The sequence below is a fragment of the Delphinus delphis genome, chromosome 6, assembly GCF_949987515.2.
Source record: "Delphinus delphis chromosome 6, mDelDel1.2, whole genome shotgun sequence".
Taxonomy (NCBI): domain Eukaryota; kingdom Metazoa; phylum Chordata; class Mammalia; order Artiodactyla; family Delphinidae; genus Delphinus; species Delphinus delphis.
The window spans coordinates 101,937,924-102,068,885 of NC_082688.1; the positions used below are offsets into that span (position 1 = coordinate 101,937,924).

General features: G+C 43.3%; 1 protein-coding gene and 1 pseudogene across 1 annotated transcript; both read left to right on the top strand.

Annotated features, from left to right (window-relative positions):
* The first annotated feature begins 6,025 nt into the window (after nt 1-6,025).
* Nucleotides 6,026-7,970, top strand: LOC132427724 (mediator of RNA polymerase II transcription subunit 25-like; annotated as a pseudogene).
* A 21,456-nt stretch (nt 7,971-29,426) lies between these two features.
* On the top strand, nt 29,427-121,551 carry LOC132427725 (dedicator of cytokinesis protein 5-like). Its single transcript, XM_060015375.1, has 5 exons — nt 29,427-29,698; nt 90,102-90,185; nt 114,487-114,527; nt 119,582-119,637; nt 121,365-121,551. The coding sequence occupies exons 1-5, from the start codon at nt 29,656-29,658 to the stop codon at nt 121,549-121,551; spliced, it is 411 nt and encodes a 136-aa protein (XP_059871358.1). The 5' UTR covers nt 29,427-29,655.
* The last annotated feature ends 9,411 nt before the right edge of the window (nt 121,552-130,962 follow it).

Genomic DNA, 130,962 nt, shown 5'->3' on the forward strand with positions numbered 1-130,962 from the left:
TTTTAAATTTTGGCTAATGCTTTTCGTACCATTTGATTTCTTACCGTAAACTGTGAGAGCTATCTGCAGGGAATCTAGGCCTTTCCTGTTTCTCATTTCCTTCATTTTGGGAGATAACATCACGGTATAGAAAGAGAGGACCCAGTTACTTCCAAATCCATAGATTCATCGGGGCTGGGAAATGTCAAATCAGCACCTGAATAAATAAAACACGAGCCCATTAGTGCGAACTTTCGTGACCTGTCAGCATCATTAGGTTTTGCTGTGCACAGGGAGCCAGATGGTATAAGGCCTTCAATAACGATGGCATCTCTCGAGAGAGCCCAGCAAATCCAGGCTTTGCTTTTTGAATAAGCATTCCGATGTTTACTTTCCAGGCAGGGACCTCACTTAGCTTTCAGGTTGCTGTAATTCAAACCCTGACCTCCTAGGAGTCTTTCCACCCTGCTGTGAATAGATGCACCCAACTAGATTCTGTAGTGGAACTCAAATCCACCGACCTAACACACATCATGACCCCACAGGCAGAGAACCTTCACCAGGCCTTATCCCTGATACTGGTACTCTCAAAGGTAATCTCTGCCAGGACCCCTTTGTTTGAGAGGATCAACTCATTAAGTTTACCATGTAAGCTTGGGCTGTGAACATTAATGTTTAAAAATGTAAAGTTTCAAAACAAAAGAACTTTTCTTAAACAAAAAAAAACAAAAGAAAAAAATTTTTTAAAAAGATATAAAAGAATGCAAATTTTACAGGCATGGACCTAGACCCAGATTCAAATCCCAGCCTTGCCACTTACTTACTAGCTGTGTAACCTTGAGCAACTTACTAAATTGTTCCAGGCCTCAGTTTATTCACCTGTAAATGGGGAACATGTCATCATCTATCACACAGATGGGAGCTAAATGGTATTGTTACGTATAAAACACTCAGAACCGTGATTACAGTAAGCACTCTGTTTGTTATTATGATTATCATTAGCTGTGTGAGCTTTGCACAAGTAACTTACCCTCTCTGTGCTTTAGTTTCCTTATCTAGAAAATGGAAATAATAAAAATAAGACCTACTTTATAAGGTTATGATAATAGTATAGTCCCTTTCTAGTCCCTTTCAGTCTCTTCTGTGCAATACACAAACTCTGAACAGGATGAAAGAAAATCATAATTTTAATAGCCCTTGAATTCATTTTTTTCAGTTGTCATGTTTTAACGTATCTTTTTTCTTCCAGTTTTATCGTGCTGTAATTGACACACAGCGCTGTAGAAGTTTAAGGTATACAGGATAACAATTGGACTTACATACATCATGAAATGATTATGGCAATAAATTTAGTGAACATCCATCATATCGTATAGATACAAAATTAAAGAAATAGAAAAAAAATTTTTTCTTTTGATGAGAACTCTTAAGATTTGCCCTCTTTCTACCTTTCCTATACAACAGACAGCAGAGTTCATTATATTTCTCATGTTCTACATTATAGTCCTAGTACATCCCTTGAATTCCTTTTAAAGGAGACCTGACTTCCTTCAGCAAAATTCTTTAATAATATCACTTGGGCGGAAAGTGCGACTGTCAGGGCATTAGTAATAGTCAAGGGGGCACGAGAAAAGCTAAACCACTTGGGAATAGGAATGAATAGAAATGCTGAAGTGCAGACAGAGGCAAGTAAAGAGAAGAGCAGAAGGGAGGTTGAGAAATGCAATGAAATGGCTGAGGGTCTTTAGAGAACCAGAAGGTCTACTATTATCATTTTATTTTTGTTACATAAACACCACCCATCTTCTGAAAGCAAGTAGTCTATTACCACCAACAAAAGCTTTGTGTAAGTGTGCGTGCATTTATGTGCGTGTGTATCAGTCATGGAAACGTGCTCAGTTCCACGTTTGTGAGTGGTGTAGGAGGGAGACTTCGTGCCTGAGTGTGGCCGAGACAGACTAGCTGTTCACGAGCATCCTTCATCTATTCAATACATCTTTCCAAACAGGACTTCTGAGTTCTAGCTAAGGATACGGATATACCCAGGTATATATATATATATATATATATATATATATATATATACCCAGCTGAAGTCTCCATTTCCTGTTCTCTTGCAACCAGGTGTGTACACATGAAAAGTTCTAGCCAATAAGACTGGAGAGAGATAGTGAGCGCTACCTCCTGGCCTAGATGATTACACCCTCAGCACACCATGGAAAAGACCGTGCATTGACACCAGGTCCTAGGTTTTGACAGAGATGCAATGACTTGTTTAGACATCGGGCTGCCTCCCTCGAGGAGGAGCTGAGTGTGTCCTGCACCAGCAGGAAGCAGGTTGTAAACGTGATGCAGACTTTAAGTGGCCAGACTCTCTAGTGTCAATTTCATTACAAAACGAGGTTTCAGAGAGAACAGCGGACAAGAGAGCTGTTCTCAGAGAGCAGAACCAGAGTCTTGCCTAAAAGTTACTCCACTGCCAGGGCAGGAGGCCTTCACATCTTGTCCTGCAGAAGTCGATCAACGCTATGGACCACTGGGTGCTGGGTTTCTAATTTTTTTTCTTTTCCAAATAAGGATTTTTATAGCAGCTGTCCTTGTCCTAGTCTACCATTTCGTACTGCATCTCTGGGAGGGACCACAGACAATGTGGGTTTTGTTTTGTACATGTTGGGAAAGGCTGTCTCATGCACGCAGTCTTTGGGCCCCAACTCTGCTGCATCAGAATGGGCCTTGGGCCTGAAACACTTCCTACCAAGAGATAAAGGGCCCACACAGCCTGTGCTGGGCTTATCGCCCTGTGTGGGAATATCTTTCCTTGTTTCATGCTCAATGAGTACTCTTTTGTTTCTGCTTAAAGCGTGTGTGTCAAATGGCAGCTGGCCAACCCCACAGCTATGTCTGTCCTTTGCAGGGAAGGGACAAGATTCCTTCAACTGCAGCACCAAAAGAGTACGTATAGGTCAACTGCCCTGTGTCACTGCCAGGAACAAGCCACTGGCCAGGGAACGCTAAGGCACACAATCGAAGCTAATCTTACTCTGTCTCCTTTCTGTGTAAGTAAAGCTTTAGTTCATCCAGTGCTGTCTTCCTTGGCCACTTTGATACAAGCTGCAATGGGAAGAAGTTTGGACTTCTATTCCTGCTGGTTGGCATAGTGGTGAACTTTGCTATGCTTCCTTCAGTTGGAGTCCTCCCCTGGGATTGGTAACTGGTGCATGGTACTCTGCTCCACAGTCGGTCATCAGATCATGAGAAGCTATATCTAAACTTGATGGAGGAGGATGCGTAACAACTTGATATCCTAGCTATTAAACTGGATGAGGCGTCTCACTTGAGGAGGTGTGAGTACCTTCTCTGCATTGGAAGAGAGGAGAGCATTAACATTTAGGGATCCAGAAGGATCAACAGTGACAGAGATCTAACCATAGCCGTATCCATGCCCCACTTCTTATTTTAATTTTTATTGGAATATAGTTGATATATAATGTTGTGTTAGTTTCAGGAGTATAGCAAAGTGAATCAGTTATATATATACATATATCCACTCTTTTTCAGATTCTGTTCTCATATAGATCATTACAAAGTATTGAGTAGAGTTCCCTGTGCTATACAGTAGGTCCTTATTAGTTATCTGTTTTATATATAGTAGTGTTTATATGTCAACCCCAAACTCCCAATTTATCCCTGCCCTCCCCTTCTACATAAGTTTGTTTTCTACATCTGTGACTCTATTTCTGCTTTGTAAACAAGTTCACGTGTACCATTTTTTTTAGATTCCACATATAAGTGATATCATATTATATTTGTCTTTGTCTGACATACTTCACTCAGTATGACAATCTCTAGGTCCATCCATGTTGCTGCAAATGGCATTATTTTGTTCTTTTCATGGCTGAGTAATATTCCAGTGTGTGTGTGTGTGTGTGTGTGTGTGTGTGTGTGTATCTTCTTTATCCATTTATCCATTTATCTTCTTTATCCATTCCTGTATCAATGGACATTTAGGTTGTTTCCATGTCCTGGCTATTGTAAATAGTGCTGCAATGAATATTGGGGTGCATGTATCTTCTTGAATTATGGTTTTCTCCAGATATATGCCCAGGAGTGAGACTGCTGGATCATATGGTAACCCTATTTTTAGTTTTCTAAGGAACCTCCATGATGTTTTCCACAGTGGCTGTACCAATTTACATTCCCATCAACAGTGCAAGAAGGTTCCCTTTTCTCCACGCCCTTTCCAGCATTTATTGTTTGTAGATTTTTTTATCATGGCCATTCTGGCTGGTGTGAGGTGATACCTCATTATAGTTTTGATTTTCATTTCTCTAATAATTAGTGATGTTGAGCATCTTTTCATGTGCCTATTGACGATCTGTACGTCTTCTTTGGAGAAATGTCTATTTAGATCTTCTGCCCATTTTTTGATTGGGTTGTTTGTTTTTTTGATATTGAACTGCAGGAGCTGTTTATCTATTTTGGAGATTAATCCCTTGTCAGTCACTTTGTTTGCAAATATTTTCTCCCATTCTGTAGGTTGTCTTTCGTTTTGTTTATGGTTTCCTTTGCTGTGCAAAAGCTTTTAAGTTTAATTAGGTCCCATTTGTTTATTTTTGTTTTTATTTACATCCATGCCTCCCTTCTTCCATAATGACAGCCATTACTGGACTCATGCCAGCCACCAAAAGCTACACTTCTCAGCCTCCCTTGCAGCAAACAGGATGCATGAGATGTGAGCAGGATTGATACGTGCCACTTCCAGATCATTTTCAGAAGAGTTAGGTATGCACTTCCCTGGCTGTTCTTGCCCCCTTCCCAAGAATGCTCGGAAGATGATAAGAACTTCAGACACTGACCAGACCTAGACTCTGTATCTGTAGACAAGTACTTCTCTATCTGTGATGGAGGACAATCTCTCATGGAAGAATACTTTTGAAATATACTATAAAATTAAATCTCTAGAAAACATGAAATGAATAAAAAAACGGAGACAATTTCCAAATGTTTTACTATTTGACTCCATAACATTGATAACAAAATTATATTTCAAGAAATATAATAATAAACAACACAGACATATTATAAAACTAGGCACATTAAACACAACAGAAGACATGCAACACTTCTTCACTGAAAAGAATAGAATATTGCTCTAAGAAATTAAAGAAGACCTAAATAAATGGTGTAATATAATGTTTTTGGATTGGAAAACTCAATATTATTAATTCTGCCCATGTTGATTTATAGATTCAATGCAATTGTGATCAAAATTCCTGCAGACACTTTGGGTGAAACTGACAAGCTAATTGTAAAATTTGTAATGGAAATTCCTATGGACCTAGAACAGCAAAAGTCATTTTTAAAAAGAGTGAAGGTGGAGAAAACGATCTGATTTCATGATTTACTATAAAGCTACAATAATTAAGACAACGTGGTTTTGGTAAAAGAATCCACGTAAAGATGACTGGAACAGGAAAGTGACTCCAGAAGTAGAAACACTTATCTACAGTAAGTTTATTTTCCACAAACATGCCAAGGTAATTCAACAGAGAAGGGAAAGTCTTTTCTACAAATAGTGATGGATGACAGGATATCTGAATTTTTAAAAACTGAACATTAATCCTTACCTTACACATCACAAAAATTAGAAGTGTATCATAAATCTAAATGAAAAAACAAAAAATTGCAAAGCTTTTAGGAAAGAACCTAAGTCGACAATCTTTAAAACCTTGAGGTAGGCAATGTTGTTTTAGGACACAAAAAACATAAACCATAAAAAAATGTTTTTCTGGGCTTCCCTGGTGGCACAGTGGCTGAGAGTCCGCCTGCCGATGCAGGGGACACGGGTTCGTGCCCCGGTCCGGGAAGATCCCACATGCCGCGGAGCGGCTGGGCCCGTGAGCCATGGCCGCTGAGCCTGCGCGTCTGGAGCCTGTGCTCTGCAACAGGAGAGGCCACAACAGTGAGAGGCCCGCGTACCGCAAAAAAAAACAACAACAATGTATTTCATTGGGCTAATAATGTTAAACTATGAATTTCAAACTGGCTTGGCGGCTGGGCCGGGGGCCTCGTAGCTGACGTGGTGTTTGCGATTGAGGGCACAGCCAACCTCCGCAAGCACTACCTGCTCCTGGCCATCAAGTATTTTAATGGTGGTCCTGCTGCCGAGACGGACTTCGGGGGAGACTATGCGGGGACCCAGTACAGCCTCGTGGTGTTCAACAGAGTGGACTGCGCTCCCGAGTCCTAAGTACAATATCACGCTCCCACCAGCAGCGCCTATGGGTTTGTCATCTGGCTCGATGGCATGAAGTTCATGGCGGGGTGGGTGTGGGCGGGGCCAGAGCTGCAGCCTCATCGCTGAAGGCGTCAGTCAGCAGGGCTCTGCAGCTGTTCGATGACTTCAAGAAGATGACCGAGCAGACTGGCCAGACACACCGACTCTGCCTCCTTACTGTAACTCGCCCCCCTACCTGCTGCCTGCTGTCGAGGGCAACACATACTCCAGGTGCACGACGGAGACCCTCGTGCAGAAGGCTGGGGAGTGAGGAATCTACTTCTCCATCGTGCTGCCCTGGAAGCTGCCTGCCCTGCAGCTTCTGTTCGAGAAGGCGGCTCCTCCCACCAGGCTGGAGCCACTGCAGCCACCAACAGACCTGAGCCAGGACCCGAGGCACATGGTGCTGGAGCGGGGGCTTGTGCTGCCCGTCGGGGGTGGCTCGAACCCAGGCCCCCTCCAGCCAAAGCCGCCCGTGCCCCTGCCTCTAGATCCTCCCTCGGGCGCCCCGCTCTTGGCAGCCCCCCAGCAGCCTCTGCCCTCTGTCCCCCCGCAGTACCAGGTCCCCTGAGTGCAGCCCAGGTGGCTGCCCAGAGCGCCGTGGAGGCCGCCAAGAACCCGAAGGCTGGGCTGGGCCCTCGCGGCGCCCATCAACCCTCTTCAGCAAGCCTCTCTAGGAGTGGGTCCCCCCCTACAGCCAGGCCCGGGCCTCCCCCCTTCCCAGCCCAGCCTGGTCTCCACTGTGGCCCCTGGCCCGGTCCTGGCCCCCCAACTGGGCAGCCCGGGGCACTGTTCAGGGCGGGCACGGTTCTCCGGCCCAGCTCGGGACCCTGGCCCTCGGCGGGCAGCAGTCAGTCTCCAACATACTCCTGGCCTGGAGCGGGGTCCCCGAGTGGCAGGAGAAGCCCAAACCTGCCTCTGTGATGCCAACACCAAGCTGAGTCGGTCACTGCCTTCTCAGGTCTACCTGAGTCATGGCGAGAAGCTGAAAAGAGGACAGCGCTGATCATGAAGCCCATCCCCCAGCAGCTGCTGAGCACCCTGCGCCCTTTGTGGGACTCAGGGATGGTCCATTTCCACTTCACCAACAAGGACCTGGTCTCCCTCCGAGGTCTCTACCACATCCTGGGCAACGGCTTCGCTGGCTGTGTGCGCTTCCCCACGCGGCCCCCTGCAAGGTGCGTGTGCTCATGCTGCCGTACTCATTCAGGAAGGTCTTCACGGGCCTCATCCCCTAAGACCAGAGACACTTTGTCAGCGGCATCCGGGAGGTCATCACCAACCACAAGCAACTCCAGCAGCAGAAGCTAGAGCAGCAGCTCTGGCCGCTGCAGCCCCAGCCTCAGGGGACTGCCCAGGCGCCCCACAAGGCCCTCCTGGAGCAGCCCCCCGCTCACCCCCTCCTGGACCCACCCATCGGCCCCAGAACCCCGGGACCGACCCCCAACTGCGGAGCCTCCTCTTCAACCCGCCACCGCCCTAGACTGGGGTCCCCCCGCCTCAGGCCTCTCTCCACCACCTCCGGCCACCAGGGGCCCCTGCACTGCTGTCCCCACCGCACCAGCCGCCCGTCCAGTCCTGGCCTGCGCAGCCTCCCCCCAGGGCTCCACTGCCAGGTCAGAGGCTGCTCAGCAGGGTTCCCTGGGGCCCAGTCCCCCAGCCAGGCCTGCAGCCCAGCGTCATGGAGGATGATATCCTCATGGACCTCATCTGAACCCCGAACACTCAAGAAAGTTCCTTTTAACACACACACACACACACACACACACAGGCTGGGTTAAGAAATAAAATAATTATGAATTTTTAAAATAGTATTATAACTATCAATAATTACTAATGTTTTGAAAAGTTTTTAAATCATGACATTTTCTCAAACTGAAATTAAAATATCACACGCTGTAACAGGGTCCTACTGCCCGTGACTAGTACGCCGAAGATGTCACATGACCTTCACCACACCTGTGTTCTCAACATCCATACTGCAATGCACTCTGTTGAGTGAGACCGTCATGCACTTGCAGGTGACAGCAAGGTCAAATTTCTATGAAAGTTTCTAAATGCTTACACAGTTTCAGAACCTACCTCATCATGGACCACAGTGTGCAGACCACACATGGAGTGGCAACTGTATTTCTGGGACTTTGTTGAAATGGCTCAGCCTGTATCCCAATACTACCATTTTTGAATATATTTCCTCATCTGATTTGAAATGTCATCATACCATAAACCAAGTTCTCCTATATAGTTGGTCTTTTTCTAGGTCTCATATTTTATTCCATTAGTCTTCACTAGTGTCACAGAGTTTTAATTACTGGAATATTTCCTTCTGAAAAGTTTCATAATCTTCTTCTTTTAGGGCTATTCATTTCTTATTTAATTCATACTATTCCTGGATATTTGAGAAGGTGCTAACAAATACTGAAAGCGTGAATGACTATGTCATCAAGGTCCAGCTCAAGCCTGAACTGAGACAATCATAGAATTCGGATTGGAGGATGCAGGGTCCCTGGCAGAAGTGGGTCATGTTAGAGTCCAAGGAGTCTCTTAGGATACACTCATCATAGGGAAAAAAGAGAGGTGTGTAAGTTTGGGTCTGTGATGAAACCTTATCATCAAAGGGAAGGAGTACATTAAAATGTCTAAGTCCTAAAGAAAGAGAATGTAGTGAGTAAAAATGAAAACATCTGTTTATGTATATTAGATCTCTGGGAGAAGCAGATTCTCAACTGTATATATGTAAATAAGAAAGCAAGAGCCAGGGGAATTAAGCTCCCACATCCCGCAAGTTGCTTGGTGTGGCCAAAAAGAAAAGCAAGAGCCAGGACATTTTTGAAATTAAAAAGAAAAAATGAACATTGAATTGTCCTACTAAATATTGCAACGTATTATTGAAATCACAAAAATTAAAATAGTTTGCTATTGAGACATGAATGAATAAACACAACAGAATGGGAAGTCCAGACATTAACCAAAATATATATGGGAATTCAGTATGTGATAAAGGTAAATCTCATATCAGTAAATGGTATTCAGACAACTAAGAAGAGATTTGGAAAGGGAAAAGTTGTACAAAAAGCTCACACTGTACACCAGACTAAATTCCCAATGGATCAAATATTTACAAGAAAAAAATAAAAATATAAAAGAAAACATGGGTAAATTCTATTAAAACTTTAGAGCAGGGAAGATGTTTTTCCTAAGGAAAACTCAAAATTCAGAAGCCATAAAAGAAAAGATTGATAAATTGACTACATAAATATTTTTAACTCTTCAATTAAAAATATAAAAATCGGGACTTCCCTGGTGGCGCAGTGGTTGAGAGTCTGCCTGCCGATGCAGGGGACACGGGTTCGTGCCCCGGTCCGGGAAGATCCCATATGCCGCGGAGCAAGTAAGCCTGTGAGCCACAACTACTTAAGGCCGAGCACCTAGAGCCCGTGCTCCACAACAAGAGAAGCCACTGCAGTGAGAAGCCCACACACCGCGCAGCAGCGAAGACCCAATGCAACCAAAAACAAATAAATTTTTTAAATAAATAAAGTCAAAGTCAGTTAATGTATAACTAAATTGGAGGGGTGAGGGAGTGTCGAGAGGCAAGAGAAGGGAGGTGAGAGTGTTGAATTCAGGGAGTCAATAGACATTTTTAAAGTTGATAAATCAAAAAATAGAAATATATAAGCATGTTATTTAGAGTTCGGTAGCAAACAAGCAGATGAAATAATAATAGGAACAGTTAAAATTATCTGGGGGGGTATTTTACTTTTTATTTTTACTATTTATTTATTTTTTTTCTTATGTGTCTTAGGTAGAACAATGATCCTCAAAATGTTCATTTCCTAATCCTTGGAAGCTGTGAGTGGTGACCTTAACGGCAAAAGTGACTTTGCAGATATGATTAAGTTAAGGCTCTTGAGATGGGGCGATTATCCTCCTTAATCAGGATGAGCACAATGTAATCACAAGGGTCCTTATAAGAGGGAGGCAGAGGGTAAGAGGCAGAGAGGAGATATGACGATGGAAGCACAGGTTGAAGTGATACACTTTGAAGATGGGGGAAGGGGCCAGGAGCCAATGAATGCAGGTGGCTTCTAGAAGCTGGGAAATGCAGGGGAAAGGATTCTCCCCTACAGCTCCAGAAGGAACACAGTTATCCCAATACATTGATTTAACCCTTAAGACTCATTTTGAACTTCTGACCTGCAGAACTGGAAGATGATAGAGATGTGTTGTCTTAAGCCACTAAAATTTGCGGTAATTTGTTGCAGCATCGACAGGAAATGAATACACGATGCATGTATTACTTGTACGGTAAGTCTCCTACATACGAACCTTCAAGTTGCGAACTTGCATTCACATGTCCAATCACGTAAGTTAGTTTACGTGTTTGGTGTACATTGTCACGTGTGTGCATCTTCTACGACGGGTTGTGCTTTTGTGTACTTTCCTGTACAGTACTGTATAGGGTTCAGTAGTACAGTATCTTTATTTCAAGCTAGATCTGCAAGAGGACGACTTCACTGAACTCCTTGCTGTGTAACATGAGGAGCTTACTAATGAAGACCTGATGGAATTGGAGGCCCAGAGAAACGACAAAGAGAGACAAGAGGAAGAAGAAGTAACCGAGGAACTGAAGCGATTCCCAACACAGGAAATGGCAAGGGGATTTTCTTTATCTGAGGAGGCACTGCTGGTTTTTAAGGCACAGGACTTAGAATGTGTACCGCAAACAGAACGGTACGCGAAGGTAGCAGCAGCCGTGCAGAATGCAATCCAGTGCTACCATGTCATCTATGATGAGAAGAAAAGAGCTACTACCCAGATAATCACTAGATCGTTTTTTCAAGAGGGTAGATAGAATTGAATCCAGCAAGGAACCAGAACCTACGCCATCAACGTCAGGCGTGAGTGACATTGCAGCCTGCCCTCCCTCTCCTATCGCTGACCATCCTTCAGCTCTACCATCTCCCACCTCCTCTCCCTCCTCCAGTCAGTAACTCTTCTTGCCTGTTCACTCCACGCCAGCCCCTGGATGCCGGCTGTTGTACTGCACTACTGTACTTTCCCAGGTACTGCACTGTAAGATTAAATATGTTTCTTTATTTTTTGTGTTTGTTTTTCTATGTATCATTTGTGTGAAGAGTATTATAAACGTATTACAGTATGGTACTATATAGCTGATTGTGTTAGTTGGGTACCTAGGCTAACTTTGTTGGACTTACAAACAAACCGGACTTACGAACGTGCTCTCGGAACAGAACTCGTTTGTATGTAGGGGACTTACTGTACTACTTTTAAAAATTAAAAGAAATGGCAACAATCCCATAGGCTGTCCGTGGAGAAAATGTGACAAATGGAATCAAGTCCCACCCTTTTTCCTTGGGGAAGGTAGGGAAGGCCATGTTCTCATTTTGTATGTATTAGTTTGGGAAGTCTAGCTAGGCCAGGAAAACTGTGGAAGATCCATTTTCATGGAAGCCCAAACACTGGATTATCAGACACTGTTCTGTCCCGAAACACTCAACCTGGAAGAAGCTTTCTACCATCCTACCCATCTGCAGCTGACCCAGAAGGCTAGCACGGAGAACAAGCCTAGGGCCACGCATAAGGACAAAGCTAGGCCCTGTTAGAGGGTGATGGAGGGATGCCCCCACCTGCCCTGCTCATGGCCATTTGTTTGGAAGTCAGTGTGGCCACCGGTCAAAAGGTTAGGTACGAGATCACAGGACAGTGCCTAGGAGAGATGGGACGTAGGCTGTTTCAACCAGGCAGGTAGGAGGCCTCCCTTCTTTTACCAGGGTTCCACTCCACTCTACCTTTCTTCTGAGTGGTCTTCCCCCCACCCCCAATGCCAGGACTTTACCCTTTAGAAGAAGTACCTAACAGGATGACTTCGAAGCACATCACTAACTTACACTGATATGGTGATTTGGAAAGCACCACAACTCTTGGTCTTACGGCTGCTCATTCAGAAAGGCACTCCTCACTGTCAACCCCATTTTTTTTGCACAATTTTTTTTTTTTGGCCTTGCCGCATGGCTTATGGGATTTTAGTTCCCCGACCAGGGATTGAACCCAGGCCCTTGGCAGGGAAATTGCAGAGTCCTAACCACTGGAGCGCCAGGGAAGTCCCACCAACCCCAACTTTTATCACAACGGTGTGTAAGATTTAAAACTCCCAGAGATGGCCTTGGTCATCCTAGCTCAGGAAATCCTGTTGGTAGAACTCAAGTGAAATAAGATCTTTCTCCCACTGAAGAATAGGAAAAGAAGGTGGTGACAGGGCAGGTGACAAGTCCAACTGGCAACTTTGAAATGTGGTTGGAGTGGGGGCCAGGGACTTAAAGTGTGCATTACAGCTGCATTTTGAAAATTTCTCCATCAAAACACTTAACACCACTTGAAAGGATCTGCATTTCTCCAAGGCCCTTAAGTGTTATGCTTTTCCTGCACCTGCTAAGTCACTCCTGAAACCGACACTCTTTTTTCCAGCTAATGGAATTGTTCTATTAAAAACTGGAATGAGTAGACTTTGCACTGCTTTAGTTCATGGAGGAAATATTCATTCTTAGGAGTAAAAATAAAAATCCCACTTGGTAAGTAAGTACCGGGACAAGAATAATGTTTAGTCGAAGTGACACGTACAGGAAAGAAAAGTACTCGATCTAGGGACAAGAAGTTCTCCTTTAAGGAATTGTTAATGTATGGTTGATCCAGGGTATATTACAGCAAGATGAAAGGATGCTGAGAGACCATTATAAATCCATGATTGAGCCCATTCCTCCAGTGAAGAAATTGACATTGAGTAAACCTCAGTGACTGGCCCAAGGCCGATTAGATAGTAAGTGGCAGAGCCAGGAATTGAAAGCAGATGTCCTGACTCCAAGCCCTGGGCTTCCTCCTTTACCAAGCTGCCTACCTCTTAGAAACCTTGTGCGCGCCTGTCGTCTTACTCGTGTCATGTGATTCTTCCTGGAAGTAGTCTATGTCGCTTCTGCTCACGTTCATTAGCCAAAGCAAATCACATATCAACGAGGCAGGGTGGATGGATGGCCCTCTTCCTGGGAGAGCAGTGAATAAAAACGGAAACAATAATACAGTCTGTACCACCGCCTTCCTCAGTCCCTTTACCCCAGCAGCGGTAGCAGCTGTTGATAATCTCTAGTTTAGTTCATTGTCCTTCTTCTGTTGGGCTCTTCCATTCCCTGTGTAACCAGTACCTGGGATTGGCAGCTCTGTTTAAATATTCAAGTGATTTCTGCTTCTTAGTTAAGCCAGCTGTCTCTACCACATTAACACATGAACCCTGTCTATGTTTTCGGATGTGCTAGGCACAGATCACCACGTGTGGTGTGGATTTTTTTTTTTTTTTTTTTTGCGGTACGCGGGCCTCTCACTGCTGTGGTCTCTCCCGTTGCGGAGCACAGGCTCCGGACGCGCAGGCTCAGCGGCCATGGCTCACGGGCCCAGCCGCTCCGCGGCATGTGGGATCCTCCCGGACCGGGGCACGAACCCGCGTCCGCTGCATCGGCAGGCAGACTCTCAACCACTGCGCCACCAGGAAGGCCCGGTGTGGATTTTTTAAAGTAGTACTATGTGCAAAAATACTAAGTGAGTAATAATTACGATCACGATCAGCCTGAATCAGTTGGGAGCTGGTTCCATTCTGAGTGACAGAAAATCCAAAGCAACAGTGACGTAAACAAGAAAGAACTTTACTTCACTTGTCCATAAACCATGCCTCAAAGGGTCCGATTTGATAACTCCATAATCATCAGGCGACCAGGATCATTGCTTGGCTTCTCCTTCATGCTACCAGATGGATTGAAGCAATGACAAAGTGTTTTGGAACTCGGCAGCTCGAATGGCTGCCTCCTGCAATCCCCTCCCCCAATTGCTTTGAGAAAGGTTAATTGCCTGTATTAACTTTTTTGCTTAAAAAATGTGTAGGTTGATACAATTTCAATTGGCCAGAACTCAGCACCTAACCATAGCTAGCCACAATGGAGGCTGAGAAATATTCATCTTTATTCTAGGCTGCTACGCGTCCAGCTAAAAATTGGAAGTTCTGTTATTAAAGGATTATGGAGAATGGATACCCAGGGAAAAGTAGCAATCTCTGATACACCCACAAACGTTTTCACGAGTTGATAAATCTTGAGTAATTATTTCTGTATTCAAAGTAACTGCAAACCCCGAGGAGGACGCAGGCATTTTTTTTCCATTATGGAGAAAAGAGAATTTACTTTTCAGAACTCTGAAGGGGATCTGATAAAGAAACTTGCTCTCCTCGGAGTTAGAAAGACAAAAGAAGCAGCTAACAGACAACAAGTTGAAACAGAAATTGGCAAGAAATGCTATTATACTGATATTAAAACAAACGTAGTCAATGTTTATATAACACTTTTTTAAAATTGTTAGTCGCGCTCATTAAATCCTCACCAAAAAATTGTAGTTTGTATTACCATCCTCATTTGACAAGAGAGCTGAAATTTAAAGAATTGAAATGATTTACCCAAGTTTAAAAGCAATGGACTAAAATCAGTGTCCTTAAGGTCTAGACTTCAGAATCTATGCTCTTTCTTCCCCTCCAGCATGCCTCCTTTTGTGGAATTTGACAAAGCACATACGTCTCCAGGCTGGAAGTAGATGGTGATGACTCACAAAAATCTCTGAGAGATATACACAAGGACACTAGAGATCTGAGCTACCTAACACAACTGGATCATTGAAGAAAAGACCTAGCCCTTTGTTACAAGATTGCCCTTCTATAAACCAAAGAGGGTATGATGAAATGTACATTATTTTTTCTAAGTGAGATTTACAGGCAGTGAAGCATGGAAGCGTAGAATTCTCCCAGGTGCTCTGTTTCCTGAGACATTTAGCTTCTGACCATCCTTCTGCCTCGGTTTCCATCAACACTCCCTAGACTGCTGGGACACAGAAAGACAAACACTGTGTGATTCCACTCTTAGGACATATGTAGAGTAGTCAAAGCCACAGAAACAGAAAATAGAAAGGTGGTTACCAAGGGCTGGAGGGAGGAGGGAGGAGGGATTTGTTTTAATGGGTATACAGTTTCAGTTTTGCAAGAAGAGAAAGTTCAAGAGATCTGTTGCACAACAGCCTAAATAAACTTCATGAGACTGAACTGGCCTTTTAAAATGATTAAGATGGTAAATTTCATGTGTGTTTTTTTTTTTTTAACTGAGATACAGTTGATGTACAATGTTATATTAGTTTCAGTTGTACAACATAGTGATTCAAAATTTTTTAGATTATACTCCATTTAAAGTTATTCTAAAATATTGGCTGTATTCTCTGTGCTGCGCAATACATCCTTGTAGCTTATTTCTTTCATACAGAGTAGTTTGTACCTCTTAATCGCTTACCCCCATCTTGCCCCTCCCCCTGCTTTCCTCTCCTTACTGGTAACCACTAGTTTGTCCTCTATATCTGTGGGTCTGTAAATTTTATGTGTTTTTACACACACACACACACACACACACACACACACACACACACACACACATAAGAAGCAAAATTCTCTAGGTGAAAAGTGGATGCTGGCCCAGGAATCAGTTACACAGCTTTGAGATGCCAATCTAAATTGTAACTAGGTAACTAAGCCATAGCTTTTGGGTACACCATGCTTGATCAGATTGGAACTGAGCTACTGAGGTTTTCAACTCTTCACGGGTGGATTGAATTAAATGCTGCCAGTGCCAGCAGAGCAGAGGAGGTGGATTGAGGCAGATCCTTGGTTACTCACAGTACATAGCTAGCTCAGTCCTTCTCACACAAAGACAGTGGATAAATCTTCATTCAATCCTTTACAGCTGAATTTTATGAGGAATTGTCTTCCAAAGAGGCTCTAGTAGTACCAGAGACATTGATTTAGAGTTTGAATATTGTTTCAGGTAAAGTGGAAATGGATCAAAGCAATATTTCTAGTTAATATATTTTTAGATAATGTGATTTTAAATGTGTGAGTTTAAAATGTCATAAATATTAATGAAGTTATTTACAAAACAGAAACAGACTCACAGACATAGAAAACAGACTTATGATTACCTAACGGGAAAGGAGAGGGGAAGGGATAAATTAGATAAACAACAAGGTCCTACTGTACAGCGCACGGCACTATAGTCAGTATCTTGTAATAAACTCTAATGGAAAAGAAAAAATGTAATAAATATTAAAAATAGATGTTTTATTATTTTATCTATTTTGAAAAGTTTATATATTGAGAATTATAGGGGAGTTGTTTTTTTTTTTTTAAGGAGAACACTAATAGTATCTGGTTTCAGAGATGTTCTCCTAAGAAGCAACACACACTGTCATGGAGTCCCCAGCACTTGCCTCTAATCAGCCTGGACTCTGCACCACTCCAGCTGTCTGTGCTGCTTGTGGGTATGTGCTGGGACTGGATCTCCAACTTCCACTCTTCCAGCAACTGGCTCCTGGGTACGGTCTTCTGATTTTGCTTCTTTCCTCTCTCTGGATTTGCTCCCCTGCCGGTGTCTCCCTCCACTTTTGCCCTCTGCTTACTGGACTCCATCTACTGCTATACTTTTCCATTTGCTTCATCCCTCTCTGCTTTATGTTTTTAAAACTTGGACACAAAATACATTATATTTAGCCACAAACTCTGGAATCTGTTAGAAGATAGTGCTAAGTGTTCTTAGCATCTGCATACAATAACCAAAGAAGGTTTGATAATAATAAGCCGTATATACAGAATAAGGACCAAAAGCCATGCTTGTCCTCCTGATAGAAGTACAATGGTTGTGGAATCCTCAGTCTAAGGGGCTCCTTTCGGGGAAAATCTGGCCCATCTTCCTATAGCTAAACTGTGGTACTCTGAAAATGTACAAGTTATTAGTGTCAGACAGCAAATTTGCACAAAGGCATACAAAGGTCTGAAATTTGATAAGCATTTTTTATGAAAGTGGAAAAGACCCTCTTCTTTGCTCTAATCATGTTTTATAATAATTCCTTTCTCTGTATGAACCCTTTTGAAGTTGGTAAACCAAGGCTGAAGTGATGGAAACATATTCTGAAAGATCTCCCAAAAGGGAGCTCCCAATACAAAGCAACATAGGATAAAAAGGCAGAATAACGACCTTAAGGTTAGCTTCTGATCAGATAGTCTAAGTTCTAACTTCGCCTCTGCCACTCACCACGTACCTGACCTTGGATAAGTTCCTTAGTGACTCTCAAGCTCTATTTTGTTCACCTATATAAATGGGGATAAAAATACTACTTACCTGGTAGAGTTACTACAGCAAGTAAATGAGAGGGTCTATGTAAATCTCTTATCACAGTTACTCTTAGAGCTTAGTAAGATTTGGGTAACTGGTAATATTGAAAGCAACATAAAACCCCTGTTCCTGCCATAAGAGAGCAGGTTTTTAAAAAATTCTGAATATTCACAACAGATCAGCTATTGTGTAGCTGCAATTTATACTTAAAACAGCAGGTGGCACTAGTACCATATTTATCTGGGACTACATGTCCCCTGATTTTCTTTTTTTTTTTTTTTAAAGCATTCATTTTCAGCTTTCTTTTCCAGAAATAGGAGCATTTCCCCCTTGATCTTTTAATTTTTGTTATCCCTCTATGGTTTAGTAGGCTATTCAGTAGCATAGCAAAGTAAATTATTTCTATTTTTAGTTTTTTTTGGTTTTGTTTTGTTTTGTGCATTTTTTTTTGGCTGCATTGGGTCTTCATTGCAGTGCACGGGCTTCTCACTGTGGTGGCTTCTCTTGTTGTGGAGCACAGGCTCTACACACAAGGGCTCAGTAGTTGTGGTGCACAGGCTTAGTTGCTCGGCAGCATGTGGGGTCTTCCTGGACCAGGGCTCGAACCTATGTCCCCTGCACTGGCAAGCAGATTCTTAACCACTGCGCCACCAGGGAAGCCCTAGTATTTTTAATCCAGACACAAATTGCCGTGGGCTGATTTCATGAAATTTTTAAAATTTATTTTGAAGTTTTGCCCTCTTTCTAATTCGTTCTCTAAGTTTGACTGTATTGTTTCCTATGGGCATTGAAATAAGACTATTTTACATCTGTGGTCTCCTTTAATCCTAAGAAAAGTTCAAGCCCCCTTTTCCAGAATACCATAGGATATGCATTTATTAGAAGGAATGTTTGAAGAAAAGACTTTGAGCGTACCAATGATTCTGAAATCATTTTTAAATCGCTCATGGGTCATTCAGCAGCAATGATCATTATATTTACCAATTCAATTTGCATTGCTGTCACAATATCTTGGTGTATGTAATTTCCTATGTTGCTGCCATTGCAACTAACGGCAGGTCATTCTCTAGCCCAGCTAGGAAGCCACAGGTCTGACTTTATTAGGTTGCATCAGGCTTGAACTGTGACATGGCCCCGGGCTCCCTTGAATTACAGAGTTCAGAGACCCTCTAAGAGTTAACTCAGTCCCTCACAGCAAGATGCTCACTCAGAGCCAACCGAAGGCAAACATAGGCTCTGTGCAAAACATATTCGTGCAACCACACCCCAGAGTCTCGTTTGCAACCATAATTCTGTGGTCAGAGCACAAATGGTGGTATTAAGAAAGATCGACCACAAGGGCGGAGCTGTCAGCTCACACCGGGCTGGGAGGTGAGCTCTGAGGGTCCTGCTAATGCCTTTTAGGGGAACAGTGACACCAGCTTTGAGGGAGGAATTCACAGTGACGTCCTGCAGCCCACTGAAAGGCTCATTCCCTCCAAGAGCATACACTAGTGACAAAATAACAGTAATTGGGTTGACCTAGTTAAGCTTCTCTGTAACAAGTGAAATCACTTTAAACCTAAATTCTCTTCTGTGTTTAAAGACATAAGTTTAAGGAGAAAACTAAACTTTGTAGAAACTGAAATGTCACGCGTGTTATAGTCAAGTAGTAAATTTCATGAATTGGCCCTATTTTTTTTTTTTTTTTTTTGCCCATGAGGTCCCCTCACATGAACATCAAAACAAGAGAGAACAGTTATGATAAAATTCAGTTATGATAAAATAAATTAGGAAGCATTACATCTTTTTCTATGGAATAGTTAATATTACATTCAACTGATCTATTCTTTTAGTATACAGAAGTATATGCCTTTATATTAGAGCTGGCACATTTTTTAGATGTAATATTTGGACCATATTTTCCACGCCTTCTATGCTGTTTGGTCAGCTCAGATTTTCTACTTCTTGGCTCAATTTCGTTCACCTACATTTTCCTGGTGAATTCTGTCTTTCATTGTGACTCTCACAGTTTATTAATTAAGAACTATACAGCATAGTCTCTTATAAATTTTATTTTCTACAACTGTGGTCCTGTATCCTTTCGTATTCCTAACTGTGTGTACAGTATTTACATTTTTCTTTTACTCTTGACTAGATTCACTCCAGATCTATTCATTTTATCAGTATACTTCTACTTCAAATGGCTTACAGAACATTAAGTAAAATATATGGCCATTTTAATTTTCCTGTTGTTCACATTCTAGGTAAACAAGACTTTCCTATCTTCAAATAATACACCATTCCAAAGAATTCTAACATTTGTACCCAGACCATGAATTACAACGACAATTTTAAAAATAGGAAGTCAAGTGAGGTCTTTTTTGCAAATTACAGGAGAAATCAAAACACAATTCCGGACTTCCCTGGAGGTGCAGTGGTTAAGAATCCGCCTGCCAATGCAGGGGACACGGGTTTGAGCCCTGGTCCGGGAAGATCCCACACGCCACGGAGCAACTAAGCCCATGTGCCACAACTACTAAGCCTGTGCCTGTCTAGAGCCCGTGAGCCACAACTACTGAGCCTGTGCTCTAGAGCCCGCATGCCACAACTACTGAGCCCACGTGCCACAACTACTGAAGACCGCGTGCCTAGAGCCCGTGCTCTGCAACGAGAGAAGCTACTGCAATGAGAAGCCCGCGCACCGCAACGAAGCGTAGCCCCTGGTCACCAAAACTAGAGAAAGCCCGCGTGCAGCAACGAAGACCCAACGCAGCCAAAAATAAAATAAATAAATTTATTTAAAAAAAACAAAAACAAAATACAATTCCCAGGGCCAAGCTCTCTCTTGGCACTTGAAGTGTGGGCCAAGCCCAAAGTTAATAAGGACAGACTTTAACAGTCAGATCATTTCTAAGTGGAGTTTGCCTCCAGAAAGAACATAAGTGAGTTTATTTCTCCTCCTAAGAGACTTTTTGCGTCTGTGGTCTGAGTCGTTCTGAGAAACAAACCCTGAGGCATCATTTTATGGAGGGAAGGGCTTGTTTAAATAAGAACAGTATGCCAGGGCTTCCCTGGTGGCGCAGTGGTTGAGAGTCCGCCTGCCGATGCAGGGGACACAGGTTTGTGCCCCGGTCCAGGAAGATGCCACATGCCGCGGAGCGGCTGAGCCCGTGAGCCATGGCCACTGAGCCTGCGCGTCCGGAGCCTGTGCTCCGCAACGGGAGAGCCCACAATAGTGAGAGGCCCGCGTACCGCCAAAAAAAACCCAAAACAAAAACAAACAAGAACAGTATGCCACAGTAACATGACTAAGATTGACTAAGTAACTAAGATGACTAAGATTGAAGGCTCTACAAGAAAAACTACTTCCATAATGTTGCCTACAAGTTAACATTAAAGGTTTGTTGTTAAGCTACCATTCATGGGCTTTGCAAGCACGTATTTGCTTGATTCAAAGAATAACTTTCAAAATATCCAAATTTAAAATCTTACCTTCCAAATGAACAATCCCTAAAACCTTGAGTCACTTTCATTGTGGCAGTAACAACTCTATGCTAAATGCAGATTCTCCCAAGAGGATAAAAAGATTTGACATTCTAAAACATGAATTCTGAGGCCAAGGACCAGTAGAAGACAACAGATAGCTGTCCCAATCTCAGTGAGCTCACGAACATAAAAGCAGTTAAAAATATTACCCATGTGTATATCTGCAGGAAATGAAAGCTGGATAGCGAAGAGATATGTGCGTTCCACATATTGATTACGGCATTATACACCATAGCCAAAGTGTGGAAATTACCTAAGTGTCCATCCACAGATGGATAGATAAAGAAAATGTGGTGTATATAGACAATGGAATATTATTCAGCCATGAGAAAGAAGGAAATCCTGCCGTTTCTGACTACATGGATGGGCCTTGAGGGCATCATGCCAAGTGAGATATGTCAGAGAGAGAAGGACAAATACTATATGATCTCACTCATATGTGGAATCGTAAAAAAAACAAAAATGAACTCACAGAAACAGAGAGTAGAACGGTGGTTGCCGGGAGCTGGGGGATGTGGGAAATGGGGAGAAGTTGGTCAAAGGGCACAAGCTTCCAGTTATAAGATGAATAAGTTCTGGAGATCTAATGTACAATATAGTGACTACAGGTAACAATACTGTATTATATGTGTTATCTACCTGAAAGTTGCTGAGAGTAAACCTTCGATGTTTTACCACACACACATACACACACATGTTAATCCCGTGAAGTGCTGGAGGTGTTAACTCATCTTATTGTGGGAATCATTTCACAATGTATATGTGCATCGAATCATCACACTTTACACCTTATATGTACAATTACATGTCAATTATATCTCAGTAAGCTGAAAAAAAAGATTACCTATCTCGTGCTGGCTCTATAGTTTCAACACTCTCACTTCCCTGACAAGACCCCCTTCGAGTATTTATGGAAAACCCCAGAATGTATCTCAGTCCTTACAACACTCTGGCCAGTTTTCTTTTATTTTCTCCTCTGACCTTTGCCAGGTGGTGTCACCAGTATCTACAAGGCCTTGCAAATCTTTTCACACTTTTTCACATGTCCTTCTAGCACCATGCCTTCAACCAGGCGGCACTGTCATTTCCAGTAGGACAGCTATGAGAACACCTCCCTCCACTCTTTCCCCCCCAGCTTAATTGAGATATAATTAACACATAACATTGTATAAGCTTAAGGTATACAACATGTTGATTCAATACTTATATACTGCGAAATGGTTACCACCACAGCTATAGCTAACACCTTCATCACATCACATAATTAATTACCATACGCTTTTCTACCTAGTCTAGGTGAAAACATTTAAGATCTACTCTCTTAGCGACTTTCGAGTGTATAATATAGCATTGTTAACGATAGTCATCGTGCCCGTACATGAGATCTTCAGAACTCACCCATTTTCTAGCTGCAAGTTTGTAACCTTTGACCAACATCTCCTCATTCCCCCACCCACCCCCCACTTACCCCCCATCCCACCAGCTCCTGGCAACCACCATTCTACTCTCTGTTTCTATGAGTTCGTAGATCATACAGTATTTATCTTTCTGGCTGACTTAGTTTACTTAGCATGGTGTCCTCAAGGTCCTCAATGTTTTTGCAAATGGCAGGATTTCCTTCTTTCTCATAGATGAATAATATTCCATTGTATGTATATACCACATCTTCTTTATCCATTCATCCCTCGATGGACACTTAGGTCATTTTCACATCTTGGCTACTGTGAATATGCTGCAATGAACCTGCCTCCCTCCCCTCTTAAGAAGCCTGCTTGTTCAATGGGTACCAAAGCAGTTGTTTATGTGCTACTGTCTTACAGAGATTTAGTTACTTTTTTTTAAATTCATAGTTTCCATCATTTAGAATAGAGTTCAGAGGGGCTAGGCCAGTAGACAATTCCCCAAAACAGATACTCAACTGTTCTCAGAAGTGCCCCATCCTCTGATTTCTAAGGCATCCGTTGCTACTTGGAGTTCTTCTCTTCCAATGACTTCTCTTCCAGAAGCTTCTCTCAAATCTTTATGTAACAGACTTCTGGTGGGTAAGTCCCACATCGGTGCCTCCTTCATTCCCCGGTCCTTCTCCTGGAGGCCCCCTCCCCGACACCTCTCCCCCCCATCCCACCCTCCCACCTTCCCACGCACTTCGAAGGGTGGCAGTCATAGTGTAGAGCAGGGGTTGGCAAACTATGGGCCTCAAGCGAAATCCAGCTGACGACCACCTGTTTTCGTACGGTCTGCAAGAATGTTTTTTACGTTTTTAAATAATTGGAAAAAATCAAGAGAGGAATAGTATTTCATAACATATGAAAATTACATGAAATTCAAATGCCAAGCCTACAAATAAAGTTTTACTGACACACAGCCACACTTTTTTTTTTTTTTTTTGCGGTACGCGGGCTTCTCACTGCTGTGGCCTCTCCCGTTGCGGAGCACAGGCTCCGGACGCGCAGGCTCAGCGGCCATGGCTTACGGGCCCAGCCGCTCCGCGACATGTGGGATCTTCCCGGACCGGGGCACGAACCCGCGTCCCCTGCATCGGCAGGCGGACTCTCAACCACTGCGCCACCAGGAAAGCCCCACATTCATTTTTTTATGTATTGTCTATGGCTGCTTTTCTGCTACAATTGCAGAGTGGAGTGGTCGCAATAGAAACCATAAGGCTGGCAAAGTCTAAAGTACATGTGTGGGTCCTTTACAATAAAAGTTCACTGACCCTTGGTTTAGACCGTGGACCCTGGAGCCAGTCTGCCTGGGGTTTGAATGTAGTTCTGCCACTAACTAACTATGTAGGCAATACCCTAACGTGTGGTGAGCCACAATTTTCACATTTGTAAGGTGGGGATGACAACAGTTCTATTTACCTCATTAGGTTGTGTGGGGATTAAACAAGTTGAACTAGAATAGGACCAGGCACAGGCCATACATGTTAATTACTGTTGTTACACTACAGCTCGTGACCGTGGAAAATCTGGTTGGTACTAAAGAAAAATTCTGGGTCAAACATTTGCTTCTTAACTGACCTCAAAGAAAAGTCTGCTGAATATGAGAGTCACCTAAAGAATAGTGTCCTTCTTACGAAGGGGCTGCAGAGTGAAACTTCTCTCCTGCCCCCAATAAAAGTCAAATGTAGGCATTTAACTTCCCGCTTTTCTATAACACATAGTCCAGGGAATCTCAACAACCAAGTAGTTTTCTTTTGTTTATTTTGTTCTGAAGAAGGTTGAATAAAGTGTTCTTTTTTTTTTCCATTTTCCTCTACAGTCATTTTCCATGTAAATATATAATTTTATGTAGTTACGATCATATTATGGTATATACAGTTGAATTATTTTACTTAAGTTTACATCTTAATTTTTCCATTTTGCTTCTTAGTTTTCATCGTCTCTTGTTTTAAACAGTTTTATGGAGATAATTTTTCAACATATATATATGTTTTTCAAGATATATATGAATATAGGTTTTTTTTTTAAAGTCAAGTAGTTTTCATTTTTTCTTCCCTATTAATCAACCCAGCTTTCATTAAACTAATGACTTCAAATTGCTATGTCATCAACTTCTCCCAAAGGGGGGCTTGGAGCACATTTAGATATTTGCAGCAAAGAGCATTCTAGAAACAAAGCTAAAAGCTTTCTGCTATGAAAGTGCTCACCAAGCATCAGTCTCACAGTGATGGGGATGAGGGTGTGAATAGCTTTAGACCCTGGCCATCATCTCCCCATTCATCAGAGAAACTGGAACTCCAGAGCCACAGAGCAGAGCCAAGGACAGACCCAGAGACGTTCACCAGAGCATTTGGGAACAGAGAATAGATAGTGATGTGAGTCTGAATATGGAAAAGGTGTTTCTGGGCCTGTAGAGACCTGTTCCTTTGTCCAGTTTAGCTCATGGGTCCCAAATTACCATGCATCGCCCCATCCCTGGCTTACCCCGTCCCAAAGCATTTGCCCTTAGAAGACTGCAAAGTGGTGCTTAGAGTGAAATATATCCCCCCCCCCTTTTTATTATAGTTCTAGTAACTACATTCACTCATATGTAGGATCAAAGAATGAGCCTCCTCTGTCTAGGAAAAAAAGATTTTAACAGAATCCATACCTTCTTTGAGAGAAGCAATTAAGTCAGCCAGATTTGGCAAAACAAACCTGGTAATCAAAGGAGGAAGCCAGGCTCTTTTTTTTAAAAAAAAAAACTTATTTATTTATTTTTGGCTGCGTTGGGTCTTCATTGATGCGCGCGGGCTTTCTGTGAGCGGGGGCTACCCTTCGTTGTGGTGCGCGGGCTTCTCATTGCGGTGGCTTCTCTTGTTGCAGAGCACGGGCTCTAGATGCGCGGGCTTCAGTAGTTGTGGCGTAGGGGCTCAGTTGCTCCGCGGCATGTGGGATCCTCCTGGACTAGGGATCGAACCTGTGTCCCCTGCATTGGCAGGCAGATTCCTATCCACTGAGCCACCAGAGAAGCCCCGGAAGCCAGGCTCTTGACAGTTGTCTGCACATCCATCTGTTCTCTTAGGCACTGTCAGGGGGAGTCACAATATTCATGTCAAACTAGTCTCCAAATTCATTTATCCTCATTTCTTTCTCCAAGGCACCTTCTAACAGAGCATGCTAGGAGTGCTTAAGTGTGTGTTTGTGTGGGTTTTGGAGTCTGAACATCCCTGCTCGTGGAATACGCTTAATGTTTCTTCTGAAAAGATATCAGAGGAAAAAGTAAAGGATATTTCTGGGAATCCTGCTGTTATTCCACCTACTCATCTAGTTGACTCTCTAATTTTAAGCCACATTTTAATAAAAGACTTTGAATAGCTCTGCTTTTATGATTTAAATGGACTTTCAAATTGGGATTTAACCATCTGATATAACAAAGTGGGTGGACTTCAGTCTTTAGAGGAAAAAGAATAAACATCCTGAAAGCTGTAACTAAAAATTTCCATTTTTCTCCAATCCTTTTATTGCAATTATTGTCACACTTGAAATATCCAGCAACCAAATTCAAACGTTAAGTTTTGCAAACAGCCTCCAATTCAAGGTGCTGGGGTAGGGGCAGGGGCGGGGTGGAGTGTGAGTGTTTTGCGGGGGAGGGGTGAGGCAGCTGAAATCATTTTGGTAGAAATCCAGCTCTACTGAATGAGCATTAACACTCTGACAGGTATTAAATTTAAAATACACCAGGGGTTACAGAACATCGGTCATCCAATTTTCTCAGACACAGGTAACTGAAGTAACTTTGTGATGCCCCTATTCCACAGCGCAAAATACTTGAGCTCCAAACGGTCCACCTGGAGTTGAGGAAGGTGTGAAGTGAGTCCTAAGGAAATATCAAAGGAAAACTTCAGTCCAGGACAACTTGGATATAAAAGGTGAAGACAGGCAGATATCACAGATGACCATGAAAATGGCAGCTCTATTTAGTAGTTGTATAACCAGCCTTCCCAGGACAGACCCCTCCCCCAGGTCCCCTGCTATAGCTCCTCTCTGAAGTACCCAGATAATTGTGTCTGATGCACATTTCCTGAGTTGTTTTACAAATGCTAAAACCCACACCAAATGGAAGAAGTTAACTACTTGATGACCAAGAGCACGTAGCCCCCAGGCCTACTGGGGCCTAAGGATAGATAGATGATGTTAACCACTGCCCTGTTAACTCACCATCAATCAACCAATCAGAGAATTGTGCACGAGCTGATCACACACCCTGGGATGCCCCTCCCTCTTTTGGCCTTTTAAAAATGTTTTGATGCAATCCATGGGGAATTTAGGTGTTTTGAGCACTAGCTGTCCTGAACTTCTTGCTTGGTGCCCTGCAATAGATGCTGCACTTTCCTTCACCACGACCCGGTTTCAGTAGATTGCTTTACTGCACATGGGCTAACAGACCCAGGACCACCCATTCCTATCTTCTTAGGGTTATCCTTGACCCGTCTGGTATCTCACACAAGGAGGCAAGATCCAGAGTTTCTAGGGCCTGAAGCCTATACAGTCAGGCTCTTAAATAATACAAACATAGATCGATAGATGATAGATCGATCCACCAAACTTTTGAAAAACATATGCTGATGAAAGTACACTGAGGGGGCCGGAAGCCTCCCTCAGTAAATCCCCTTCTGCCCACGCTACCCTCCAGTTGTTTCTACCTTCAATATATGCCAAGAACCTCTTTTCCATCTCCACCCCTAACATCTTGGACCCAACTACCTTCATGTCTTGCCTGAACTACTGAAATAGCCTTCCAACCATCTGATCTTCCTGCATCTTCCCTGGTGTCTTTACAGTCTATCCATCCCACAGCAGGCAAATTAGATTATGTCCTTGCTTGGTTCAACATCCCCCCCAAATTCTTTTTCATAGCAATATATAAAGTCCTCCCTATGCCTTTCAGGGTCCTGCTTTATTGGCTCACCCTATGTCTCTTGGAACAAGTTCCCTCCCATACCCTGCCCCTTACTAACACCTCTTGCCACCCAGGAATCCTTGCTGTTTCTCCCTGGTTTTGGAACCAGCCAAACGTGCCCCCTGGCTTTTGCATTTGCTGTTCTTGATGTCTGAATACTTTCCTCTGAAATCCTCACTTCCTGCAGGTCTGCACTTCAAGGTCACTTTAGCAGAGATGCCTTCCCAGACCACTTGATATAAAACTGTAGTGCACGGCCCCCTCCAACACACACATCTCATCCTCCTTGCTTTGGATTTTTCTTCACAGGCTTAGCCTCATTTGGCATAATTTGTTCATTGTTTTACTCTCCTCCTCTAGACTATAAGCTCTATGAGGGTAGGGATTTTTTCTTTATTCACTGCTGTGCCTCCATTCTTTGAACAATGCCTGACACCTAGCAGGCACTTAATAAGTATTTATGGAAAGAAAAAGAAATTACCTAACCTGGGGAGTTAGGTTAATCATGATGTCATTGGAAGAGGAACATAAATTTGGGGGAGAGATGGTGGAATTCCTTCTGGATGTTAAGTCTCAAGTGACTGATTTCTTAAATTATCATTGCACTTGGTGAATAAATACCAATTTGGTGGTGGAGAAAACAGGAAGCCCTAGGAGTTACCCACCATGAACAAAACCTTGAAAAAAAAATTGTCAGTTACAAAGTTTGGTAACTTTGCAAAAAGTTACCAATGTTAAATGCACTGTCTTCAATGAAGTTTCAGGCTATTTCACTACATGTTGATTTCATCTTCCTTTCGTGTTCCGAATAGACAGACTACAAGGGCAAAACAGTGTCTTTCAAGAGGCAGTTTCTCAGACGGTGAACGTAAACCAGCTGCTAATTTACTCTGAGGTTTTACTTCTAGGGGTGAGGTAGCAAGGGGGCCCACTCCCGCCTAGGATTCAGATCCAATCTTCATCCTTGAGGTCTCTCCAGGAGGAATTGAGTTCCGGGAGGAGAGTTTTCAGAGGACGCCCACAGTTTAGGGCAGTTCAAATGAGCAGTCCCTGCGTTTGGTTTTCTCCCAACAATACAGCTAGTGAACGAGAGCGGCTTGGATGTGCTTGGTTCCCTTCTCCGCAGGGACGCTCTTTGGGCTGCTGGGCTGTTGGAAAAGGTCTTTGTGTCGGGCTTTTCCCTTGAGCATGAGGGTCTGAGTTTCTTCAGCTGGGTCTGAATATCTTCAGCTGGGGAAGAGTCCGGGTGTTTCGGGTACACAGGATTTCCAAGTCAGGGCTCTCTACATAATTTTCCCACAGAGGCTCCCCTCGGAAACTATTTGATACTTCTGAGGAGCCCGGCTCCCTTGCATGAGTTCTTTATTTACCAGAAGACAAATGTTCCTGCCTTGAAGGCTATAAACAGTGGCCACAGGAGATCATGTCTGCCCTGGAGTCCGGCTTCCGGCTCTCGTGGTGTCAGCGAAAGCTCTAGGGGGTGAACGCAGTAGTCAACTGCTCATTCATTCAACAAATATTTATTGAGCGCCCGCGGAGTGCCAGGCACTGTGGGTGCCCCGGGGGCGAGAAACAACTCATCCTAGATCCTAGTTGCTTATTCACTCATCCTCGTTCCCCCAGATGCTCCGGCGCGCGCGGTGGGAGCGGACCCCGCATCCTCGGCCGCCCCGCCTGGGGGTGCCCGGCGCCTCCAGCGCAGCCCTCCGGACACCCGCGGCGGGGAACCCGCCCCCCGGGATCCAAGGGGTTTAGTCTGGGTGGGGAAGGCGGGGAAAAAAGCAAAACACCAGAAGGAAAAAAACCGTACCCCAGTCTGTGCTGGGGAACTGCTCCCGGGAAGTGCGCAAGGCGGAGCCAGCCCCGGCCGGGGAGAGCGCGGAGTACGGGGCGGGCCGGCGGGAGAGGCCGGGCGCCCGCGGGTCGGGGCGCGGAGGCGGCCTCGGCGGGCGGAGGGCGCGGCCTGCGGGAGGGGCCGGGGCGGTGCCGGGAGGGGCGCGCACGGCGCCGCGGCCGCCGGGCCCAGCAGGTGACCGCGGCCCGGGGTTGGAGCCGGAGCGTATCGCGGGCAGCGCCGCGAGGAGACGGCGCGCGGGGCCGGGCGAAGTTTGGCGGAACATGGCGGAAGAGTCCGGGGCGCGCAGGAGCGCGGCGCGGTGGCAGCCGGAGCCCTGGGAGCTGTAGCCGCCGCCGCCGCCGCTGCCGCGGGGCGAGGTCGCCGCCATGGCCCGCTGGATCCCGACCAAGAGGCAGAAGTACGGAGTTGGTGAGTGCTCGCCCCACCCCGCCCCCGACCCGGCCGCCGCCAAGTTCGCGGGAGCGGCCCTGCCCCGCGCAAAGTTGGGCGGCGGACGCCGGGCCACTCGGTGCTTGCCTGCCTGGGACCCGGCTCCGTCTCCCGCTGCCCGCGGGGGCGCTGAGAGGGATCGGCTCCAGCTGCAGCCGTCCCACAGAGCGGGCGGTGGGAGTCGGAGCCCTCTCCGGGAGCCCCGTGGGGGAAGTCATCCTGGGTTTGGGGAATCCGGGTGGCTAAAAGTGCAGTTGGGCTCCGGGACTGGCAATCCTGCCCCCGAACCCAAAGCTGCAGCGCTTTGCAGCGTAGAAACGTGCAAAGTGAGGGCGTTCGCCTGTGGTTCATTTGGGGCACCCAGGTCTGGTGCTCGCCCCCCTCCTCCCTGTCCGTGTGGCTTCATTCAGTACTTTGTAACCAGCCGAGGCCGGCAGAACGCGAAGTCGGCTGGCTGCCCCAGTGCTTTCTGCCCTCCCTCTTCGTAGGTTCTCTCTGAAACCTAAAGAGAAGAGTTGGGGGTAGGAAGCCGCCCTCCCCTCGTTCCTTCCAGGCACTGGGATCCTGATAGCAGTTGTAAACTGATCGGGAAACTCAAGTTGTGGTGTGGAGGTGATGGAAGCGACAGGAAGTGTGTGGCATGGGGACGGGGGTGGCTGGCCCCCGGGGCTGGTTGTGCGGACAGTCATCCCCTACCGGAGCGTGTATGGGGAGGATTTCAGACTGCCTTCAGAATTCCGATCCCGTCGTGGGATTAGATCGAGGACGTTTTATTAAGAAAACTATGACAGGTCCCATGCTAGGCACTTGGCATTCATAACAGCGGTGCTGGAGGGCCCCCAGGATGTGTGGGGAATTGCTTTTGTATTAGTTTCGATCCGAAACAAGTGGATGAGCGGGTTTTGACCCAGGTGAAAAACCTTGGTCCTACTTTTATCAAGGGGTGAGGTTGCTGAGGTCTTGTGGGAAGACTGCCACTTAGCGGGGCAATTACAGTGGCTATTAGGCTTGGGTGCGATTCCCTAGTATAAACACAGTTGTGTGCGTTGAGAATTTTATCACTTCCTGTCAGGGTCATTCATTGGGCCTATTTGGAAGTTAGTCTTCGACTTCACTCCCATCCCGCCCCCATTTTTTCCCCTCACCTCAGTGGTTACTAGGGAGCGGTCCCTGAACCTGTTCTATACTTTCTGACGACTACGTCTGTTTCAGAGATACTGTATCTTAACATCTCTATGTGCATTTCAACTCTGTAGTCAGTTACAAAAAACAAACCAACCTTCTCACATTGATTACTTTTAGATTGTGATCCTTTATGTATATATGTGTATGTGTGTGTGTATATAATAACATGCATGTAATGCCTTGTTTTCCCTCTGTTGCAAACACTTTCTTTCCTTTAAATTTCTTTTAGAATCCTTGCACTCTCCTATGGTTGTAACTCAGAAATGGGTGCATGTTGTTACTTCTGCTCCAGACCATCCCCCTCTTGAATCGGTCATAAAATTTCAGACAGGTGTTCCTCATCAGGTACCAGTAAGTAGCCAGTAGTTGTGGAAATGAGTCGGAGTCAGTTTCTTTATTTGTGAGGGTTATTGGGTACTAACTCCTAAATTAAAGTAGATTTAGCAATACCTAATCAATAATTACTACTCACAAAAAAGTTATCAGTTCTAATTTTGTTTAACAGGAGAAACGCTTTCCAAAACTATTATGACTTTGGTGTAGTTAATGCAAACATATCCGAAAAATGTGGGTTTTATTGCCGTAGTCATAGGAACAAGGAGGGTATTTTCTCTTTTTAATTTTTCTTTCTTATTTTTTTTCCTGTTCTAGAGTCTGTTATTTATCATCAGACAAGAAAAGTGAACTGAATTTCCAAAGCATATGTGGTAGCAAAATTGCCCCAAGATATAATTTGGGAAATTTATTTCACTAGACACAATAGGTTCTGATTAATCTGGATTTGACACAAGGGCCCACTGTTAGGACAGATGAGCTGATGAGATCAATGTCCATTGTTTATTCCTAAAACACATGGTTGTTCATATTACCTCCATGCTTGGAAGCCTTCCTTGACCTACCGGGGTAATGTCTAAACTGAGCCCAGTTTTCAAGGTTCTGAGAATCCAGTTCAGCAATATCTTCACAAACCATCTCTCTCACAGCTTCTTCCGTCAACCCTCCGGCGCAGACACTGCCCTTCTCCCTCTTGTGCAATATCCCATGGAGAGTCCCTCCTTTGGGACTTTGCTCCCCTGTGCTTGTCCCCTGTTCAGAGTGCCCTCCCACCTCTGCATCCCACAATCCGGCCTTTCACCCAGGCCTCAAAGCCCTACCCACTGCCTCCTTCAGATTTGGTGTTCCCCGGACCTCCTAACCTTCACGCCTCTCCCTCACCATTCCTACATTTTATTACTTATCCTTTGGTTCAGTGAATCAGAAGGTTATGGTTTTGTATTCCTGTGACTCGAGAGGGACACCGCTATGGAACATGCGTTCAGTAACTGGCTGTCCTTGGCGTTGGGGTGGCGTTCTAAATTGCCAACCTAATTTCTATGATGATTTAGTGCAGTTTTTTTCCCCATTAGGTTTCAGCATCTCATTCACTCCAATATGACTTTTATTTTGTTCTGTTAGATCCATCCCTCCATCCGTTAGATGGATGAAGCGAGAGCCTTCAGTCTGTCTTTATCTTTGCAAGTAAAAAAAAGGAGGTGTGCTGCTGAGAAAACAGGCATGGAGTAGACAGACTTGCTTAAATATGATTGGGGAAACTGGCTTGTTGGACTTATGGTGGGGGGATTATTGTCCTTTCTGAGGGTCTGCTGGACAGATTTCGTTTCTGCTGGAAGGAAACCATGTGATGGCCGTTTTGAAGCATGTTAATGACTTACAGCTTCTCTGCGTGAGAGTAGTGTTTGATCTCAGTTTGAACTGTGCACGGTGAAGCTAGCTGTCTCTACTTATCTTGGTGCCACTATTGGCTATCCCTGACAGCTAGATTTTTCTACAGGGACTGAAATGCAACATGTCTGGGCTTTCTTATTTCTTCAACTGTTGACTCAACCTCTAGCATCAGGTGGGCTTAAATGACCTATTGTCGGTTATCGGGTAAGAGGACCACAGACTTGGTTCTTTAAACTTCTGGGCCATTAGTGCCCTGATGTGAAGTGCTGAGGGCTGCCCCACAGCCATGGAAAACTCTTTTCTTTCTCCCTTCATTTTTTTTTTCTTGTTTTCTTTTCCTTTATTATTTCTCTCATTTTGCGTGTTTTAAGATATGAAGGTGGAAAACTTTTATTTAGATGTTAAGCAAACAGTGATACATTTATCGAAATATTTCTTAAGTCTGTTCCCAAACAAGCTGTTTCTATTAAGAACAGACCCAGATTATGTTGATGATGGAACCTTTGCAAAATCATTCATTATTGTTGGGTGGGATTTGTCCTATACGTTTTTATATTGTGATAAAAGGTAGTTTGGGGGAATATTTGCTTCACTGTTAGCTTTTCGACTATTTCGCTGTGCTAGGCCCAGTTAGTCTAAGAGCATTTAACTTTGTAGATTCTCAAATGTTAGTGTAAAAACCCAAACCGGATTCTTGTGCTTTGTTAATGGACTGAGGTGTGCTGTGGGTCCCCATTCGGTTCTTCCTCACCACCGGCACCGTGTTCCATAGACTCTAGCTGGAGGGGTGGAATTTGGTCTCAGAATGATTAGTTCAGTTCCCTTTTAAAGAGAGGAACTTGATGCCTAAAGAGGTAAAGTGAATTGCTTAACATAAGTTGTTCTTACTTTTTTGGTTACATGAATGCCTTTGGCCAATCAGGTTAAACCCTTAAGGTGGCCCACTTTCTCAGAACAATGTTCTTAATTGCATAAAGTCAAATATGAAGGACTGAAAATTGAAGCCACCTGTAATTGAACTACAGCTGTCAAGATAGTTTTCAAAAATTTGTGATATTGTAATATATGTGCTTCTTTATTAATGCATAATAACTACCCTACTTTTGAATTAGTGATGAGCATATACAATTTTTCAAGATATCTGTAGTAACCATAATATAGGAAAATGCCTGTGATTTCTTTAATAAATTTTTTATTGGAGTAGAGTTGATTTACAATATTGAGTTAGTTTCAGGTGCACAGTAAAGTGAATCATCTATACCTATACATATATCCATTCTTTTTCAGATTCTTGTCCCATATAGGTTATTACAGAATACCGAATAGAGTTCCCTGTGCTATACAGTAGGTCCTTGTTAGTTATCTATTTTATATATAGTAGTGTGTATTTGTTAATCCCAATCTCCTAATATATCACTTCCCCCTCAACGTTTCCCTTTTGATAACCATAAGTTTGATTTTAAGATCTGTGAGTCTGTTTTTGTCTTGTAAAAAAGTTCATTTGTATCATTTTTTATTAGATTCCACATATAAGTGATATCATATGATATTTGTCTTTGTCTGACTTACTTCACTTAGTATGATAATCTCTGTGTCCATCCATGTTGCTGCAAATGGCATTACTTCATTCTTTTTTATGGCGGAGTAATATCCCATTGTGTGTATATTCTACATCTTCTTTATCCATTCCTCTGTCGATGGACATTTAGGTTGCTTCCATGTCTCGGCTGTTGTAAATAGTGCTGCAATGAACATTCGGGTGCACGTATCTTTTCAAATTACTGTTTTCTCCAGATATATGCCCAAGAGTGGGATTGCTGAATCATATGGTAGTTCTATATGTAGTTTTTAAAGGAACCTCCATACTCTTCTCCGTAATGTTTGTACCAGTTTACATTCCCACCAACAGTGGAGGAGAGTTTAATTTATTTTTTAATTGAAGTACAGTTGATTTACAGTGGTGTTAGTTTCAGGTGTATAGCAAAGTTATACGTATATATATCTTTTCTTTTTCAGATTCTTTTCCATTACAGCTTATTACAAGATATTGAATATAGTTCTCTGTGCTCTACAGTAGGCCCTTGTCGGTTATCTATTTTATATATAAGACACCTGTGATTTCAATTGAGGCCAGCATCAGCAGTAACACCTGTGGTTTATTGCCTTTGGTCATCATTGAAGTAAATGCTGAGTGTCAGAAAACAGAGATGTAGCTTTTTTTCCCTTTTCAAGTCCATGGATCCTCTGAATTTGAACACAGATTAAGAATCCTTGGCTATGAAGATCACACAGCTAGTTAGTTACAGAACCAGTTAGTAACATGACCAAGCTAGATATTATACAATTGTAATGAATTGAAGAAGTCCTTGCCCTAATACATTCATGTTTTAACAACATTGAGGCTGAGAATAAAAGGAATAGAGAATTAATATTTATTAGGCATTTACCTCATGAAAGGCACTGTTCTGAGCCCTTTATTTCAGTCTGTCCCAGGTACATGTGGGGCTCTTGGAGACACTTTCGGGTGGCCCATGAGGTTAAAACTTTTTTGGTAACAATACTAAGATGTTATTGGCCTGTCTTTACTCTGTTCTGGTATGAGTATACAGTATAGTTTCCCAGAGGCTACATTGAGTGTGATACTGGGACAGATAGAATGCAGAAGCAGGTATGAGAATCCAAAGGGCTTTTGTGAAGCCAGACATCAAAGAGATTTACAAATATGCAAAGCAATGCTGCTCTTCTAAGTGTTTTTGTTTGGAAAAGTAGTTTGATCTAAAATATATATATTGCTAGCATGTATTGGGGTTTATTATGGTTACTTTAATTAACGAATAAGTATTTTTAAAATTTCTCGATTGAATTTCTATTATGATAAATAGTGACAGATATAACCCACATAAAAACTCTTTGGAATTCTCAATAACTTTTCAGAGTGTTAAAGGGGTTCTGAGACTCAAAACTTTCAACACTGCTGCTTTACACATTATTTCATTAAATCATTGTGATAATGCTGTAATTCTCATATATTGTCTCCTTTCCAGATAAGAAAACTAAGGTTCATACAGGATAAATTTTTCATCCATATGCATATAATCTCACTCCTAAGCCCCAAATCAACTCCATATGTGTTTCCCAAACTTCTTGTTCATCTGTCACTTTGATCTCTGCCATGTCCAGTGTTGACGTGAAACAAATAGACTGCCAGTTAGTTCTCCAGCAAAAAATGGATTTATTCAGAATCAGCAAAGAATTGCAATTCAGGGTTTGCAACCCTCAGTGCGTCTGCAAGCCACATGCACATCCCTGCAACCAGGAGAGGGGAACTCTTTTATAGAGGGGAAAAGGAAGTTGGGAGGGCTGTAGTAAACAAAGAGTCCATTGGAGGAATTGAGTGTTTGAGGTACAGTGGCTTTTCATTGGCTGAGTTGTGACAGGCTCCCACTGGCTGAGCTCTTGCCGGGCAAGAAGGGGAAGTCTTTCTTCCTGTTGGGCTCTGCTATCCTGTAGGGTGCCACGGCTTCCACTTCTGGCCTCCTGACTATTTTAATTGATGTTTCTGTTTCTGTATTAATTTTTACACCAGGTACTCTTGTGTAGCTGCTTCATGCCTATTGCCTTACCCATTTGCCTTCTCTTTTTTTGTTGTTGTTAGTTCGTAAGTATTAGAGCTTAATTTCTTTATCTTTTTTAAGATAAAAATAAATATAAGTAAAAGTTCTGATACTTTATTCTTGAGTCCCAAAGGACTATCTTATATACTCACTTTTGGAGGCTTACTTTTGAAGGAACCATCTCTTTCTTCCCCATTGAATTTATTATTTTTTTAATTTTTATTTTATATTGGAGTATAGTTGATTTACCATGTTGTGTTAGTTTCAGGTGTACAGCAAAGTGATTCAGTTATACATATACATATATCCTTTCTTTTTAGGTTATTTCAGGTTATTTTCCTGAAAATTGTTACAGGTTGTTACAGAATGTTGAGTACAGTTCTCTGTGGTATGCAGTAGGTCCTTGTTGATTATCTATTTTATATAAAGCAGTGTGTTTATGTTAATCCCAAAGTCCTAATTTATCCATCCCCCTCTACCTTTCCTCTTTGGTTACCATAAGTTTGTTTTCTAAGTCTGTTTTGAAAATAAGTTCATTTGTATCATTTTTTTAGGTTACACATATAAGTGGAATTTGTTATTTTCTACTTAATATTTTATGTTGCCTGTTTTTTTTTTTTTTTTGTGGTCCGCGGGCCTCTCACTGCTGTGGCCTCTTCCGTTGCGGAGCACAGGCTCCGGACGCGCAGGCTCAGCGGCCAGGGCTCACGGGCCCAGCCGCTCCGCGGCGTGTGGGATCTTCCCGGACGGGGGCACGAACCCGTGTTTCCTGCATCGGCAGGCGGACTCTCAACCACTACGCCACCAGGGAAGCCCTGCCTGTTTTTTTATTTTTACTTAAAACAGTGATTGAAAAAGAAAACCTTACATTCCTGCCATTAAAGGGGAACCAGCATCACTTGCTCCAGAAAGTGGCAACCTTAAAAATAAAGGCAACAAAAATAAAATAGCAGTATATTGGATTCTGGCTCCATGCTGTTGGCCATCAAACCGTTTTCTCCATTAAAGAGGGAGGAGGCTGGTGCCCAACTTTCTCTTCGATATACTGTGGATTCTCGTTATTTGTGGTAGTTAATGTTCTGTAAAGTCCCCAAGAACACTGACTTAGCTAATATGTTACCATTGCTCCTAGGGGTAATACAAGGTCAGGTTCCTGTGAGCCTCTGGTCACGTTTTCATCAGCTGATCAACATATAACCATATGTCATGTGTGTTTCTGTTTAAGGTTTAAAGACCTTAAACAGAAGGTTTACATCGCTGATGCACTAACATTGAACTCACGGGCCCACGCCCTATATGTAAACTCAAGCCTGAAGGAAGCTTATCTAACACCTGCATTTTCTCTGTAAGGTAAATCACAGCCTTTTTGGGCTTGGGAACACGACACAGCACTTCAGCACTATGCTTGGGGGCCATTTAAATAGCAAAATCATTAACAGAAAGCACAAAATAAGAAAAACATGGCACTAAAGTTAAGACCATGCGAAGGACTCTGGTTTACAGTGTGAGAACTGAAACAAAAAGGCAGTGTCCCCTTGTCCAACCTCAGATGGGAACTTGCATGTCACATTTTGCCCCTCTGCACATGACTGGGAATGACCTTGAAAGTACCAGGATGTTGATTTGGGGGTTAAGTAAATTTTAGCGAGTGGGAGAATTCACAAATAGCATAGAATCTGCGAATAATGAGGATCAACCTGTAGTTAGGTAAAAAAGAATTAAAAATGGAATAACATTCCTGTATTATTCAGGTGTCTGTTGGAATAACCCCTCCTTAGAGCTTTCTGAGGACCCCAGCTAAAGACACTACTGTCTTGGGCTTCCCTGGTGGCGCAGTGGTTGAGAGTCCGCCTGCCGATGCAGGGGACACGGGTTCGTGCCCCGGTCCGGGAAGATCCCACATGCCGTGGAGCGGCTGGGCCCGTGAGCCATGGCCGCTGAGCCTGTGCGTCCGGAGCCTGTGCTCCGCAACGGGAAAGGCCACAACAGTGAGAGGCCTGCGTACCGCAAAAAAAAAAAAAAAAGACACTTACTGTCTTTATGTCTCTCCTTTTCCCTAATTGTCCTATTTGTTTATTTGTTTGTGTTTACTGTCTGTCTCCCATACTGGAATATAGAGTTATGAGGACAGGAACTTTATCCTTTTCATTAGTGCTCCCCCCGCTCCCAGGATGGCACCTGGCACGTGGTCAGCACTCAGTAAATAAATGATGAAGGAATAAATGAATGCCGTTATCTACCTAAATTTGTCTTGTGTGCCGGAAGAGGAAATTTTCCCCCACGTTATGGAAAATTTTGCCCTACGTGCACTTCCAATGAGATACAGTCAAAAGCAGTAAGAAGGATTTCCCTGGTGGTGCAGTGGTGAAGAATCCGCCTGCCAATGCAGGGGACACGGGTTCGATCCCTGGTCCGGGAGACTCCCACATGCTGTGGAGCAACTAAGCCTGTGCGCCACAACTACTGAGCCTGCGCTCTAGAGCCTGCGAGCCACAGCTACTGAATCCTGTGCGCTTAGAGCCTGTGCTCCGCCAACAAGAAAAGCCACTGCAATGAGAAGCCCGTGCACTGCAACAAAGAGTAGCCCCTGCTCGTCACAACAAAGACCGTGCAAAGCAGCAAAGACCCAACACAGCCCAAAATAAATAAATAAATAAATAAAAATTTAAAAAAATGCAATAAGAAAAGGAACATTTAAAGAATAGATAAAAGAGATTTAATAACTGTTTAAGCAAAGGATTGTGTGAGCATCGTGGGGTGGGAAAGGAATTGAAATCCTGAATAATGCATTCTTGGGAAGGGAACAATGGTAATTTGCTGCTGTTCCTTTTTATTTCTTCATTATTTGTGGAGGCTTCCTGGAGGAAGATGTGTTGTAGGATTGGCTAAATGGAAAGAAAAGGCTTGACCACGGTGGTGAATAGGGTTTAGGCAGTTCTGACTCATTGGATTAGTTCGTTGAGCACGAGTTTGAAAGGAACAGTGCAATCTAATGGAAGAAACAAGGCATTTAAATTCATCCGTTACTTCCCATTACCCAAAAGGAGTTGAGATGCCTTACGATAAGCACATCTATACTGTATGCAGGGTAATTAAACAAAAAATATGAGATCACAAGTAACGTGGAGAAGAAAAGTAATTTAGAGTACTGGTGAGGGGCTTTGAAGCAAAGGTAGTAGTTACTCAAAATTTACAGAAGGCTTTTTGTAGTGGTCCTATCTGCCTACATGTTAGCTGCAACTTAATTTGTGCTTTCTCCTCATCTAAATTTTCAGAAACAAACCAGTGGGGTTTCAGGGTAAGGACTCAAATCTCATTACAATGATTTTTTTCCATAAAGGAAAAATTTTCCAACTTCTAGTTTTTTCTCCAGCAATACCCAATATAATAACACAATGACTTTATACATATAAAATATTTTAGTACTGTCAAAAGAATAAGAAGAGGAATATGGGTCAAAATCTCTTATAACTCATTTCAGTTCTTCAAAATGAGTTGTAATAGAATTATAATAGAATTTGACCCCTATCTATGGGCCACAAACTTGAGTATGGTCACATAGTTTGTTTTTCACTAAATATTTAAAAGGAGGGAAAAATAGTTTTCTCCCTCACCAAATAGGTAAAATCACCTATGAAATGTCCGCTGTGTGTGGACATTAAAGGCTATGATAAATCCTTTGGGAGTCCTTTAACCTTGGTTTATAAGTATTAACTTCCAGCATACCTCAGGAATAATAGGGTTTTAGTTTTAAGCTTAAAAAAGTGCTTTTGAGATCAGGCTAAGAAATGCTTTTGAGGCAGAGATTTGGGTGAGCAAAAGCAGAGGATGCTTGCGTTAATTTAATTTTTCCAAGTGATGTCCAGGTCACGTCTTCTCAGAGCCTGGGCTGGCCATCAGCTCACTCAGACGATCGTCCGAATTGCTGGCAGCCAGTACCTAAGCAAGAGGCAAAAGTAATCTTTGGGGCTTCCCTGGTGGCGCAGTGTTTGGGGGTCCGCCTGCCGATGCAGGGGACACGGGTTCGTGCCCCGGTCCGGGAAGATCCCACATGCCGCGGAGCGGCTGGGCCCGTGAGCCACGGCCGCTGAGCCTGCGCGTCCGGAGCCTGTGCTCCGCCACGGGAGAGGCCACAACAGTGAGAGACCCGCGTACCGCAACAACAACAAAAAAGTGATCTTTGTCTTTTCACAAACCTCCGTGCCATCGCAAAGCTGCTGTTGTTCAGATGCGTCCACCTTTCTGAGTTGTGCCGTTTTCTCTTACATTTCCATGCTCCCCAAGGGACTGGAAGATGCCCAAGACGCCCTCTAAGAATCTTGGTTGTCTACTTTTTTTTTTTTTTTGCGGTACACGGGCCTCTCACTGTTGTGGCCTCTCCCATTGCGGACCACAGGCTCCGGACGCGCAGGCTCAACGGCCGTGACTCACGGGCCCAGCCACTCCGCGGCATGTGGGATCCTCCCGGACCGGGGCACGAACCCATGGTCCCCTGCATCGGCAGGCGGACTCTAAACCACTGCGCCATCAGGGAAGCCCCTACTTTTCGTCTTTTAAAACAACTTGATACTGTACAGTCAGGGAACCATACTCAATATCTTGTAATAGCCTATAATGGAAGATAATGTAAAAAAAAAAAAGGATATATATACGTATAACTGAATCAGTTTACTGTGCAGCTGAAACTAACACAACATTGTAAATCAACTGTATTTCAATTAAAAAAAAACCAAAAACTCGAGGGAAGGAAATTGCAGCAGAGATTGACTCCCTCTTGCAAATAACTCTTTGCTGACTCACCCAAGGTGAATGCATCCCCCCGACTGTTTTGTTACCTGTGTACCTGGGGCAGGATGCGTTGTCTTTTATTTGTACTTTCTGTGAGCCTGGAACTAGAGGGCTGTCACTCCCCAGCCTTCCTGCCACAGACCAGTTATAAGAATAAGTCATAGAAATCTAACTTGTTTGCCCTTTTGTGTCTAGAATCATAAAAGATTAAGAGCTAGATTCTCTATGTATCACCTCTTGGCTAACACTTTATTTTATTGGAAAAGTATGCCCCAGAGGCATAAAATGACTTCAGCAAAATCCCAGAGCTCGTAGCAAATGTCTTGCTTGTCTTAACTTGTCTTCTAGCTGCTTCCTTTTTCTTCATAACTCTGGAGAAAGTAAGTTTCTTTATCATGTCTACATGAGGTTCTTAAGAATAAGTTCTCTCCACACAGGAGGAAGGCTGTGTCATCCCTGGGTTTTTTCCAGGTGGAGGTTTTGTTATAAACAAGATCCAGCTATTAAATCATCTCCCCCTGTTTTTTCTGAGATATAAGTGACATATAATATTCTGTTTGTTTCAGGTGTACAGTATCATTTTTTGATATTTGTTTATATTGTGAAATGATCACACAGTAACTCTGGTTAGCATCAATCACCCCACAGAGTTACAAATTACTTCCTTTTTTTTCATGAGAACTTAAAAATTCTACTCTCTTAGTAGCTATTATTAACTGTAGTCAGCATGCTGTACATCACATTCCCAGGACTTATTTATCTTATAACTGGAAGTTTGTACCTTTTGACCACATTCACCAATCTCTCCTCCCCCAACCCCGCGTCCACCTGGCAACCACCAGTCTGTTCTCTGTATTTATGTTGTTGTGGTTTTTAGATTCCACATATGAGTAATATTATAGAGTATTTGTCTTTCATTCTCTGACTTATTTCACTAAGCACAGCGACCTCAAGGTCCACTGATGTCATTGCAAATGGCAGGATTTCCTTGTATTTTATGGTTATTCCATATTTTTGTGTTAGTGTTTTTGTTTCCTTCAGGTAGATGCCCAGAAGCGGAATTGCTAGATCATATGATAGTTCTGTTTTCGATTTTTTTGAGAAACCTCCATACTGTTCTCCATAGCGGCTGCACCAATTTACATTCCCACCAGCAGTGCACAGGGGCTCTCTTTTCTCCACTCTCGCCAGTGATCGTTATCTCTTGTCTTTTTGATAGGCCATTCTGACAGATGTGAGGTGAGATCTCATTGTGGTTTTGATTTGCATTTCCCTGATGATTAGTGATGTCGAGCATCTTTTGGCCATCTGTATGTCTTTGAAAAAATGTCTATTCAGATCCTCTGCCCATTTTTCGATTGGATTATTTGTTTTTTTTTGTTTTTGATATTGAATGAGTTCTTTACCTATTTTGGACATTAACCCCTTATCAGATGTATGATTTATGAATATTTTCTTCCTTTCGGTTGGTTGCCTTTTCATTTTGTTGACGGTTTCTTTTGCCAAGCACCTTCCCCTTTTGAAGCGTTCTGGAAAGGGAGTGTGTTCAGAGGTCTGAGGCTGCAAAGTGGAAGTCATGCTGTGCGTTCTGTGGTGGTCACAATGTCTCAGGCCGGCAGCGGGCCCCATGTCTTTGGTCCTCAGCACTGTGGTGTTGACATTGATGTCAGTCACAAAATCAATAAGTAGTGTGACATTCTCATGATGTTACAGGCATGTTTGAGAACAGGTGTTACTGTGGTTTACAAGGTGCTGATGGGCGAAGGGAGAATTGTGTATTGATCATAAAGGATTATAATTATAGTGCTGACCTGGAAGTGAAAGCCCATTGGCGTTCTTTTAGACTTGTGTTTTGAACAAAATGATGATGCTTTATTCTGAACACTTGCCCTGGGAGCAGGTTGGGTAAGGCTCCTTGGCCTGACTGCCCTGAGCTTTGAGCTTCCTTCAGACCAGGTGCAGATAGCAGGTGCCCTTGCTCTTTACTGTGTTAAGCAGAGGAGCCTGTGCCTCAGAGCATGACAGCATGATTCACTTTGGTTAGTTTCCATTTCTTAGGTCCTGAGGCACAGTGTCTGTGAATTACATGGTTATATACATATTTTTCAGTCAATGGATACTAGAAGCATAGTTAAACATTTATTGTTTTTTTCAAATAAATTTGTTTATTTTATTTATTTATTTGGCTGCGTTGGGTCTTTGTTGCTGTGCGTGGGCTTTCTCTAGTTGTGGCGAGCCAGGGCTACTCTTTGTTGCAGTGCGTGGGCTTCTCATTGCGGCTTCTCTTGTTGTGGAGCACGGGCTCTAGGTGCACGGGCTTCAGTAGTTGTGGCACATGGACTAAGTAGTTGTGGCGTGCAGTCTCAGTAGCTGTGGCTCACGGGCTTAGCTGCTCTGCGGCATGTGGGATCTTCCTGGACCAGGGATCAAACCCGTGTCCCCTGCATTGGCAGGCGGATTCTTAACCACTGCGCCACCAGGGAAGCCCACATTTATTATTGGTTTTTAAAAAGGGATCCTAAGGCTCAAAAATGTTGGGAACTTTGGTATAATTGAAGTTCTAATGTGCTGGGTCTTTTAAAAAAAATAATAATAATTTATATATTTATGGCTGCATTGAGTCTTTGTTGCTGTGTGTGGGCTTTCTTTAGTTGCGGTGAGCGGGGGGCCACTCTTCATTGCGGTGCGCGGGCTTCAGTAGTTGTGGCACGCGGGCCCAGTGGGCTCCACAGCGCAGCTGTGGCGCATGGGCTCAGTTGCTCCGTGGCATGTGGGATCTTCCCAGACTAGGGCTCGAACCTGTGTCCCCTCCCCTGGCAGGAGGATTCCCAACTACTATGCCACCAGGGAAGCCCCTGTACTGGGTCTTATAATAATACTGTGTGCGCAGTTCACCGTGATTTGAAAATCCAATTAAAATTGGTACAGCCTCTGTCAAATATTGATTTAAAAATGCACACACCTTTTGACTTAGCGACTCCATTTCTATGAGTTTGTCCTACAGATGTACTAACACATGTGAGCAATGGTATACGGACAGGATTATTCATGACAGCATTCTTTATAATAAAGACATGAAAGCAGCTTAAATGGGAATCAGTTGGGCATGGGTTGTTACTTATGAAACATGCATACAGTGGAACACCGTACAGCCATTAAAAAGCATCAGACTCAGTGACAGAGTGTCTGCTAAAGATGACAATGGCATTCAGTGATTAAAGGCTGATCTCTTCAAAAAGTGGTGCTGAGTTAGTTGGTTATCTATATTGAAAAAATGTACTGGACTCCTACTTAATGCCATATAAAGGATTGATTCCAAATGTCTGAAAGGTAAAACAGTGAAAGCTTTCAGAAAAGAAAAGCATAAGAGAACATCTTGACCTTGGAGTAGGCAGAGATTTCTTAAAGGGACACAAAAAACACTAACTTTAAAAGAAACACAAATTATCCTGAGTCATATTAAAATTAAGAACTTCTGTTCACGGAAAGACACTCTTAAGAAGAGATTAAAAAGACAACCCACAGAGTAGAACGAAGACAGTCCCAATACACATATCTAACCTGTTGTGAATATGTGAAGAAATATTAATCAATAAGAGAAAACAATAACCCAATTGAAAAATGGGAAAAAGACTTGAATAGGCATTTCACAAAAAATGATAATCCAAAGTCCAATAAATATTTGGAAAGGTGTTGATCTCCATGTGTCATCACAGAGATGCAAACGTACTGCTAGACAACTACAACCTCACCAGAAGGGCTAAATTGGGGGGAAAAACCCCCACAAACAACCCCAAAAAACAGAAATTCCAACTGTTGGCAGGATCTATGGCAATAGGGAGCCTCATGCACTGGTGGGAGTGTAAATTGATGCAACCACTTTATTTTGTTTTGTTTTTTTATAAGTTTATTTTATTTTTGGCTGTGTTGGGTCTTCATTGCTGTGCGCAGGCTTTTCTCTGGTTGTGGCGAGCGGGGGCTACTCTTCGTTGTGGTGCGCGGGCTTCTCATTGCGGTGGCTTCTCTTGTTGCGGAGCACGGGATCTAGGCATGCGGGCTTCAGTAGTTGTGGCACGTGGGCTCAGTAGTTGTGGCACGTGGGCTCAGTAGTTGTGGCTCACGGGCTCTAGAGCGCAGGCTCGGTAGTTGTGGTGCACAGACTTAGTTGTTCCGTGGCATGTGGGATCTTCCCAGACCAGGGCTGGAACCCGTGTCCCCTGCATTGGCAGATGCTTAACCACTGTGCCAACCGGGAAGCCCCCTTCCTGTATTCTTGATGACCATCCGTGATTGAATACTTTTTGCTTTCTACAATTCAGTTAATTACTTACGACACATTCTTTCTCTCTGCTTATCATCAAAACCCAATCCAAGATTTTGCTTCAGTTAAGGGCAAAATGGAATTTTCATGTTTATACCAGTCTCATCTCTTTATAATCCTAAAATTTAAAACTCGTGGAATCACATCTCATTTTGATTTGCTGGTTGTTTTTAGGATCTAAATGGCTTTTTTTTTTTTTTTTTTGCGGTACGCGGGCCTCTCACCGCCGTGGCCTCTCCCGTTGCGGAGCACAGGCTCCGGACGTGCAGGCTCAGCGGCCATGGCTCACGGGCCCAGCCGCTCCGTGGCACACGGGATCCCCCCAGACCGGGGCACAAACCCGCGCCCCCCGCATCGGCAGGTGGACTCCCAACCACTGTGCCACCAGGGAAGCCCTAAATGGCTATTTTATGGTGGGTAAGATCTCAGACTTTGACTCCTCTATCTGTTTGAAGACAATAAAATATGATGCCACAGTCCTATTTTGTTAAGGTAATGGACATCCTGGTGCAGACACAAGACTTGGTCTTATGTTACATAAAATAAAGTATTTCACTAATGAAACAGAACATTGTGTGTGTGTGTGTGTGTGTGTGTATAGTTTCTGTAGTCTAACAGCATCACTAATATGACATGCCTTAAAAATGTAAATCGTGTTTTGAGTTACTGAAGAAGATTGAGATGCAGATGTTGATTTGCTCGGGGACACATGGTAAGCTGACATCAGAACCAAGGTTACTGTTTACAGTCCTGCAGACCATAGTTTGTGCCTTGTGGCCAAGCCATGCTTAAAATCAGAATCGTCAAGGGAGAGGCAAAAGCCATTTGCTACAGAGTGAAGTTTTGGAGAGCAGCTTCTAGTGGTTTGGAATTTCGAAGTCCAAGCCTACTAACTTTTATTACTGTTTGCGTTTGTGAGATCATAGAAGGCTCTGAGCCAAGTGAGGAGGTAGGAATAAGATTAGCACACTTCCTGGTGCAGTGGGCAGTACGTAATCATTATCTGAAAGTTCACTAGGCGGGAGCCTGCCCGCCAGGAGGCTGGCCTGGCAATCAGGTGCCCGTGTTTGCAGAGCAGGCTTGATTCCTAAGTAGGGAAGGTTGGTTTGCGCTGAGTCCATCCTCAAAGGTCCAGACTAGATTCTAGTATTTCCAATTTCAAAGCCCCTAAGGCTGGACCTGGCCTGGGCTTGCAAGAATCTCCATGGAACATGTTTGAATTCCTAGGGGTCTCTGGGTGATGGGACTTTTGTCTCTGTTCCTGTACTTTTTTTTTTTTTGATATTTATTTTTACTATTATATTTCTTTGGCCGTGCCACACAGCTTGTGGGATCTTAGTTCCCCGACCAGGGATTGAACCCGTGCCACAGTAGTGAAAGCACTGAGTCTTAATCCTAGACTGCCAGAGAGTTCCCTCCTGTACTTTTAGGTAGCACTCTCTTACTGGCTTAGAATAGTCTGGGATCCTAAGAGGTATAAATAAATAATAAATTCACACATAACTAACTGGACTCATTAACATGGATGTATTGACTCAGGCCAACTGGAATTTGAATCTGCACTCCCTATGACTTTTCTCTGAGCACATGTTATGTTCCAGGGGCCCATGGGGTGGTTATTATATAAGATAAGGAATATATAGAGAATCCATGGAGTGGACAGGGCTTCAGACCAGCTGGTTGCCTTCGCTTTGGCCTGACAGAGCGCCACAATATACGTCATCTCCAGCCTCGTGAATTCAGAGACATTTGGGACCAGTAGCCCTAGGCCAGCCATTTCTGGTCCTACCATACAGATTATAATAGAATCAGAAAATAGGAATCCATTGAGGACAGAATCCTGAATGACTATCTTGTGGGCCTGTAGCCTTCCTTAAAGAAGACTGGTAGCTACTTCAGTTGAAGAGTTGTCTGCATTAGAATACTCTGGAATGAATTTTCTTTTTCTTTTCTTTTTAAAGCATTTATATAATGATTTAGAGACCTAATGTACTTTAGTTTTAAAAATATTTATTTATTTGGCTAGGCTGGGTCTTCGTTGTGGCACGTGGGATCTTCGTTGTGGCATGTGGGAGCTTTTGTAGTTGTGGCATGCGGGATCTTTTGTAGTTGTGGCATGCAGACTCTTAGTTGTGGCATGCAGGATCTTTGTTGCAGCATGTGGGATCTAGTTCCCAGACCAGGGATGGAACCTGGGCCCCCCTGCATTGGGAGTGCAGAGTCTTACCCACTGGACCACCAGGAAAGTCCCTGGAATCATTTTTCAAGAACCTTGCATGCCCTGAGAGAGGCTGGTTCCTGCTTCATCTTTTGCAATGTGAGGATTGTCAGTCAAGCTTGTTTTCAAACTACTTGATAGCTTCAGGGAGGTCTCTTCGTAAGCTCACAAATTCAGAAATGCTTTTGAGCCTGCAGAAGAATTCTTTTCATGTTTGAGCTCTGATCGAAGCCAAGTGCCTTGGAAATTTTGAATCTGTCTCTTATTTCCTTTCCTGAATTAGATATGCGCCTGCTCACTCAGTTCAGATGTGACAGCATGGCTTATTTCAGAAGCAAATGGCCCACTCCTTGAAGCAAACCATAATCCCATCACCTTTCTCTCTGGACATTTTGATTTTGATTTAAAGCTGATTTAATTAATTATTTTATTTATAATTAATTAATTAATTAATGGCTAGACCAGGTCCTGGTCGCAGCATGCGGGATCTTTAGTTGCGGCATGCGTGCAGGATCTAGTTCCCTGACCACGGATCGAACCCAGGCCCCCTGCATTGGGAGCATGGAGTCTTACCCATTGGACCACCAGGAAAGTCCCTAAAGCGGATTTTAGACCAGGAAGACAGCCCCTCATTTGTTGCTCAAAGGACTAAATTTTTAAGGATCAAATCAGAGTGTGTTAGGGAGGACATCTGGACAGGTGAACTTTTGCTTTCATTTGTTTTCTTTGTTCCCTTCTTTACTTCTAGATGGATTTCTTTTAGATCCCAGGGGGCAAAATTCCACGTTGAGGAGGCTTTAGCTACCAGTTATAAAGTCTTAGGAAAGTACAGCATCTCTGTGGTCCTATCTTCCTAAAACCACGCCTATCAAGAAAAGACAGGGCCTCCCTGGTGGTGCAGTAGTTGAGGGTCCCCTGCCGATGCAGGGGACACGGGTTCGTGCCCCTGTCCAGGAAGATCCCACATGCCGCGGAGCGGCTGGGCCCGTGAGCCATGGCCACCGAGCCTGCGTGTCCGGAGCCTGTGCTCCGCAACGGGAGAGGCCACAGCAGTGAGAGGCCTGCGTACCGCAAAAAAAAAAAAAAAAAAAAAGAAAAGAAAAGACAGATGGAGGAAATATAGATGATATCTAAAACGAAACATGTGTTCTGCCGTAATATGTCTTTATCTTCTTGCTTTTATCAGCAGCCTTGAGTGGCAGGGTTTTATACTTGGGGAAGATTAGAGAGCTTGTTTTCTTGCTGAAATGGTCACCCTACCATGTTCTTTTGTCTGCCTTAGTTCTGAGAATTTTTTTTCGAAACTAGTTTTCACACCGTGTGTTTGGATTAAGCTTCAGGAATTATCCATTTCACAAAAGCCACTTGTTTTTTATATTCTAGGGCATTAGGGTTTGGAGGGATGATGGGTGGAATGAAGTGAACCGAGAGGTACTGAAACCAGGATTAGGAAGCTGGGTTTGTGTTTCAGTGTCTGTTACAGACACAGTCAAGTGACTTGCCTCTCTTTAGCTTAGTTTTTCCATCTGTAAACTAGAGGTAATATTTTCTTTTCTTTTTTTTTTTAAATTTAATTTGTTTATTTCTTGGCCGTGCCGTGCGGCTTGTGGGATCTTAGTTCCCTGACCAGGGATCGAACCCGTGCCCCCTGCAGTGGAAGCATGGAGTCGTAACCACTAGACTGCCAGGCAATTCCTGAGGTAATATTTTCTAACCTTCCAAATTCTCAGAGTGTGAAGAATTTTCAAGTTTTGAATACTTCTGCAAATTAAGCCTTGCTGGTAAGGCCACATTCATGGACCCCAGAATGCCAGGATCCAAAGTTGACACGCCATTGAACTTTCTTCCTGAAGACTTAGGAGGTTTTGTCCAGAAAAAACTTTTGGGGCGAAGAAGCCCATTTCTTCCTGGCCTTTTTCTTCACATGCCAGTTGTAATCTGATAGTTTTCCTTCTGACTTCTTGTCAGCTTTTATATACTCTTCAGGCTGTTACGTGATCCGTGACATGAAGAACTAATGTTCTCCACTTGACAGTGAACTTGTGATCTTTTTCATCTGGTTCCTGGTTCTGAGATTTTCCCCCTAATGCTCCCAGTCATTTTTCCCAGAGGCTTAAAGGGAGATGGGGGTTGAATGTGGTTTGAAGTGTGACTCTGATGTTGTCAGATCAAAGTTTAATCCCCGTGTTTAATCCCTCACTTTGCCCTTGTCTTACAGGAGTTTGGATCTAGCGAACATAATTCCCATACACGCCAGATCCACGCCTGTAGCCACCTGGCAGACTTGAATCCTCTTGCTGCTGATTCGGTTGTCAGGGCTCAGATCTGTTGGGGGAACTCGTGGGTTAGCAGGCCTGGAATTGTAAGTGGCAGACTTGTGGAAATAAGTGTTCTGTATTCGTTCACCGTGGGCTGACCAGGTAGCTAAGTGAGGAGCAGGTATATGGTTGGCTCTTGGAAGGATCCAGAGAAATGGACATAGATCCCATTCTTGGGAAGTTTAAAATGAATGAAAGGACTCAAAGTATGAAGCCAGAAATAGCTATAGTAAAAGGCTGAACGTGAAAAGGGGTGCAGAGGAGTACACTTTGGGTTCCAGGAGTTCAGAGAAGCAGAGGTTGTTCTAATAGAGGGAAATGGGTAGGCTTCAGGGAAGAAGTTGAACTTGACAGAGGTGGGCATTGCCATTTGGGAAGGCTGACAGGTGACGTAGCACGAGCGCTGGCTGCAAGGAGGATGAGGAAGCCGTCCATTCTGGCTGCAGCGAAGGCTGGCTGAAGAGAAGAGGGAAATGACGTGGATTATGCCGGATTGTTGGGAAGCCTTGTTTACCTTGATTTTGTTTTTCTCCCTCTTTAACCATTAATGCTGCAGAGGTGCGCTGGCAAATGAGCTCTCTAGGAAAACCAACAAAATCCGCCATTTTTGTGGCATTTGCCAATGTCTGCGGTGTAAATACTTCCACTGTGGCCAATTTCCAATTACAGGTGAATTAGCAAAGAGCTCTCAGAATTCTTGAAAATTTAACATTTGGCTTTCACGTGCCAGTCCAAGCACACTGTTGACCAGCCTGGTTTAGTGCCTGTGTGACAGTCATTCCGGTACCAGTCCGGGCACAGCCCCTGCAGAAGACCTGGGGAAGGCCGAGGTAGTCAAGTTTTACTCAGTATCCGACTCCTGCGGCCATGCTGATTGGTGCCTGGGTGCGCCCACTGCCCCAGGGAGGCCGTCCCATAGTCTGGACAATGACGTAGATCTTGGCCCAAAGAAATAAGTAGAAACAATCAGATTCCCTGTCTTGGGAATTCAAATGAAGGAATCCCAGGAAATGTTTTGCCCCAGAGGCGAAAGCTAAAAGGATGTCATTTGAGAGAGTTGGATCCGTGGCAGACTGAAGTCACATGGCAGCCAAAGTTATGAATGACAAAACCATATGGAGGGCTCCCCTGGTGGCGCAGTGGATGGGAGTCCGCCTGCCGATGCAGGGGATACGGATTCGTGCCCCGGTCCGGGAGGATCCCGCATGCCGCGGCGCCCGGAGCCTGCGCTCTGCAACGGGAGAGGCCACAACAGTGAGAGGCCCGCTTATCGCAAAAAAAAAAAAAAACCAAAAAAAACCCCCCACCAAACAACCATATGGAAACTGAGGAAGCTGACTGATAGAAGGAAACAGGTGTGGAAAGAAACCCTCCAGCAATCTGGAGGGTGGAGGCAGGGGGTGGGGGGGATCCAGGCCCTGGAGCTGTCCTTGCTCTCAGCAGCTTTCCAACTCCGGGTCTAAAACAGACCTTTTCCGGGGGTACCTTGAGAGGGTCTCTGTTCCTTGCAGTGCAGTGACCTAACTGGAAAAGTTTCTATGGTACCTCAAAGTACCTTGCGGGGCTTTCGTGAATACAGCAAATCTCTCCAGAGTAGCGGACAGATCATGTGCTTCTGATTGAGCTTACAGTACGCCCTTGCCCTTTATTTCATTGCACGCCCTCCCTCTCTGCACTCCTCCCGAATGGCTTGTGGATATGATTTTGTTTTCATTCCAGCAGGGCTGCTTTAGAAGCCACGATGTTGAAAGAATAGCCAGTGGGACGTGTGATGGGGGTGATATTTCATTGGCACTCACCATGATAGAAAATCATGAGAAAATTGGAGCCATTAGCAGTAGGGAAGGAAAAGGAGTTCTTTCTTTGCTGAGAGCGTCTGGTGAGTGAGGGTATGTGACGGATGCCCTGTACTGCCTTGCATGAAATGCCATTTGAAAGAGGCTTAGGGCAGTTTTGAGCCATCTGATGTCCTCACTTACACGCAAATTTGTGAATAATGAAATTGTTAGGAAGGGGAAGGCATGCTTCAGTGTTTTTGCCCAGAGGCTTAGTCATGAGAGGAGCTACTCTGAGAGTCCAGTGGTTCAGAATGGCAATCTGGTGTGGTGAGGGACAGGTCCTCTCTTTCTATGGGAACATCTCATGGGGGGCTGGGGGCAGAGGGAGGGGGACTGCTTGGGAATCAACAAATGTGGATTCTTCTTAGAACTCTGTCACTAACCAGCTGTTTGACCTTCTGTAAGTTGTTTCTTGGAGGGTGCCTCAGTTTCCTCTTACCTAATGAAAGATTTTGCCTAGAGAATTTTAACTTTTCGTTTGGGAAATCAGGCTCCTTTGAAACTCCATTGAGAGCTGTGGATCCTTTCCACAGAAAATTGTGCTTATGCACGCGGACAAAATTTCACAGTTTTAGGAAGTTTATACATCTTCAAGGACTCCTGAACCCCAGATTAAGAAGAGCTCTCGCATTGGATGATGTCCGAGCTTTTCTCCTATCTGTAAAAATGCCTTTTTCTAAGACTTTGGATCATGGAAGGGACCCGGAAAGTCAGCTACAGCCCTCCTTTCTGTCACGAGACTCCCCTGAAACACTTCAGACAGAATAAGACTTAAACAGCAGGGGAAGCTTGTCTGTTTTCCTCGAAGAATCCATAATCTTGACATGTGTGTTCTAAGGGAAAGAAACACACAGTACATTTAAAGTATATGTAATATAATGTCAGTTAGTGTTAAGGGCCATGAGAATTTTGATAAAGGACTGTGATACCATAAAGAATGATGGGGGGCCGGGGTGAGTGCTCTAGTTTAGTGGGGGCAGGCAGGTCACTTCTCTCAGGAGGTGACATTTGGGAAGAGATCTGAATACAAGTAGAAAGGAGGACTTCCCTGGTGGTCCAGTGGTTAAGACTCCGTGCTCCTAACACAGGGGGCCCTGGGTTCGATCCCTGGTTGGGGAAGATCCCGCATGACATGTGGCACGGCCAAAAAAAAAAAAAAAAAAAAGGAAAGGAGCCATGCAAATCTAGGGCAAGAATGGTCCAGGCAGACGTTTTGGGACAACTGAGGAGCAGTACCCAGCGCCAGTGTGGCTGGAGCTGAATGAGCGAAGGGGGCTGGGAGGGAGTGGTAAGGGCTACGTCGGGGGGCTTGGCAGAGTTTGGGTGTGGGTAGTTCTGTGTCCACTTGGAAAACAACTGGAAATATCTTGAACGACATCTCATAATAATGGGTTATTCAGGGCTTCCCTGGTGGCGCAGTGGTTGAGAGTCCGCCTGCCGATGCAGGGGACACGGGTTCGTGCCCCGGTCCGGGAAGATCCCACATGCCACGGAGCGGCTGGGCCCGTGAGCCATGGCCGCTGAGCCTGTGCATCTGGAGCCTGTGCTCCGCAACGGGAGAGGCCACAACAGTGAGAGGCCCGTGTACCACACACACAAAAAATGGGTTATTCATTAAGCCATCCATTCATTGGATAAATTTTGTTCATTACTCACAAAGTGCAAGGCCGTGAGCTGTTGTATAAGACAGTGGTCCTCAAACCTGGTGTGTGTCAGTAGCACCTGGACAGCTTTCTGAAGGTAAAGGTTCCAGAGCACCAAGACCAGACTCTCTAGGGAGTGAAGCCCAGGCCCCTGCTGTGTTTTGTTTCAGAAACTTCTCAGGCGATTCTGATAAGCAGTTGTTGGATCCGCGTGGGGAAAAAGTACCATTGGGAAAAGGTAGCCCCATTTTCAGTGGAGCAGAGGGGGTAGGATTATGCCTGAATTGCTCCATGCTCGTAGGATAATATATATTTCATAAGAGAAGCACAGGACATGCTAAGGAGGGTTTCAGAAGAGGAAATGAATACTTTCCTTTGGAGGGGACAGGGGAGGCCCAAGCAACAACCAAGCCAGTTTCTTCACTCATGAAATGGGGATGGAATCAGTGGGTTGTAAGGACAAAGTGAGTAAGTGCCTGAGAACTTTCCAAACAGAGTCTGGCACATAGTAAGTGCTCAATAAATGTCACCAGTTATTGGAGTTGGGTCTTAAAGAATGGTTAGAATCTCTGAAATATGAAATGCTGTTTATGTAGTTTGTCATCTAATAAAGATTTTATAAATAGGGCTTCCATGTAAGGAACATTCGAATAGCCAGCTATTACAAAAGAGGGGGGAAAATAATCTGGCTGTTAGCTTGATGGTTACTCCTAGTAAACAAGGAAATCTAAATCTATCTGCATAACCTTGTACAGGAAACCTTTTGTTCCTGAACATCGATTGGGGTTTAATCTGATACATTTGAACCTTCTTCACTGTATTCACTTATTGTTTGATTTATTGGACGAACCAGCTTTTAAGAATCAACCGTGGGCTAAGCATTGTGCTCCACGTAGCAGCCAAGTGCTCCGTGCCCGAGGTCCGGAGGAGCTTACATCGTAGTAGGGGAAACAAGAAGTACACATAAAAGTCATATTAAGTTGGGTCTTCATTCCGTAGGTACCACCTAGGAAGGGGGCTGGATACATGCCTGCCCTTACAACATCTGGGCCCCATTTCAGTTGGAAAGTCTGTTTTAAAAGGACATACCCAGATGTGTCATGTGACTGTCACCCATTCATCCAAAGCAGTGTCTACATCGTTTTGCTTTTGTCTAGGCCTGCAAGTGAGAGAGAGCGTTGAGACCTGCTTTGTGCTGGACTGGAGGAAAACCTAGGAAAAAGAAGGCTCTGGAAGGCCAGTGTGATCTCCAGAGCTGTCATCCAAATGGGGCTGAGAGAATGCTACACCCTCTTCCACCATCGCATGTAAATAAATGCTCAGGAAAGAGGTTAAGCGTTAGGGCTTGGCTCTGTTTAATTGACCCTGGATTGTGACTGCCAAAAGCAAATAAGGATTAATCTGCTGTTTGGAGAGTATTCCCTGGCGGTTCAAAGGATAATGTCTTGATTCCAAGAAAGCCTGAGCTTTGTGGATTGCCCACAGTGGACGTGGATGGGTGAGTTTGTTTGCAAAGGCCCCCTGGCTGGGCCTTGGTGGAGTGGTGGGATGTATGGGTTGGAATGAAAGATGGAAAGTTGAACCCCGGGCTCAGTGGGAGTCTAATCAAGAGAGAAGTTTCCTGTGGATCGGGCCAGACCCAAGAGGCGGGGGAGGCCTCTCTATTTCCGGCATGAAATGAGCCGGCCATATGGAAAAGGCGAGGTGGGTGTTCCAGCAACTTCCCTGGGGTAACTCCCGTTCAGCGCTCAGCTCACCTAGACCCAGCTGTTCCGTTTCACAAAAAAGTCAGCTGCCTGGAAAACAACGCATCAATGTAGCAAAACAGAGCCGATAATCTCTAGGTTGTTTGTCCTTCTTTGGGCTGGGAGAACTGAGTGTTGCTTCTCTTTTGTGTCCTGAGTGTGTTGTGCTCTTTCCCGAAGGTTTTCGAGAGGTGAGAAGCTGGAGACCTGGGAGGCAGAGCTCATTTTTAGTCGTTTGGGTTTTCCTTGAGCTCCATCAGGGCTTAATTAGAGCATCCTTTTGAGTAGCCTTCCGGGAGGAATAAACTTTCTTTGTGAATACCTCCCCACACCCCAAGGAGAAGGAAGCACGCAAATTAAATGCACACCCAGAATTACAGGCATTCTAATCCTGACATCGTAAACACATTTACTCTTGAAAATGAGTGCAGTGAAACTGGGAGATAGTACGCTTCTGACTGTGGCAAAGAGGCCCTATAGGATGTTCAGAGAGGGTGGAGGCTGAGGCTGGGGTGAGCAAAGCTGCTCCCAGGTCCTGTTTGCTCCGCCACCTGCCCCTCTGCTTTTAGAGACCGAATTCTTCGCTTCACTTTGCTTGTTCCTCTTTTTCTCCTTTTGTGGTACACGGGCCTCTCACCGTTGTGGCCTCTCCCGTTGTGGAGCACAGGCTCCGGACGCGCAGGCTCCGCGGCCATGGCTCATGGGCCCAGCTGCTCTGCGGCATGTGGGATCTTCCCGGACCAGGGCACGAACCCGTGTCCCCTGCATCGGCAGGCGGACTATCAACACTGCGCCATCAGGGAAGCCCTGCTTGTTCCTCTTTTGATTTTAACCTTGAGTGCTTTGTTCCTGCTCCTGTTGAATTTGGTGTACAGGCGGGTGTAGAAGGATGAGTGAGACTCCAGCGCTGGCCTGTGAGTGGGAAGTGGCTTGGGGGTCAGTAATCCAGGAGGCGTGATGGGGCAGACGTTTCTGAGCACCTCTGATAAAGGGGAAGTGGCATTTTCACACCTGAACCTACAGTTCAGTCTGATCCAGTAATTCCTGATTTCAGTCTCATCTTTGTCTCTTCAACCTCCATAGGTAGGACATTCATGGTCAATGTCTCTAACTTTGCACACTGATTCTCTCTGCAGGAGTGTCTGAGGGTCTGAGAAGAGCCTTCCCTACAGTCTGTCAGCCGCCGCTCCCCTCCCCCCGACCCACCCCACCTACACGGTTGGTCTCAGGGCTCCTTAGCTCAGGTGGTTCTCTGGTCCCTTAGAGCCCGTGGTGAACGCCAGCCCCTCGCCCCTGTTTTCTTAGTGGATGCAAGTCCTATCAATTCAGTGGACGTTGGTCGGTTGCTCTCTTGCCAGCTGTGTACGTGTGAAGGGGACAGAGATGAATGGGACGTTGGGTTGTGGCACAGGGAGAGGCCCCGTCTGTCGCAGGCTGCCCAGCTGAGTGGATGACACGGCACAGAGGACCAGAATGGGCTGCCAAACCCCAACGTGGTTTCTATCCTCCACTGGCCAACCCCAAATTGCCTCTAACCAGCAGGAAGCTGGTGGCTCGAATGACAGAATTCACATGATTCTGGCTGGATATTTTTCTCCCGTGCATCACCCAGTGAGTCCTGGAAAGAAGGGACGTGATCTGTGAGTGGGAGTTTGGGAAAACGTGTGAGCTGTTGAGCTGGGGAAATCCTGGAGTCTGTTTCCGAGAGGGAGTCATCCTCTCCACCGTGGGGATATGGTTCTTTAGACCAGGGAGCGCCCTCACAATGGTTCAGCTGGACTCTTTGTGTCTGTCTGAAAAGCGTGGGGGAATTGGGTGGTGAGTTTGATTTCAGCTTTAAAAACATGGATAAGCTAGAGTGACTGGCAGCCAGCGTATACTGTGGGAACAGAGCACCTTTGAACAAAACAAGAGTCACTGTGTATGGGGTGGGGAGGTTTCTCTTTTCCCGTGTCCTGGATCCATAGACATTGAGGAGAGGGAGGTGAAATTTCAGTTCTTTGAGTGAAGGAATTGCTTCCTCCAGGCCCCCCCCCAGCATCCAGCCCATTATCTGGTCCTGGGTAGGGTCTCCACGGCCACTTGTAGGATGTGTTATGGTAGTAATCCATTTTGAGGGAGGAACAGTGCAAAGATAGGGGAGAAAGGAATTGTTCCTCCCAAGCAGGAGAGCAATTTGCAACCTACTCAATCTCTTGGACTTTATGTTATTTCTATTTCTGGCAAGCGATGTTTCTGACTACAGTGTGTAACACTGGAACACAGGCTTTTTTTTTTTTAAACCATAAATAAGACCATTTATTAAAGGGCCATTTATTAAAGCAATGTTATCCTATTGTTAAAGAATTTACAATAATGTAAAGTGACAACTATTAACTTTGATATCACTTCTCCCAATATGGATAGCATAAAAGCTTATTATAATTTCTATATTAAGTTATTAAAAATAACATCTCACGAGCTTCTGTGGTGGCGCAGTGGTTGGGAGTCCGCCTGCCGATGCAGGGGACATGGCTTCGTACCCCGATCCGCGAAGACCCCATGTGCCGTGGAGCGGCTGGGCCTGTGAGCCATGGCCGCTTAGCCTGCGCGACCGGAGCCTGTGCTCCGCAACGGGAGAGGCCACAACAGTGAGAGGCCCGCGTACCGCAAAAAAAAAAAATAACTCAGATTTTTCTTAATCTTTTCAAACCCTTCACACACGCGCGCACACACACACACACACATACACACACACACTTTCATATAATAATTGAGAGGGGATTTGTCAAAGTCTTTTGTGTTTAAAACAACTAATTATATTGATGATCTCTGGACTCCTAAATCATGGGCATCTTAAAAACGAGCAATTGAAGTTAGTTATTTGAGTCACCATTAGTTTTCTGCATTTAGTACTCATGGGGTAGTCCCGGTCTGTGGGATTATTTTATTTGAGAGTTTTGGGTTCTTATTTCTGTGCCAGCTGATTTCAGCATCGAATATGCCAGATACCAGGCATAAAGTTCTAGTGCCTTTAGTTCCAGTGACCCAGTTCACAGAAATCAAGCTTGGATGCTTGGTGGGGTGGGAACAGTGGTTCAAGGTCAGCTGTGAGGGAATGTTATTGCCCAAGCCAGCAAGAAGGGGACCATGTCTGTGATTTCAGAGAGAATTTTAGATGATGCAGTACATGGTATGAATGTAACAGTGAATCAGACAGTGAGGAAATGATTTCCTTTGAATTGTCTTTCAATACCGCTGGTTTCACCACATAGAAAGTCTCAGGTGCAGTGTGTTCATAACACCTGTAACATTTGCAGTCTCAATCTTGCTGGCTACTGTAGCTGCTATGATTCTGATACTTGTACTACCTCCCCCTCTGCCAGGTTATTTTTCTTTTTTTTTTCTTCTCTTTTCTGTGCTGTAGTCTTCATGTTGGAGAATTTCCCCCAAATGTTTACTGATCCCTTGACTACTTGTTCATATAGGAGAATGAGAAACTCAGCTCTCTTTTTTAAAAAAAACAAAAAACTTTTTAAAGTTTTAAACTTTTTAAAGCAAAAATGCTTTTATCTGTAGAATTTTCTCTGGGCAATTGAGATTCTCCCAGAAAAAATTTTCTAATTTCGAATATAGGCAGAACATACCTGGCCACCAGGGCTCTGAGACATCAGTGAGAGGAGGGGGCTGGGGTCATCAACTCAACTTAATATGTAAACCCATTCATCCTGTTTCATGCCACCATCTGTCTCTGTTCTGTGGTGTCCCTGAGTTGGGAACATCTCTCATTCAGTTTTTACAGAGGATAGACTTCCTGTGTCCTGTGGGGGTGGAGAAGGGATTGTTCTCTGGAAGTGTGGAGGGGGTGGGGATGTCATTCATTTTATCCAGCCTCTCAAATTTCCTGGTCCTGACAGCCTGTTTCTCCAGTCTGTCCATAATTGGGGTCAATCTATCCATTGTAGATCCCATTATTTCTACAGGTTTTCTCCCCAAAACCTCTGCTGTTGTTACGTATTTATTAGCTTGTTTCCTGTTTTTCCAACTACAACTGAACTTTATCTTTGAATTCTTTTGTCTGTTTCTGTTTCCCAAAGAATATTTCCAATAAGTGGAATTACTGGATCAAAGAGTAAGAGTATTTAAAGTATTTGAAGCTTTTCAAAAGCTTTAGCTGTATTCTGCCAAATCTTAAATTCCAGTTTCACAATTAATCATCATCATCGTCATCATATCTATCACCACCATCACTGTATTCATCACTGTCACCATGACCACCATCAACATATCCGTCACCATCACCATCACCATGACCACCATCAACATATCCGTCACCATCACCGTGACTACCATCAACATATCTATCACGGTCACCATGACCACCATCATCATATCCGTCACCATCATATCTATCACCGTCACCACCATCATCATCTTCACTAAATGAGCACTTGCAGGGACTATTTTAAGCACTTTACACTCTTACGTCATTTAATCTTCACAGCAATCCTGTGCAAAAGGCACAGTTACTAGCCAGTTTGGCAGAGAAGAAAAGGGAGGCTTAGAGAAGTTTAATACCTGCCCAGGGTTACAGAGCTAGTAGGTGGTAGAGCTGGGACTCATATTCAGACCCACCTGACTGCCTAGTTATGCGGATCCTATCAGCCCACCATCCCCAGGGCTGCCCTGTGCTTCTTCTCAGGGCTCATCTCCAGGGCATTTGGGAGTAAAGAAATGTGCTCAGAGTCTTACCTTCCCTCTCTCCTTCATCCCTCCAGGTTAGCAAGGAGTGTTGGCTTTTGCTAGGGGTCTCTGCTGTTCCTGGGGACACTGTATTTTCTCTCAACAAAAAACTGTGAATTGGTGTTCTCAGTTTCTTCATACAGCTCCATTCTGCATTGTGGTGTAGGAAGAATATCTCCAAGGCTCTGGCATGTGGAAAGGGCTTTGGCCTGGTTTCTAGAATGGATGCAGATTTTTCTTTCTTCTGATAATTTCCACCATTATTTCCGAGGGGATCTGAGAGGCAGACCGTACCCCTGAGAGCCTGTACCTTATCGCGTAGGAATAGTTCCCAAACCCCATCTTTAAAATAAATGGAAATATAATTCAATTGGTCATATCATGTTCACTTCTGGATGAGTGGATATGATAGCTCTGAATATCCCCTTGTCTCAGATGGTCCTTTATTTTCTCAAATATAAATAAAAGAATGATATGCCCTGTCAATAGCTGTTTCACAGAAGTTCCATGAGAATAAGAAAAAGGATCTCTGTAAATTCGGTTTTTTTCCCCCTCTAATCAGATAGGATGAAGACCAGGAATCATAATTATTGCCACATTACCACACCGAGGTGGAAATCATTAGAAAGCATTTCTTTCTATCTGACCTCTCTTTGTTTCACCTGTTCCTACCTTTCAGCAGAGGCTCCTGGTGAACCCTGGGAGGCTTTTGCTTCTTTTTAGCAAGCACATAGCCTAGTCAGCTAAAAAAAACTCTTATAAAGGCCGTGGGCCATCAGTATTTCCTTTACTATAAGCAGACTTTCCCATCTGCAGGAAGCATGAAACATTGGAGGAAGTTTACCGAAGTGTCTTACACACGTGGAACCACTGACAACCACTTGCCCTGCAGACAACACACCATGTAACCCCATCCACTGATTCCCTCTTACCCATTGGAGCACTGCTCACTCAGACTCCTGCGCTGGGGCCTTAGCTCTGGTCAACTGAGTGTTTCCATTGAAAGGCCTGGAACTGTGTGCCGACTCACCCATCCTTCTAGGGCTCTGCAGTTTACTCAGGGACCATGATTTGGAATATGTGTTTTCAGTTTTAGTCGATTAAACAAAGCACATGTGCTGGAATGTTTTATGATTGAAAAAATGAATAAGTGAAGGGCTTTTAGTATACCTAACAACAAAGCATATAAAATGAAATCAGAATGAGTGATAAGAATGGATTGCAATTATTGTCAAGAAGTAATATCTTGGGGCTTCCCTGGTGGCGCAGTGGTTGAGAGTCCGCCTGCCGATGCAGGGGACACAGGTTCGTGCCCTGCTCCGGGAAGATCCCACATGCCATGGAGCGGCTGGGCCCGTGAGCCATGGCCACTGAGCCTGCATGTCTGGAGCCTGTGCTCTGCAATGGGAGAGGCCGCAACAGGGAGAGGCCTGCGTACCGCAAAAAAAAAAAAAAAAAAAAAAAAAAAGTAGTAGCTTGGGCTGCTTGGGCTGCTGTAACGAAATATCATAGACTGGGTGGCTTAAATAGTGGTCATTTATTTCTTACAGTTCTGGAAGCTAGAAAGTCTGAGATCAGGATACTGGCATGGTTGGGTTCTGGTCAGGGCCTTCTTCCTGGCTTGTAGATGGCTGCCTTTTGCTGTGTCTGGTTTCTTCCTCATCTTATAAGGGCACTAATCCCATCATGGGGGCCCCATCCTCTTGACCTCATCTAACCCTAATTAGCTTCGAAAGGCCCACCTCCAAATACCATCACATTGACGTTTAGGCCTTCAGTATATGAATTTTGGGAGCGACACACTCATTCCATTACCAATACCTTCTTTTAAAAAAAAATGTTATAAGTGCATATTTATATATTAAGATGGATTTAGGTCCTTTTCAGTAGATGATTATTTAAATTTGTCAAAATCCTTCTGATAATTAAATTTTTGTTAATTAGGGAGACCCTGTCCCTTGTGGATGAAGCATGGACATTTAGCATCTGTCACAACTGAGACTCCTTGTACAAGAAAGTTTCCCTGACCATTCTACCAAAATATGACCCCATCTTCCTGACCTAGCATTACTTTGTACTACACTTATCACTTTCCAACTTCTTCTTGTTTTATTTACTGCTGTATCTCCAGCAACTGGATCAAGACCAAGTTGCATTCAGTTAAGGTTTGTTAAATGAATGAATAAGGCATTTTTACCTTTAGCATTTTTTATGCTTCCTACATTTATATAATATCCTTGAGTTCTTAGTATTTTTAATAATATCTATAAAAGAACAAGTAACTCTTTTTCACCCTATGGCAAAAGTTATGGATATTTTTATATCTGTAAGAAAAAGACCAAGAAATGGGTTACTCTGAACCTCACTCCCTTGCAGTTGGAAAAGGTACAAATCAACTAAAAACAAATTTTTCTTCAACTCGGAGAGAGAAACTTGAACTTAAAATAGGTTGAGAGAAGATGGGCAAGAGCTTGCAAGGGTCAGCTTGAGGCTCCTCTGCAATGGGGGACAGAGCTTCATCTTTTCTCCCTATAATTCATTAGATATAAAAACAATCAGAAAGGCAATCTATGCCTTTTCTAACAATACATATAATAGAGATGTATGAAGAAATAGTAACTGGTTTCTCTGCCCCCATTTCTATCGGGGCCACCCTGGCACCCCTCTTAGGTGACAATGTTAAGAAGGTAGCCTGACCTGTAATTTACAGCAAAAAGCTGCCCAATTAACAAATGATGGGCAAAGGACTTAAATAGACATTTCTCCAAATAAGTTATACAAATGGCCAATAAGCATATGAAAAGATGCCCAACACCACAAATCATTAGAGAAATGCAAATCAAAACCACAATGAGGACTTCCCTGGTGGCGCAGTGGTTAAGAATCCACCTGCCCATGCAGGGGACACGGGTTCTATCCCTGGTCCGGGAAGATCCCACATACTGCGGAGCAACTAAGCCTGTGCACCACAACTACTGAACCTGCGCTCTAGAGCCTGCAAGCCACACAGCCTGAAGCCTGTGTGCCTAGAACCTGTGCTCCTCAACAAGAGAAGCCACCGCAATGAGAAGCCCGCGCACTGCAACGAAGAGTAGCCCCTGCTCGCCGCAACTAGAGAAAGACCACGCACAGCAACAGAGACCCGACGCAGCCAAAATAAATAAATTAAAAACAAAAACAACAACAACAAAAAACCACAATGAGATATCACCGCACCAGCATTAGGATGGCTGCTATCAAAAGAACAACAGAAAGAAGGTTGGAGAAAATGTGGAAAAATTGGAACCCTTGTACCCTGTTGATGGGGATGTAAACTGATGCAGCAGCTTTAGAAAACAGTGTGGTATTTCCTCAAAAATTAAAAAGAGAATTACCATATGATCCAGCAACCCCACTTCTGGGTATGTACCCAAAAGAATTGAAAGCAGAGTCTCAAGTAGACATGTGTACACCTGTGTTCATAGCAGCGCTATTTACAGTAGCCGAGAGGTGGAGGCAACCCCAGTGCTCATCAGTGGATGAATGGTTAAACAAAATGTGGTCTATCCATACAATGAATTATTATTCACCCTTTAAAGAGAAGGAAATTCTGGGCTTCCCTGGTGGCGCAGTGGTTGAGAGTCCGCCTGCCGATGCAGGGGACGCGGGTTCGTGCCCCGGTCCGGGAGGATCCCACATGCTGCGGAGCGGCTGAGCCCGTGAGCCATGGCCGCTGAGCCTGCGCGACCGGAGCCTGTGCTCCGCAACGGGAGAGGCCACAACAGTGAGAGGCCCGCGTACCGCAAAAGAAAAAAAAAAAAAAAGGAAGGAAATTCTGACATATGCTACAACATGGATGAACCTAAGGACATCATGCTGAGTGAAATAAACCAATTACAGAAAGACAGATACTGTATGATTCTTTTTACATGAGGTACCTAAGCTTAGTAGTCAAATTTATAGCAACAAAAAGTGGAATGTTGGTTACCAGGGCTGGTGGGGAGGGGGAAACGGGGAGTTATTGTTTAATGGGTACAAAGTTTCAGTTTTGCAAGATGAAAGAATTCTGGAGATAGTTGCACAACAATGGGAATATACTTAGCATGACTGAACTGTACACTTAAAATGATTTAAATGGTAAATTTTAAGTTATATGTATTCTACCACAGTTAAAACAAAATTTAAGGGAAACAAAAAAAAAGAAGGTAGTCTGTACCATGCACACCTGTCTCTGTGCTCATATAAGCCAAAAGCCTACAGGGCACTGCTTGCCTCCTGTTTGCTTAAAAAAAAAAAAAAAAAGGTGAGGTGATCATATTACATACATTACTCAGCAACTTGTTTTCCTGTTTAACCCATGTAAGGGCATATTATGGATAGCTTTCCAGGTCAGTGAGCACTGATCTGACTCATGTGTCTTTCAAAGATGACTAAGTATCCATAGGATGTGTGTACTGGGGTTTATTTAATGTTTCCTTTTTCCGAGCTTTTGGGTTATTTCCAGTGTGGTTGCCGCTACAGGAGAGGCTGTAATAAACAGCTTTATTTGTATTTCCTTATATACTGCTGAATTATTTCCTCTGACTTCCAAAAATAATTGCGAAGTCAAGAGTATCGTCTGTTTTCCTAAATATTTAAAGCACTTCACATTCACACAGTACTTTAGGAGATGTCAGCTTGTTGACCTCCCTGCTGGTATCACACTTTGCAATCTGCTGGTGGATAGTGATTTGCTAGTATTTTTCAAACTTGTAGTTGTGAAGTTGAGTATCTTTTTAAAATGTACTAGCTCTTGGCTTTTTTTTTTTTTTTTTGGTATATGAGACAAGATAGGAAGTCTAATTTTGTTTTCTTTCAGGTGAATGGCCAACGATGCCAGCACTGTTTATTAAATCATTTTCCCTAAACTAAAATGCCATTATCATGGGTATTTGGATATTTCTCTAGACTGTTTGATTCCACTGATTTATTTTTCCATTTCTGTATCAGTGCTGATTTTTTTGAGTGTATAGACATTTTGTCATTGTTTTCCAGTTTTATTAAGAAATATTGACATAAGTGTATAAATGGAAGGCATACAATTTAATGTGTCAAAAGAAAAATCCCTTACCATTTTCCCTTCTCAACATTTTCTTGTTCATTCTCAGATATTTTTCCATCCTTATGAACTTTTAAATCATTTTTTCAGTTATTTTCAAAAAGTCCAATTGAGATTCTGATCATCTTTATATCTTTTACATATAATGTGGTCTGTGTATATATTTGTATACCCCCCAAATTTTAATGATTAAGGAAACTATACTCATTTTCAACAAAACAATAAAGTAATAAATAATGCTTTCTCTAATCTCTTGAATGTGTTAACAATTTATTGTATAAACCTCCAGACATTTTTCTGTACTTTTGAACACATATTTAATTATTTATTTAACAAAAAATGGAACATAATATACACAGATGTTACAGCAAACTTTTTTCTCCACTTAGGAAAAATTATGGACATTTTATCAGTAACCCTGTTTCAATACCCATACATACACAGACTTCATTTTTCCTGTAGGCTCCCTACTATTTCATAGTACAGGTATATTGTAATTTATCTGAATAATTTTTTCTGGTAGATAAATGGATTGCTTTCTCCTCCTCCATTTTTATGAATGTATTAGTTTGCTAGGACTGCCATAATAAAGTACCAAAGGCTGGGTGGCTTAAACAACAGAAATTTATTTCCCTACGGTTCTGGAGGCTTGAAGTTTGAGTTCTGGAACCTGGAAGTTTGTCAGAGGGCTTGGTTCCTTGTGAGGGCTGTGAAGGAAAGATTTGTTCCAGTCTTTTCTCCTTGGCTTGTAGATGGCTGTCTTCTCCCTGTGTCTTCACATCATCTTCACTCTGTGTGTGTCTGTGTCCACAGCTTCTCTTCTTAAAAGGATACCAGTTATATTAGCAGGATTAGGGCCCACTGGTCTATGAGCTCATTTTAACTTAACCGCTTCTGCAAAGACCTTATCTCCAAATATGGTCAAATTCAGAGGTTCTGGGGCTGAGAACTTAAACATAAGAATTTGGGGAGACACGATTCAAGAGTTAACGGTGAACCACAGTGATCATTCCTGCACATTCATCTTTGTGCATTTAAGTCAGTATATCGTAGAATAAATTCCTGTACGTGGGATTGCTACGTCAGAGTTTACAAACATTTCCAAAATTCATGCATAAAAAGAGTTGTAAAGTGTTCTATGTTTTTCTTTCTTTATGTAGGACTGGTAATGTTTCTTCCTTAAAGATTATGTATTGATAGAATTCACCAGTGAAGCCATCTGTGCCAGGAGTTTTGTTTGGGAGAAAGTTTTAATAATTTAATAGTACTGTTCAGATTTTCTCTCTTCATGTGTCAATTTAGTTAAGTTACATTTTTCAAAACAATTTTGCATTTCATCTGAATTTTCAAATTTATTGACATTAAGTTTTTAATATCTACCAACTTTTGGCTTTGTCCGTCCTTGTATTGGAATGTTTATTTTCTGTTTTATTATTTTCTTCTTCTATTTCCTTCCTTCTACTTTGCATTTAATTTGTTTTTGTTTTGTGTTTTACAAGCTTCCTGATTGGGTGATTCCATCATTGGGTTTTCATCTTTTCTTTTCTAAAAGCAAGTGCTGGTTAGGATGTGGAGCAACTGGAACTCTCACCCACTGTTGGGTTGGGAGTGTAATTTGATATAACCACTACTGAAAATTGTTTGACAGTACTTACTAAAATTGAACATACACGTACCATGTGATCCAACAATTACATTCCTGTGTAAATACCCCACGGAACTGAGTATGCATGCATAGTAAAGACGGGTGTAAGAATGTTTGTTTATAGAAACATATAGCCCAATAGCCTCAAATTGGAAACATCCCACATGGATAAGTAAATTATTGATTCATAAAATGGAATTCTGTTAGCAACAAATATAAGCAAACTAAGAGTAAAGGTGACAACATGAATGAATTACATACATCTATTGTGTGATTCAGGTTATATATAAGTTTAACACGGACAGGGGTATCTCTAGTGTCAGAAGAGTGGTTACATTTGAGGAGGAAATTGAGAAATTCTTCACCTTGGAGGTGGTTACATGCACATGTTCATTTCTTAATGATTAATCAACCTGTATGCCTATGATTGTTATACTTCAAGAGAAATGTTCTTTTAAAATGTAGCACTTGGGGCTTCCCTGGCGGCGCAGTGGTTGAGAGTCCGCCTGCCGAGGCAGGGGACACGAGTTCGTGCCCCGGTCCGGGAAGATCCCACATGCCGTGGAGCGGCTGGGCCCGTGAGCCATGGCCGCTGAGCCTGCACGTCCGGAGCCTGTGCTCCGCAACGGGAGAGGCCACAACAGTGAGAGGCGCGCGTACCGCAAAAAAAAAAAAAAAAAAAAAAAAAAAAAGTAACACATGTTTCCAAAATAGCCTCCAAAAAATGTCTCATTGGTATTCCCACTAGCTGTGTTTGAGAGTACCAGTCTCCATACTTTTCCAACCTTGGGAATTCCCATATTTTAAAATATTGCCTAATTTGATAAAAAAAAATTTCTGCTTAAATTTCCACTTTATTATTTCTAATGGACATTTATATTTCTTCTGTTTGGTCTGTTTGCTCACTTTTCTCTCAGGTAAAAACCATCCTTTTTAAAATTTTATTATTTATTTATTTATTTTTGGCTGCGTTGGGTCTCTGTTGCTGCACATGGGCTTTCTCTAGTTGTGGTGAGTTGGTGTCTCATTACGGTGCCTTCTCTTGTTGCGGAGCACGAGCTATAGGCATGCAGGCTTCAGTAGTTGTGGCACACGGGCTCAGTAGTTGTGGTGCACGGGCTCTAGAGCGCAGGCTCAGTAGTGGTGGCGCACGGGCTTAGTTGCTCCGTGGCATGTGGGATCTTCCTGGACCAGGGCTCGAACCTGTGTCCCCTGCATTGGCAGGTGGATTCTTAACCACTGTGCCACCAAGGAAGTCTCCAAACCTTCCTTTATCTTCATGGTTGGTAACGTATTTTTCTGTCTTTGTCATATATGTTGTTACTTTTTTTTAAAGACTTTTTTTTAAAGAGCAGTTTTAGGTTCACAGCACAATTGAGAGGAAGGTACAGAGAGTTCCCATATACCTCCTGCCTCCCGCATTATCAATTTCCCCCACCAGAGTGATACATTTGTGACAATTGATGAAGCTACACTGACACATCAGAATTACCCTAAGTCCATGGTTTACATTAGGATTCACTCTTTCTGTTGTACATTCTGTGGGTTTGCACAAATGTATAATGACGTGTATCCACCACTATAGTATCATAGAGAATAGTTTCACTTGTCTAATGCTCCACCTATTCATTCTTCCCTACATCTCAACCCTTAGCAACCTCTGATTTCTCTACTGTCTCCATAGTTTAGTCTTTTCCAGAATGTCATATAGCTCGAATCATACAGTATATAGGCTTCTCAGAGTGGCTTCTTTCCCTTAGTGATGTGCATCTAAAGTTCCGTCACGTCCTTTCGTGGCTTGATAGTTCACTCCCGTTTAGCACTGAATAATATTCCTTTGTCTGAATGTACCAGTTTATTTATCCATTCACCTACTGAAGGACATCTTAGTTGCTTAGTTGCCAAAACTTGGCCGCTATGAATAAAGTTCCTGTAAACATCCCTGTGCGTGTTTCTGTGTGGCTTAAGTTTTCAGTTCATTTGAATAAATACCAAAGAGTAGTAATTGCTAGAGCATGTGGTAAAAGTATGTTTGATTTTCTAAGAAACTGTCAAACTGTCTTCCAAAGTTACTGTATCATTTTGCATTTTTACCAGCAATGAACGAAAGTTCCTGTTGCTCCACATTCTTGCCAACAAAACTCCCTTTTGAGTTCACTTTTGTCAGAAGTGTGAGGTCTGTGTCTAAATTTTTTTTTTTTTTTTTTTGCATGTAGATGTCCAGTTCTCCCAGCACCATTTGTTGAAAGGAATCATTCCTCCATTGTATTGCTTTTGCTCCTTTGTCAGAGACCAGTTGACTGTATTTGTGTGGGTCTATTTTTGGGTTTTCTATTCTGTTCCACTGAAGTCTCTTTGTTTATTCTTTCACCAGTACCCCGCTATTTCCATTATTGTGGTTTTATAGTAAGTCTTGAAGTCAGGTAATGTCAGTTCTCCAGCTTGGTTCTTCTTCAATATTGTGTTGGCTCTGCTGGATCTTTTGACTCTCTATATAAACTTTAGAATCAGTTTGTCAGTATCCACAAAGTAACTTGAAGGTATTTTGATTGGGATTGCATTGAATCTAGATAGATCAAGTTGGGAAGAACTGACATCTTGGCAATACTGAATCTTCCTATCCATGAACATGGAATATCTCTCCATTTATTCTTTCATTTTGTTCATCAGAGTGGTGTGGTTTTCCTCATAAAGATCTTGTACATATTTTGTTAGATTTTTTTTTTTTAACAAGAACTTTATTTGATTCTTATGAACACAAACTGAGAACAACCAGTCTGTGGTATTCAGAATCCAGTCAGTCCTCAGGGTATGCAAGGCTCTTCCGTCTTTGGGTTCATTAAACCTCTGCAGAGATTAACTACAACTTCACCGTATGAAATATTAGCTTGATTTACACGTGTTTCAACGTTACAGCATCGTCTTTTATTTTGATCACTATCACAAACATCTTTATGATTTCTGCTTCTGCCTTTGCCATAAAAATGTTAAGATGAACACTACAGTTGATCACTCAGGATCAGCTCTATCTCTTTATAAGAAATGGTATGGATTCATTTTCCCGATTGTAAAAACTATGTTATTCATGATATCTCTCTTTTCCCCTGGGCTCCAGGAAGCTCAGAACCAAACTGAGGCCTAATTACAGCAATCACACTCAAATTCACAGTAAGCATATTTGTTTCCTCTCTTCTCTTCTACCTCTTTTCCCTTTCTTTCTTTTTTAAATTAATTAATTGATTTTTTTAAAATTAATTTTTATTGGAGTATGGTTGCTTTACAAAGTTGTGTTAGCCTCTACTGCACAGCAAAATGAATCAGCTGTACACACACACATATCCCCTCTCTTTTGGACTTCCCCCCAGCTAGGTCACCACAGTGCATTAGGTAGATATTTTGTTAGATTTATTCCTGAAGTATTTCTTTCTCTCTCTCTCTCTTTTTTTTTTGGTGCTAATGTAAATGCCATTGTGCTTTAATTTCAAGTTCCACTTGTTAATTTTTGGTAAATAGGAAACTGATTGACTTTTGTGTATTAACCTTGTGTCCTACAACCTTGCTATAACTAATTGCTTGTTAGTTACAGGAACTTTTTTTTTTTTATTTAAGATTCTTTGGGATTTTGTACATAGATGATCATGTCATCTGCAAACAAAGACATTTTTTTTCTTTTTTAAAAATTTATTTATTTATTTATGGCTGTGTTGGGTCTTTGTTGCTGTGCGTGGGCTTTCGCTAGTTGTGGCTAGCAGGGGCTACTCTTTGTTGCGGTGCGCAGGCTTCTCATTGCGGTGGCTTCTCTTGTTGCGGAGCACGGGCTCTAGGCATGCGGGCTTCAGTAGTTGTGGCTCGCGGGCTCAGAGCACAGGCTCAGTAGTTGTGGTGCATGGTCTTAGTTGCTCTGCGGCATGTGGGATCTTCCTGGACCAGGGCTCGAACCTGTGTCCCCAGCATTGGCAGGCGGATTCTTTTTTTTTTTTTTTTTTTTTTTTTTTGCGGTACACAGGCCTCTCACTGCTGTGGCCTCTCCCGCTGCGGACCACATGCTCCGGCCGCGCAGGCCCAGCGGCCACGGCTCACGGGCCCAGCTGCTCCGCGGTATGTAAAATCCTCCCAGACCGGGGCACGAACCCGTGTGCCCTGCATCAGCAGGCGGACTCTCAACCACTGCGCCACCAGGGAAGCCCGGCAGGCGGATTCTTAACCACTGCGCCACGAGGGAAGTCCAGCTGTAGGATTTTTGTAGCTATTCTTTATCAAATAGAGGAAGTTCCCCTCTGTTCCTAGATTACCCAGAATTTTTATCATGAATGGGTGTTTGATTTTGTCAAATGCTTTTTCAGCATCTATTGCTATGATCATATAAATATATTGTAAATTTTCTTCCTGTATGTGAGTCATTTTCCATGTCATTTATGGGTTTTTGCCCTATGGGAGTTGTAATTTTTATCCAATCAAACCTGCAGTCCTTTTGCAGTTTAAGAAAGGCCTTTCTTTTTCCGAAGTTGTAAATATATTGTCTTGTATTTTTCCTTGAGTACTTTTGTGATTTTATGTTTTACGTTAATCCATCTAAAATTTGTTTTCATATATGGTGTGAGGGAACATCCCATGTTTTGTCTACCCAGCAAAGCATTTGTTTTTTTGTCAAAGTATAGTTGATTTACAATGTGTTAATTTCTGCTCTATAGCAAAGTGATTCAGTTATATATACATTCTTTTTTAATATTCTTTTCCATTATGGTTTATCATAGGATATTGAATATAGTTCCCTGTGCTATACAGTAGGATCTTGTTATTTATCCTTTTTTTTTTTTTTTTTTTGTGGTGTGTGGGCCTCTCACTGGTGCGGCCCCTCCCGTCGCGGAGCACAGGCTCCGGACGCGCAGGCCCAGCGACCATGGCTCATGGGCCCAGCAGCTCCACGGCACGTGGGATCCTCCTGGACCGGGGCACGAACCTGCGCCCTCTGCATCGGCAGGCGGACTCTCAACCACTGTGCCACCAGGGAAGCCCTATCCATTTTATATATAATAGCTTACATCTGCTAAACCCAACCTCCCATTCCATCCCTCTCCCACCCCCGCGTCCCCGTTGGCAACCAGAAGTCTGTTCTCTATGTCCGTGAATCTGTTTCTGTTTTGTAGATAGGTTCATTTGTGTCATATTTTAGATGCCACATATAAGTGATATCATATGGTATTCGTCTTTCTCTTTCTGACTTACTTCACTTAGTATGATAATCTCTAGTTGCATCCATGTTGCAAAAGAACATTATTTTGTTCTTTTTTAATGGCTAAGTAGTACTTCATTGTATATATGTACTACATCTTCTTCATCCATTCCTCTGTCGATGGACATTTAAGTTGCTTCCATGTCTTGGCTATTATGAATAGTGCTGCTATGAATATAGGGGTGCATGTATATTTTTGAATTATAGTTTTTTTCTGGATATATGCCCAGGAGTGGAATTGCTGGATCATATGGTAATTGTATTTTTAGTTTTTTGAGGAACCTCCATACTGTTCTCCATAGTGGCAATTTACACTCCCACCAACAGTGTAGGAGAGTTCCCTTTTCTCCACACCCTCTCCGTCTGTTATTTGTAGACTTTTTAATGTTGGCTGTTCTGACCAGTGTAAGGTGGTACCTCATTGTAGTTTTGATTTGCATTTCTCTAATAATTTGTTACATTGAGCATCTTTTCATGTGCTCTTGGCCATCTGTATTTCTTCTTTGGAAAAATGTCTATTTATGTCTTTTGCCTATTTTTTGATTGGGTTTGTTTTTCTCTTATTGAGTTGTGTGAGCTGTTTGTAAATTTTGGAAATTAAGCCCTTGTTGGTTGCATTGTTAGCAAATATATTCTCCCATTCCATAGATTGTCTTTTTGTTTTGTTTATGGTTTCCTTTGCTGTTCAAAAGCTTATAAGTTTGATTAGGTGCCATTTGTTTATTTTTGTTTTTATTTCTATTGCCTTGGGAGACTGACCTAAGGAAATATTGGTACAATTTATATCAGAGAATGTTATGCCTGTGATATCTTTTGGGAGTTTTATAGTGTCATCTCTTGTGTTTAAGTCTTTAAGCCATTTTGAGTTCATTTTTGTGTGTGCTGTGAGGGTGTGTTCTAACTTCATTGATTTACATGTGGCTGTCAAACTTTCCCAACACCACTGCTGAAGAGACTGTCTTTTCTGTATTGTATATTCTTGCCTTCTTTGTTGAAGATTAATTGACCGTAGGTGTGTGGGTTTATTTCTGGGCTCTCTATTCTGTTCCATTGATCCATATGTCTGTTTTTGTGCCAATACCACACTGTTTTGATTACTGTAGCTTTGTAGTATCATCTGACATATGGGAGGGTTATGCCTCCTGCACAAAGCAATTATTTTGACATTTCTTAAATAAATTATTTCTATTCCATTTTATTTGAATGCCAATTTTATCATTTACTACTTTCCTGTATTCAGGTCTATATTGGTTTTTAAAATTGTGTTCAGGGACTTCCCTGGAGGTCCAGTGGTTAGGACTCTGCACTTCAACTGCAGGTGGCACAGGTTTGATCCCTGATCAGGGAAATCCCACAAGCCATGCAGAGCGGCCAAAAATTAAAAAATAAAGTAATAAATAAAATTGTGTTCAACTTACCTGTCTATTCCAAACAGTCACCTTGGTTTCATTACTGAAGCTTTAGGGTAATTTTTAATCACTTTTTTAAAAAGAATAAATTTATTTTATTTTATTTTTGGCTGTGTTTGGTCTTCAGTTGCTATGTGCGGGCTTTCTCTAGTTGTGGCAAGCAGCGGCTACACTTTGCTGTGGTGCGCGGGCTTCTCATTGCGGTGGCTTCTCTTGTTGTGGAGCACAGGCTCTAGGCACGTGGGCTTCAGTAGTTGCGGTACACGGGCTCAGTAGTTGTGGTTCGTGGGCTTAGTTGTTCTGTGGCATGTGGGATCTTCCCTGACCAGAGCTCAAACCCATGTTCCCTGCATTGGCAGGCAGATTTTTAACCACTGTGCAACCAGGGAAGTCCCTAGGGTAATTTTTCAATGTGTTGGGGCAAGTCTCCTTGTGATAATTCTTCATTTTCAAAATATTTTTAATTTTTTTCACCATTTATTCTTCCAATTGAACTTATTTGTTTCTGTATCAAACTCTTTAAACATCCATTGGGATGTTAATTAGAATTTAATTGAGTATATGTTTTATGTAGAGCATTGACATTTTTACTGAGATCTATTAAATTTTCATTATAGGAACACCATATGTTTCTATTTCCTTGAGTCTTGTATCCTCTAATCTTTTGAACAACAACAAAAAGTTTGACCCAATAATTCTAAACTCAGCTGAACTTGAAGGCAACAAAAACTTGCTGAGGCTGCGGAGTTCCCTGGTGGTCCAGAGGGTAGGGCTTGGTGTTTTCACTGCCGTGGTCCAAGTTCAGTCCCTGGCTGGGGAACTGAGATCTAGCAAGCTGGGCTGCGTGGCCAAAAAAAAGAAAAGAAAAGATTTGCATATGCAAGAGCCAAGAAAGAGTGCCACACATGTGCTCAACTTAAGTTACTTGGAGATTGTCTTCGTCCATTCAGGCTGCTGTAACAAAATATCACAGACTTGTTGGTTTATAACCACCAGAAATTTATTTCTCATGGTTCTGGAGGCTGGAAATCTGGGATTAGGGTGTCAGCTTGGTTGGGTGAGACCTCTTCCAGGTCTCAGATTTATCCCTGGATGCTCGCATAGAAGAGGTTGGTGGCTCTGTAGGGTCTTTTTTTAAATATTTATTTATTTATTTGGTTGCACTGGGTCTTAGTCGCGGCACGCATGTGGGATCTAGTTCCCCAGCCAGGGATCGAACCCAGGCCCCCTGCATTGGGAGCATGGAGTCTTAACCACTGTGCCACCAGGGAAGTCCCTGTAGGGTCTTTTTTATAACAGCACTAATCTCACCATGAGTGCTCCATGCTCATCACCTAATCATCCCCCAAAGCCTCATCTACCAATACCATCACCTTTGGGGGTTAGGATTTCAACATATGAATCTGTGGGGGGGCAGGGAACAGAAGCATTTTACTCTAGACAACCTAAAGATCCGTCTAAATAATGCAGAAATAAGGAAGTAATGCTGTAAAAAGATTAGTGATAAATCAGAAACCAATTAGACATGACTACATACAGCTAATTATTTTAAATATAGCTGCAAAATAGCATGCACCAGTAATTTTTGAAAAAGCAGATAAATACTATAAAAATTATTGATTAACTATAAAATTATGCAGTGAAATGACCAGGTTGTATGAACAAAAACTAGGAAGCAGTTTGAGGAGGAGTCTGAGCATATAGTGATTGATTTTCTCTTAGGTCAGTTGATTGATGTTTAATTAAAGGTATTGATAGGGCTTCCCTGGTGGCGCAGTGATTGAGAGTCCGCCTGCCGATGCAGGGGACACGGTTTGGTGCCCCGGTCCGGGAGGATCCCGCATGCCGCGGAGCGGCTGGGCCCGTGAGCCATGGCCGCTGAGCCTGCGGGTCCAGAGCCTGTGCTCCGCAACGGGAGAGGCCGCAACAGTGAGAGGCCCGCGTACCACAAAAAAAAAAAAAAAGAAAAAATAGGTATTGGTAATTAAGTGTAGGTTCAAGAGGTTTTTTTTTAAGTGTCAAAGTAATTACGAGTAGAGTGGACTTTTTTGTTTTTTTTTTTACTAAAATGAAAAAAAATTAAAGTATAATTTAATTATACCTAATTAAGGTATAATTTTATTGCATAAATCTGTGAATTTTGACAAACTCATTTAGCTGTGCAACTATCACCACAATCAAAATGTAGAATATTTTTATCACCTGCAAAAGTTTTCCTGGGCTCCTTTGTAGTCAGCTCCCTTTTCAACCCCAGCACTTGGCAACCACTGGTCTGTGTTCCTCCCCTGTAGCTTTCACCTTTTCCAGAATGTTCTATAAATGGAATCATACAGTATGTATGTACCCTATTGAGTCTGGCTTCTTTCACTTGATATAACGCATGTGAGATTCATCACGTTGTAACAGTAGTTGTTCCTTTTCACTGCTGAGGAGAATTCCAGTGTACAGATGTAACACAGCTTGTTTCTTCATTCTCTTGTTGAAGGACATTTGGGTTGTTTCCAGTTTTTGACAAATACAGTTAAAACCTCTCTATCTGTACAGAGAATTACCTTATTATATTGCCAGAAGGGGGAAAAGGAAAGCAGAGTCCACGCAGCAAGAGATAAAACAAAACAAAGAAAATAGAAAGCACAAAGTAAGATCATAAAAATGAGATGCAACTATTTGTAACAATAACAATATTGTTAAACTTTCCATTAAATTATGGAGACTTGAGAGGGAAAATATGGCGCCAAGTTTAGGCAACTAAATTTTCCCTTCCTGAAATTTCTTGAAAGGGCCAAAGAACTATCAGGATAGAGGCAACCTCGAATCAGCCCTATTTGTTAGGGAGCTTTGCCAACCTTACCACCCCCCCACCCCCCACTCCCCCAGTTCAGCACATTTTCATATATCACGTATTCTATTCACACACACCACACTCCAAATTACTTCCCCAACCCACCATCTGCTACAGAGGAAATTTTTCACAGTATCAGAGCATAGTATAAATAAGGAGAAAAAACAAAGATTTGTCTACCGTGGTGTTCAGACAGGACCTGACTGAGGGATGCTGCCAGGAATGCTCTTGGCTCCCTTTTGAGGAGATATAATGAAGGGATTTAATGAAGTCTTATCATTTAGGGAAGTAGAGACTAACCAACACAAGTCCTCTTTTGTCGCTGTTGAGCAGTCGTCTCAGGAAGGCCTGTACCAAGAAGCCCATTGAAACTGAGTTCCCCCTAAAATTGAGTTCCCCTACTGAGTTTATGATTAATCTTTCTCTCCAGAACTTTATTTGCTTTCCTGTCCTGCCCCCTGTTCCCCTCAGGATTGCAGAGTATCAAAGAAAAGGGGGATTTGAAACTGAGCAGGACCCTGTGGGGCCTTCCCAGGTACAGACGCTCCTCTGTGTCCCCTGGTTTTGTTTGTAGAAAAAGGCTTTCATCTCCTAGGCCTTCCCTGAGTTCCAAAGAGCAGAGACTCAAGCAGTTCCTAGTTAAGGAAGTAAGGGAATGCAGAAACAGAGGAAAAGCAGTCAAGAAACAATAGTTCAGTGAAAAAACAGAGTTCTAATTCCTCCTCAAGGGATATACAAAACAATTGGACACATATCTTTTTCTGCAGTAACTAAGACCCCCACCCTGGTGGAGGATGATGACTCACCACCTATGTGCTCACCACAAGCACATAGGTCCCAGGGTGGCTGGAACCAGAAGACTGAGGATTAAGATTCTTGAAACACCACCCAGTTACCTCACCACCCACCAATCAGAAGAAAGTCATGCCCCCTGTAACCCTCACCCCAAATATTGCTTTCAAAAGCCCATCCCTGAAACACATCTGGGAGTTTGGAACTTTTGAGCATGAGCTACCTGTTCTCCTTGCTTGGTACCTGCAGTAAAGGCTGCACTTTCCTTCACCAGAACCCAGTGTCAGTAGATTGGCTCTGCTGAGCAGCAGGCGAGCAGACCCAAGTTTGGTTCTGTATCACCATGGTTACAGGGGGCCATGCGTGATGTCAGCCTCTGGTTGTGGGGCTCCTCTTTGCATGGAGCCCCAGGACGGACCTGGGCAGGTCCCGTCACACACTAGGTTGAGTTGGTTAAGCTTTAAATTAGGCAGAATAGGTTGAGGTGTATAATCTCTGAAAAGGTGAAACCATGGAAGGCTGGGATAATTGGGGATGAGCTTGCGGTTGAATTGGCCTTTTGTAAACTTAATTTATGGATAGGATTTGGTCCAATGGAGTAAAGTAGAGAGGGCCATTCAAGCAAGGGGATTACAGAAGAAGACTCAGATAGAACTGAGCTTCAAAAGTTCTTAAATCACGTGCATCAGTAGAAAATAGAAAACTCTCAGAAGATTTTTGAACTGGGGAATAAGATGTTATAAGTAGTGTTAAAAAGTATTAGAGTGGCACAATTATACAAAGTAATGTTATAATATCAGTAATAGCTAGTTCTTCCCCTGGTAAGAGTTTTATTATTCAGTCTCCACAGTAGCCCTGTGATGTAATTATTATTATCTGTCCCTGTTGAAAAACAGAATCTAACCAAGTAAATTTAAGATCTAATTGGCTTTATTCGGTGATTCATGAATCCTGCAGCATCCCACCTAGCAACTAGAAAGTGCTCTAAAAGGTTGTGTGAAATGGAAGGTTTTTATAGGAAGAAGGGTAGGGCAAGGGAGCTACTAGCAAAAGGAAAGAAAGGATTATTTTTTAGGCCAGGATTTCTTTTGTGAGAGGATGAGAACAGTAAGGGTTTTACCATGTGGATTGCCTCTTCTTCCTCTGGAGGGTGGATAGGGTGCACTTGTCAGATGACCTCATTGGTGCTGACCAGAAAATTCCAGATTGGTTGATTAAGATTACATTTTTGGTGTTAGATATTAAATCTAGGTTTCATATCTTGGGCTTTAGCACAAGTGACGCCATTTTGGGCCTGTGGTTTTTAACATCCTGTTTTGCACAAGAGGAGAGACTGCAGGCAGCGTGATCAGTTAAGGTCCAAAGGTAGTCATCTGAGTTCTAGATCGTGAAGGAAAGACTAAAACTGTAGGACTGGAAACGGAGAGCAGCAAGTGTAAGATGGCTCTATGGGTGTCAAGCCTAAGTGACTCAAAAGAGCAAAGTCACCAATCATCTCTCTTTGTTTTTACTCCTTATCTGTACTGTACTGTAGGTCACGGCTTATTGATTAATTGGTTATACTGAAATAAAGTATAATGTACTAGTGTGGAAGACCAGGAAATATGTTTTTCACTAGCTTTAGCGTGATTTCTAGTTTTATTTTTTATTTATTTTTATTTTTTGGCTGCACCGCATGTGGCATGCAGGATCTTAGTTCCCTGACCAGGGATCAAACCTGCGCCCCCTGTAGTGGAAGCATGGAGTTTTAACCACTGGACCGCCAGAGAAGTCCCTGATTTCTATTTTTAAATGCCAGAAAACAAGCAAGGCTAGATTTCTGGTTGGAAAAATGTTATTATGCTATTAACATTTAGATTGTGCTGTAAGTTAGGTTGTTCTATTTTATGAGCAATATTTTCTTTTTATGAACATTCATGCCTAAAATATTTTAATGCTTTGGGGATAACTCAAGAGGTGTTTTGAATTTGCATGCTACTTTTTGATTATTTTCGAATGTATGTGAAAAAAAAGTGGAATTCTGGTGAATTTTTTTAAATGTAAAGTGATTATGGTGATACACAATCAAATTTAGATTTTTCATTTGTTCTTAAATTAAGCCATAGAAATATTGTATTTACTTTTCTAGAGACTAGAGGAAGAAATGAGATTGAAAGGACATTTCCATATCTTTGCATTGAATTGACTCCAGCTAATTGTATTGCGTAAATACATTTTTATTTGGTTGCTAAAATAAATATATTAAGAAGGTAAACAAGTCAGAAACCTAGTTCCTCAGGTTCATAGGCCTGAGGCTTGCTTGCTTATTTGATTCATTCATTCATTCCAGAAATGGTAATTGATCATTTGTTTTTTAATCCTCCATTGTTTTCATTGTTTACGTTAGAAGTACAATTCAATACAGGGTGAAATTTATTATAAAGACTAGTTATGTGGCCTTTGGAAAAAGCTATTCCAGCTTGCTCATCCCAGACTGAATCTAACTAGCTGTATGGTCTTGGGTTCTTAGTTTTCTTGTCAGTGGAAAGAGCAGTGGGATCTAGAATTTCCATTAAAGTCATCCAGTTTTAAAGGTTTCTAAAAAATTTTTTTTAAAGATAGGTTTTGTGGAACTCACCAGTGTTGTTTTGTGGTACCAAAAGGCATTTGTGTTGACAGTGATTAAAAATGAATATGAATACCTAGATTTAAGCCTCACTCTACCACTTAATTAACGTAGTGGTATTAAAGTTAGTTAACGTTTACCCAGGATTTACTATGTACCAGGAACAAATTTAAGTGCTTTACCTTTATAATCCTTTAATGCTCACAAGAACCCTGTATGTGAATTGCTATAATTGTACCCATTTTACAGGTTAGGAAATTGGGGCATCAAGAATTTAAATTACCTCCAATAAGAATCAGTAAATACAGAGCCAGTGTTTGGACACAGGTAGTCTGAGACCAGAGCTGGTATGATTAGCAGTAGTGTAATCCGGTCGACCCCTTAATCGCTCAGAGATTACTTTTTTAAATCTGTAAAATGAGGCCCATGTTCACTCTTTCTTCTTCGCTGGTTTGTGTGAGGCTCAAATATGTAATGCAGAGGTTCTTGAAATGTTGAACTGAACCAGCAGTGTCATTCCTACCTGGGAACGTGTTCAAATGCAAATTCTGGGGCCCCATTCCTAACCTTCTGACTCAGAAACTAAAGATGAGGCCCAGCAATCTTGTGTTTTAACAATTTGTGAACCACTGATATATGAAATGTTGAACTCATAAAAGAATATTTGCAACACTTATATAAAAACAAACTAACAAAACCCCCCCATGTATCCCCATCTAATGAATTGCAAAAAAAAGTTCACTGTATATTAGACCCACACTCATGCTTCTCCCTAATAGTCGGACACCACAGCCCCACCCTGGAAGTAAAAGTATTCTGAAATGAGTGTATTTTATTTTCTTAATTTTTTCCTATAGTTTTACCACATATATATGCATATTTTAAAAACCTAATTCATTTAGTTTTCCAAGATTTTAAATTTTATCTAAAAGTATCTGTGTATATCGCTCCTGTAGTTTTAAAAAATTTGCCCAACATTTTGTTAGTGGTGTGTGTGCAAAGAATGTATTCATTTTCCCTGCGGTATTCTATATTTGAATATAACATAACTATTTCCCCATTTTCCTTTCAATGGACATTGGGTTGGTTCCAGTTTTTGCTACTACAATCACTGCTACTATGAACATTCTTATATATATTTCTTGGTACACTTGTGCAAGAGTTTCTCTGGGGCACTGGTTTTCAAATTGTTTGACCTGAAATCTATAGGAAGAAATGCACTTTACATCATAATCCAGCAATTTCAGCTTGCTTGTTATAGTATAGAGAAATACAGTGGACTTTTTTTTCTTTTGTATATTGACCAAAATTGGGGCCTAAAACCTCCTTAACCTCACTCATTAGTTCTAATAACTTTTGTAAATGCCTTAAAATTTTCTGTATAGATGACCAAATCATTTGCTAATAAACACAGCTTTATGACATTCTTTCCAATTAGTAAGCTTTTAATTTCTTTTTCTTGCATCATAGCACTAGTTACAACCACATTAAAATGTAGAATACAGAGCAGATATCCTTGCCATGTTCCCAGTATTAGGGAAGCATATTTAATATTTGACAGTTCAGTATGTTTGCTATAGGTGCATCGTGTATGCTTTTTATCAAATTAAAGATATTCATAATTTGCTGACACTTTTTATCATCAGTGAGTATCAGATTTTATCAAATGCCTTTTCTGCATCTATAGAGATGATCATATTTTTTCACTCTTTTTATCTCAATGTGGTGGATTACATTGATTTTTTTTAATGGTCCTGGAGCTGTTTAGAGGTGTGGTGTTCAGTTTCCAAATATCTTGGGATTTTCTAAATGTCTTTCTGTTATTGATTTTTAATTTAATTCCGTTGTAGTCAAAGAACATGCTTTGTATGATTTGAATACTTTTCAGTTAACTGGGACTTTTTCTGTTGCCTGATCTGCATCATTTCTGGTCTTTTTCTATTGATTGCTTTTTCTCCTAACTATAGGTGATTATTTTCCTTCTTCCTTGCATGTCTTATAATCATGAACTGAATGTCAGACATTGTAAATTTTATCATGTTGGGAGTTTGAGCCTTGTTCTGGGATGGAGTTGAATTATGAGGAAACTTTCATTCTCTCCAGGTTTGCATTTGATCTTTATTAGGTGGGATCAGCACAGCCTGTAGTCTGGGGCCAGTTTGGTTGCATTACCAAGGCAATACTCTTCTGAGTACCCAAGCCAGTGGCCACATACCGTAAGGTTTCTTGGCTCTGGTTGTGGAGAATGTGAACTGTTCCCAGCTCTGTGTGAGGTTTGGGAATAGCTCCTCCTTTTCTTTCCCAGTGGTTCTTTTCCTTGCCCTCGGGAATTTTCTTCACACGCATGGGCTGATCAGTAATCAGCTTAAGCTAGTAGGGAAACTTAGGCAGCCCTCACCTCTCTGATTCTCTGCTCTGTATGTTATAGTCACCTTGACTTCCCTGAATTCTCAACTCTCTTCCCTCACCTTAGGGTGATTCCTGGGCTGTGTTTCAGCTTCTCCTCCCTGCACTTTTGCCTGGAGATGCAACTGAAGATTTCCCTCATCTGCTTCCCTTCTCTCAGGCATCACCCTCCTGTGTTGTATGCTGGTCAGTGTCTGAAAACCACTGTCATATTTTTGTCCATTTTTTAGATGTTCAAGATGATAGTTCATCTGATCCCTGATCCCTGTGGTCCACTTTGGCCACAAGTCTAAATGAATACGTATTTTTAAGTTGAATAGAGAGAAAAATATTCCAAATTCATACTGAATTTCCAATGCAAATCGATTAGCCCAGAGTTATGTATCTTTTTGATTTCATACTTCTCTTTTCTGTTATGGTGAAGAACCTTCCAGAGACATTACCAATACTTACTCGTTTTTATGTTTCTTTTTATTTTATTCTTACAGTAACCCTGAGGTAGGCAAAATACCAGGTTGCAAATGTCACTTTAGAAACTGAAGCCCAAAATATTCAATGCCTTTCCTGAGAGTCCGCAATGGTAGGTTTTTGGCCAAGCTGCAGAAAGTACCTTCAGTAGCCTGACTGTAATTTGGTGTCACCTTGGTCTGGTACACACCGGGCTTCCATTTCTTCATTTATGAAACAGGGAGGTTTCCCAGATCTCTTCAGTGTCTGGCCTTCTCCTCAGTTCTCTGCTTTTCTGATTCGCCCTTCGCGCCCAGCCACATGTACACATTCTGTTTTCTCATGGTGCTTTCAGTAGGACGTGACTCTGGTGTACATAATATGGGAGAAGCTGTTCTAAGACCCTCCTGAATGTGCCCCGGAGGCTAAGGGCGACCAACTGAGCTTGTTCTGGGACAGGCCCTGTGGAGACAGACGTAAAAGCTGCTGCCTTTGTATTTGCATTTTCAGATTGGTGATATTAAATTAATGGGTTTTCCAGCCTGGTAGGGGATCATTCATTTTCTCAGTTTATCTGTGCTTTGTCTCAAATTTCATGTACATATGGAGAAAATCATCACTAACATTTTTGACTGTCATTTCAAAGTGCTTGTTCTAGAGTCTGCAATAATTGGTGGCTTTTATCTTTCCTTTTCTTTTTTTTTTTGGCCTCGCCACCACATGTGGGATCTTAGTTCCCCGACCAGGGATCGAACCTGAGCCTCCTGCAGTGGGAGCGTGGATGCTTAACCACTGGACCACCAGGGAAGTCCTGGCTTTTATTTTTAGATTCTCTATTCCTCAATTATGATTTCTGTCCATAAGGTAGATGCCGCAAACTCAGCCCAGTCTTAGATCTGACCATTTTTATCTTAGATCTGTCTCATTTTTATTTAATAAGAATGCATACCGAGAAGAACCTGATAATAATACCTTATTTGATTAGGGGAAGGTGTTCTGGACTTGTTAGTAAGTTAATTTTTTTACTTCCTCATTAAAAGCCTGCCATACTTGCCCTCTGATTTTTTTCTCTTTTACTTTTCCTTAACAAGAAAGAGCTCAGTTGAAAAGCATAGAAGCTTAGTAGAAGTATAACCATGGTAACATTAGAATGTGCACTTCCAGTGTTATATCCAGATTGAGAGTGCTATAGTGAGTCCAGGATTGAGGCATCCTTGGTATTCTGAGTAACACCCTGACTCCTCACTTGAATCACTGCAGAAATGCTTGGAAGGGGCAGCAAGAAAATGATTAAAATACTGAACTATTCCCCGATTCTCGTGCTGTTTCTAAGGGGCGCTTTGTACTTAGCTGCCTGCAATTAAATGCATTTGCTGTCCTTAAGGACATCTGCCCTTCGTTGTCCAACTTTACCTTCTTAGGACTGTTGAGGCTAGCTTGTTCCGTTACCTGTACAGACCTTCCTGATCCCCAGTTTTCATTGAATGACTTCCACTGTCCTGTTGGGGAGGGCAGTTGTGTCCATCTTTGAGGACGTGCCTGCCTCCATGCCCGAAGTGGGAAGCCAGACAGGGCAAGAAAGGGGGAAAGGGAAGGTGACTGCCATTTACCCTGTGTCTACCAGGGCTTGTCATCTTCCTAGAGGCTCTGCTACATTCTCCTCTTTGGAAGAATATACTGGTACCTCCATTTCTTACGTAGACAAACTGTGGGGAAACTCCTGGTGTTTGCAGAACAAAGACTTTCTATTCTGCAATTTTGAGTGGCCTTGTTTTAGCTTTACATGTTTCACGTAAATTTAATTTCATACTAATTTAAATGAGATGGCTTGGAGGTAATCCTTCGGTACCAGTGAGGAAATAAATAAACCATAGTTGAGTTTATATCTGTGAAATATCTCTCATTAAAGATACATTTATCTGTTCTAGCCACAAATAGATATAATCCTTAAAATAGAGATTTCTAAAGAATAACCAATGAACCGGTCATTAAATCTCCTAACTGGTCATTAAATTCTCCTAAAGGTCTAGAAAACGAAGTTAAGAATCCTGTAAGAGCTGCTCCTGTGGAGTACTGTTGGTGACAAGTAGAAGCTGTTGTTCTCATCTGACAGCCCCTGACTTGGATGACCAGTCTGGAGCCTAATTGGAATGGTCAGCATAAAACCACATTTTTTTTTAAACTCCTGGGGTCATACTTCCTGTTGAATCTGATTGTCGTCTCATCCTTGTAGTAGACTGGAATTAAAGAGCAAAAGAAAAAGTCCACTTGGCCTTCTAAGACATTGCTGCATTGACCCCAGGGTGAAGATAAAGACACATGTGCCTTTGTAGTCTTAATAGTTCTAATGGCTGAAAGTAGGCAGATCAAGATGATCATGAGAAAGAGGAAGTGTGATCCTCCTGATAACATTCTGAATAGCAGACAACTCAAGTCAGGACCTCGTTCTGTGTTTGCTGTATCTTTCTTCCATAGACGCTACCAAACGCCTAATAGAAAACATCACGTTTTAGTTAATTCTTCAGGGGGTTGTCATTTGAGGATTCATGAAAAAGCCTGATTTATCAGAAGGATGAACTACTAGCAGCCCATCGACTTTTCATTGTCAAAATCAATCCTCGTATTGGGGCCTATCAGAGACACTTCTTATTCTGTTGGTTTCTTGTTGCATGATGCTAAGACCTCACATTTCTTCTCTTTTTTCCTCTCTCATGAAAGTCTGGTTTAAAAGAAAAGGCCAGGCCAAATCAAAGATTGGTAAAATGCAAACTACTTTACATTTGTTGACATACTGTCTTATCTAGTTGGCTCTGCAAAATTGTACTTTTGCCATATAAACAGTAAGCTGCTCGGGGCAGAATTCCAGCAGCTTGTCTTTCCCAACCTTGCACGTAGCAGCCAGCAGGGCGGTTCGTACACAGCGACTGACTCCCTTCTCTTGTTTAATTTCCTCAGACAAAACAAGACATTGCGGTGGTGCCTGCTGATTCGAAACGACACAGCTTGTTTCTCTTGCCTCTTTTCATAACCTCGTGAATCAGAGGCTGTTGGAGCCGTAGGGTCCCTTAGAGCCATCTGGTCCATGCCTTGTTTACAGATGGGAAACTGAGGCCCAGACAAACTCATCCAAGGTCATGCATGTGTAACTGATAGAACTGAGTCTGCTTTGTTTAACCCAAAGGGTTTCCTTTACTTCTCCTTTCTCTGTCTTCCTCTGTAACAGTTATTCACATTCTAGGGAGAAAACATGATCCACTGAGCATGCGAATTGTAAGCCTGTTTTTGAAATAGCGCAAGACGAGAGCAGACAACGTGATCACCAACCTGTATTGGGGTGGCCAGAAAGTTTGTTTGGTTTTAAGTAAAAATAAAAGACGTTTTTCATTTTCACCAAGAACTTCATTGAACGATGTATTCACTAACAGAACGAACTTTTTGGCCAACCCAGTGTGATAAAGAGTGTTTGGGGAAGTTGGGGTCTCGTTTAATGAGAGAATTCTAAGGCAGACAACATACTGAGACGCTATCAGGTTCTTTTCTTTGCTGCCGGGCTCTTCCAGGGCATCCCTTTGGCATCGTGGACCAGCCTGGTAAAATGGGATGAGTGGGTCTTCACAGGACGGCGTCAGTAACAGCTCTGCTGCTGGTAAAGCTGGGCTCCTCGGGGCAAGGTGCTCACCCCTTCTGAGTCTCAGTTTCCTCATTAAATAATATGGTAATTGGCACCCACTCCATACAGTTACTATATTCCATATGGAAGTGAAATCATAAACTACAACGGAAATGAAGTGGATTAAGGAGGGAGATGGAGAAGGCGTGGTTCTAAAGTGCATCGTTGGCGTAAATAGATGACATTGTAAGTGACTGGAAATCTTGTTAGTACTTCTGCCCAAACGCATGCAACAGGGAGTACAAATGCCCTCTAACTGGTGACTTGTCACTCCAGCGAAAGGCATTGCTGAAGAGTGTGTTTCCCATGTGAAGCTCTTTGAAGGCTTGGGTTGGAAAGGCAGATTCTCTCGTGTAATTAGCAAAAGAGAGGCCAGAGAGGTGATTGGATAATCCCTTTCATGAGTGGTGGGGAACCACAGCTGCTGCTTCTGAGGGAAGCAGAATTACCTTGCAGTTTGTGGAAGAAGTGGTGAATAACTGAATCGATCGGTGGGTTTTATAAAGGCCACTCTTGTGCCCTGAGCACCTTCTTTGGGCTGCATCCAGTGCCTTGGAATGTGAAAGGCACAAAGTAATGTGTAACCGGGTCCCCATTCATGAAGGGTTTACCTTCTGATCGGTGGCAGATGATAACACAAGATTATCTGTGATTTAAAGCCCAGACCGTGTTAAAGGAAAAATTGCGGGACATCGGAGGAAAAAAAGAGATCCTTGCAGGGTGATAGGGAGTCAGGAATCGTTTGTCGAACTGCATCGTGAATGTGAGCTTTACAGTGTGAGGAAGAAACAGATGAGCTGTCGTTCCAGGCAGAGGTAAACCGTGAGCTGAGCACAGAATTTAGGGGAGGTTATGAGTCCTGACTGGAGCAGAGGGTGGAATTTGACAGATGATGGAGGCAAAGGTGGAGAATGAAGGCCAGGATAATTTCGGAAGCACTTTGATTGTCAGGCTCTGGAATCTAGGATTTAAGGAAACAATAGTCTGTGGTGTGTGTGTGTGTGTGTGTGTGTGTGTGTGTGTGTGTGTGTGTGTTTACAGCAGTCCTTGGTAGGTGTTTGTACCTTGGAGCTACAGTGCCAGGTGCTGCCTTTGAGAGTTCTGCTTACTTTCCTGGTGACTAAGGGCGAGGAAGAGGTGAAGCTCGGTGATTACACAACACGCTGTGACACAGCAAGCTCTCTACTTCCTGATTCCATCTGCTGGCGGGGCCAGTGGGAGGAACCCGTTTGGGGGGAGGCAGTGAATGGGGGGCTCGAGGGATCCAGGGATGTGAGATCTACATTTTGTATGGAGACCCAACAGTATACCTAGTGGGCAAAACATTTGAATCAAGTAGCAGTTAGACGAAAGAAGTGAACCTCAGTGGATCAGTAGCTGTGGCCTCATGGCCCACGAAGAAGTCTAGGAACCAGGAACTAACTAACTCCTTCTGAATGCCTGATCTTATTCTGAATTCATATTATAGTCCCCAAGCTCAGTAGTCAGCCAGTTCCAGTATCATCTGTCCAGACTTCTGTGCCAAGACTACAGAAGAACACATATTTGGGTGATTCTCTTCAAAAAGAGAGGCCACTTGAAGAACATGGGGCTAGAGGTCTGCTCCTTCTGTTCTGGGCTAGATTGACTGTGATGAGCCTGCAGTCAGCCTGCTGATCTCGGGGCATCGCAGGCTCAGGAAAGAGCAGTAGGTACCATGATTGGATTGGATGCCTTTCTTCCCTTCTTAATGACCCTTGTGGCATCTGGCAGATGGTTTGATGGATTGAGTGACCAGCCTCATGTGCTCATAAGAGCTGCAGAGAGGGGGAACGTCGTGGGTTCCTTGGATGGTCAGGTCAGTGGTTAGAACCGAATCTCTAAGGTGGTTCTTTTTCCCTGAAAGGATGCAGCTCACTCATCATGAGAGAGGGCAAGAAATAAATCTACCTTAAAAAAAAAAAAAAGGACTTCCCTGGTGGCGCAGTGGTTGAGAGTCCGCCTGCCGATGCAGGGGACACGGGTTCGTGCCCCGGTCCAGGAGGATCCCACATGCCGCAGAGCGGCTGCGCCCATGAGCCATGGCCGCTGAGCCTGCGCATCCGGAGCCTGTGCTCCGCAACGGGGGAGGCCACAACAGTGAGAGGCCCGTGTAACACACACACACACACAAAAAAAGCTTCATCGAAGTCTAATTTATATACCATAAAACCCACCCACTGTAAGCATATAGTGCATTGATTTTTAGTAAATGTGCAGTGTTATATGACCATCACTACAATCCAGTCCAGTTTTAGGATGTTTCCATCTCTCTGTAAAGCTTCCTGGTGCCTGTTGTGCTCTGTCGCTATTCCCACCCCCAACCCACGAAACAATCAGCTGCCCTATGTCGCTGATAGACTTGCCTCTTCTGGACGTTACAAGGAAATGGAAGCCTAACGTATGTGTGCACGGGACTTTCATTTCGCATAATGTCTTTGAAGCATCCGTGTTGTGGCGTGTGTTCGTATTTCATTGCTTTTTATTGCTGACTGATATTCCATTGTGTGGACACACCCTATTTTACTTCTCCACTCATTCTTCAGTGGATGAATTGTTTCCAGTTTTCAGCTGTTGTGAATAATGCTGCTATATTGGTTTCTGGCGGCCGTCCTAGCAACTTACCACAAACTTGGTGGCTTAAACAAGAGGATTTTATTCTCTCGTAGCTCTGAAGGCCAGAGGTCTAAAATCAAGGTGTTGACCGGCTGTGCTCCTTCTAGAGGCTCTAGGGGAGATTCCGTCCTTTGTCTTTTCTAGCTGCTAGTGGTGGTGCCAGTCCTTGACCTGAGGTCATGTTACTTCCACCTCTGCCTCCGTCCTCATGTTGCCTTCTCTTCTGTGAGACTCTCAAAACTCCCTCTGTCTCTCTGTCATCTGGATACGTGTGATTGTGTTTGGACCACACCCTGAATTTCCAGCTTAACCTCCTCTCCGTATCCTTAACTAACTCACACTTTTTGCCACCTGAGGAAACATTCACAGATGCCGAAATCGGACGTGGATATCTTTGGGGGGCTATTATCCTGCCTACCACAACAGCTATGGATGTTCACATGAAGTTTCTGTGTCAGCACGTTTCCATTTCTCTTTGTAGATAACTGGGCGCGGAATTGCTGGGCTGCACGTACTTTTTAAAAAACTACCAAACCGTTTTCCGAAGAGGTTGTGTCATTTTATGTTCCTACTAGCGATGCATGAGGGTTCCAGTTTCTCCACATTCCTGCCAAGTCTGCCTTTTAAAAATGAATAGCCATTCTGGTGGGTGAGAAGTTGTATCTCGTTGCGGTTTTAGTTTGCATTTCCCTGATGACTAATGGTTGTTGGACGTCTTTTCTGGTGCTTATTAGTCATCATATATGATTCTCCGTAAAATTTCTCTTCAGAGCTCTTACCTGTCTTAAAATGGGATTGCCTTCTTCGTTTGGAGTTACAAGAGTTCGTCTACTGTTTTGTATGATTGTGGTACAGTCATTGCCAGTCCTAAGGACTGTGGTGATGGAGGTCACCTTGGGGACACCCCATTTCCCCAGGGTACCTAGAGCTGGGGTGAGGCAGCCACCCAGTGTTAGTCTATTACTGGGGGGGTAGGTGGGACTCACACGTGGTCCGTTGGCTGCCTGTTACTGTGTCAGGGAAGCCGGGAGACGGCTCGCCCTATGCCCTAGAGATCATAAGCTCAGTGGTGTTATAGGCTGATAACTCTTATCACCATTTTAATTAAGGAGTTGTTTCTGTAATAATATATTTACTATATCTCTTCCCGTACTAAACTATTAAAAATCCCTGGTACAGGGACCACATCTGTGTGTTTCAACACTCTGTCTCCAGTCTCTAGCACAGTATGTGGTACATGGTAGGCAACCAACCAATATTTGTTGGATGGAAGTATGACTGTAACATACCAGTAATGGGAGTCCAGGAGGATGCCCTCTGCTTTCCAGTGGGGGATTCACCTGAAATGATTAAAGAGAGGGTTATTTGTTAGAGGAGTGGTTCACTAACCACTGAATGTGCTCTTTGGTGACTCGTATTATTATTATTATTTTTAATGTGTTTGGTGACTTGTATTTGAACTGCCACTGATGCCATCATGTCCCTCTTTTATTTCTCCTTTCCAGCAATCTATAACTACAATGCCTCTCAAGATGTGGAGCTGTCCTTGCAGGTTGGAGACACGGTTCACATCCTGGAGATGTATGAGGGTAAGTCCGGATGGCCTTCTGCCAGACACGGAGCAAGGCCCAAACAGTAGAAGTTACTTATTCATAAGGCACTTAGAGCAAATATCGACGTGCTTTACATCTGAAGTGATGCTAGTAAAAATCCAGGAAGTGCTTAGGGTATACAGTTTTGGACTGTGGGTGTTTTCAAAACAGCCAGCTGAGTGCATGAGCGCAGACATGCCCAGAGGCCAGCATCAAAATATGTGACTCTGGGGAATTCCCTGGTGCTCCAGTGGTTAAGACTCCGCGCTTCCACTGCAGGGGGCATGGGTTCGATCCCTGGTTGGGGAACTAAGATCCTGCATGCTGCGCCGTGTAGCTAAAACAACCAAAACCAAAATCTGTGACTCTGCATTCTGTGAGGTTTCAGTGCTGTTATACGTATGCCTTCCTATTTAATTCTTACGGCAAATCCTCTAAGGGTGGCAGGGCAAGGGTTTTTTTCTAATTAAGAAAAAATATGTTATTATTGACTTTCAAAAATATAGAACTCTTAAAAATTACACAAGTTAACCCATGCTCACTTTTGTGTTTTTGTTTTTGTTTTTGTTTGCGGTACGCGGGCCTCTCACTGTTGTGGCCGCTCCCGTTGCGGAGCACAGGCTCCGGACGCGCAGGCTCAGCGGCCATGGCTCACGGGCCCAGCCGCTCCGCGGCATGTGGGATCTTCTTGGACCGGGGCATGAACCCGTGTCCCCTGCATCAGCAGGCGGACTCTCAACCACTGCGCCACCGGGGAAGCCCCATGCTCACTTTTTCAACGTAGTTGAGAAAACTGATGTTCAGAGTAAATAAGGTGCCTCACGTCATACAACTAGTGACCGAGCCACATGAGATGAAGCACTGCTGCTTTCCAGCGGCTTCTCCTGAAGCAAGACCTTAATACATGAAAGATGCTATCTGTTCATAAGTACTGAAAATAAATAGGAAAAGCATATAATTCAACTCACATTCTAAAAGGCAAAAACATTTATTTCTTTGTAAAATTCTCTCAGATAAAATAACTAAATAAACCGATAAAAATTCAAAAAAAAATGTGACCGGATGCAGAAGGGCCTGACGCAGCCCTGGCTCCAGAGGAGACATGCGTGCCTCTGGTCTGGCGGGAGCTCGAAGGAAGCCCAGCTGCTGAAGTGGCCTTTCTTCTCAGCACTAAATGTTCCCAGCCTCGGGGAGAAATGAGGGAGAGACTTACTGGTGTTGCTGAGATTCCTTCAGAGAATTAGGTCCGGACGACTCTAGGTCTGGAAAGCCTACGAGTATATTTCCTGCAACTAGGTCGGGCTGGGGAGGGGTCCCAGTTAATCTGTAAGTGGGTTGTTGGGCAGTTGCCCAGGGCTCCCGGGTCATCTGAAGAGCACAGGTCATGTCTGCACCCCCACCCCCACCCCCCAGGCTTCTCGCTCCAACTCAAGCTCTGTAAATCCTAACGGGACTCATCCACGTATCCACATTTCTAATCCAAATGCCCAGAGTACAACAAACATGTCTCGAGGCCCCTAACATTGAGGATCAAAGCAAAGAACATCGAGGGTCCATTGATTCTCTCTGAAGATTGGGGCAGGCATGAGGTGGGAAGCTAGGCAGATTTTTCTCATAGGGTAAGGCTTGTTAGGACAAGAACTCTGGGTTTGCAGGGTCTGGCCCCCCCCATGTAAATGGTTCTGATGATGGCATGGCAAGGGTGGTCATCTAGAACCTAGTGCGGCTTCCAAGGGCAAGGCAGACAGACGCAGGATGGGGAAGAGGAGATGGGAGGTCCGAAGGAAAGGAAGTAGGGCTTGGCCATAGGAAAGCTAAGCCGTCTGCCGCATTGCACAGAAGGCTCAGTTTTTACTCTTCCTCCCTTTAGTTTTAGGCAGAGGGCTGGTGGTTTGCATTATCCTTCTCCCCTTCACACACTTCAGAGTGTCTTCGTGCAGCGTCCAGGGGCAGGGGAAGGGAGGGAGGGCTGTGTGGATGCTTCCCACTCTATTCTTTCTCTTCTATTTTTTTTAAAAAATAAATTTATTTATTTATTTTATTTTTGGCTGCGTTGGGTCTTCGTTGCTGTGTGCAGGCTTTCTCTAGTTGTGGCAAGTGGGGGCTACTCTTTGTTGCAGTGCACAGGCTTCTCATTGCAGTGGCTTCACTTGTTGTGGAGCACAGGCTCTAGGTGTGTGGGCTTCAGTAGTTGTGGCTCACGGGCTCAGTAGTTGTGGCTCGCGGGCTCTAGAGCACAGGCTCAGTAGTTGTGGCGCACGGGCTTAGTTGCTCCGCGGCATGTGGGATCTTCCCGAACCAGGGCTCGAACGCGTGTCCACTGCATTGGCAGACGGATTCTTAACCACTGCACCACCAGGGAAGCCCCTCTCTTCCATTTTTATTCTCACCATCTTAGGTCCAGCCAAACATTGATTCCATGGCATCACCAAGACACTAGGGATAATTACTTTATCTTCTTTTTTTTTTAATATAAATTTATTTTATTTATTTATTTATTTTTGGCTCATTGGGTCTTCGTTGCTGTGCACAGGCTTTCTCTAGCTGCAGCGAGCAGGGGCTACTGTTGCGGTGTGTGGGCTTCTCATTGTGGTGGCTTCTTTTGTTGCGGAGCACGGCCTGTAGGTGCGTGGGCTTCAGTAGTTGTGGCTCGCGGGCTCTAGAGCTCAGGCTCAGTAGTTGTGGCGCACGGACTTAGTTGCTCCGTGGCATGTGGGATCTTCCTGGACCAGGGCTCGAACCCGTGTCCCCTGCATGGGCAGGCGGATTCTTAACCACTGCACACCGGGGAAGTCCTACTTATCTTCTTGAACTCCTTTACATATTGAAACCATAGTCTCTTCAAGCCTTACTAGGTCATACAGCTTTGTCTTGGGCCAAATTAATCTACTCTACCTAGTCTTTATGGACACACATTTTCCATTATACCGGTAAAAGGCACATGTTCAGTTTCCATGGGCTTGAAAAGCATGTATATTTTACGATTACTGGGTGCAAAGTTCTATAGATGACAATTAGATTGTGATTTTGTCATTTTTTTTTTTTCAAATTTGCCATATGCTAACCTTCTTTCTGCTTTTTCTGTTGCTGAGAGAACTGCGCTAAACCTTCCCCCATGATTGCAGTTTGCGTCAGTTTACAGTGATGTCACTTTTTTGCTTTCTGTATTCTCAGAACTGTTTTTAGGTGCATACAATTTTAGAATTGTTATATTAAACAATTCCAACTTTTAATTCCCGTTTGTAAAACTTTTTATCATTATCTTCATCTGCAGTAAGGCTTTTTTCCTTAGTCTTTTTTGTCTGAAATTGCAGCCAATTCACTGGCAGTGCCCGGGCTTTCCTGACCCCACAAGGCCATCAGAAATGCTGCTTAGCCGCTCAGGAATCTTTTCTTAATTCAGCAGATGCCCCAAGAGGAAAGCAGCCCCCAATGCTGGCCTCATCTTTCTGAGTTTGTTCTTTTTCACATCTAGATGTGGTAATTCTTTACTATACCATGTTAGCTCCTGTGTGTGTGTGTGTGTGTGTGTGTGTGTGTGTGTGTTGTATTGTCAGGCTTTTCTAATTGACCTGCAGAGTGTGGGAGGGAAGAGCACAGAGTTGATCTGAAGTCAAGTAGATGATACCTTTTTTTTTTTTTTTTTTGCGGTACATGGGCCTCTCACCATTGTGGCCTCTCCCGGTGCGGAGCACAGGCTCTGGACGCACAAGCTCAGCGGCCATGGGTCACGGGCCCAGCCGCTCCACGGCATCTTCCCGGACCGGGACACGAACCCGTGTCCCCTGCATCGGCAGGCGGACTCTCAACCACTGCGCCACCAGGGAAGCCCGATGATACCTTTTAAATACATTTTCAAAGTTTTTTTTCCATTTTTATGTGACCCCAATGTTTCTTGAAATAGTTGATTGAAATACTTTGTCCTCACATGATTCATATTAATGGTAATTTTAAGTGTGCTTATTATTTTTACTTTACTGAACAATCTCCCAGTCGACCAATGAGCATTCCTAAAAGTAGCACTCCTATGGACCAAGCTAATGTGGTCACCGAGCTTGGTTGAATATAAATGTAAACACACAAACACGTCTGTTTCAAATACCTTCCGGAGCTTGAGTCCAAAAGCCACGGTGCACCTAATATATTACAACTTACACAGCGGTACACTTGCCAGAAGTGCTGGCCCAGTTCATACAAAACACTGTTACTTGATCACTGCTGCATCTAGACTATGATGATCCAGGTGCTGTAGGTCCTGACAGCAAGAAGCCAATTTTCTTGTTAATTGTTACCATAAAATGCTTGGGGGCCAGCCATAGAATTCTTTCATTTCAAAGAAGGACGTCAGGGACTTCCCTGGTGGTCCAGTGGTTAGGATTCCGTGCTTCCAAGGCAGGGGGCACGGGTTTGATCCCAGGTCAGGAACTAAGATCCCACACGCTGCAAGGCGTGGCTGAAAGTAAATAAATGAATGAATGAACGAATAAATGAGTAATAAAATTTAAAAAAGGATGTCAGCGCCCGTTCTGTAAAAGTGGACATGTGTCAGGGTGTGAATGGGGAGATTTAGAGTATGAGCTTATTCACTTCATTAACTGCCAAGTGGCAGGTCAGCTTTACAGAGATGATTATACTGGCTTAAGGTTTAAACTAGTGTTTATCTTATGGGATTAATTTTTTTAATGGTGCTTGCATTGCCAGACGCAGTGATAGGTACTTCTATCTGCTAAGTACTTTGAGTTCTTGGCTGGGTTCTCAAGTTTCTTGATTATTCAAGGCAGTTCAGGACACAGTGAGGGCAGGAGGGCTTTGCAGACATTAAACATGATGGAAATGCTGAGTAATAACTTGTGTTCAAGCCCTCCTCCCCCATCTCCTCTTTCCTTTAGAAAAATAAACAAAGTGGAAACACCCACAGTACTGCCAGATGGAATTGAAGGGTGGCACGGGCACCATTTCATGGCCCTGGCGTGAGATGCGGGGGTTGTGTCTTTCAGCTTCCCGTCAGTGCTGACTCCAGGGGTCCCACCCCGCCAGACACCCTGCCTTTGAGATATTTGCGTACCAGACCTGGGTGGGCTCTTCTGGTGTGGACATGAGTTCACCTTTCTGGGACCCGGACTTGAAAAATTCTTTTCTGCCCACAACAGAATACCACTTAGGACTCTCCTTTTGCTGTTTTCCGCCCTGTGGTTGAATGAATGATTCCAAAAGTGGTAGCTTCTTGAAGGCCTGCCCCTCCTTCATCGGCAGGGCCCGTGCCTAGCGTGGCTCCCAGTATACAGTAGGTGCTCAGCAAGCCTGTTGTATGAGTGAAGATAAATGGGAGACCAGGGCAAGCCTGTGGGAGCAAAGCAAGGTAGTGTGGAGGGTAAGGGGGACGGGGCCACCTCCACAGAACTCCCGATAGTACAGGGCAGGGCTGCTTTTCTCCTTCTATGAGATGCCAGCATTGCCCTGCCCTGTGCAGACCACATGATGGACTTGGTTACCACGTGAGCTGCTTTTTCCAATAATGGCTTTATTGAGATCTCAAATACCATCCAGTTGACCCATTTAAAGTATACAATTCAATAATTATTTACAAAGTACTCTGTTCACAAAGTAGGGCAACCATATCACTATCTACTTTCAGAACATTTTCATTATCCCCCAAAGAAACCCTCTACCCGTAAGTGGTTTTTACCCCCCAGCTCCAGGCAGCCACCAACCTAATTTCTGTCTCTGTAGGTCTGCCTATTCTAGACATTTCACGTAAGTGGAATCATGTAATGTGTGGTCCTTTGTGACTGTCTTCTACTTAAAATGATCTTTTGGGGGCCCATCCATGTGGTAGCATGTGTCAGTACCTCATATCTTTCTATTGCTAAAAAATATTCATTGTAGGCATAGTTCACATTGTATTCATCTGTTCATCAGTTGATGGACATTTGGATTGTCTACAATTTTTAGTTATTATGAATAATGCTGCTGCCATGAACGACAAGTTTTTGTGTGGATATATGTTTTCATTTCTCTTGGGTGTCTCCTTAGGAGTGGAATTGCTGGATCATATAGTAACTCTGTGTTTAACCTTTTGGGGAACTGCCAGACTGATTGCTTGAGATTTGGCTCCAGAACAGGAGACCACAGTCCACATGAGAGAGTAATCATTCGTCATCCCTTATCACCGTTCCTCTCTGTAACCTTGCCCCTGAACGTCATTCGTTACTAAAAATAAGGGAAGGGAGTAGAATTGACTGACAAGCTGTATATTGCTCCTTTTTAATAGACCACCAATAATTGTTTGCCTTCAGAAACTTTTTCAGGGAACAGAAATCCTCAAGGAGTAAAACAAGTGTCCTTGCCTTTCTTCTGCTTTGGCACCGGCCTGCCTGTAGTCACTGCCATGCCTTTGCTTCTTTAACCAGAAAAGAGTTGGCAGTGAGACAGCTGTTCTCCGTCTGAGTGTTCTTTCCCACCCCAGATCCATGGGCATGACTGAAAAAGCACTGATACCTGGGGGAGATTCCAGTTGGGGTCATTTATTCATTCAACAGGACTCGCTGAGCAAGTATTATGCTCTTCTGTGCCAACTACATTTATTGACCACAAGAGATGTTCTAGGCATTGAGGTCACCTGAGTGACAAAACGGCAAGGTTTCCCCTCTCACAGGGTTTTCTTTCAAGAGATAGACAAAACAAGTGAACAAAATATGTGAACAAAAACGTTCAGATACTTGTAAGTGCTATGGGGAGAAAAGGATGGTGTTATATAGACCAGAGGCAGATGAAGGTGATGGAGAGTGAAAGGAGAAGGACCACTTTAGTTTGCATGGCTTTGTCCCTATCTTATCTAGGGTAACTCTCCGTGGGCAAGACATTTGAACTCTCTTTGTGTCATGGTCATTTCGTCTAAAATCGGATCACTCTTTGAATTGAAAGCGATTAAATGAAAGTGACTTGAAAAGTAAGGTTTCAGCATCCCTGCTGCCATGAAGCTCTCCTCGCCTGTAATTATCCAAATTCCAGTCACAGGTGATTTCAGGCTCGGGGTTTGTTGTTCCACCAATGGGTACTGGTTTCCTACCTTTGATTCATATACATTATTTAACTCATTTTCAGCTCCGTAAACCAGTCACAAGCTTAAGAGAGAGGGTGGCTGGTGTTAACAGTGATTTCTGGGGGTAAACATAACACAGTTGGCTCCTGTTGGAAATAACAAAATGAGATAATGTCTCAAAGGCGTTCCAAGCTCTGAAGAGGCAGGTACGGCATAAAGGTTTATATTATTTCAGTGTAATTTGTTAAAGACCCAGAGGAGAGCACAAATGATTGTATTGGAACCAGCGGAAACAGGCGATCCTGAAAAGTTGAAATAAAAAGGAGCATTTGACTGTATACAGGAGGTCCCCAACATATATATTTCTTCTGTGTGGAACGAGGCCAGTGTTGAAATGCACCTTAATCAAGAAATCCACTACCTTATGATATGAAAAGATATAGACATGGATTATGACTTGGGCTATACACGTTTTGAGTCTCATCTTTAATAAAGCAAGCTTTTTCGAGTAAGCCCAGAGGGCAGTATTATGATGGGTAGGTAAAGTTACGTGGCACTAAATTTTAGCTCCGTAGCTGACAAAACTTTCTAACAGAGGCGTAAAATAGAAGAGAGTGTATTTGAGGAGTTTTTTCCAAGAAGAGGTTTAATAGGCATCTTTCTGAGATGTGGTATTAAGAACCCTCCATTGGAAAAGGGAACCCTCCTACACTGTTAGTGGGAATGTAAATTGGGGCAGCCACTATGGAAAACAGTATGGAGGTTCCTCAAAAAACTAAAAATAGAATTACCATATGATCCAGCAATTCCACTCCTGGGCATATATCCAGACAAAACTATAACTCAGAGAGATACACACACCCTTATGTTCATAGCAGCACTATTTACAGTAGCCAAGGCACGGAAGCAACCTAAATGTCCATTGACAGATGAATGGATAAAGAAGACGTGGTACATATATAGTATGGAATACTACTCAGCCATAAAAAAGAATGAAATAATGCCACTTGCAGCAATATGGATGGACCTAGATGTTATCGTACGAAGTGAAGTAAATCAGAAAGTCAAAGACAAATACCATAGGATATCACTTATATGTGGAATCTAAAATACGACACAAATGAACATATCTACAAAACCAAAAAAGACTCACAAATATAGAGAACAGACTTGTGGTTGCCAAGGGGGAGGGAAGTGGGGGGAGGAAGGATTGGGAGTTTGGGGTTAGCAGATGCAGACTATTATATATAGAATGGATAAACAACAAGGTCCTACTGTAGAGCACAGGGGACTATATTCAATATCCTGTGATAAACCATAATGGAAAAGAATATGAAAAAAGAATTTGTGTATAACTTTACAGCAGAAATTAACACAACATTGTAAATCAACTATACTTCAATAAAATTAAAACAGAAAAAGAACCCTCCATTGGATCATATGATACAGTAAGGTCCTATCACACCTTTTCAAACCTTTTTAAACCCTCCATTGGATCATTTGATACAGTAAGGTTCTATCAAACCTTTTCAAACCTTTTCAAACCCTCCATTGGATCATATGATACAGTAAGGTCCTATCACACCTTTTCAAAACTGATCTCTGATTTGAGAAGTTGTCATCTCCTACTATCCTGTACAACAGTGAGTCAGCCTGGCAGTCTTGTCATCCCTTTATTGTTCCTGTTTTCTATTCACTTCCTTCTCTCTTTGGTCCGCCATGCCCAATGACCGTAAGCCTAGTGAGAGACAAAATCAAAATTGATTTAAAAAATCAGTTCTTAACAGCATGTGTAAAAGTTTACTGGGTTTAAGCTGAAATAAGGCATTCGATGTATTTGTAACTTTCATTTACTTTTGTTACCCCATTAGTCAAGATAATTGAAACTTTATTGTAATTCAGAATCCATAACCTCACCGTGTTCTAGTTAGAAAAACAACTGCCTTTCTCAAACGTAAATGGCAGTGAGCCCAACAGCTTGGATTTTACGACAAGCATTGCGTGCAAACATTTTGGCTCGAGCCTTGAACGCAAGGTAGGCCTTGTGGCATTTTGGTGAGTGTGCCGGTCACTTCCCACATCTGTTTGACCTTTACCTTAAGGACAGCTGGTCAGCTACTACTCCTGGGGACACATGTTCCCGAGATGTGTTTTTCCATAGATGTGTGTGGCAGTAGGAGGGTGTTTACAAAAAAAAAAAAACTAATTAAAAAGTAGAGCTGGTGAAAAGTCTCATCTCAGGTTTAATCTTTTAAAATTTTTATTAGAGTATAGTCGATTTACAATGTTGTGTTTCAGATATACAGCAAAGTGAATCCGTTATAAATATATGTATATCCACTCTTTTTTAGATTCTTTTTCCCATGTAGGTCATTACAGAGTATTGAGTAGAGTTCCCTGTGCTATATAGTAAGTCCTTATTAGTTATCTGTTTTTTATATAGTAGTGTGTATATGTCAGTCCCAATCTCCCAGTTTATCCCTCCCCCCACCTCAGGTTTAATCTTATCCAAAAGAGAATGCCTTGTCCTGTTTTTCCTTTTGAGATACATTCGAATGTTCTTCTAAAATTCCGTCTTGAAAGTTTGTGTTATTTGCATATAGGCAAGTGTAGAATCTTCTAGGATCAGGTTCGGAACCGTCTTCTGAGTGGAACCTTCATTCGGTTCCTTCGTCGTGAACTGGTACTTGGTGTTGGCCCATTTGGGCCGCAGCCCACGTGCTGAAGGAGGCAAGTTCAGCCTGAAAGCAGAGATGTACTGGGGATGCTGTAGAGGAAGGTTCTCGTGAGGAAGCCTCTGGTTTTGGTCTCCAAGGGATCTTGGTGGGATCAAGGGGTCCAGAGGCGGCAAAGTGATGAGCAGGCTCCTTGCGTCCCAGGCACGTACATGCCCACTAAGGCTGTCTTCTCACCTCTGAATGCTGGGCATTCTCATTACTTGGTATGTAACTTTTTTTTTAAATAGATCTTTATTGGAGTATAATTGCTTCCCAATACTGTGTTAGTTTCTGTTGCACAGCAAAGCAAATCAGCCACACGCACACACACTGGCATGTAACTTTTATCAAAAGCGCCTTGGGTGTCTCATCCCTATTGCAACATATAGCCCATCAAACCATCCTGGGACTGGGTAAGACTCTGAAGAGTTCTTGGAAAGAAAAAGGCCTAGAGCAAAGTTCGAAATGGATTGAGGGCAGATTGGAATTAGATATTTCTCCTCTTGCCTATGTCTGGAGAGAGAAGGATAACTAGATGCCTCTGCTCTGCTCATGGTAATGTCAGTAATTAATGATCTTTCAAAGCATATAAGGAGGCCTAGGCGTCATAAATATTCACCCTCTGCTAGAGCGCCCCCATTTTATTCAACCCACGGAGGCAAATCATTCAGTAGAAAGTGTTGTAGGAGCAGAAAACACTCTACCTGTAAAACTTACGTGCTACAAAGGAGTCTTACAAAAGCTCGAGAACATCAGTGCCTTTCCTGGCCTCACCTCCATGTGTAATTCAGGCTACACCTAGGGAAGGACAAGGCAAGACAGGAAAGATTCTCGTTAAAGATTATTCGTCTAGGGCTTCCCTGGTGGCTCAGTGGTCGAGAGTCCGCCTGCCGATGCAGGGGACACGGGTTCGTTCCCCGGTCCGGGAGGATCCCGCATGCCGTGGAGTGGGTGGGCCCGTGAGCCATGGCCGCTGAGCCTGCACGTCCGGAGCCTGTGCTCCGCAACGGGAGAGGCCGCAACAGTGAGAGGCCTGCGTATCGCAAAAAAAAAAAAATCTATTTCATTTGTCAAAGTGAAATGCACACACATTTAATACTCCTGTTCAAAAGACAATCATTGAGGATGCCTACACAGAATATAAGGGTTGGACGAATAATCTTTTTTTTTTTTTTTTGCGGTACGCGGGCCTCTCACTGCTGTGGCCTCTCCCGTTGCGGAGCACAGGCTCCGGACGTGCAGGCTCAGCGGCCATGGCTCACGGGCCCAGCCGCTCCGCGGCATGTGGGATCTTCCCGGACCGGGGCACGAACCCGTATCCCCTGCATTGGCAGTCGGACTCTCAACCACTGCGCCACCAGGGAAACCCATGAAATAGATTTTAAATAGCTGTACCTAGCAATGTAGCCTGTCTTTTAAATGACAGGAACAATGTACACTAAATTCCTAACCTTGAATCCTTGTTTAGTTTTCACGATGCAGGAATAAGAATCTGTTGTTATGATTGGAAACGAAGGATATGGGTCAGGGGGACTTTTTCTTGTTTAATATGTGTTACTGGCAGATTCATTGCCCACTGAGTGTTTAACCAGGCCTTAGAGTCACCTATTCTGGTGACCTTTGAGTTCTCCTTAGGCTGTATCCAGTCTTTGCTCAGGCCCTGGGGTGTTTGGCGCTGTGTTTCTTGGTTGTTGTAGCCACTGTCACATGGTTTTTCTATCGCCCAAGTTGTTTCTTCTACTTTTTCTTGTTCTCGTTCCCTTAAAGTCATGTTTTCTACCCTTTTCTTGGGGCAGGGAACTTATTCTGTTGGAAAATAAAAGTATGTCTTCTTATCAGCCCCGAGGCCTCTGGGGAGAAGCTACCCCCAGCACGATTCCACCTTCTGCTATGTTTGTCATCGGTAATTTAATAATAATTTAGAGAGGTTCTGCTCCTTCCAGGCAGCACAGATACACGCCTCAGAAAACAAATGAATGAGAACTCCATGTAGCGTCTCCTACTGTCATCAGCATAGGAAGCAGATGACGGCCCTAAGAGTAGGAGCTGGTCCCTGGATTATGTCCTGGGGTCCTCACCATTCCAACTTTGGCGTTTTCCATTCCTCTACGTGCCAGGCATTGAGTGAAGGGCTTTCATGTACTGCATCTCAGTGCCTACAGTTCTGGGAGATCAGAGTTACTGATGCTTGTTTAATAAATGTGAATATCAAGGTTAGGAAACTTGAAGACATTCACACAGCTATGAAATGGCAGAGCTGTGATTCCCACCCAGGGTCCCATGGAATCCAAGGAGAGTGTGCTTTCCACATCCCAAGGCCTTTGAGGAAATAACACTTCTATTTTGGACATAACGGACAGTTTTCCACACTGGGTTAGGTTCTTTTGCGTTTTGAATGGCTATCAGACGAGTCTCCCGTCACCCCAGATGTATCAGGGTGAGCCCTTTCTGGACTTACTTCACTCCATGGCTCTTCCATGCAAACTAGTCACTCTGGCCAGCGGTCTCCTCCCTGCCCTCCGAGCTCACTACGTGCTGGGACCCGCTTCACCCCCGTGCTGGGTGCCTCATTTGCCCTCCACACACACCTCCTCCCCGGCCAGTTTTCAACAGCTGGCTTCCTCTGAGCAGGTAGCCATGTCTGTGTTTGGGGAGCAGAGCAGAGTCTCCCCGCCCCCACGCCAGAGATTGGTCCCCCTCCTGCAATCCACACACTCCAGGGTACCATGACAGAGGCAGTGGGCAACCGTTACAGACAGTCTGTCCAAGCCTCTTAGGTCTGGCCAGGTGGGTCTGGGATGAGATAAGCAGAGAGGTCTCTGGAAATGTCTCTGACACCCCCAGCCCGTGGCAGTCTCTCCCTCCCTGCGTGTCTGTGGTTGTATAGCTCGGGTCCGCAGCTGTGCCCTCCCACCTGAGTTAGTAAATAGGGCACGTGGATCGGACCCAGTGGTCTTTGGCTCTGACGCTCTGGGAAGGTCCCACGTGGTTCATATTCTTCCTCTTGCTTCTAATGTTTTGCCACCAGGACTCTTCATGCTGTCACCACTCTTGGGTTCCACCTCTGCTTCTGTCACTGCTTGTCTTATCGCACCCTTGGCGGTATCTCCTCACCCCTGGCTGTCCGGGTCCACAGAGTGGGGCCCTGTGGTTCACGTTTGGAGTCTGATGCTGTAGTCTCGCACTTTCACTTTTAAGAGGCATTCCACAGAGGAACTTGGAGCAGTTTTCTAGGGGACCAGGTGGAAGGGGTCTTAGGTTCAGGGCGGGGTCACACTGGAGGGCTTTCCTCACTTCAGCTGATTCGTCCTCTGAGCGAAGGCTCACGTATTTCCAGCTCCTCTGCCTGGGGATGAGTTTCCTATCTTACTGGAGCCTCCCTCCCTCCTTCATCTCTCGCCTCTAATCTCAGTGTCCTTCTCAGGCAGCTTAGGTGGTTTCATGGAAAAAGCAGTCTGCGCTGAAATTCCAGAAATCCTGGTTAACTAGACAGGCAAGTTTATATCTCCCCCCTCACCTGTGTGTCTCTGTTTTACTAGCAATTAGATTAGAAAGTCTTCCAGATCAGGAGTTGGGGTTTATTAGAGGCCCAAACTCCTTGAGTGAGGCCCCCCCACCAGAGCCAAGGATAGTTCCTTATAAAAGCGAGGCTCCTTCAATGTATTTTTTTTAAAAATCTATCTATGTAGTTATTTATTTTTTGGCTACTTTGGGTCTTCGTTGCTACAAGCGGGCTTCTCTTGTTGCGGAGCATGGGCTCTAGGCGTGCGGGGTTCAGTAGTTGTGGCACATGGGTTCAGTAGTTGTGGCACATGGGTTCAGTAGTTGTGGCACACGGGCTCTAGAGCGCAGGCTCAGTAGTTGTGGCACACGGGCTTAGTTGCTCCGCGGCATGTGGGATCTTCCCAGCCGGGGCTCGAATCCGTGTCCCCTGCATTGGCAGGCGGACTCTTGACCACCGCGCCACCAGGGAAGTCCCCTTCAATGTATCTTGCTTGATGAAATGATTCCTCAGCCACAAACCTGTGCCCCTTTCTCATCCATCTTGCAAATATTGGTGTGATGATAACAAAACCAACAGAAGAATAAGGTACAGCAAATTCATTGCTGCTACTGAGAAAGCTACATGTTGCATCCATTCATTTTGGCTTGCTTGAAGTGGTTGTGTAAGTTAGAGAAACGGACCACAGAAGAGGGGAATTAGAGACAAGAGCCAGAAGGACGAACGGCTGCCAGGATTACTTTGCTTTAGAAAAGAAAGAAAGAAAGAAAAAGCCATGTCTAGAAAATTGAAAGGGAATGGGCAAACCAGAGTCCGTAGGTTGATCAGACTGGAGGAAATTCTTTCTTCCCTCTCACTTAGCTTCAGGGGCGTCTGTGAGGTCACAGAGAGATTTCCCAGTTTTGTGGGGGACGTTTGGGTATGTCACCCCTCCGTTCGGTCGGCTGTGACTTTGATCCACTCCTCCCGCCGGTCCACTGTCTGGACCAGGTGTCTCCGTTTGTCTGAGGAGGTGTGTGCTGGTTGAAAGGAGAAGTCTTACCATCACCATCTATAGTAGGCAACCAGAGCAAACCTCTGCCTGTTGGCTATGGAGTTAGATTTTATGAGGTGAGGAAATGGGGGAGGAAAAAGGAATGTTTTGGTGGAAGGATGTTTGAGAGATCAGAGCCTTAATTACTTGAAATTAATAGTTGAAGAAATGGAGTCCCGCAGAGCTAGTGAGCGCAGAACCAGGATGGAGACCCAGGCCTTTTGATTTCAAGGAATCTTCCTTATAAGGAGCACTGCCTCTTCTTTTCTGGCCTCCTGGGCAGGTGCTCGGGCCCTGGGCATAGGATTCCCGGGAGAGAGGTGAAGGGTGTCTCAGACCTTGCAGTCAGATCTCACTCCAGAGGAGCAGATTTTAGCGGACCTTCCATCAGTCTATTCCATCCATGGCCACTAGCTCTAGGAGTTCTCTCTCTCATTAATATATTCATCAGAAGTTTATTGAGTGTCTGCTGTGTGCCAGGTACCGCAAAGACAGGTCTCTTCCTTGTTCATTCAAGAAATAAAAGGTGGAAACCACATCTCTTTCTTTTCTGCTGACTTGCCGCACTTGTGCATGTGGGGTTTATATTGAGAGGATTCTGTGGCCAAGCTTCCTTCCTCTGAGAGGCAGTGCCTTGAGCAAGTATCCCATTTGCCCCATCCCCCCAGCAGGGGAGCTGGGGAGGCAGCGAACTATGAACTGGGCAGTAGGAGACCTGTGCTCTGACCCCCAGCTTAGCTAGTAAGTCACCGCTTGACTTTGGACAACCTGTTCAGTTCCTTGCCTGTGTTTCGTCTTTTTTGAGGTGAGGGTGTTAAGTTTCCGTGAACTCTGAGTTCTTCGGAGCTCAAACTTCCAGCAGTTACTGGATGTGCCTGTCTCAGAGGCACAAAATTGATCCGATCATTAACCCAGATGACTGATTTGTCTCACAAAAAGTTACAAAAGAATAGAATCGTCCTTTACTGTCTTTGCATCCCTCCACTTTCTGCCTTTGAACTTAGTTTCAAAAGCCTCACTGAGATGGTCCTTGCATTCAGAAAGTGGACATCCTGAACCCCCAGGGCTCTGTGCTGCCTTCAGATAAAGATGCAGCAACCAAGCCGGCTGTCCCGGGAGGGGTTTGCACCCAGTGTGGCTACTTCTCAGCTTCCCTAGAGGGAGGGACCTCAGCCATCTCTCCGAGGGACACTTACTGGGGATGGGAGGGCAGGCTGTGGCCATGGAAACCTGACAGGCTTACCTGGCCCACGAGGGATGGAACTTTGACCTTGGCCTAATTAACTGTGCTTCACCCAGGGAGCTACCAGGCCCGTGACACTTAAAAAAAACAACAGGATTTAGCACCTGCTTCTCCTCTGTGGACCCTCCCCTGGCACACACACAGTGAGGGTACATAGAAACAACGGCTCCCTATCTGTTTCTTGCCTTTAATTCCCGGGAGGTCAAAAGTTATTTATATTTATGATCGCACAACAGTGTGAATGTGTTTAATGCCAATGAACTGTATACTTAAAAATGGTTAAAATGTTAAATTTTATGTTATGTATAATTTACCACAATAAAAAAAATAATTTATTGATGGAGGGGGCGGAGAGGAAACAAATTTATCCTGGGACTGCAAAATGAGGAGAGATTTTGCAAAATGCTCCATGCCTTACACATCTAAATGGTGCTTTTATGGTTCAAAAAGATCTTCAGAGTCCGGGTCAGTAATTGTCTTCAGCATATTCATACCCCTCCCTTTGTGTGCCAGTCTCCAAGCATTACCATTAAAGGGCCTTTTGTAGCCGCATAGCACAGGGAGATCAGCTCAGTGCTTTGTGTTCACCTAGAGGGGTGGGATAGGGAGGGTGGGAGGGAGACGTAAGAGGGAGGACACATAGGGATGTATGTATATCTATAGCTGATTCACTTTGTTATACAGCAGAAACTAACACACCATTGTAAAGCAATTATACTCCAGTAAAGATGTTTAAAAAAAAAGGGCCTTTTGTATTTCATTATTTGTTTACGATCTATTTCCTTCCTCCTTGAAGACAGTGTCTGGCAGCTGGGGTTGAATAAGTGTTTTTATGTATAATAAATGAGTGACCACATTAGCAATGTGAATCTTCAGCTCCAGTTGCTTGTCCGCAGAGGATTTTCTAACCACATACACTGAAGTAACCCCACTTCCACTTGTCACTCTTCTTTTTTTTTTACTCGAAGTATAGCTGATTTACAGTGCTGTTAGTTTCAGGTGTACAGCAAAGTGATTCATTTAAACATACATATACTTACGTATGTATTTATTCTTTTTTTCCAGATTCCTTTCCCTTATAGGTTATTATAAAATATTGAGTAGAGTTCCCTGGGATATATAGTAGGCCCTTGTTGGTTATCTATTTTGTATATAGTAGTATGTAATGTTAATCCCAAACTCCTAATTTATCCCTCCCTCCAACCTTTCGCCTCTGGTGACCATAAGTTTGTTTTCTAAGTCTGAGTCTGTTTCTGTTTTTGTTAATAAGTTCATTTGCATCATTGTTTTAGATTCCGCATGCATATATTTGTCTTTCTCTGTCTAACTTACCTCACTTAGTACACTAATTTCTAGGTCCATCCGTGTTGCTGCAAATGGCATTATTTCGTTCTTTTTTTTATGGCTGAGCAATATTCCATTGTATATAAATACCACATCTTCTTTATCCATTCTCGTGTCGATGGACATTTAGGCACATCTTGGCTATTGTAAATAGTGCTGCAGTGAACACTGGGATGCATTGCCACTCCTTCCTTCATAACTTTTAGCCCGTTATGAAATGACTATTCATAGCTTTGTGTGTTCACATGTATATATGTTTCTCTTCCTGTTATAAAACAAGACCAAGAAGGATGGAGATGTTGTAGGTCTTGCTCTTCTAAGCATCTGTTTGTTGAATGAATAAATGAATCTCCAATGTGTGTTGAACTTTTGGAAATAGTAGGACTCGTTCAGAATCAGTTTTGGCGCACAAAGTGAGTAAGATTAGTACTGTCATTGGAGAGGCACGGAACAAGGTAAAAGCAGTGGAGAAACTGGAGTAAAAGCTTTGATTTTTCACACGTGACTCAAACTGGTTTCAAGGTAGTTTCCAACAAAAATGTTCAGTAATATTTGAACAGTGCCTTTATGGTTGAATTCTGTGTCACTTTGGTTGGATACTTTGTCATGTTCATTTGCTAGTGTACATTTGTCATGGTTTTTAGAAATGGCAGTAAAATGTATATACAGTGAAATGCACTCATCTTAGGTATGCAATTCAAGGAGTTTTAACAAATGAATGTACCACATGTGCCTAATACCCCAGTCAAGATATAGAATATTTCCTGTGCTCCAGAAAGTTCCCTGTCACCTTCTTCCATATAATTCCCACTCCCAAAAAACAACTACTGTTCTAATTTAGATCACCACGGATTGATTAGTTTGCCTCCTCTTCAACTTTATATAAATGGAATTATGCGTGTCTGTTGTATTTGGTTTCTTTTATTCAGCATGGTTTTTAGGTTCACCCATGATGTTGCTTATAACTGTAGTTCATTCCATTTTATCGCCACCTAATATTCCATTATATGAATATCCACAGTTTGTCGATACTCTATTGATGTACATTTTGATGGGTTCCAGTTTTGGGCTATTCAGAATGCTTCGATGAGTATTCTCGTAAAGTATTCTTACAGATCAGGTTTCCTTTGATCTTGAGGAAATACTTAGGAGTGTGGGGATATTTCTGGGTCATAGGTCATGTGTATCTTTAATCTTAAAAGAAACTTCCAGTAACGTAAGAGAGTTCCAATTAGCCATATCCAGTCAGTCTTTTTTAAATTTAGCTCTTCTGGTGGGTGTATAATGGTATCTCATGTCTTTTTTTTTTTTTTTTTTTTGCGGTACGCAGGCCTCTCACTCTTGTGGCCTCTCCTGTTGCGGAGCACAGGCTCCGGACGCGCAGGCTCAGCGGCCATGGCTCATGGGCCCAGCCGCTCCACGGCATGTGGGATCTTCCCGGACCGGGGCACGAACCCGTGTCCCCTGCATCGGCAGGCGGACTCTCAACCACTGCGCCACCAGGGAAGCCCTCATGTCTTTTTTTTAAAGTATCATTTGCATTAAGTAAAATTCACCCATTGAGTGTAGTTCAGCAGGTTTTTTTGACAAATGCATGCAATCATGAAACACCACCCCAATCCAGAGATAGGACAATTCTGTCGGCCCCCCAGAATTCTCCCGTGTCCCTTTGTAGTCAAATCCACGCCACCCTCAACCTAGATCTATTTTCTTTCCCTATTTTGTGCCTTTGCCTAGCCCTGACTTACCAAGAAGTGTATGCAGTGTTTTTTTTTAATGCAGTGTATTTTTTAAAAATTTTGTCATTGTCATAAATGATATAGTTTTAAAAGTGAAGTCATTTCTACAAAGTTTATAATGAAAAACAACAGTCCTTTGCCAGTTCCTCTTGGTTTCTGATTCCATTTTCAGCTCCTTCAGCCAATTTTGTGATATATGCCTTTTTCATTTCTAAATAACTATGCTTCTATTACTTGCTATTTCCATTTTTATATTTATTTATACACTGCTCTTTATGGAAGGTAAGGATTTTGTTCTCTTATACTCCTCACCAAGCACACATATACCTATTTGTCCCTAATGGAGCTCTCCCAGTATAGATATATCATAATTTTTTGTTTGTTTGTTTATTTATTTATTTATTTTTTTTGCGGTACGCGGGCCTCTCACTGTTGTGGCCTCTCCCGTTGTGGAGCGCAGGCTCAGCGGCCATGACTCACGAGCCCAGCTGCTCCGCGGGATGTGGGATCCTCCCAGACCGGGGCACGAACCTGCGTCCCCTGCATCGGCAGGCGGACTCCCAACCACTGCGCCACCAGGGAAGCCCTGTTGTTTTAAAGATAGTTATTATTTAGATTATTATGCCCGTGGGGTATAAGCAAGCAGAACCTATCCATGTACCTTGATAACATTTCCCTTCTTGAATACTAGGTTTTTCTAGAGGTGTTATTTCTTTTTTCTTGGTTCTCTGTGGACCTACCTCGATTTCATAGCCAGACTTTCTGACAGAATCATTTGCCTCCCTCTAATATGTTCAGACAGATGAGATAATTTCACAGCTCCATTTTTTTCCTTGGATTTGTTCCTCATGGAATCCTCTGTCCTCTGCCTTCAGTTTGGTCTGGATGCTCTCTGGGCCAGTTCCAGGGCTTCTTTCTGAGATGTCCATCAGCTGCATCTGGGTCAGAAAAATAGAAACTCAACAGGTATGTCAGCAGAGCTAGGGCTAATATGCATGTGTGTATAAATATAGATGAACACCTCTATGAATTTTGACTTCTCTATGCATTTTAAAAGTCATGAGTGCATGGGGATACCTTCAATTCCAACTCAGCATCACAGGGTTCATTCTAGTATTTTCGCTTTCTGTACTTGTAACCCCCTGCTGTGAGAGCAGGAAGCCGGGCTTCCACTACTTCTAATATGTTTGCATATTTGCTCAATTCCCCTGCATGTAGCCCCTCCCCCTCTTCATTACCACCTTCTCCCACATGGACGGCTTCCTCACCTCTGATAACCCGTGGCAGTCCACCCCCACCCCAAGTCCCATGTGGATGGCCTTCTCCTCACCCCACTCAGGCTCTAACGCCCCACGTGAGCCCCACACGCTCACATGGCTGCACACCTTGTTCTGCTTGGGCTCTGACAACCCATGCCAGCCTGGTCCCGTGTGGATCCTCCCAGCCACACCTTTGCAGATGCCTAAGTTGCCCCATCCCCCCTGATAGCTCAGGGCTCCCTTGTTCAGGATGGGAAGCAGAAGACCAAATAGGTCTCCTGACTCTGTCTCCTATTCCCGAGTGTTTTTCTTTTTTCGGTCTTCTCCTACCAAAGAAGAATACCATCCACTCATTTGCTTACACCCAGGACCTAAGTGCCCTTGAGTATTTGCCTTTCTTTCCCCAGTTAATGGCTAGTCCCAGCTAAATCACGAGCGACTCTTATCGATTCCAAATAGGTCCTCCGTCTTTGTATCTCTCCCCGTTTTCGTTGTACCTGCCCCTCTCCTCACTGGTGTCCTTTCTCCACCGTGTGTCACCTCGACAATCCATTCTTCTAGAGCAGCCAGCATGATCTTTTAAAGTGTGAGGCATGATGTCATTTAGAACCTTCCAGGGGATTCCCCTTGTGCTTAGGCTAAAACCCCAGTTCCTCCATGGTCCATGATACCTATGTGTGTGGTGCATGGTAGCATCACCAGGGGAACTTTTTAGAAGCATGGGCCCCCCCCCCCGAGTCCAGTTAAATCAAGAGTATTGGGGATGTGGCCCAGGCATCGGTATTTTGAATCTAATAGGCAGTCAGGACCCAGAATCATGCCTCCCTCTGACCACCTTCTTGTTGCTGTCTCCTCTTTCGTGACTGGTTCCATTTAGCTTCTCACAGTGGCCTTTCCTTGGTCACCTTATGTGACATCATGTCCCATGTTTACGAATCATTTTCTGCCATGTGCTCTCCTTGAGTGCTTCTTCCTAGCACTGTCATTCTCTGAGATCATCATATAGCTATATATATATGTATTTATTTTACATTAGAGTGTAATCTTCATGATAACTCTTGCTCTCCACTGCATCGTGGTATTTAAACTAGTGCTTGATAAATATTTGTTGAATGGTTGCATGTAGAGGGGGCAGAGAGCCGAGTAAGGGACCTGTCCTATGGGAGCCAGGAAGTGGGCAGTGGCCAGAGATGCATCTGGACAGGTGAGGTGAAATGGAGCAGGTGGTGGAGTCTTGGCTGATGGAGATGATCTGAGAAACCAGGTAAAGTAAGCGACTTTGACACTGGAATTAGAGACTCTCTGATATTTTTAAATTGGAGAGGACAGATTTTTATTCTGGAATGGGACAGTCCCAGGAAAACAGAAATGACTTTTCCTGAACCGAAGAGCAACCCTTAGCGTAGAATCACTTTTGATGTTCCACGTGGTTGCTGGAAGCTTACTTTTTGAGATGGTCATTTCACCTAATTATAAGTGAGACTAGTCCTCTGGACTCACCATCCCCCCACCATTTCCTCACTTAAGAAAGCATCTGAGAGTCTGACCGGTTCACACAACTCATTGATTGTAGCTGCTTGCTGATACGCATTCAGTAGCATGCCATATTTAACTGTAATTATCTTGCTTTAAATGTTGGGATTAATTGGAAAATCATGTTCTTGCTTGTATCACAACCCTGGTTGGTAATGTGGAAATGAGCAAACCTACTCTTGAACTATTACTAATCCCTTGCATTTAAGCTATTGAATTTATGGAGTCCTGACAGTTTATGATGAAAACTCCAGAAATAGACAGTGTTCTGCTACTACCTAATGCCAAGGAACATGAGCGTTCACTTTTGTAAAATTCAGCGTCATAATTTTGAGCCTTTAGATAGGGGTTATGCACACACCACAATTCTAGAGAAGACTTAGGAGGTTAAAAAAAAAAAGTTTTCAAAAACGACAGGTTTCGGAAGTATAATTCTGTGATGGACAGCTGTGCAAAAACATCATTGACAAAAGTACAGATAAATTCTCCTCTGAAAGTGGACCCAGTCTGTGTTGTAACATCTTGGGTTTATAGGACATAGAGAGATGAAAACTGCTTGGAAGAGACTAAAGTCTTGTTTCTCAGCTTGCCTCCCCCTCCCCAGCCCAGGATGGAGTTGAAGCCATTTATTCACGTAAAAGTCATTTTACTTTTTTTAAATAAGTTTATTTTATTTTATTTTTTATTTTTGTCTGTGTTGGGTCTCTGTTGCTGTGCGCAGGCTTTTCTAGTTGTGGTGCGCGGGCTTCTCATTGCCGTGGCTTCTCTTGTTGCGGAGCACGGGCTCTAGGTGTGCGGGCTTCATTAGTTGCGGCTAGTGGGCTCAGTAGTTGTGGCTCGCGAGCCCTTGAATGTAGGCTCAGTACCTGTGGCACACGGGCTTAGCTGTTCCGCGGCATGTAGGATCTTCCCGGACCAGGGCTCGAACCCGTGTCCCCTGCATTGGCAGGCGGATTCTTAACCACTGCGCCACCAGGGAAGTCCCGCGGAAGTCATTTTCATGTGTTAGCAGAACCAAGCAAGTGTGTATAGATGGGTGAAGACTCTTGAGGCCTGGGAGAATTGTTTGGTGTGGGTATAACTGGATCTCGCGTGCATTTTGGCATCTTAAATTGGGAGCAGTGTTTTCCTGTTCAGATATCTTTTTGTCAACCATGGGCCTTGATGCAAACCTATAACCAGTTCACAGCATAATACCCCATTCTAACTGGTGAAAAAATAGCAAAATCCTTAACATGTGTGAATACTGACAGTTTAAAAATTTGTGAAAATATTAATAAATCCATGCTCAACGAAGGTAAATTCAACTCTCTGCTTTAACATACCCAAAACAGATTGCGTGTCCAGTGTTGGATGGTTTTATATAGAACAAATTACAAGAGAGTTCTAGAATGCTGTTAACAGCTGCCTGAAATATTTTTTTAATTTATTTTTTTATAGAAGTGTAGTTGATTTACAATGTTGTGTTAGCTTCTGGTCTACAGCAAAGTGATTCAGTTATATATGTTCTTTTTTGTATTCTTTTCCATTATAGTTTATTACAGGATATTGGATATAGTTCCCTGTGCTATACAGTAGGATCTTGTTGTTTATCCATTCTCTATATAGTAGTTTGCTAATCCCAAACTCCCAATCCATCACTTCCCCCTCCCCCTCCCCCTTGGCAACCACAGGTCTGTTCTCTATGTCTGTGAGTCTGTTTCTGTTTCGTAGATAGGTTTATTTGTGTCGTATTTTAGATTCCACATATAACTTAGTATGATCATCTTTAGGTCCATCCATGTTAATGCATTATGGCTGAGTAGTATTCCATTGTATATATGTACCACATTTTCTTTATCCATTCATTTGTTGGTGGACATTTAGGTCGTTTCCATGTCTTGGCTATTGTAAGTAGTGCTGCTATGAACATGGGAGTGTGTGTACATTTTCCAGTTATATAATAGTTTCGTCCAGAAATAGGATGCCTAAAGTTTTCATTACAGCCTGCGTCTGCTCACTGTGTGTGTATGGCTACTTTACACATCTGGACCACGGACAACAGGGTTTACTTAAGCAAGATGACCACACTGATGCCTCATGGGCATGGGGAATGAGGAAAATTATTACAGTGAATTACCTATAGTAGGTGTTCAATAAATATTTTGTATACAATATCTGTTTATGGACAGATTAGATTAGTATACTCCCTTTACAAGATAGAGGGTGGGAAACACATGCATAGGAATATGTGTACTGATCGGAATTTTTGAAAGGAAGTTAAAGACTTAAAGCCTCGTTAAGCAAACACATAAAATCTTTTCATTGTAGGGGGTATTGTAGCATTGCCAAGAATTGTTTAAAATGTTGTTTCATTATTTATTTCAGTTTGTTTTTAGGTGTAAATATTTATGCATATAAGGTTTGCTACTCCGATTTAAAATTGTTCCAGAATATTGGTTCTTAACTTGGGAACTTGGGAGGAGGGAAGTGGGAGTAGGAGAGAAGGCGAGAGGGAGAGAATATATATAAATTATTTTAAAATATCTATTTTAATAGTATAATCTGTCGTAATAGGATAAGGTGACTTTCAGAATGTATATAAATGGATGAAAGTTCATGTTCATTTATACAAAAACATTCATTGAATGCTGGGAGGTATTAAGGTGTTGAGAGGTTGGGCTGCCTTCTGTCTTGTTTGTTTTTTTGTTGTTCTATCCTTTCTCCAAAGGAGTAGGGATGAGGCATGGTTCTAAGTGAACTTTAAATCCTTTAGTTATCAAGAGAATAAAGCTCTGAAGTAGATCTAGATTCCATCCCAGTATCCTAAGATGAGGACGTATATTGCTAATGTCTTTATATTGTCCCAGATAACAAAAGATTTTGTGTTCTCTTCTACCCTGACAGGTTGGTACAGAGGATATACCCTCCAAAATAAATCTAAAAAGGTATGGCTTATCGTTTTAGTTTGAAATCTGTGTGCTAGTTTTGTGTGGTCGTATCTGATTCCATTATCTGCTGTCTGTAGACCTAGTTTGCTTTCTCTTTGACGGCTAGTCTTTAGATTTGAAAGCAAATTCTCTGACCTTGGCCATATTTCCCACCAGCCAACTCAAGGATAAAGGCCAGAGGTGAATTTGACACCCCGGGTAGGGCCTCTGCGGACTTCTTGCTACTGGTTCCCTCAAGCTGAGCCGTAGGGTCACACAGGGACATTGCTCTGTTTTGCGGGGGGACGTGGGCTTCTCCCTTTATCCTTTAGTTCCAGTGCTGAAATCTCAGAACCAGAGGGTCTCCCCATTTCCACTTGACTCTTTCCTTTATTAAAAAATGGTTAAACCAGAATAGTAGTTTTCAAACTGAAATCAGTAGAGTGGGTTATGGCCAACATTTTCTTTAAAAACAACACTGAAAAATAGAGAATAGAATGCGACGGTAAGTAGTGTTTCAGGAAACTTTCGTGTTAGGTATATATTTTACAGTATTTTATGGATTTTTCATTATATTTTATGATAGTAGTGCTGGGTTGCTGTCTCATCACGGGCAAAGAGTTTGAAAAATACTGACCCTCGTGGGTTCCTTTTGGCAGTGCCCAAACTGCTAATCATCAGGCTATAGAAAATCTGTGAGTTAGGTTAATACCCCCTCAGTGTATTTTAGGTCAGGTCAGCACTTTTCCTGTGACACTGCACGTTGGGACAGCATAGCCTGTCAGCACTTTTCTTTTGAAAAGAACAAAGTGGATAGGGTCGTACTATTTCACAGTTAGTTCACATGCAAAATAGTGAATTGGGAGGGTTGAGAGGAACATTTCAGAATTTATCAACAGCTAAGTAAAAAAAACAAAAACAAAAAAACCCCTCACAAATCCACAGGTTTAACTCTTCAGTTGTGGCACAGTACAGAAGTGATGGTAGCACACAGTCTCAAAAGAGCTACGGGCCCAGAAGAACACTTTCCCACAAGGTATAGGGCCATCTAAAACCAGGACTGTCCTGGACTTCCCTGGTGGTCCAATGGTTAAGGCTCTGTGCTTCCAGTGCAGCAGGCTTGGGTTCGATTTCTGGTCAGGGAGCTAAGATCCCATGTGCTGCGTGGTACACCCAAAAAACCCCCCAAAACAGGACAGTCCTACTCAAGCTTTCTATGTTGTTGACTCTCAGATAGCACTCAGTATTTGCACATGTGTGTGTACACACACAGTTTATTAACTGTGACAGGTTACTAATCTACCAAAATAAAGGCGTATTTGCTTTTAATGCAGGTATCAACTCGCACAATTTTGATCCTTTTATCCCTCCCCAAATCCTGATGCTGAATTTTTCTACCCACAGTTAGATGCTTGTGTCCCATGTCTTCATTTTCAGCTTAATTATAATGAAAACAATGATAAATTATTTGATTAAATGAATAATCTCTTGCTGACTTTAGTTTCCCCAAGCTTTCATATAAGGACCTAAGATAGCAGACGTGCTGGCGTGAATGAGAGCATGACAGGACCAAAGCAGAAGACCTTTTCTTCTGGGATGCTTGTTCACTAGAGAACCTCGTTTACAGCCACCTCTGCTTCTTGGTTTGGGTTTAACCGTATAGTGTTTATTTTACTCATAATTATGGAGGTGGTAGTTATTTTTCAAAGCATGAATAGAGTGAACAATTTTGAAGTTCTCAATTTCTTCAGGAGCAGCAATACTTAATGTCGCTTAATTACCAATCCTTTAAAAAAAAAGTTAATTTTAAAACATAAACAAAAATCCACTCTCAGATAAGATCATCTGAACTTTAAGATCCAAGGGAATTTTTTAACTGGTGAATGTGAATTGTGTTGAAACAAGGCCCCAGACCACAGTTTTCCCTTTCAGAGAGTCTACAGTCTGTAAGAATCTTTTCGGAACATCTCTAAGGTATCCTGTGATACATCAGAACCCATCTGTTGTCTGCTTTGGAAAGTGGGTGGATGGGGTGCTTCACTAAGATCTAAATGACAAGGTCTCGGTGTGTTTTAAAGTTTTTTGAAACCCTTTTAAACTTCCAATCTCACTCTCGAAAAGAATTATTTCAGTAAGAGCTTTTCTTAGTTCTTGATAGCTAAACTTTGTAGTTCAGTGAAATAATAGTACAAACAAGGGCCATGCATTTCCTTGTTGACTTATAAGTTGAAATATCTTTGTAGTAGGAAAAACAGGGAATTCCAAGTCAGCTGTCATGAATTATGCTCAACTTTGACACCCCTTCATTAGGGAATCCAGCCTAGTTGAAATGCTATTCCTTATGCTATTTCCTTGTTTGCCAGGCTTTAGGGGAAGAGCTATTTGAAAAGCCTATTGTTTTAATGGAAATTTTTGGTGTTATTTACAAGCAGACCTAACCGGTTAGAGTGGTGATAAAACATGCTAGTGGTTTTACAAATGGAAGAAGCCAAGAGCTTTGCAGAAACTGATTATTGATCCTGGCAGGATTATGGAATTCTAGATAAGGGCAATATCTGGAAAATCATTAGTTCATTTTTTTCCCCCCTCAAGTGGGTAGGTTGCATTGGTATAGCACAAGCAAAACTGAGAGATAGGCTGTGAATCAGAAATATATTACCTAGGTTTATTCTGGCTTTCTGTGTGTCAGAATGGTGTAGGAAAGGGCCTACAGCCCTTTACCAGATTTACCAGAGCAATTAAATGGCTGTAAGTGGACCTATGTTATCATGGAAAGATGATGCCTGCAAGTAACAGAGTGAAAATACAACAACATAGATACTCTCTTAATGTGAAAATCATGTCTGTATACCCACTATAAATTATCTGCTTAGACATCACAAAATAAGCCACTTGTATTACGAATGTTTCAATTTTGGATTTCTCCCAGTTATTAGGAGACCAGTCATCAGATTATAGGTGTTTGAAACCGTTAATTGGTCCTTTATTTTGATTTGAAAAATCTTCTGCCAGGATATTCCTTGGGACCAGCGGTGTTACATCTTATTTTAACCTGCAAATACGGCTCCTGATAACTTCTATTTTAGTGGTTTCGACGCTCCACCTTTTTATGATTTCTGGACAGCTTTTTTATTGTAGTAAAATATACTTGATAAAAAAATTACTACGTTAACTCTTTTAAAATGGCCAGTGCAGGGGTATTAAGTACGTTCACATTGTTGTGCAAACATACCAGATCCAACTCTAGAACTTTTTCATGATCCCAAACTGAAACTCTGTACCCACTAAATGCAAACTTCCCCTTCCTCCCTCCTCCAGCCCCTGTTAACCCCCGTTCTACTTCTGTCCCTATGAATTTGACTCCTCTAGGTCCTTCATACAAGTGAGATCAGACAGTAATTGTCCTCTCGTGTCTGGCTCATTTCACTCAGCATCCTGTCATCAAGGTGAGCGATGGGCATCCAAGCCTGGTTCTCCACAAAGATCGTCGTAAGATCGTCGTCAACAAAACATTTACCTCAACCTAGCGGATAGAAGAAACACCCAAGGTTTCTTAGGCATCCTTAGGACAGATCTGGAGCTTTGGAACCCCGTTAATCTGGCCCAGAAGGAATTACACACACATTGAATTTTTGTTTGTATTTAACTCTTTGATTGGTTTTCCAAAATCACTCTGAATCCTGTCCCTATAATGAAAGAGGTCGGTGTTACCTTGTCTCTACGTGTGTTCTGGGTCTTCATGAGTCACAAGATTGGGATAATGCTTTCTCACTCATATGCCCCACACCTGCCCGTTTCTGAACGCGAGGAAGGGCGGGTATGCCTGTGCTTTTTTTTTTGGTTCTTCCTGCCTGGTGGGAAAGGATGGCCATTTTGCTTCTGACTCGAGCAGTGGCAGGATCTACCTTGTCATCACCAATGCTGGGAGCAGCATAGTCTCCAATTTTCTTGCTGTTTCCTGTTTTACTGGCAAAGGATTAAAAGAGAGAAAGGAGAGAATTGCTCAGATAAACATAGCACATAAAACTAGACGCAAGACCAACCGGGGTTGAAATGCACTAGTTTTCTGGCTCTGAATGGATTAAGGATCACTGGGTACGCACGCATCCCTGACCCAGCCTCCCAGGGAGTGAGCCATCCCTCTCCCATCCTGTGGTCAGTCTCCCCTGACGTTGGGTGTCCACGTGGTCGCACATCTACAGGCTCAGGGCTATGAGCAGTTGAGCCAATGGGGCCTGTTGAACAGCTTCTTCTGCTTCTCCCGGTCTGGCCTGAGAAGTACCATAAAACAGGGACCAGCAGTGCTTTTCTAGATGGCAGTGTCTCTGTTTATTGATGAGCATATCATGCGGTTGAATAACAGAAGCTTTCGGCTTTTAAGAAAACTCACATCCATGGCTTGCTTCCTGTTGGTTAGATGCAATCTTCAGTTCTGCAGTTTTTACCCACCACTTTACAGTGTTTCTCTTAGGTCTTTCTGGGCTTAGTTTCCCCACGGGCAATGTCACAATACCGTCGACGAATTGCCTCTTAGGGACATAGAATGGAGAGCAATTTGAGACTGGAAAGTGCTAAAAATAACCAGATAACAAGTCCTAATTGATTCCATGCATTTTGTTTAAGTGAAAGTGCTGAGGGGAATGACTCTAGAAAATCACTATAATTTTATGGGCCAGTAAGTACATAGCCCTCCATCTCACTAATTATATGAAACCCTTTAAGGGAAGCATATCATGGCATGTAGGACCTGGAGGGGTTTTAAGATCTCACTATTAAACACTTTACCATTATGGCAGCTCTGAGCTGACCCGGGCATGTATGCCTGGTCATTTACAGAGCATTTATTTTATGCTCTCTGAACCCGAGGATTAATTTATACCTTTTCAGTGTTTCAGGCTTGCTTTCATTTAGGTAGGCAGGGGATGTAATTGATGTCCCGCAACCTTGACTGCAAACTGTAGCTGTTATCCAGGCGTCCTTTCCCCTCCCCCACTCATCCTTGCTGCTGTCTGTGCTGCTTACTTTGGGCTGAGATTTTTACGGCCACGTAACCCAAGTTCTTCTCTCCGTAGGGTATTTTTCCTGAAACATATATCCATTTGAAAGAGGCCACTGTAGAAGACCGTGGGTAAGTTCTAATGTAGGAAGACGCCTACCAGGTGAGGAAGATGTAAAGTATCCTTATAGATTTTATGAAGTCAGAAAATACCATTTTGTGCATTATTGTCTCAGCTCATCAATTCCACTTCTCGGATGAAAGGGAAATGAATAAAAACTGTTTCCTGACATCTTTCCTTCTTCTGTCTTCTGTTTCGATACTTATTCCTTCCACAGAACAGTAAAGACAGATAATGAATGGAGAGGGCCTTTACTTTCCTCTTGCACTGGCTGCTCACTGATCGCGTGCACGTGTGTGTGTGCGTGCGCGCGTGAGTGTGCACGTACACGAATATTTGGTGCTCTTTGGCCCTTGAGACCTGAGAGTCGCCTGTTTGGGAACCTTGGGGGGTGATAGGTGAGCATACAACACCCTGCACTATTCAGCTCTGAACCTTGGACGAGTCAGTGCACCTGGGGCTTTCCCCCTGCAAATCAGAGAAAACAAACCCGTCCCCACGTAGGTCATGAACTTGATATGAAATTATGAACTAACTAATGTGTGCGAATGCGCTCTGCAGAGAAAATCCACTGAGCTGGTGAGCCAGCGGGCAGGAGAGTTAAGGAGGGAATAAAGAGAGCCTGGAGCAGGAATCCCAGGGCCGTTAGAGAGTGTGGAGTGGGTCACACAGGCTCTGTGGCTAACAGCGGCAGAGAACATTCTCAGCCATAAGTCCTGCACCCTCGTTTTATAGACGAGAGATGGAGACGTGCCCAAATTCACACATAATCAGGGCTGAAAAACAGTTGTCTTGCCCTCCTGGAGAATCTTCTTTCTGATTCCTAGGCAGCCTCCAGGGTCACTTACAGCCACGTTGGTGGAAGGGCAGGGTTGGGGGCATATTCCCAACCAACTAATGTTGCCAGGTAAAATGCAGGATGCCCAGTTAAATTTGAAATTCAGATAACAAGTAATTTTTTGCATGCACGTCTCAGATATTTCCCGAGACATACTTACGCTTAAAAATTATTTTAATCTATCTGAAATCCAAACCTAACGGGGTGTCTTGTATTCTTATTTACGCCTGGCAGTCCCACCACTAATCCCCATTTGTTTGCCTGCTTTTGCTCTCTCCTTTTCTCCTTTTGCTAATCATAAAAATACCAGACGGGATTTATGTGCATGAGTGTCAGGTTTGCCTTGTTAAAAGTCTGCTTTAAGTGAGGATTTGGGCATATGTACGTTTTCTGTGCAGTGAGACAGCAGATGAGAAACAAACCTAGTACCACTGCAGAAGAGGGTCCCACCTCAGTCCCACAGCAGGTCCCGTGTGAGGCTCCAAGCCCCAGGACCCTTGTGCCATGAACACTTCTCCACCCACCCACCCTCCCTAGTGAAATGGCTGCTTGGCAGAACAAGCGAAAGTACTGGATTTGGGCTTCCATCCCTGGCAATTGCTGTAGCCAGCCTGGTTGGTATTTGAAGCTCCTGTAAAGATCCAGAATGGGGAGATAGAGGCTGGGCTCTATACCCATTCATTTCGAGAAATCGGGGTGTGTTAAGCTCTTTCTCTTTTCTCAGCTGCTTGATGTGGTAAAAATTCTCTACCCAAACCTTCCCTAAATGGACAAGGTTTTTTTTTGGTTGAAGCCCAACCAGCCCATTCCCATCTTTGAGTTGTGGGGATCATGACCTCCATCCAGAAAAGCCACGGTGATCCACCCAGAGTGAAGGGAGCATCTTTCTGTTCTCTTTAGGCAGCACGAGACTGTGATTCCCGGGGAGCTCCCACTGGTACAGGAGCTCACCTCGACACTGCGGGAATGGGCCGTCATCTGGCGCAAGCTCTACGTGGTGAGTTTGCCCCTGGTGCTTGGAGCCTGTGGCATTATTCCTGGGCCCTCAGCCTATCTGTTCTGCTGCAAGGGATCGGCCACTCATTAGCTCTCTGTATGGAGTGGGTGTATCTTACCTGGACGGCGCAATGGCTGATAACCAGCAGATTCCCACTTTCGCCATGTAGAGCGGTTGATGATGTGGGTGGTGGAGGAGGTGGGCATAATCATTAGGTCAGTATTTTCCCAACTCGCATGCTGATTGTAAAGTTATAAGGATAGTAGGAGCTGCAAACACATCGTCCCTACTAAGTGCCAGGAACTATTAATGCTCATAACACTCCTATAAAGTAGCTGTAATTATTACCAGTTTATCAATGGGGAAATTGAGGGACCTGCTCTTAGCCTCTGTGTGTATCCCAGTGAATAGACATTTGTCACTGTTTCAGTGCTCAGCCCCATGAGGGCTCCTATGAGGGTGCACTCCCTACCTTCTGTGTACCTTACCGATGCTGGAACATGAATCACATTCAACCATGCTCTGAAGAGTCTTCTTTTTGAGGCCAACTCATAGTACTGTTTCTCGCAGCAATGGTTTGACCTTAGGATGCTAATAAGATATGCCAGGTCAGTGGGAAATGACCCAGGAACCAGCACATGCTCTCCCTGATAAACCATAATCACAAGTTTTGTGTGTGGGTTTACAGTCAAGGCAAGGTAAATCTAGCACTTAATAATATTATCAGGCTGAGAACACCTGGGGCAGCCATCTTGCAGGAGGCCAAGAACCTTGAGTCTGACGGCAGCAAGCCTGCACCCATGTCCACTTTAGGAAGCTCCTTTCTGAGGCACTGTGAATGCATAGACACTGTTTTCTAAAGTTTCCTCTTTCCTGGAGACCTTGTGGGTAGGCATCATGAGGTCTTGCCTTCTGTAGGCATCTTCCAGGCTTCCATGGCTGACTAAGAATTCCTAGGAATGTACTGATATATTCCCCGGCCCAATGTGTGAATGAGATCAGTCAGGACTCGACTCAATGCCTGGGAGCCAGTCTCTTTCCTTATGTGGCTTGGTTCGTCTAAGTTTTTTTCAGTCATATATTGATTCTACATTTTAACTCTCAAAAGCCAATCTTACTAAGTAACTGGGAGCACCTCACTCTAGACCCTTGTACTAAAAACAGGAATCGAAACTCATTCTAGCATAACTTCTAGCAGTTAGTATAAGATCATTTCCCAGGGCTTTGGTTTCCCAGGGTGGAGCACAGCAATAGAAATCACCAACCCCTTCTGTGGAAAAGCACGTGATTTTTCTCCGCCTGCCCATCCTTCAAGGCCCCCGCTGAAGTCCTTTTTTCTTCATAATGTGTCTCCAAACACACCAATCCATAATGTTTCCTTCTGGACTATGGGAGCACTTCCTCCTGAACTAATCATCTGGCCCCTGGGGCACAGTGCCTTGTAATGCAAGTGATCTTTTGATCTCTTTATGTTTCATCGAGGAGAGAGCTAACCTGTAAATTCTTAACTCACAAGCTGGGGAGAGATGCTGTTTTAAGCCCTTTGCCTACATCGATCTCCTTCTATTGAAAGCACTCTCTGGTTCCGGTTAATCGATTGGTTAGTGGTGGATGTAACAAGGTTGATGGATGGGTGAGTTCCTTAACATAGTCTTTCTGGAAATTGGCGAGTGGTGAAAAACGTATTAGCTAATAAGTACTGGGAAATGAGATTTTTATAGCTGTAATCTACAAGAGGGGAGAGCAGGAATGAGCTAGAGTTTTCTTCTTGCTAAAACACAACTTTTGTGCTTAGTTCATGATCTGTGTCTAGTACGTGTCCACAGATAATTGTGCCAAGTCTGGTATTGACTAGGAATGAGAAATAAGTGAGCCAGGGAGGAAGAAATATGATTCCTGTATTTGTGTTTCCAAAATCTTTTAAGCTCTGGTTGAGGATTTCCTATGTGGAAGTTCCACTATTTAATAGCAGAATTGAGTTCTAAGTTAAAAAAAAAAAAAAAAAAGAAAATTCCACCCTCCTCTCGGGGGGGGCAGCACATTTCCCATCTTAATCTTGACGTCTCATAAAATAATTATTTTGTTATTGTGTTTTGTTATTTTTTAGATGTCTTATAGCTGCTATTGGTTGACTAGAAGGTATCCGTTGTGGGGATCTTAATCAGTTGATAAGGCTGAGAATCTGCTCCTTCTTTTGATAGCATGCTCACCCATTCAGAAATGATCCATTTCAAATGGAAATCTTGGCTTTCTTTTTTCTGTCCCTTCCTAAAGCATTGACAGTTCACTTCAGGCAGAATTTCTGAAATGCTTTCTCAAACATCTGTATGGCAAAGTAGCCAGTCTTGGGGCTTCCCTGGTGGTCCAGCGGGTAAGACTCCATGCTCCCAATCCAGGGGACCCAGGTTTGACCCTTGGTCAGGGAACTAGATCCCGCGTGCCGCAACTAAGAGCCTACGTGCTGCAAATAAACATGCTGCAATGAAGATCCTGCGTGCTGCAACTAAGACCCGGCGCAGCCTAGATAAATAAATAAATATTATATTAAAAAAAGTAACAAGCCTTAAATATTATGATTCACTGGGAAAAAAGTTAAGGGAACCCAGATCTGTAGGTTTCAATCACCGCCCCCCCCGCCCCGAGACATGCGTGTGTACACGCACACATTTTTAAAAAAAATAAATTTATTTAATTTATTTATTTTTGACTGCACTGGGTCTTTGTTGCTGCGCGCGAGCTTTCTCTAGTTGCGGCGAGAGGGGGCTGTTCTTCCTTGTGGTGAGCGGGCTTCTCATTGCCGGTGGCTTCTCTTGCTGCGGAGCATGGGTTCTAGGCACACGGGCTTCGGTAGTTGTGGCGCATGGGCTCAGTAGTTGTGGTGAGCGGACTCAGTAGCTGTGGCTCACGGGCTCTAGAGCGCAGGCTCAGTAGTTGTGGCGCATGGGCTGAGTTGCTCTGCAAGCGGTATGTGAGATCTTCCCGGACCAGGGCTCATACCCGTGTCCCCTGCATTGGCAGGCAGATTGTTAACCACTGCGCCACCAGGGAGGCCCCACACAAGCATTTTTATTGGTGTTTGCTTTCTGACTCTGTGTAAGTTCCTTCAGTCTGTGTAAAGATGAATACAGGTTTTCCTAATCTACATCAGTACTTTTATCTCTCACGCATTTTCTCCCACAGATTATGAAACCAGGCATTGTGTTTGGTGTCTTTAAAGACATCTTAGAGCCTCCGCCTTTCTCTACAACACATTTCTTAGTTCTCTTCTTATCAGTCTCAGTTCATGAGAAATTTAGGAGGTAGGTACAGAGTCCTAAGTGAGAAGAAAATACAATCCACTAACCAGGTTAAACCCAGCCATGTAGACACAGGTAATTATTCTAGAAGGGAAAGATATTTGTATAGCTGTGATTTCTTTTTAGCAGTCATACCATAACCTTGTGAAATTACCATAAATATGTTTTAAAGCGGGGATGTGGCGGCCATGCCAAGGAGAGAGGAACCCACCCATCCAGAGTAGAAAGAAGAAATGGTAATTCCCGCACATTCCTTTTTTCTCTTTGTTATATTAGTATTATTTATGAATTTATTATCTTTCCTGTATGCTTTGGAGAAGAAGCAAGCTGTAGGGGACAGACAGGGGACTAGAAATTAGGAAGCATGGTTTCTCATCCAGGCCCTGCCCTAACTGACTCTGGTTTTGGACGAAGTGCTTGAAGTCTCCAAGTGTCTGCTGGATTGTACCCATCTGTTAAAATGATGCAAAATCTGCCTTGTTTACTCCATAGCGTTGTGAGTGTATAAAAAGAAATCATCTGGGACATCCAGAAGGACCTAAAGGACCTGTGACATCTGGCCGCTAGGCTGTAGAAACTTAAAACTGCAGTGTGATTAACCACGAGCCTTTAGTTTTCATCCCTATACATGGAGCACAGTCTGCTCTTATCTTCCTAAGTATGTGAATCTGGGCTCCCAGAATCAAAGCCCAAGCTTGGTTTAATGCTTGCAAGATGAGTCCTTGAACAAATAAAATTAACTATCGTAGTGTGAAAAAAAAAAAAAAAGAAATCATTGCGCAGGCAGACCCTCAAGGACTCTGCAAACGTGAGCATGAGAGTCTTGATGTCTTAGCTGGAAACAGTCGCCACCCTGGACGTCCGTCCTCCCTCGGGGCAGCCTGGCTCGCCGTAGCTCTGGCCAGACTGGGAGACTCTGAAGCTCCCTTCCCTGTTCCCCCTTATCCAAGGTCACTTCCTTTGTCTTGTGTGTGGTCTTAGGCGGAGAGGCCTTGAGCACTCAGTAGCTAGTCTATGTGTTTCTCCCCGTAGATAGTGAGCATCCTTAGCTTAGGTTCCAGTCCAAGAGACAGGGATCATTCCAGAAAGGAAGAGGGAAGCACGCAGATGCTGCCTGCAAATGCACCGCAGTTTCTGACGAGCTTTGCCTGCACTGCTGATCCTGCATTGGAACCTATTTACCGGGCGTTTTCAGTGCTTGATCAGGAAAGGAGGGAACGCTGTGAAGGAGGACGTGGTTGCCTGGTGAAATGGCAAAACTGGGGGCATTGGGGTCAGGCAGGCGGCTGGTTCTTAAATTCTGACTTGCTGGGAATTCCCTGGCAGTCCAGAGATTAGGACTCCACGCTTTTACTGCTGAGGGCCCGGGTTCAATCCCTGGTCGGGGAACTAAGATCCCATAGGCTGCGCCGTGTGGCCAAAAAAAAAAAAAAAATTCTCACTTGCTCCTTTACTTGGTATGCGCTTTTATATTCAGAAAAAAATAACAAACCCAGTAATAGTGCAAACAAACCCAGGCAGGAAGAACACAGATTCTGCAGGCAGGGATTTTGGTTCAGGATGTGCCACTAGAGGATTTTACAGCCCACACAAGTCCTTTGACCTCCTGAGTTTTCCTTTCCTGGGCTTCAGTGGTAATTATATATTACACATGCCTTGCAGATTTGCTGTAGAATTCAATAAGATAATCTGTGTCACATTCCTGGGACAGTGCCTGCACATCGTCAAAATGTGACAGCCCCTGACTCTCCCCTTGCTACATTGCTTCGGGAAAGAGCTGATTCATGTTGAAAAGTGTTAGGAGAACTAGATCCACATGGAATTTTGCCCTGAGCTAGTTTAAGGGTGTGCCTGCTACCTACCCGGTGGGCTCCCTTCCAGCCCTAGAGTCACTGAGCTACGCTAGGTGGATAGTTTTAAAGTATTCCATTCATTCTTTCCTGCTGCCTCTCAGAATCTTGCGGGTTTCCCCAGCCGTGAAAAGTAGATCCAGTGAGCTGAACTTGGCTTCTTTTCCTTCTTCCCTGCCATGTGAGTTGCCTCAGCTAGAAGGGGGGACCCCTATGCATTGATTTCTACACGATGGTTGGATGTCATATCTAAGTTTACCTTTCCAGTGACAACCCAGTTATACTTTTTGAATATGCACAGATCTGCACCCCACATCATACTTATCCTATTTTCTCAACTAAAACTCAGGTCTTGAAAACTGACAAGTTGGAGTATATTTGTGGGGACGTCGGGACAAGACTTTTTGGAAGAGGAGCTGTCCCAGGAATTCTGAGGTGTTTGGTCATCATAAACATACTCTCTAATGCCTCACCCTGAGATTAAGTGCAGTGCTGTTTCCCACCTTCCAGTGGGCGAAATGGTTTGGCGAGGTTTGGTCAGCCAGGCTGTTTTGTTCATACAAGTTCGGCAGAATGAACCTGATCCGATTTTCTTATGGAAAAGAGATTGCAGAAGAGCCTGGTGGTGGAAGGTGGTTAATACATCTTGTTGAATCAAGTGAACTTAATTGCTAAAATGCAGTTCGTTGAAAGGATTGATCTCCTCTCATTGAAAATTTACCAGCAAAATAGAACCTAGGGCTGGCCTGCAGTCCTGTAAAAATCTAGAGCAGAGAAAGTGCCTGTCACCAAGGCGGGGGTGGGGAGACTTGCCGGACACACCATGAATTGCCCTTTCATCCCATCTTTGCATATCCAGGCAGATTAAAGCTACTCAAGTCTAATCTTTTTGAACTGGTGGTTATTACTGGCTGCTGGAGGATATGCTCTGAAGTGTAATTAAGCTGATCTCAAGGTTGAAGCCGGGCGTCTGATCGCTTATTACTAAGGACAGAAAATTCCCATAGAAAGCTTCGTCCTGGTGTCAGGGCATTTCAGCTGTGAGTTGCAAGCCCTGCTTTGATGCATGGCTCTCAGGAGAGGCAGGAGGAGATGGGGCGATGGCCAGAACAGGGCAGAGGTGGCGCTTTGGGTGTTTTTCCAGTTTTGCTTTCCTCTGACTTTGGTGCCGGGCTTCCAGGATTTCCTGCACTACTTCCAGAGGCGAAAACTGTCTTTTACCAGAATCTTTTCTTTAAAAATCGAGCGTTTGCTAGTCAGGCCAAGCCTTTAGCTGACAGAAAAAGCACTAAGATGGATGGATGGGAAGAGAGGCTGGGCCCCTGCGGATTCATGTCCTCCCAGAGCTAAGGGTCAGCGCAGCACAGGACACAGAAAGACCAAGACACCAACCATCCCGGTTCCCGGAAGGTCCAGATACTCAGAAAAGACATGAGATTCATTTCGAAGAGCTATATACGGGGGAAATTTGATATAGAGCCACCACACTGTGTGAGTACATCAGGACCGAGACGGTCCGAGTCAGATATATTTAATCAGGAAGTTGCTTGGAGGAGTAATTGAATTTAATGTCTCAGCCATAGACTTGAAGACGCTTATCCTTGGGAATGGATCTCATTGCTGGTCCCCCGATTTTACAGATGGGCATATCTCAGAGGGAATAATTTGCTCAAAGTCACTTAGCCAAGTTAGTGATGGAATTAGAGATAGAGACCAAGTCCCCTGTACTTTCAGCAAAGAAGGTTTACAGTGGAAGAGGAGAGGTTGGTGGACAGAGGAAATACTGATTCTTTTGCAGAGGGAGAGATGGGGTGGAGGCCCAGAGAAAGAGGCTTTTGACTCTGGTCCGCATTCTTTGGGAAAGAAAGTGAAGAATAGAACCCAGGTTTTCTGACACCCAGTGGGGTGGTACCAATTGTCTCAGTGGCCCTCAGAATTTCTAAATGACTCAAAGGATGGCTTCAGTAGTTCTACCGCTATTGAAGATAAAGCTGTTTCTTTTCTTCTTGTCCCTTTTTTCTTCTCTTTAGAAATTCTTAAAAAAAAAAAAAAAAAGACACCCAGAATAGAAATGTAAAAAGTGAGACCTCAAAGATCGTCAGGTAGAAAAGAGGGATAACTTCTAAGCAAATACAGGAGTATCCTTACTGTCTAGTTAGAAGAATATTTAGATTTCTCTATTTTGTGTAGCTATTCCTCAAACCGAAACCAGAGTGTTATTTTATTATTATTATTATTTTTTGCGGTACGTGGGCCTCTCACTGTTGTGGCCTCTCCTGTTGCGGAGCGCAGGCTCAGCGGCCATAGCTCACGGGCCCAGCCGCTCCACGGCATGTGGGATCTTCCTGGACTGGGGCACGAACCCGTGTCCCCTGCATCGGCAGGCAGACTCTCAACCGCTGTGCCACCGGGGAAGCCCCAGAGTGTTATTTTAAGTTCAAGCGGTCACAGTTTGTTTTTCGGTCGCTCCTGTGTCCCAGGCTTATTCTGCGGAGAGGATCAAAGAAATTATTAAATACATTCCTTGCCCTCCTGAATTCTGTGACAATGGCTGCTAGTATAAAAAGACTGAGATTAGTGGAGGCTAGAGACAGGAGAAAAGGCACTCTGTAATGGGCAGGCTCGGGTGTAACAGGGAGGAAAGATGGAGACCTGAGTCCTTGGCTTCTGGTGTTGATGGGGAGAGCTTGATTTTCTCCTCACCTGTCCTCATTTGCTTCCCCAGGAACCCAGAAAGTGTCAGGGGCCAGCTACTGCATAGAACATCCACGTAGAACAATCTTAGGAATGTGGCAACAAAATCTGTTTCCTTAAAGTAAATGGAAAAGTCGCTTCCTTTGGTGTGTTCCAGCGTGTCTACTCACAATTAATTCGGCAAAGTGAACCAGAAAAGAATGACCATCTTCATCCTTCTTGGGGGGGAACTCTTGGCCAAGCAGGCTGATATAGACAGGCAATAATTAAATTGCTTTGAATAGTGTGTCATATAACTGAGACCAAGGACTTGTGAATATATGCCCCAAACAAAGCGCTGTCTCATAGTGGATCCCCTGAGTCTCAGAGCCCTTTCCTTACCATATTATGAGACCTCATATCTTAATTAAAATGAGAAAACATTGAAAAAAAACTAACTAGGAGTAGAAAAATAGATTGCAAGAAGAAAAAAAGATCCCTAAAGTTTCATGGGCTTAATTTCTCAGTTAGAAAGACAATGAGTTGGAAACATTTTATATGGAATTGAATGAACAAACACAGGGTCGTTTTACCTTTGCTTTTAAAAGTCTCATTTATGTTTTTCTAAAGACTGGCTGATGGGAAAGAGGCAATTCAGAAAATGCTAAAAGCATAAAATGTAGGCGGCTTCAGAATTTTCATCAGCTTGCGCGTTCTGTGTTTTTCAGATCAATGGTATTAGCAGAGCCTATTGCAATCGCAGATAAATGAGTTCTTCCTCTCTTTCTTCTGTGTTCTCATAGAACCTTGAACTTCTTGTAGGGCTCTTACCACATCTGCTAATCCCATTGATGTCTTCACTGTCCCCACTTAGGCTGAGGGCTCTTCACTCCACATTTACTGGTTCTTCACGAGTATCTTGGATATTTTCAGCCCTGATTCTAGTCGATAACATGACCCAGGTGTCTGTACCTGGGATTGCTGTACCTAATTTTCCCTATCATTTTAGAAGTGTATGGTTATACAAATATATCATGACTCTTCACCTATAAATAAAAAAGAAGTGGTCTCATAGTATATAGGGGGTGATGGTATATATTTGTGTATCAAAAGGAATGCACAGAACAGTTTTTCCTGACTGTTCTATCTAAAGTGGTCTCCTTCCCCTAGGTACACCCTATCATATTGCCCTATTTCCTTCTTGCACTTTTTATAATCTGAAATTATCCTGCGTGTGTATACATAAATATTATATACATATAATGTATGTAATATATATGATATTGATATATTTATATTTACTATATAATTTAAATATATTTACATATATGTATATAAAAGTTTACTTACTTATTGCTGCATTCTCCTTCTGGAATGTGCAGGAACTTTATTTCCAGCACGTGGTAAATGCTTATTGACTTTTTTTTTCTTTTTTTTAATGAATGAATCCTTTAGGTAGAACCAGGGTCATAATGGCATGGATATCAAGTATTAGACTCAATATGACTGAGGCACAAATAATTAGCTGGTTGTAAGTTAATTTTAGTTCAGTTACAGGAAGTTCTTACTGAAGCCCAGAATAATGGTTTCATTATTCCAGGTCTAACAGTTTCCGGATGGTCTAACAATTCAATGGGGACTTTAATATTTCACATTCTCTTTTCGATGATCCCTTATCTCTG

Coding starts and splice junctions, on each gene's coding strand:
- LOC132427725 (XM_060015375.1), top strand. CDS start 29,656: ATGGCCCGCTGGATCCCGACCAAGAGGCAGAAGTACGGAGTTG. Junction 29,699..90,101: donor GAGGCAGAAGTACGGAGTTG/GTGAGTGCTCGC, acceptor TCTCCTTTCCAG/CAATCTATAACTACAATGCC. Junction 114,528..119,581: donor TCCAAAATAAATCTAAAAAG/GTATGGCTTATC, acceptor TTCTCTCCGTAG/GGTATTTTTCCTGAAACATA.